At 37.8% G+C, this 144,179-nt stretch overlaps 1 protein-coding gene across 1 annotated transcript; it reads left to right on the forward strand.

Moving 5' to 3' along the window:
* The first annotated feature begins 13,604 nt into the window (after positions 1-13,604).
* LOC100427418 (uncharacterized) lies at positions 13,605-93,312 on the forward strand. Its single transcript, XM_077998182.1, is given in 8 exon segments — positions 13,605-13,668; positions 13,758-13,846; positions 86,552-86,730; positions 89,832-89,871; positions 90,226-90,440; positions 91,798-91,824; positions 92,963-93,014; positions 93,016-93,312. Coding segments are annotated over 8 exon segments (810 nt in total). The 3' UTR covers positions 93,160-93,312.
* Positions 93,313-144,179: the final 50,867 nt, after the last annotated feature.

Genomic DNA, 144,179 nt, shown 5'->3' on the forward strand with positions numbered 1-144,179 from the left:
AAGGAGATAGAGACATGAAAAGCCCTTCAAAAAATCAATGAATCCAGAAGCTAGTTTTTTGAAAAGATTAACAAAATAGATAGATGGTTAACCAGATTAATAAAGAAGAAAAGAGAGAAGAAGTAAATAGACACAATAAAAAATGATAAAGGGGATATCACCACTGATCCCACAGAAATACAAACTAGCATCAGAGAATACTATAAACACCTCTAAGCAAATATACTAGAAACTATAGAAGAAATGGATAAATTCCTGTACACATACACCCTCCCAAGACTAAGCCAGGAAGAAGTCAAATCCCTGAATAGACCAATAACAAGTTCTGAAATTGAGGCACTAATTAATAGCCTACCAACCAAAAAAAGCCCAGGACCAGATGGATTCACAGCCCAATTCTACCAGAGGTACAAAGAGAAGCTGGTACCATTCCTTCTGAAACTATTCCAAACAATAGAAAAAGAGGGACTCCTCCCTAACTCATTTTATGAGGCCAGCATCATCCTGATACCAAAACCTGGCAAAGACACAACAACAACAACAAAAATTTCAGGTCAATATCCCTAATGAACATGGATGTGAAAAACCTCAATAAAATATTGGCAAACCGAATCCAGTAGCACATCAAAAAGCTTATCCACCATGATCAGGTCAGCTTCATCCCTGAGATGCAAGGCTGGTTCAATATATGCAAATCAATAAACATAATTTATAACATAAACAGAACCAGTGACAAAAACCACATGATTATTTCAATAGATGCAGAAAGGCCTTTGATAAAATCTAACACCCCTTCATGCCAAAAACTCTCAACAAACTAGGTATTGATGGAACATATCTCTAAATAATAGGAGCTATTTATGACAAACCCACAGCCAATATCATGCTGAATGGGCAAAAGCTGCAAGCATTCCCTTTGAAAACCAGCACAAGACAAGGATGCCCTCTCTCACCACTCATATTCAACATAATATTGGAGGTTCTGGCCAGGGAAATCAGGCAAGAGAAATAAATAAAGGGTATTCAAATAGGAAGAGAGGAAGTCAAATTGTCTCTGTTTGCAGATGACATGATTGTATATTTAGAAAACCCCATCATCTCAACCTAAAGCCTTCTTAAGCTGATAAGCAACTTCAGCAAGGTCTCAGGATACAAAATCAATGTGCAAAAATCACAAGCTTTCCTATACACCAATAATAGGCAAACAGAGAGCCAAATCATAAGTAAATTCCCATTCACAATTGCTACAAAGAGAATGAAATGCCTAGGAATACAACTTACAAGGGATGTGAAGGACCTCTCCAAGAAGAACTACAAACCATTGCTCAAGGAAATAAGAGAGGACACAAACAAATAGAAAAGCATTCCATGCTCGTGAATACGAAGAATCAATATCGTGAAAATGGCCATACTGCCTAAAGTAATTTATAGATTCAATGCTATTCCCATCAAGCTACCACTGACTTTCTTCACAGAAGTAGAATAAAACTACTTTAAATTTCATATGGAACCGAAAAAGAGCCCACATATCCAAGACAATCCTAAGCAAAAAGAACAAATCTGGAGGCATCACACTACCTGACTTCAAACTATACTACAAGGCTACAGTAACTAAAATGGCATGGTACTTGTACTCATACCAAAATATATATATATACACACACACAGAACAGAGGCCTCAGAAATAATGCCACACATCAACAACCATCTGATCTTTGCCAAACTTGACAAAAACAAACAATGGGGAAATGATTCCCTATTTAATAAATGGTGTTATGAAAACTGTCTAGCCATCTGCAGAAAACTGAAACTGGAACCCTTCCTTACACCTTATACAAAAATTAACTCAAGATGGATTAAAGACTTAAATGTATGACCTAAAACTATAAAAACCCTAGAAGAAAACCTAGGCAATAACATTCAGGACATAGGCATGGGCAAATACTTCATGACTAAAACAACAAAAGCAATGGCAACAGAAGCCAAAATTGACAAATGAGATCTAATTAAACTAAAGAGTTTCTGCACAGCAAAAGAAACTATCATATATTGAACAGGCAGCCTACAGACTGGGAGAATATTGCTGCAATCTATCCATCTGACAAAGGGCTAATATCCAGAATCTACAAAGAACTTAAACGAATTTACAAGAAAAAACAACCCCATCAAAAAGTGGGCAAACAATATGAACAGACACTTCTCAGAAGACATTTATACAGCCAACAAATATAAAAAAACAGCTTATCATCACTGGTCATTAGAGGAATGCAAATCAAAACCACAGTGAGATACCGTCTCATGCCAGTTAGAATGATGATCATTAAAAAGTCAGGAAACAACAGATGCCAGGGAGGATGTGGAGAAATAGGAATACTTTTACACTGGTGGTGGGAGTGTAAATTAGTTCACCCATTGTGGAAGACAGTGTGGTGATTCCTCAAGGATCTAGAACCAGAAATACCATTAGACCCAGCAATCCCATTACTGGGTATCTACCCAAAGGATTACAAATCATTCTACTATAAAGACACATGCACACATATGTTTATTGCAGCACTGTTCACAATAGCAAAGACTAGGAACCAACCAAAATTCCCATCAACGATAGACTGGATAAAGAAAATGTGGCATACATACACCATGGAATACTATGTAGCCATAAAAAGGATGAGTTTATTTCCTTTGCAGGGATATGGATGAAGCTGGAAACCATCATTCTCAGCAAACTAACAAGGAACAGAAAACCAAACACCACGTGTTCTCACTCATAAGTGGGAGTTGAACAATGAGAACACATGGACACAGGGAGGGGAACATCACATACCATGGCCTATCAGGGGGCTAGGGGCTAGGGGAGAGATAGCATTAGGAGCAACACCTAATGTAGAGGACGGGTTGATGGGTGCATCAACCACCAAGGCACATGTATACCTATGTAACAAACCTGCACGTTCTACACATGTATCCCAGAACTTAAAGTATTTAAAAAAAAAGTCAAAAATTGCACATGCTGGCATGTATGCAGAGAAAATGAAACACTTATACTCTCTTGGTGGGAATGCAGATTAGTACAGTCTTTATGGAAAATAGTACGAAGATTTTCAAAGAACTAAAAATAGAACTATTACTCAATTCAGCAATCCCACTACTGGGTATATACCCAAAAGGAAGTAAATCATTGTATCAAAAAGGTATCTGCACTCGTATTTCTAGCACAGCACTGTTTACAATAGCAAATAATCAACCTAAGTTTCCATCAACGGTAATTGGATGAAGGAAATGTGGCATATATACACCATGAAATACTACTGAGCCATAAAAAAGAATCATGTCTTTTGCAGCAACATGAATGGAACTACGGTCCATTTTCTTAAGCGAAATAACTCAGAAACAAAGTCAAAACGTCATGTTCTCACTTGTAAGTGGAAGTTAAACAAAGGATAAACATGGACATCTAGAGTGGAATAATGGGCACTGGAGACCAAAAATGATGGGGAAGGTGAAGGTTGAAAAGTTACCTATTGGTTCACTATTCAGGCAATGAGTATGCTAAAAGCAGACTTCACCATTAGGCAATACATACATGGAAGAAATCTGCACTTGTACCCCCTTTATCTATAAGAATAAAAATACATTTTAAAAAAGAAAAGTGAAAATATAAAATATTTAAAAATTAATAGAGTAGATATTATTGATACAAATTATACATCATACAGGGATTATGCCTTCTTTTTAAACACACATAGACTTTTTAGAGGGAAGTATTTTACTTCAGAATGAAAAATGAACAGCTTCCACACCGTTCACTGCAAAGTACACAGTATTCACAAATACAATACTGGTTATTTGAGGAAATGTAGTCACACCTCAATTTCTCCTTCATGGTGTTTTCGTTTCAAAAGATCTGTTTACCAAGAAGAAACAGTATATTTTTCCAATAAACTTATAAAAATCTAAAATTTCCAAAGGACTCAAGATTGACTTCCCACTACCACCACCTTAATATCGTCACATCCTTATTGGGATGCTAATATTGACATCCACAGCATACACTTACTTTCAACAATGAGGTTGCATCTTAAAAAAACTAGATCTCTGCAAGTATTCAGTGTCTGAAATAGACAACTAATACAGGATTAAATATTATTTTATAAAAATAGTCTCCTTAGCAGTAAATTAAGTCTGCACATTCACAATAGTCCTAGAAAATAAATACTGTAATTATTACAATATGTCATGACAAACTAGTTTCAAAAAACAAAAGTTTGACATCTTGCTAAAAATTCTGATCAGAATAAAATGAATACACATAGAACTTTTTAAGGAATGAACATTTATTAGGCCATAAAAATCATAATACACTTCAAAACACAAGTTTTGTTTTATTTATTTTATCCACGGTAAAATAAAACTAGTAAAAATACCTATATTATAAAAATTTTAAAATGTTAGGAGCTGAATAAAAATTTTAATCTCTTTTACAACACTCTCAGATAAGAGAAGAAATCTAAACAAAATACTACAAGCAATACATACTGAAACCTGTAGGAGGCAAAAAAGGTGATCAGAGTAAAAATCAAATTTCAAAGAAAAACTGTCAAATAAGAAGGAATAAGAACAAATTAAATATTCAAAATAAGAAATTGTCATCATCAATAAAACAAACTTGAGGAAATCAGAATTAAGAAACTAGTAAATGAAGTGGGAAATTTCTGAATAGCTACAAAAAAGAGTGAAATGAATAAATTTTAAAAATTGTCATTTTTAAAAGGTTAATTAGATAGGTAAACCATTAACATAAGTTTTTAAATGGCGAGAGATGGAGAAAGCAAAAATATTTAAAATGAGAAATTAAGTTGAGAACCTTAGTGCAGATATTGAGGGGGAACTAAAATTTAAAATGTGTCTTTGCTTAACTTCATGCATATGGATTATAAAAATCTTAAAAAAATGGTTGACATTTCTAGGAAACTTAAATCACCAAAAGTGACTTCAAAAGGGATAGAAAATCTAGGGTATTTCAGAGAAATTATAAAAGTTGTTCAAAAGTTGCAGGCATCTGGCCCAGATTATATTATACCTGAAGCCTACCCAAAATGTCAATGCAATGTTCAGAAAATTTCAATGCTGTTGAAATGATTCTAGCAGAGATAGAAGAAAAACGTTTATTTTTTTGTATGTACCCATCAAAATAATTATATCAAAACCTGACAGGATACTTAATGTGTGTGTGTGTGTGTGTGCGTGTGTGAGTTTATGTGTGTGTATGTGTATCAGTCATTTTGTGAATACTGATACAAAATAATATATTAGCCAACAGAATCTAACATTGCTTTAAAAGAATACATCATAACCAAGATAAAAAATTAAGATTATTAGAAAAATTACTAATATAATTTATGTTTCTATTATATCAGAAGAGAAAATTTATATTATTATGCCCAGAAAGGGTATGAAGGTATTTAAGTTCAAAATCCGTTGTTGATTTTAAAAGACTCTTGATAAAACAATAATAAATAGATTTTTTAAAAATTTATTTATTATTATTATACTTTAAGTTGTAGGGTACATGTGCATAACGTGCAGGTTTGTTACATATGTATACTTGTGCCATGTTGGTGTGCTGCACCCATCAACTCGTCATTTACATCAGGTATAACTCCCAATGCAATCCCTCCCCCCTCCCCCCTCCCCATGATAGGCCCCGGTGTGTGATGTTCCCCTTCCTGAGTCCAAGTGATCTCATTGTTCAGTTCCCACCTGTGAGTGAGAACATGCGGTGTTTAGTTTTCTGTTCTTGTGATAGTTTGCTAAGAATGATGGTTTCCAGCTGCATCCATGTCCCTACAAAGGACACAAACTCATCTTTTTTTATGGCTGCATAGTATTCCATGGTGTATATGTGCCACATTTTCTTAATCCAATCTGTCACTGATGGACATTTGGGTTGATTCCAAGTCTTTGCTATTGTGAATAGTGCTGCAATAAACATACGTGTGCATGTGTCTTTATAGCAGCATAATTTCTCAGAAATAATACCACACATCTACAGCCATCTGATCTTTGACAAACCTGAGAGAAACAAGAAATGGGGAAAGGATTCCCTATTTAATAAATGGTGCTGGGAAAATTGGCTAGCCATAAGTAGAAAGCTGAAACTGGATCCTTTCCTTACTCCTTATACGAAAATTAATTCAAGATGGATTAGAGACTTAAATGTTAGACCTAATACCATAAAAATCCTAGAGGAAAACCTAGGTAGTACCATTCAGGACATAGGCATGGGCAAAGACTTCATGTCTAAAACACCAAAAGCAACAGCAGCAAAAGCCAAAATTGACAAATGGGATCTCATTAAACTAAAGAGCTTCTGCACAGCAAAAGAAACTACCATCAGAGTGAACAGGCAACCTACAGAATGGGAGAAAATTTTTGCAATCTACTCATCTGACAAAGGGCTAATATCCAGAACCTACAAAGAACTCAAACAAATTTACAAGAAAAAAACAAACAACCCCATCAAAAAGTGGGCAAAGGATATGAACAGACATTTCTCAAAAGAAGACATTCATACAGCCAACAGACACATGAAAAAATGCTCATCATCACTGGCCATCAGAGAAATGCAAATCAAAACCACAATGAGATACCATCTCACACCAGTTAGAATGGCGATCATTAAAAAGTCAGGAAACAACAGGGGCTGGAGAGGATGTGGAGAAATAGGAACACTTTTACACTGTTGGTGGGATTGTAAACTAGTTCAACCATTATTGAAAACAGTATGGCGATTCCTCAAGGATCTAGAACTAGATGTACCATATGACCCAGCCATCCCATTACTGGGTGTATACCCAAAGGATTATAAATAAATAGATATTTTTAATATCCATCTAACTGACAGCCAAAACCTGCATTGTGCTAAGTGGTGAAACTACTCAAAATATTTTCAACAGGAGAAAGACAATGATATCCACCATTACAATGATTACTTATCGTTGCTTTAGCGGTCATAAATGTGGAATTGGAAAAGAAAAATAATTAAATGCAAAGGTTTGCAGAGAGACATAGAATTATCATTATTTACGTATACAATTAAATTGTACAACTGGAAAACACCACAAACAATAAAATAACATTAATGCGCACAAACCAGTTATTTTCCTATGTATAAGTGAAAGTTACATTAAAATATAAAGAAATAAAGGTAGTATTTGTCATAGGAACAAAATGATAAAATACAATAGGAGTAAATTTAAGAAATGTTCAAGACATATATAAAAGGACTTTAAAAGAATGAGGGATAAAACAAGAATTGAAGAAATATAATGATATACCTTGTTACTGGATAAGAAGACTCAATATTTTGAAGGCAACAAGTCTCCCTGTATTTACCTATACATTAATTTTATCCCAATGAAATTACTTCACAAATAATTTTTAGAGTAGGCAGCAATTTAGAAGCACATAAATTTCTGATGTGACATTAATTCTACAAGGTACTACATGCTATATTAATTAAAACACACTTTTACTGGCACATAGAAATGAAACACAATAAACCAAATGAAGAGTTGAGATGTATACCACAATCTTCATGGTAATGTGGCTTGTTATAAAATAAGTATTTCAAATCAATGCCCAAACAAATTTACTTAATAACTAGTCATGAACAATTGCCCGGTCTTCTGGAAAAATAATGAATTAATTCTTACTCCAGATGGATTTATACCAAGAAGAAATCAAATAGGATCAGAGATTTAATCATTACTAGAAGAAATTCTAAAAGTACTGAAAGAAATTATGTGAGAATTTAAAAATTAAGTTTGTAATGAGAGAAGCCTTTCTGAGCATGGCACAAAGCTTAGAAGCCATAAAAGGTGATAAATTTGTCTACATAAAAAGTAAACATTTTCTGCATAGTAATAGAATACTACAAATTCAATGGCATTGACAAAGCAGGAATAATATTTGTAATATGCTATATATAATAAAGGGCTATCTTTCTTATTATATAAAGAGTTCTTATGAATCCATTAGAAAAAATATTTTAAAAACAGTAGGAAAATGGGAGGATGACATGAGCAGTCAGTTTATAGAAAAATAAGTTCAAACAACTTCTAATGAATTAAAGTTGAGTAAAATGAAATGATGTTTTCAGCCTTGTCAACCATTAAAGAAATGTTTATTAAAATAACAATAATATATAATTTTAACCTATCAGATTGATATACTAAAACATGCATGCATGTATGATTGTATTTGCATATTATCTCTCCAGGGTGAATCATCTCAGATGTTAACAGTATTTGTCTCTCTGTAAGGTAACCAGGGAACAAGGGTAAGATGAGCATGTACTTTTTACAGCATACTATATTGTACGTTTAACTTTTTTTTTTTTTTTTTTTTTTTTTTTTTGAGACGGAGTCTCGCTCTGCCGCCCAGGCTGGAGTGCAGTGGCCGGATCTCAGCTCACTGCAAGCTCCGCCTCCCGGGTTCCCGCCATTCTCCTGCCTCAGCCTCCCCAGTAGCTGGGACTACAGGCGCCCGCCACCTCACCCGGCTAGTCTTTTGTATTTTTTAGTAGAGACGGGGTTTCACCATGTTAGCCAGGATGGTCTCGATCTCCCGACCTCGTGATCCGCCCATCTCGGCCTCCCAAAGTGCTGGGATTACAGGCTTGAGCCACCGCGCCCGGCCGTACGTTTAACTTTTTAAACTATGTGTGTATCACTTTTATAGAATAAAATAGTATTTTAAAATATAAATTGAAGCCAGTAAAATTAAATAGATTAATTAATGTCACACAACAAACTGCGGATGTTTCATTAAAGCCCAGGACTATATGATTTGAACTAAAGTGCTATATGATTTGGACAAAAGGCATACCGTTGACATTAATTTGCATTATTATTTCTAAGCTTTTGTCAGAGAATCCAACATGACAAGGATAATGTGTATGAGCTATCTTGTGAAGAGGATCTGTGGGAACACTTGTTGAGAGGTTGATATTTTTATTCTCTGCACTGTTTTCTATTTTTGAATTTTACTAATAGAGATAGGAAGCAACTTGTGACACCTTCGTTTTTAACAAGCATCTCTGACAGATCCAGGGTTTTAAACAGTCTTCTTTTTAAAGCTCTTTAAAGCCTTTTTTCATCGGTAAAATTAGTGTTCTGTGTGTGAATAAGTGTGTGTAATCATTACTCAAGCTTCAGACTATTAAATTACAAAACCTAAATTGAGAGTAAAAGCATATCTTGTTCTATTTGGTTGCAGTGAACTAAGGGACTCAAGGAATTTACCTGTGGAACATAAAAAGCACCTCTGTTGAAGCTGAGATTTTACAGAGAATTTACTTTTTTCTTCTTTTTCTCCTTTCTTCTTCTTTTTTCAAATAACAGAATCCACTTACTAAAATTGTGCCTCACAGAGCATTGACCTTTATACTATAATAGCTTCCTCTCGGCCATTACAACTTATAGGGCAATACCTTCTAATCTTCCAACCTACAAGTAAAGGTTATAAAGTTTTAGAGCACAAAGTACCTAACTCTTTGCTTGTACATTCACTTTCTCTGCCAAAATCCAAAACCATTAGCCTACTTTAGGGACTTTTAGTATATGAAGTGACATTTTTTAAAAACCAAATTTATCTTTGAGTAGAAAAGGGGATTTTAAAAAGGTATAATATTCTAGGATAATGGTTTGACTGAAACCCTAAAGGCCACCAAATAGGACTTCCTGCTCTGTTGAGGATTCCTGGATTGTTCTGAGTTTGTAGGGAGAGGACTGGAGGACTGGGTTTTGTTTGGTGTAATCTATCTTTCTTTGTGAAAATGAACATCAAAATTTAAGTAATTAAGTAGTGAGAATATCACTAATTTTTTTCTTCTGCTTGTATTTTCTGAAGTTTAAGTCAACAAACATGTTATATTTAAAGTTTAAATACAACTTTTTGTAAAATTTGGAAAATATAAACACAATAAGGATGAAAAATAGACTCACCATATGAATTTTCATGTTTTTCTATCAATATTTTCTGTATAACATATATAAGCACCTAAGTACTTTAAAAACTCCCAATAGCAGAGCCATCGAAAGGGTATAAGATTTTTCTCTCATGTTAAAATCCAGACATAGGGAGTCCAAGACCAGATAGTGGATCTGTTACATAAAGTACTTAGGAAATTGGGTCCCTTCCACCTTTTGGTTCCTCTATGCATGAACAATTCTCACTTAATGATCCAAGAAGGAAACCCTAGCCATCACATTCACTTTCTAGCCAGCAGGGTCAAGGAAAGGGAAAAAAGAACACGGCTCTTCCTTTTAACAAGTAAACATACCACTTCCATTTACTTGCTAATCTCCAGAACATGATCACATGACTACACATTCTTTTGCAATGAGAGCTGGGAAATAATATATATATATTTTTTGGATGGCATCGCCAACTAAAAATCCCATCTTATGTTTTCTGCTTGCTAAATCCCATTGCTTCTATTAGTGGTGCACATTCTCATACTACTGTTAACATGGGAGGTATATTTTTGAGATTTTCTCTTTGTTCTACCCTGATTTATAAAATCGTAAGATGAAGATCAGCCTTAAGATAAAAACGTAGAAATAATGAGAAAAATTTTTAGAAGAATGTAAATCATCCAAATGGACTCAAAATGAAATAGAATATAATAAATTCTAATAAGTTTAATTTTTCATTGTCTATTTATCACCAACTTTCCTATGTTCAAGAAAAGACATTCAGCCCAAACAGGTAAACTCTCTGATTTTAAATAATCTCTATTTTATACACACTGTCTCAGACACCAGAAAAAGAGGACTGTCATTCCACTCACCGTATGAGGCTAATAAAACCTCTATGCCAGAACTTGTGAAAGAGCATAACAAAGTAAAATCAGATTTGGAAGGCAGTTATGAATCTAACTGAAGCTTATAAAATGTCAGAAAAAAATGAAATTTTTACTGAATTTATAGGCTAATTTGGGTGGATTTCTCTTTATATACAAGAAGGTGAGTATTAACAATTTGAATTTTTGAAGTTTTTTCTCTTTCCATTTTTTCTTCTCCATTGTTTTGGGAGTTAACCATTCTGTATCTATTCATTTAATGGTTACATGTGCTGTTCTAACACAGACGCCTAACAAACCTTAATGTTAATGAGTCCTGTCTCCTATCCTCGCCCAATATTCCATGGTCCATCATTAAAATCACCGACTAGCATAAATCCTGAACCCTCTTGTCCCTGTCTGGTTTTAACAAACATCGACCCTGATAAATCCCAATATTTTTTGTATTCCCCATGTACCTCTGTATAGCTGAATTTGGCTGGAGAAAAATATAGTCATACTGACTGGTCTCATTTTATATTTATGATTGTTAGCTTTAAGAATGTTGTTTGTGCTGCCTGGCAGTCATATGATACTTGTCATGACCATTTTCCTAGGTTACTATTTTATGTTTTCTCCTTTTTTCCCCCAAACCTCCAGCACATCCTTCCTCATCCTCACTCTCAATAATGACTTGCTTCCTATTTCACTGAAAAAATAGAAGCAATCAGAATATACCTTCCCAACTCTCCTAATGCCACAATACCCACCTCCTTGTATCTAGATTAACCTATTTTTCTTCCTATCATGAATGAATAGTTTGTTCTAAGGCCATGCTTTTGCACATCACCTCTTGTCTACTCACGAACATTTCTCCAACAAATTTTCTCTCCCCCAGCATCATAATTTCCCCCACCCGTGACTGCATCATTTCAATCTTGACTCTCTTAATCAATTCTCTGTTTAGCAATCAGCATGCTGTCTATTAAATCAGAACATTTTACTTACACCTCATCATCTTCCGATGGCTTTCCTTGATACTTGGGATAGCATTCAAACTCCTTCACCTAGCTTGCAAAGTCCTCTAGTTTGGATGTTATCCCAAGTACAAAGGAAAGCTATTGGAGGATGATTTGCACTAAGTTTAGAAAAAAATCTGCATCTATAGTAAATAAAACAGCAGAGCTACGCATGGTGGCACTCACCTGGTCTGGCTCCTACCTTTCTATTGAAATTCATCTTGCACCACACTCCCTCTGTTCACTATATTCTGGCACAGTGGTCTTGTGAAACTTACCAAACTTCTCCCCACCCTTATGGCTTTATTCCAGTTTTTCTATCCACTTGTAAGGTTCTTTCGATGATATTCATATGAGTGTCTCCCTTGAATATGGAAATTCATATATTGGCTCAAGGCCAAGTTCAGAGAGAAGTTTCCATTGACCGTCCAATCCAAAGGAGGAAATCCCCATCATAGCTCATTATTTTTTAATTTTTAGTATAGCACTTATCATACAGTGGGTGATATCGTTTTTACATATTATTTGTCAATTTTTATCTTTTCCTGCTAAACTTTTACTCCATTATAGCATAAGTTTTCCTCTGCTATAAATCCATAGCACTGTATCCTTCATACATAGAACAGAACTTTATATTAGACATTCACTAAATATTAATGAATGAACAAATGTTGAATGAATGACTGAATGGGAAGCCTTCTAATCTACTTCTTCTTTTTTTTTTCTTTTTGAAAATCTTGCTTTGTCGCCCAGGCTGGAGTGCAGTGGCACGATCTCGGCTCGCTGCAAGCTCCGCCTCCCGGGTTCACGCCATTCTCCTGCCTCAGCCTCCCGAGTAGCTGAGACTACAGGCGCCCGCCGCCACGCCCGGCTAATTTTTTGTACTTTTAGTAGAGACGGGGTTTCACCGTGTAAGTCAGGATGGTCTCAATCTTCTGACCTCGTGATCCGTTCGCCTCGGTCTCCCAAAGTGCTGGGATTACAGGCTTGAGCCACTGCGCCTGGCCGCCTTCTACTGTACTTCTAACAAAGTCCTATAAAGGTAAGTCAGCCTTCTTGTTAAGACATACGTTCCATTGCCTTGTTTAAACAAATTAATATGATTTTTTAACGTACACTGTATGTATTTTAAAGTCACTGTGGCAAGAGAAAGATGGCTTTCCCTTTAGCTCTCTCTAAACTTTAACTCGACAAAATGAATCACATGCGGTCATTGGAATGATAATTAGTGGAATTATTAGATCCACATTTGATCATTACCACAACTAGAATGTGTGTTCACTAAACAGTGAATAACCAGGCCTTCCTTATTCTGTGCTATAGTTGTAAAAAGAAACCAGAGGTAAGTGTTCTATCCTTTATAGTGCATAATAATAATAATACAAATATTCTAGATATATAATAATAGCTAGAAGGGTGGATTCCTGACTTTTCCACCTAGGTGTTAAGGACAAAAAGTAACTTGAGATATCGGGGCCACCACAGAACTTTACCCTTTTACCCAGGGAAAGTAAGTCTCCACATATTTGTCACCTCTCCATCTGTAACACATCTTTAATGGGTCACATTTTATATTCCCTTCAGCTGAGTCTAGAAATGATTAGTTATTTAAATCATTCCAAGGCTACTGTTAAGTAAAAATATTTAAATATGGAACAGATGGTCAAGTATTGAGGTAATGAAGATATTATTAAGGGCAGCTGAAAAGTAGATACAAGGGTAGGGGCGATCAATTCATGATGCTCAGCACCTGCAGCCAAAGTGACTCCAGCGAGAAGCAGCAGCAGGTTGTAGGCGTCGAAGGTTTGGGAGCCTCTGCCATTTTGTGAGGGGGCCAGGGCATCAGTCTAGAAGAATGACCATAAGCCTCTGTTTCTTTGCTGATGGGACAGGATGTCCATTAGAGCAGGAAGAATTTCTGGAGCAGCAGTTCCCTGAATTGTTCCTGAAAAGTGGTCCCAGAGATCCAATTGGTGGAGAAGTAGGTGAGATTTCGACCCTCACCCCCTTCTCCATTGCTTCAATTGCAGCAGTTCTGCAGATTTCATTTGAAACAATCAACATTTTGTCATGTGGAACTTTGCAAAATTATTCTAATTATCTTGAATTAATATAAAAATATAGCTATGAATGTTCTACTTTTCTTACAAAAAGAGTAATGGTAAGAGGGGTCTGCAGTAAGTTTAATAAACTCAAACCTACAGTAAATAAACCTGCAGAGCCAGGCACAGTGGCACACACATGAAGTCTCAGCTACTGGGGAGCCTGAGGTAGAAGGGTGGCTTGAGCCCAGAAGTTTGAGGCTATCCTTGGCAATATAGCAAGACCCTGTCTCTAAAAAAATAAAATTAAATTAAACAGTATGTACTGGCTTAGGAACAGCAGCTAGATCAACTGAAAAAGGAGTGCACAAATAATATATATATGGGAATTTATTATATGATAGAGTGTTATTTACAATCAAGTGGAAAATGATAAATTATTCAACATATTTGATATAGGAACCCTATCACATAATTGCCACAGGGGTTAATAACTTAAATATAAAAAGCAAAATCCTATAAGCACATGATTAAAATACAATTTTTTAAAAAAATTTGAGACAGAAAATATTAGAAAGCTGAGGTGAACACCAAAACCAGAAAGCATAAAAGAAACTCTTAATTTTAACTATATAAAAGTGGTTACCATATGACAAAAAAATTAAAAGTGAGATTGAAATACAACATGTAAAAAACATATTTGGAATATATAGGCCAACAAACGGTTGATATTCTTATCCTATCCAGTACTGTTAGTACTATAAAACAAAACGCCAAACAGAAAAATATACTAAAAGACATTAATTGTAGTTTACTAAAGAAATTTAAATGGCCAATAAATTTATGAAAAAAGCTAAACTCATTAGCATTTAAGGCATATTTATTTTTAAAAATTTGGTTGATAAGAATGTATCATTTTGTCAAACACATATAATAAATGATACTCTAATATACTCTGGGTGACTTTACAACTTGAGTGCAAATTCTGAGGTGGAGCAATTAATCAATATGTATCAGAAGTTAAAGTGTGCATACCTTTTGACCCAGATATTCTATTTTCAGGAACTTATTTGGAGGAAATAAATAATCAGACATATTTTTAAAAAAAGATGTTCATTGCAGAACTATTTATAATAGGAATCTGAAGCAACCTATGTGCCACACGTGGATTATTGTCCAGTGTATTATTTGGAATAAGCTAGATTACACTGCTGTAACAAACAGATTCTGAAGTCATGGAGGTTTTACATCTACAAGTTTTTTGGGTTTTTCTATTGAGTGGTGACCTCCTCAGGGCAGCACCTTCTTCAAGCTATTTCTATCCCATAGCTCCAGCATTTCTGTATAATGCCACTGTGGCAGGACTTGCAAAGGCTTGTCACTGCCTCCACTTATAAGTGACATGCATTGTTTTCATTTAGAGCTAATTGGCCAGAGCTAGTTATTTGGCTCTGCCTAACTTAAGGGAACTAGGATGTGTATCCTTCTCTGTGCCCAGGAAGAAGAGAACAAGATATGGGTGAGCTCTAGTACTCTCTACCACATGTAGCCTTTAAAAGTGCTCTAGTCTTTGTTTACTAATACAAAAGATTGTCCAAAATACACCATGTAGACAGAAAAACAAAACATGTTTTAATAATTCATTTGGGACAGGTGCAGTGACTGACACCTATAATTCCAGCAATTTGGGTGGGTGGGTCGTTTGATCTCTGGATTTCAAGACCAGCCTGGGCAACATGATGAAAACCCATCTCTACTAAAAATACAAAAAATTAGCCAGGTGTGGTAGTGCATGCCTGTAGTCCCAGCTACCTGGGAGGCTGAGGTGGGAGGATCACCTGAGCCTGGGAGATTGAGGTCGGAATAGCAGAGATTGTGCCACTGTACTCCAGCCTGGGCCACAAGTGAGGCCTTGTCTCGAAAAATAATTGATTTGTTTAGGGGGTGGGAGTAAAAGAACAGACAGGAAAAATATGCAAATATATATCTCTAGATAGAAATGGAGAAAATATGGAAGAATTTATATACTAAAAAGTTATAGTAATTGTTTTTGAGTGATGGGATTATGGATACCTAAGTCTGTTTAACTCAAATTTAGATGTTAACATGTGTATCCCTAAAGCATAGTAACTAGCACTGTGGATCACATCCCTAAAGTATAGTAGCTAGCTCTGTGGATCACATTAGAATTTACACTGCTCATTAACTATTCTGGCTCGTTTAATCCTCTTAATAACTCTGACATAAAGATTTTATTATATCCATTTAACATATGAAAATCTAACTCGGAATTTAAGTGATTTACCCAATATTAGTCCATAAGTAGGGCTGCAAGGGTCTACCAACTCAAAATACCATGCTCCTTTTTCATTCTTTACTAAATGCAATAATTTATTGGATCCTGATGAAATGTTTTTCATTCCAGCAGACTAAGGCTTCCTGGATTTTTGCCATGCAGATCATGGTCTGAGTCTGAAATTACTCAGATGTCTTTTTTAAACAAAATTAACAAATGTGCGGTTTAGGAAGACCTTCTGCCTCTTTTATGTTTCTACCCACTTTTCACTTCATATTTATTCTCTGCCTTGTGAATTCCCTCTCTCCTTTCTTCCTTTCAACCTCTTCGTAGACCACTCTTCGAGAAACAACTAGGCCATGCTCTTCATTCTCTTCTTTAACTTTACTGTAGCTCCTCCCTTGTGTGCCTGTACCCCTTCCATTTGTTCTACCTTCTGTGCACTGATCTAAGTTTACTACTTTGCTCAGCTGATTAAACTCATCCCAGGTTGACCTTTTGATGGTTTTGGACTCCCTCAGAATCTTTGCATATCGTAATCCAGCACCATTACATGCATGCTTGTATTCCCACATGTGTAACACCCATTGATTTACCCAACTAAACTTCTGGAAGGCAAAGTCTGTATTCTCTGACCTTTAGTTCTTTTCTGTTTCATAATGTGGCAGCCATGGACATGCATCAGCTGGTCTCCTTCAAGAGAAACTCCTGTAGGAAGTGTAGTCAAGTGGTAGCCCCAGCTCCCACCCCTATGAATGTACTATGACCTTCATGGTGAGACCACGCTTCCCCTGGGCTGCTCCCCACTAATGATGAACATGACAGAGTGCTGGTGCTGGACCATTCCTGTGGGATGTAGGACTCCTGCGAGGGGCAACCTCAACTCTGTGTACTAACTAGCTTTCTGTGACTGCTATAACAAATTACTGCATATTAGGTGGCGTAAAACAACAGAAATATAGTCTATCACAACTTTGGGACCAGAAGTCTGAAATAATGGTGTTGGCAGGGCTGGTTCCTTCCAGAGGCTCTGGGGGAGAATCCATCTCATGCTTCTTTCCTAGTTTCTGGTGGCTGTCAGCAATCCTTGTTGATCCTTAGTTTATAACTGTAACATCTACCTCTGTCTTCACGACCTTCTCTGTGTGTCTGTATTTTTTTTTTTTTTTTTTTTTTTTTTTTTTGAGACAGAGTCTCACTCTGTTGCTCAGGCTAGAGTGCAGTGGCACTATCTTGGCTCACTGCAACCTCCACCTCCCAGGTTCAAGCAATTCTCATGCCTCAGCCTCCCAAATGACTGGGACTCCAGGTGCACACAACCATGTCTGGCTAATTTTTGTATTTTTTAGTAGAGATAGGGTTTCACCACGTTGGCCAGGCTGGTCTTGAACTCCTGACCTCAAGTGATCCACCCGCCTTGGCTTCCCAAAGTGCTGGGATTACAAGTATGAGCCACTGCACCTGGCCTCTGTGTCTTCTTATAAAGACACTTATCATTTGATTTAGGGCCCACCTGGATAATACAGAATTATCTTGTCTTGAGATCCTTAATTATATCTGCAAAGCCCTTTTCCAAATAAGGTCACATTCACAGGTCTCGGGTGAAACATATCTTTAGGGGAATGGGTTGGGGAGGGATGCACCATTCAACCTATTATGCTTAGGGAATTTTGCTAAACATGGCCAAAACTTCCTCAAAACTGTACTGTCATCAGAGTCTTTCCTATCTCGCTTCCCTCTCTCCTTTCACATGGGTCAGACCTGCATTGTCTTAAGTGCTCTCCTGTATATTCCTAGTTTCTTTCCTTTTATTCTTCATAGGCATTTCCTCAAATAAATCTCTTACATGTCTAGCTCTTCTTGTTGAGTGTTTCTCAGAGGACCTGAACTGATGCACATAGTATCTGGTGAATGCTTAATACCTGTTTCTGAATGAACATTAGTGCAAGGGTTTCTTCTTTCCATTACACTTCAAAACAGGAATAAACTGAATTTTGTAGGCAATATCCTAATTTTCCTGCATCCTGGTTCTTCCTTTTTGATCACATAGACCAGTCATTCTTTTTATTTATTTATTTTTATTATTATACTTTAAGTTCTAGGGTACATGTGCATAACGTGCAGGTTTGTTACATATGTATACTTGTGCCATGTTGGTGTGCTGCACCTATCAACTCGTCAGCACCCATCAATTCGTTAGTCATTCTTAATATTTTTCTACTTTCCCATGTGTCACACTCCTCAGATTGATGTACAAAAGCAGAGAAGGCAGGGCATAGCTGATCCTGCCCTACTAGCTCAAACCCCTTCCTTTTGCCTCTCACTCAAGGAAGCACAGCATAATAAAAAGACTTGGATAATCTGGAGCTACTCTAATTTACTTTTAAAAGCAAATAATTTGTAAAGTTTGGACTATTTTCTTATTTCTAGTTATAACTTCTTTCAACATACTTCATAATTGATTCTGACATACATTGCATGTATGTGATATTGTGCAGTATGTTGCAATATCACAGTTAAGAATATTGCTGTAAATATAAGAAAAAACAGCCTATAAGAGTGTCCAACAGATGAGTGCAAATAATAAAATCATGCTTTATGAATGGAATCATAAGCGATTTTACAATCAAAATAATAAATGCAGTTCAGAAAATATTAATGCACTTCAGTTGGTAATTGCATTTGCCATTATCAAGTGCTCAGTAATATAGTACTTAGCTATTCTAAAGTCACTCAGGTATGTTAAACAATTAAACATGAGTCTGGGGAATAGCTTTGTTTAGCCTTTTTCAATTATGGAACCATGTATCGTGTTCAGTGTTTTCTGTATTAACTCTATGAGACAATAGTATTTTAAAGAATTGTATTACAACAGTTGTAATAGAACAGTTGTACTAAATGACTTTCCCTCACTATTTCTCAAACTTTCTATACTATCTTGCTGAACTTATTTTAATGAATAAATTAAAATATTTAAACCCTAGACATTTTTATTAATAGAAACCTAATTTTTAATTCAAGGAAGTCCAGCTTCCAACAATCCCGTGTTCTTTAAATAGTGACCACTGACCACCATGACAATAACTTCATGGCAAAAGTGTGAAACTCGCCATTTATAGATTAGACCATTAAGTAATGCCATTTAGTTACATAGCTGAAATACTACTGTGCATAGGTAAAAGCATTCTCATCAAACTAAAGCACTTTACAATGTAACAACCTGGATCTGCTTTTATAATGCCACAATCCCACCCCACCCTGTCCATGTTTTTATTTGTTTTTAGGAAGAAAAAAGAACTAAATAAGGACATTTGGAAATGGCAGTCAAATTATATCTGAAAATACTTAAGGCAATAACTCATGTGACTTTAATGTCTGGCAAGGTATGGCTCAGGTCCTAGAGCAGTGTACCTCCAAGACAATTCAAATATTAGCAACTTTAGAGTACAAAACTAAGATTTGTAAGATGGTGCTTTTAAGTGAGTCACCATCTTGTGTGGAAAAAGTCTGTCCCTGCTCATATTAATCTAAAGACAAAAATTAAAGAATGCTTTCATGAAATTAGTGGGATTTAAGCCACTGGATGAACATAAGAGATCTGCCTCATGGTAAGTTTCTGTTATTGGACATTCTTGATTGGATCACAAAAGTGCCCTAAAAATCTAAATGTCTGTCAAAGACCCCAAGTCCTCCACCTTTTTGGCAGGGGCTCTCAGCAGACATGGTGCTCTGGCAAACACTCAAGTAGGGAAACCACTTCAGTTTGCCTGGGACTGAGGGGCTTCTTGAGATGTGAGGCTACCAGTCCTAAAATTCAGATAGTCTCAGGCAGACTAGAAAGAGTTATCACTCTACCAACCCTCATGTTCCTGGACCCCTCTTACTGCTTTTCCAGCAGTATATGTGGGATAGTATTCTCAAGGAAGATTTTGATTCAACTGGAGTGGATTACATCTTGCAGCAAGACTAAAAACCCTGCCACTTGCCAAATATCAGGGGAAAAATTTCAGAGCTGCCACTTCCCTAGACAGCCCGGGTGTCCTCTGTGACTATCAATATAGTAAGAGCTCTGAACTCCTGCACTCCCTGTCTCAATTTCTGCCTCACCTCTTGCCCCAGGCACTGATGTGCCAAGGTTCTGAGTAAGCCCCATGGGATTATGGAATTTGATCTCCTTCTGGTTGCTGAGCACATATTTTATTTATAATGGATCATTTGTTCATTTGTTTAGCTCAACAAATATTTGTTGATTGCTAAATATGTAGTAGGCACTCTTCTACTTGCTACAGATACTTTAATGGGCAAAACGGGGAAAGTACCTGTGCTCAAAGAGCTTATATTTTAAGAAGGGAGAATTGGATAACTGAAAAATAAAATAGAAGTACCAGATAGTTCAGTTGATCATAAGTTCTCTAAATTCAGTAAAATTCAGTGATTTTCATTAACAATCACTAATAAGTAGCAATCAGGTTCTCAGACATAGCTGTGGCTTTGGAAGCAAATAATACAGTTTTAAAGTAGAGTTTCTCAGACTTTAGTATACATATAGAGTTCCTGGGGATTTTGTTAAAATACAGATTCTAATTCAGTAGGCCTGGGGTGGGGCCATAGATTCTGTTTTCTAACAGGCTTGCAGATGATGTGTTACTGCAGGTCTGAGGACCATACTTTGAGTAGCAATGTTCTAAAGACATTAATAGGGAATTATGCTTGTAAGGGGAAGCTCAAACTATTGGCTCCTCTTAGGAAAGATGGGCTCAGAATGGTCATTGCTGTAGATCTCCTGGAGAATTCTGGATGTCAGAAGAGACTTGGGATTAAGAATCAAAAATCATAGAAACTCCTGAGAGAATAGGATGTTCTTTCAGACAGCAGGAAAATCCAAAGCATATTTTAACACCCCAATTAACTACAAACATTATGTTCAATTTTTTTTTATTGTTTGTACACTGGCATTTGCTGCATTCAGGCTTCATTTGGAATCTTGAATATCATACCTCATGTTTGAAAGTGAACCAAATACAACAATACTTTTTTTTCTGCCAGCGTACCTCCCCATCTCAACCTTGACCTAATACATCATTTACAAACAGAATTTTTATAAACTACAGAATTCCAATGGTACAAATGGCCTGGTCACCAATCTTTACAGGACATGTCTTGCAAGGGGCAATTTCCTTTGTGACCCTCTTTTTAACTGAGCTGTGAGAAACAGCCGAAGAGTAGCAGTGAGTAAGCAAGAATCCTGCGTACAGGGAAGATCCGGGCCCAGTGTGGCTCATCTAGGTACCACTTTTCAACTCCTATCATCACATCAGCAGAACCACAACAAGCTCTGTGCAAGCCAAAGGGGAAAGTGCCATTGTAAAACTGAAGACAGCTGCTTTCATAATAGAACTAATTGCACACTGCATCACAGAACCAAATTAGTGGTGAAAACAGTTATACAAACTGACAGACAGTGAAACATGACTCACTTAGGAACTGCTGCCCGTCAGGCACATTGTCATTGGACACTGTTCAAAAACCCACACCTGCATTTTTTGAATAGTAAACATATAAGATGTAATTACCAGGAAAACATATGCCACTTTTCAGATGTGACAACACTACATTTTTGCCTTTGGACCGTGAATGGCATGGGACTACACTGACCACAATACTTATTCATTCCCAGGATTCTTTGCAGATAAAGCAAAGCATAATCAAAGCTTACAACCCCCTATTCATACTTAAGAGACTATCTTTAGCCTAAGAAATTTTAAAGGATCTGTTCTGCTGACAGAGATTCCTAAATGTCCTCTAGACCATCAATCAAGGAAACATCAACACTGGAGATATAAGAAACATCGATTCTAAAATGCATATGCTTATATAGGCTCAGCTTAAAAATTCAAGCTGCAGTGGGTTGGGGGGTCTTCCCTGGTTTCCCTCTCAGCTATACAGTAATTGCTGTCTCAATAACAAACAGGTGTTCAGAGAAGACTTCATCTGTTCTTGTAGCCTAAGCTCACATTTCTGCATTCTCAGCTGCAATCTGTATTAGAGAATTTGCAGGTTCCCCATGTGATACATATATATCCTCATGCCAGCTACAACCCAAAGGGTGATTTTTTTTTTTCCTCATGATGGGTAGGTGGCTACAAGTGATGACAAACTCCTTGGCTTCTAACCAACTAGGTGTAGAATAATGACCACTGGGAAAATGTGCTTTAGGCTGAAGCATGACAGTTTATCCTTAAACAACAGCTCACACTCGATGCTGTTTTTAAATATTTAAATTGTGTTGAACATCATTCATTCACAAAGAAGGGTGAGTAGAATTTCATTCCAAAACAAATCACAGAATAAAACCTGTTCAATATCCTCATGAAGATCGTGCCTGTGGAATGTTCCAGCTTTGGCTAATGGAGACCTGAAATTGCTGACGAATTGTAAAACTATATAGTGACTAATCCTTCTTTCTCCTGCTCAATTAATTAGTTAAACCTAAACATAAATCCAGAAATACTTGTGAGAACTCTGCTGGTTTTTGTCAACACATAAGAGGTAGGTACTGAAAATGATCAGCATTTTCTTCAGGTGAAAGATGTGGAGGATTATATAAATATTTTTCAAAGATTGTATTACTTCGTAAGTTCTAGAAATGCTTGTGTAAGCAAAAGAAGGTGTGTGACAATTGGTTTGAGAGTATAAGGAGTGTGTATTCAGTTCGAGATGAGGAACTGTGTGTAGCATTTTAAAATTTTACTGCAATTCTTTACATATTTGCTTCCCCTCAGATGGTGAGTTCCTTAAAGACAGGAACCATCTTATTCATCTTTGAATCTCCAACATTTAGCAGTAGGTGTTTGATCAGTCTTGGCAGTTGTTGGGTTCTCTTTATCTGAATTTGCCTCATGGATTGCTTCAAGATTCAACATGATTGTCAGGTTTGGCTAAGAAGCAGTCCCCTCCCCCAAGAAATCAGAGCAAGGTTCTTCTGAGAGGAACGGAGAAGCCTGCAGAGCAGCTGCTTAGCTTACAGGCTGATTCAAAGGATGGGGTACAAATATGCAAGCAAATTAGGTTCTCAGGTCTCATTCTTCAGCACCATTTCTGAAGGAGGGAGGAAGAGAATCTTTTAGGCTCTTCAAACTCCTCAGCATTGCTATATCAACTATGGAAATGTAAGCCAGACAATCTGGATCCAAATCTTTTTTCAACTATATCTATTGTCCAGATTCAACATGTTAAGCTGGAGGATTTACAACACAGGATAGAAACATCCATCCTATTGTTTGCATTTATCTGTATGGGCCAAATATGCATAGCCTTTGGAATGTGTATTAAATAGTGAAAATTCAGGGCTCTATGCATAATGCTAAAATAACTGGGATATATGTTTAAGAAACCTAGATTTTTCTGAAAATGTTGAGTATAAAACACTAAGGAATAAATGTATTTGCCAAGCATTGAAAATCTTTCAGAAACCATGTTATCAGCATCTTGTTGGCAATACATAAAACTTAGTGCTAGCCAAGTGCTAACAAATAGTCTCTATGCTGGCAGCACACTAATTCCTCGGTCCTAAATTTTTTTTCCCCTCATATGGAATGTTTTAGCAAGTTGTTGAGTTTTACTACTTCAGCTTTAGGAACTGCTTCTCTCAAATCCTTTGGAGTTCTGAGCAGCTCGTGATTTCCTTCATTTAATCTTTCTGTGTCCCCTCAAAAACTGTGAACCATTACTGCTCTTCAAATAAAATTAGTAAGAAAGTTAGAATACATGGGACAAAATTTTTGAAATATCAGTTCAAAGAAAGAATAGCACCCATACAACTCCACAACCCCAGGACCTGGGGGTCAGATTTTCTTTGGGATCATAAGGAAAGCCGCAAATACCGAGAGTGGAAGAACCTAAAGAGGGGTGCATCTACTTCCTGATTCTCCTCAAATCCAGAGGTTTCAGTGGGGTCAGGGAAGGCTTTACAAGAGAATGAGCGAATGGTAGGTTATGAAGAAGTGGTTATGAGTAAGGGATCATAAATAAACCTTTAAAAGACAGCTGATCCTTGAATAACATGAGTTTTGAACTGCATGAGTTTACTTAAACTTGAATTTTATTCTGCTTCTGCAACCCCTGAGACAGGAAGACCAAGGTCTCCTCTTCCTCTTCAGCCTACTCAACGTGAAGACAATGAGAATGAAGACCTTTGTGATGATTCACTCCCGCTTAATGAATAGTAAATATATTTTCTCTTCTTTGTGATTTTCTTAATATCATTTTTTCTCTAGCTTAGTTTATTGTAAGAATATGGTATATTATACATATATAAAATTTGTGTTAATCAAGTGTTTATGTTATTGATAAGGTTTCTGATCAGTAATAGGCTATTAGTAGTTAAGGTTTGGAAGGGTCAAAAGTTATGTGTGGATTTTCAACTGCAAGCCAGGTCAGTGCTCCTAACCTCCATGTTGTTTAAGTGTCAATTGTATGCTAATATTCACTAACATTAAACATTAAAGATAGTTTATAAGAGAATACTCAATACTATTTTTAAAAAATGTATTAAACATCTATAATGAGAAAACAAAGATATGTTATTTAAGCAATAGTTTATTTCTCTATAGCACTTTGTATTTATATTATGTTCATCTGATCCTTATAAAAATCCTGTTTTAAAAAGCAGGGTATATATTAACAAATTTTACAGAGATAGAAACATAGGAGGTGCTTAGTGCTGCAACTGATGCATCATAATTCTCTGTTATTGGAGATGAAAACTTTAAAAAATTAAATTAGGAACTGAGATGTTTATGTTAAACATATGCAAAATTTATAGTACTAGAAATTATGAAATAAAGGACAGGCTAGCAAAAGTGTTTGTGGAATTGTGTTTTCCTAGCGGTCTTTAAAAGCATTAAGAGAGTTTCATTTCTCTGTGATGGTTTAACACTGATGGGCTGATGAAGCCACCTTAGCTAGGGATTGGCTCTCCATTGGCCCCTTCCAGAATTTAAACTAATTTGTAAAACTCAGGACTGGCTATATAATTTGTGGGACACTCCTGCTTAAAAATTAAGAATTTCAAGATGGTCACCATAGAGCACTCAGTCAAGCATGGGGCCCAGTGTGAATGCACAGGTTGTGCCGGCTGGTCCTGGTAGCTTCTCAGCTAAATGAAGGGTTATGATCACAAATGCAAATATAAAATAATGAAATGTTACTGCTACCACCAAGCATGTGGATTTTCTCATTCATTGATTATATTCTGTTTCCAGTCATGAGTCTGTATGTATATGGCAGTCAGTGCAACAAGTTTACTAAGAAATTCTAAAAAACAGAACAGAAACCTGATGAATCCAGAATATGGGAGCTCAGAGTAAGTTATTTCCTCAGGTTAATGCTATGATGCATAAACCACTATATTTAGAAAAAAGTGACAATAGAAAATTAAGGAAATTTTCAAATTCACATTGAAAGAAAACAAGAAACAATGTAACTTGCATTTAAAGATTTATTGTTAAAATATATATTTATTTTATAGACATTTTAAACATTGGACTAAACAGTAAAGAGTTTCATATATATATATATTTATGTATCTGTTAGTATGTTTTTGTGAATATATAGTTGTCTCTCAGTATACGTGGGGGATTGGTTGTAGGAACCCCTGCAAATACCAAAATTCAATGATACACAAGTGCCTTATATCAAACAGTGTAGTATTTGCATATAACCTATACATATCCTCTTGTATATGTTAAATCATCTTTAGATTACTTATACTTCCAATAAAATATAAATGTAAATAGTTGTTATACTGTATTGTTTAGGGAATATGACACAAAAAAGTCTGTACATGTCCAGAATTTGTTTTTTCAAATATTTTTGATCTGAGGTTGCTTGAATATACACATGTGGAACCCACAGATGTGGAGGGGTAACTGTATACACACAAAAAATCCATTTCCCATCCTCCACTCCCACCTCTCCACCTCATCTTAACATTGTATTGTAAGCATTTTTATGTCATCATTGAAAACATAATTTTCAAAAGCTATATAACATCTCAATATAAAAATTAAATAAAAATTCATAAAAATTCAATCCTTTTCATGTTCTTGAAAATTTACATTGCAGGGTAATTTTGACTTGTTTTATTTGTTTTGCTCTCATAACAGTGGCATACAGATCTTTGTCCATATGAATTGACTTAACTTAAACAAAGGGTATTTGAGTTTGTGAAGATCCTGATATATATTAGTAATTTTCCCCCCAAAATTTGTAGCAATTTAAACTCTCACAAACCATATATGAATGTCCAGTTCCTACACCCTCATTATCGTTAAATATTACCATGTGTGTTTTCTTTAATTTTGCCAATTTCAAAGATAAAAATAATACTATCTACTTATTTAACAAAGCTTTTTATTAGTACTGAGATTAAATTATGTCATTTTTTATTTTCCATTTGCATGTTTTCTATTATGAATCATCAGTTCATGTCCTTTTTCCTATTTTAAAATCAAGATAATAGGGCTTTCACCCTAAAGACTCTGCCAAAAGCCTGCGAGAGCTGATAAAAGACTTCAGTAAAGTTTCAGGATATAAAACCAATGTACAAAAGCCAGCAGCATTTCTATACACCAGTAATATTCAGGCCAAGACCCAAGAATACAATACCGTTTACAATAGCCACACAAACAAAATACCTAAGAATATATTTAACCAATAAGGTGATATATCTCTACAAGGAGAACTACAAAACACTGCTGAATGAAATCATAGATGACACAAACAAATGGAAAAATATTCCATGCTCATAGACTGGAAGGATCAGTATTGTTAAAATGGCCATACTGCCCAAATCAATCCATAGGTTCAATGCTATTTTTATCAAACTATTAATGTAATTTTTCACAGAATTAGAAAAACCTATTCTACATTTCATATGGAACCAAAAAAAAAAAAAAAAAAAAGGAGAGCCCAAATGGCTAAAGCAATCCTGAGCAAAAATAAAAAAAACAGAGGCATCACATTACTCAACTTCAAGCTACACTATAAGGCTACAGCAACCCAAACAGCATGGTATTGAGAAAAAAAAAAAAAGACACATAGGCCAATGAAACAGAATAGAGAACCCAGAAATAAAGCCACACACCTACAGCCATCTGATTTTCAACAAAGTTGGCAAAAATAAGCAATGGGGAATGGGGAAAGGACTCACTATTCAATAAATGGAGCTGAGATAGCTGGCTTAAGAATGAAACAACCCCTACCTTTCACCATATAAAAAAATTAGCTCAAGATGGATTGCAGATTTAAATATAAGACTTCAAATGATAAGAATTCCAGACGAAAACCTAGGAAACACCATTCTGGACATGGGCCTTGGGAAAGAAATGTCTAAGACCTCAAAAACAATTGCAACAAAACAAAATTGGTAAGTGGTACCTAATTAAACTAAAGAGCTTTTGCACAACAAGAGAAACTATCAACAGAGTAAACAGACAGCCTAGAGAATGGAAGAAAATATGTGCAAATAATACATCCAACAAAGGTCTAATATTCAGAATCTATAAGGAACTTAAATAATTCAGCAAAAAAACAAACACATAACCCCATTAAAAAGTGGGCAAAAGACATGATCAGACACTTCTCAAAAGGAGACATACAAGGAGCAAACAAGCATATGAAGAATGTTCAGCATCACTAACCATCAGAGGAATGTAAATAAAAACCACAATGAGACATCCCTGCACACCTGTCAGAATGGCAATTATTAAAAAGTCCAAAAACAACAGATGCTGGCGAGGCTGCAGAGAAAATGAAACGTTTATATACTGTTGGTGGAAATGTAAATTAGTTCAGCCACTGTGGAAACAGTTTGGAGATTTCTTTTTCAAAGAACGTAAAGCAGAACTACCATTCAACCCAGCAATCCCATTACTGAATATGTACCCAAAAGAAAATAAATCATTCTACCAAAAAGACCCGTGCACTCACATACTCATCACAGCACTATTCACAGATAATAGCAGATATATGGAATCAATCTAGGGGCCCATCAATGGTGGATTAAAGAAAATGTGGTCCATATATGCCATGGAATACTACACAGCTATAAGAAAGAATGAAATCTTATCCTTTGCAGCAGCCAGGATGCAGCTGGAGGCCATTATCTTAAGCAAATTAACACAGGAACAGAAAACCAAATACCGTGTTTTCTCACTTGTAAGTGGAAGCTAAACACTGGGTACTCATGGAATAAAGACGGCAATAATAGACACTGGGAACTACTAGGGGGTTGAAAACCTACTATGCTCACTACCTGTGTGACAGGATCATCCGTACCTCAAACCTCAGCATCACACAATATGCCCATGTAACAAACTTGCAGATGTGCCGCCTGAATCTTAAATAAAAGTTGAAATTATTTTTAGAAGGTAACAGTGTTTTCTTATTGATTTACAAAGATATCTTTATAGGTGAAGTTTAGCTATCATTATCTGTCACCTTGGCTATAAATATTCGTGTAAATTTGAAGTTTGCTTTTTGATCATATTTCAGGTTCAAGAATGTTTCATTTTTACAGACATAATATTTTCTCTTTAATTTTATTATTAGAATGCCATTTTATATACTGAGATGAGTTGAATATTTATCTATTTTTAATTTGTTTGATTTTAAAATACTTAATCATTTAAATCATATGAAATTTATTTTTGTGTATTGTGTGAACCCAACATTGTCTTGATTTCTTTTCCCTAAATATCCAATTTTCTCGACACTCAAATGCAGCCTAATTTTATTAATTGGTGATGTTTTCTTTGTCATAAAGTTTTAAAAAATAAATATTAGGTTGTTTTCAGAGTTTTGAGTTTCATTCAGTTGATCTGCCGATTGATTTTCTGTACTAGTGCTACTGTTTGTATTATTAGTTTTACAATGTTAAGAATTCTTTTACAATTTTTTATATAAGTTGTAAATTTACCCTTCGTGAAGATTTTTGAATTGTTTTTATAAATTATTTTTATAAAATCTTATCTTTATAAATTATTTATATATTATAATTTATTAGGTTGATGCAAAAGTAATTGCAGGTTTTGCTATTACTTTTATATGGCAAAAACAATAATTACTTTTGCACCAGACTAATATTATACAATTATTTTTATAAAATCTTAATGTATCAAGATTACATTAAGCCCATGAATTCATTTGGGAGAACTGTCTTAACATTTCATTTATTCAACAAGTATTTATTGAGCACATATGAAACAGGCCCTGGTCTGAGTGCTGAGGTTGCAGCAATGAATCCAAAGTTTTTGCCCCAGGAGGCTTATTTCTGGCTTATCCAAGGGTATTGCATCCTTTTCAACACATTATTTTAAATCATATTTTATATATTTTAGTAAGGCTTTTTTTTCAGTGTGATAACTTTATGCATATGGATCCCATCATTTCCAGTTGGAAATAGAATTTCCAATTCTTCTAGAATTTTATACTGTGTTTGCTTTTAGCTTACCATTATATTTTAAGTGGTTCACTCAGTGATCTGGCATATTGTAGGAGCAACACAAAAACAAAATCTTGTTGAGTGGAGAAATTTATACTTTCATTAAACATGTGAATGGAATTTTTTTGTTCAACTTGTTATTTCTGGTATATATTATATTAGCTATCTATTGCTACATACCAAATTACTCCCAATAGCAGCTCAAAACAACATGTAAGTATTATTTCACAGTTTTTGTGGTTCAGGAATTGGCCATCGCTTAGGCAGATTCTCTGCTTCATGCTCTTTCAAAAATCTGAATCAAGGTGTTGGCCCAGAGTCTGTGGTCTTAACTGAAGGTTCAACTGGGGAAGCATCCACTTGCAAGCTTACCTATACAGTTGTTGGCAGGATTCAGTTCCTTGAGGGCTGTTGGCTAGAGGTCATTCTCAGTATCTTGCCAGTTTGGAACCTTGAATATGCTAGCTTGTTTTACCAAAGAAAACAAAAGGGAGTGTCTGCTAACATGAAGGAAACCACAATCTTATGTAGCAATGTTAAGGGGATCATGGATTTTATTTATAGCAACCATAGCAAGTTCTCACATTGAAAATCTGAGAAAGATCTTTCATGGTTCTGACTAGAGAAGAGGAGTAATCATTGTGAAATATGACCAGCTTCTTAGCAAAGAACTACTGTCCAGGGGTGAAGACATTACCAGAGCTTTATCTCAGCTAAGGAAAGGGCATTTCTCCCACTCCAGTCTCCTCTAACCTTTCTGTCTCACCAAAAGGGGGAACTGAGAGCAGAGGGTGGAGCTATGTTTTTGTGGAGTTCACAACTCAGAGACATATGCCTAAACAATGGGAGTATAAGATGTTACAATGCTTCCCCTCCTTCATACTTCACCACCAATTAACAGGACTCCACTATAATAGTAGATTATAGCTGAAAGAGCTGCAAGACATAGATGCTCTTTGAGAAGTACAACTTAGGGAAGCCCAAAGTCAAATGGGGAAAAAACAAGGACATTAGAGGAAGGTGAGTCCTTTTGCACCTATACCTATAGAAAATTTTAAACACAATTCAACTTTTAGCCAGATTAGCATAAATCCTCACACTGAAGGCCTATTTGCCTCCAATTACTCAACACAATATGTCTGGTTTTCAGTAAAAATTTACAAAGCATATAAAAGGCAAACATACAAACATAGTCTGAAGAGACAAAACAACCACATCAGATTTAGGTTCAGACATGGCATAGCTTTTGGAATTAGGGTTGGGAATTTAAATTCAGACAGAATTGAAAATAGCTATGATTAATATGTTAAAAACCCTAACAGAAAAAGTAAGCAACACTCAAGAATATTTGAGTAATGTAAGCAGAGAGACAGAAAGTCTAATAAAGAATCTAAATAAATAAAAAACACTATTAAAGAAATTATAAGTGTATTTGATGGGCTTATAAGTACACTCAAAACAAAGAATCAGTGAGCCTGAAGAATATAAGTGAACAGAAACATTCTAAACTGAAGTACAAAAAGAAAAAATAATTAAAGTTAAAAAAGAAAAAACAAACAGAATAGAACCTCAAATAAATGTGAGAAATTTTCAAAAGGTATAATATCCTCATAATTGGAATACCAGAAGGAGAAGAAATTGAGGACCGGGCAGAAAAATTATCTGAAGTAATAATGGCTGAGAATTTTCCAAAATTAATGAGACATGAAACCACAGATCCAGGAAGCTCAGAGAACACCAACCAGGATAAATACACAAAACAAACCAAAAAAAAAAAAAAAAAAAAAAAAAAACAGAAAAACAAACAAAAAATCTAGGCATATCATAATCAACCAACGGCAAATCAAGGACAAAGAAAAAACCTTGAAAGGAGCCAAAGTAGGGCAGGGAAGACACATCACTATAGAGGAATAAGGGCAAGAATTACTGCACGCTTCCCATTGAAAACCATGCAAGCAAAAACAGAGTGGAAGTAAATATTTACAGTACTGAAGGAAAAAGAAAACACCAACTAGAATTCCATATCCAGCAAAATTATCTTTTAAAAGTGAAGGAGAAATACTTTCTCAGGTAAACAAAAACAGAAAATTAATCACCCGTAGACATACCCTGAAAAAAATGTTGAGACTTCTTCAGGAAGAAAGAAGTTAGAAAGTTGGCTCTATATTCAGAAAACAGAAGTGTCAAAGTAAAAATAAATGAAAGTAAAATCTTTTACTTCTCTTACTTGTAATTGATCTAAAAAAAAGTGTTCAAAGCAACAATGCTAACAATGCATTTGGTGATTATAACACATGGATAAGAGAAGTGAATGACAACAATGTCACAAGGGGCCATAGAGAGAAATTGAGAATAGTCTGTAATGAGACACCTATACTAATCATTAGTGGTGGCGTGATTTGAAAGGCTTATATTAGTTAAAAAATGTATATTGTAAATTCTAGGGCAACTACTAACATTTTTTAAGTAAAATTGATGCAATAATATATGAAACAAAATGGCATTACATAAAATTCTAAGTTAAAACCAAGGAAGGCAGTAAAAGAAGGGGAATAAACCAAAGGAAATGAAATAAATAGGAAAGTGTCTAGTGTAGTAGATATTAATCCAACAGTACCAATAGTTACTTTAAATGTGACTGGTTTAAATATACTTAGTAAAACAGAGATTGTTAAGAGTGTTTGAAAAATAGGACTCAGCTATGTTGTCTATGAGAAATACACTTTAAATATAAAGGAAAAAATAGGTTAAAATATAGAGACGGAGAAAGATATGCCACATTTAACTAATCAAAAGAAAGCTCAAGTAGTTATATTAATTTCAGACAAAGCTGACTTCAGAACAAAGAAGATCACGAGGGACAAGGTGTAATGAAGAGCCTTACATCATGAAAAAGTATTCAGTTCTTTAAGAAGATATAACAATCCTTGATGTGTATGTGCCTAACAAAAAAAATCAAAGTACATGAGGCAAAACTAATAGAAGTGCAAGGAGAAATAGATAAATCCACTATTGTATTTGGAGACCTCACCATTCCTCTGTTAGTAATTGACAGGTCAAACAGGAAGAAAATCAGTCTTGATCATGTGACTTGACCAGCATGATGCATCAACTTGATTTCATTGATATCTATAGAATACTCCAACCAATAACAGCAGAATACACATTCTTCTCAAGATCACAAGGAACATTCACTAATAAATACCACATTTTGGGCCACAGAGAACTTAAAAGTATAGAAATCATAAAAAGTATGTTCTCACATCACAATAGAATAAAACTAGAAACCAGTAACAGAAAGATAGCTGGAAAACATTCCCAAATTATTTGGAAATTAAATCACACACTTCTGTTTTTTTTTTTTTTAATTATAGTTTAAGTTCTAGGGTACATGTACACAACGTGCAGGTTTGTTACATATGTATACATTTGCCATGTTGGTGTGCTGCACCCATCAATGCGTCAGCACCTGTCAACTCGTCATTTATATCAGGTATAACTCCCAATACTATTCCTCCCCCCTCCCTCCTCCCCACAATAGGCCCCAGTGTGTGATGTTCCCCTTCCTGTGTCCAAGTGATCTCATTGTTCAATTCTCACCTATGAGTGAGAACATGCAGTGTTTGGTTTTCTGTTCTTGCGATAGTTTGCTGAGAATGATGGTTTCCAGCTGCATCTATGTCCCTACAAAGGACATGAACTCATTCTTTTTTATGGCTACATAGTATTCCATGGTATATATGTCCCACATTTTCTTAATCCAGTCTGTCACTGATGGACATTTGGGTTGATTCCAAGTCTTTGCTGTTGTGAATAGTGCGACTATAAACATACGTGTGCATGAGTCTTTATAGCAGCATGATTTATAATCCTTTGGGTACATACCCAGTAATGGGATGGCTGGGTCATACGGTATTTCTACTTCTAGATCCTTGAGGAATTGCCATACTGTTTTCCACAATGGTTGAACTAGTTTACAGTCCCACCAACAGTGTAAAAGTTTTCCTATTTCTCCACATCCTCTCCAGCACCTGTTGTTTCCTGACTTTTTAATGATTGCCATTCTAACTGGTGTGAGATGGTATCTCATTGTGGTTTTGATTTGCATTTCTCTGATGGCAGTGATGATGAGCATTTTTTCATGTGTCTGTTGGCTGTATGAATGTTTTCTTTTGAGAAATGTCTGTTCATATCCTTTGTCCACTTTTTGATGGGGTTGTTTGTTTTTTTCTTGTAAATTTGTTTGAGTGCTTTGTAGGTTCTGGATATTAGCCCTTTGTCAGATGAGTAGATTGCAAATATTTTCTCCCATTCTATAGGTTGCCTGTTCACTCTGATGGTAGTTTCTTTTGCTGTGCAGAAGCTCTTTAGTTTAATTAGATCCCATTTGTCAATTTTGGCTTTTGTTTCCGTTGCTTTTGATGTTTTAGACATGAAGTCCTTGCCCATGCCTATGTCTTGAATGGTATTACCTAGGTTTTCTTCTAGGGTTTTATGGTATTAGGTCTAACATTTAAGTCTCTAATCCATCTTGAATTAATTTTCGTATAAGGAGTAAGGAAAGGATCCAGTTTCATATTTCTACTTATGGCTAGCCAATTTTCCCAGCACTATTTATTAAATAGGGAATCCTTTCCCCATTTCTTGTTTTTGTCAGGTTTGTCAAAGATCAGATGGCTGTAGATGTGTGGTATTATTTCTGAGGGCTCTGTTCTGTTCCATTGGTCTATATCTTTGTTTTGGTACCAGTACCAAGCTGTTTTGGTTACTGTAGCCTTGTAGTATAGTTTGAAGTCAGGTAGCGTGATGCCTCCAGCTTTGTTCTTTTGACTTGGGATTGTCTTGGCAATGCAGGCTCTTTTTTGGTTCCATGTGAACTTTAAAGCAGTTTTTTTCCAATTCTATGAAGAAAGTCATTGGTAGCTTGATGGGGATGGCATTGAATCTATAAATAACCTTGGGCAGTATGGCCATTTTCACGATATTGATTCTTCCTATCCATGAGCATGGTATGATCTTCCATTTGTTTGTGTCCTCTTTTATTTCACTGAGCAGTGGTTTGTAGTTCTCCTTGAAGAGGTCCCTTACATCCCTTGTAAGTTGGATTTCTAGGTATTTTATTCTCTTTGAAGCTATTGTGAATGGGAGTTCATTCATGATTTGGCTCTCTGTTTGCCTGTTACTGGTGTATAAGAATGCTTGTGATTTTTTCACATTGATTTTGTATCCTGAGACTTTGCTGAAGTTGCTTATCAGCTTAAGGAGATTTTGTGCTGAGATGATGTGGTTTTCTAAATATACAATCATGTCATCTGCAAACAGGGACAATTTGACTTCTTCTTTTCCTAACTGAATACCTTTATTTCTTTCTCTTGCCTGATTGCCCTGGCCAGAACTTCCAACACTGTGTTGAATAGGAGTGGTGAGAGAGGGCATCCCTATCTTGTGCCAGTTTTCAAAGGGAATGCTTCCAGTTTTTGCCCATTCAGTATGATATTGGCTGTGGGTTTGTCATAAATAGGTCTTATTATTTAGTGATACGTTCAATCAATACCGAATTTATTGAGAGTTTTTAGCATGAAGGGCTGTTGAATTTTGTCAATGGCCTTTTCTGCATCTATTGAGATAATCATGTAGTTTTTGTCTTTGGTTCTGTTTATATGCTGGATTATGTTTATTGATTTGCGTATGTTGAACCAGCCTTGCATCCCAGGGATGAAGCCCACTTGATCATGGTGGATAAGCTTTTGGATGTGTTGCTGGATTCAGTTTGCCAGTATTTTATTGAGGATTTTTGCATCGATGTTCTTCAGGGATATTGGTCTAGAATTCTCTTTTTTTGTTGTCTCTGCCAGGCTTTGGTATCAGGATTATGTTGGCCTAATAAAATGAGTTAGGGAGGATTCCCTCTTTTTCTATTGGTTGGAATAGTTTCAGAAGGAATGATACCAGCTCCTCCTTGTACCTCTGGTAGAATTCGGCTGTGAATGCCTCTGGTCCTGGGCTTTTTTTGGTTGGTAGGCTTTTAATTATTGCCTCAATTTCAGAGCCTGCTATTGGTGTATTCAGGAATTCAACTTCTTTCTGGTTTAGTCTTGGGAGAGTGTAAGTGTCCGGGAAATTATCCACTTCTTCTAGGTTTTCTAGTTCATTTGCATAGAGGTGTTTATAGTATTCTCTGATGGTAGTTTGTATTTCTGTGGGGTCAGTGGTGATATCCCCTTTATCATTTTTTATTGCATCTATTTGATTCTTCTCTCTTTTCTTCTTTATTAATCTTGCTAGTGGTCTGTCAATTTTGTTGATCTTTAAAAAAAAACAGCTCCTGGATTCATTGATTTTTTGGCAGGTTTTTTGTGTCTCTATCTCCTTCAGTTCTGCTCTGATCTTAGTTATTTCTTGCCTTCTGCTACCTTTGAATGTGTTTGCTCTTGCTTCTCTGGTTCTTTTAATTGTGATGTTAGGGTGTCAATTTTAGATCTTTCCTGCTTTCTCTTGTGGGCATTTAGTGCTATAAATTTCCCTCTACACACTGCTTTAAATGTGTCCCAGAGATTCTGGTATGTTGTATCTTTGTTCTCGTTGGTTTCAAAGAACATCTTTATTTCTGCCTTCATTTCGTTATATACCCAGTAGTCATTCAGGAGCAAGTTGTTCAGTTTCCATGTAGTTGAGTGGTTTTGATTGAGTTTCTTAGTCCTGAGTTCTAGTTTGATTGCACTGTGGTCTGAGAGACAGTTTGTTATAATTTCTGTTCTTTTACATTTGCTGAGGAGTGCTTTACTTACAATTATGTGGTCAATTTTGGAATAAGTGCGATGTGGTGCTGAGAAGAATGTAAATTCTGTTGATTTGGGGTGGAGAGTTCTGTAGATGACTATTAGGTCCTCTTGGTGCAGAGTTGAGTTCAATTCCTGGATATCCTTGTTAACTTTCTGTCTCGTTGATCTGTCTAATGTTGACAGTGGGGTGTTAAAGTCTCCCATTATTATTGTATGGGAGTCTGGGTCTCTTTGTAAGTCTCTAAGGACTTGCTTTATGAATCTGGGTGCTCCTGTGTTGGGTGCATATATATTTAGGATAGTTAGCTCTTCCTGATGAATTGATCCCTTTACCATTATGTAATGGCCTTCTTTGTCTCTTTTGATCTTTGATGGTTTAAAGTCTGTTTTATCAGAGACTAGGATTGCAACCCCTGCTTTTTTTTTGTTTTCCATTTGCTTGGTAGATCTTCCTCCATCTGTTTATTTTGAGCCTGTGTGTCTCTGCATGTGAGATGGGTCTCCTGAATACAGCAAACTGACGGGTCTTGACTCTTTATCCAGTTTGCCAGTCTGTGTCTTTTAATTGGTCCATTTAGTCCATTTACATTTAAGGTTAATATTGTTATGTGTGAACTTGATCCTGTCATTATGATATTATCTGGTTATTTTGCTCACTAGTTGATGCAGTTTCTTCCTAGCATCGATGGACTTTACATTTTGACATGTTTTTGCAATGGCTGGTACCAGTTGTTCCTTTCCATGTTTAGTGCTTCCTTCAAGGTCTCTTGTAGGGCAGGCCTGGTGGTGACAAAATCACTAAGCATTTGCTTGTCTGTAAAGGATTTTATTTCTCCTTCACTTATGAAACTTAGTTTGGCTGGATATGAAATTCTGGGTTTAAAATTCTTTTCTTTAAGAATGTTGAATATTGGCCCCCACTCTCTTCTGGCTTGTAGAGTTTCTGCCGAGAGATCTGCTGTTAGTCTGATGGGCTTCCCTTTGTGAGTAAACCGACCTTTCTCTCTGGCTGCCCTTAACATTTTTTCCTTCATTTCAACTTTGTTGAATCTGGCAATTATGTGTCTTGGAGTTGCTCTTCTCGAGGAGTATCTTTGTGGTGTTCTCTGTATTTCCTGAATTTGAATGTTGGCCTGCCTTACTAGGTTGGGGAAGTTCTCCTGGATGATATCCTGAAGAGTCCACCATTGCTGAGGCTTAAGTAGGTAAACAGAGCAACCTGGAAGCTCGAACTGGGTGGAGCTCACTGCAGCTCAAGGAGGCCTGCCTGCCTCTGTAGACTCCACCTCTGGGGACAGGGCATAGCTAAACAAAAAGCAGCAGAAACCTCTGCAGATGTAAATGACCCTGTCTGACAGCTTTGAAGAGAGCAGTGGGTCTCCCAGCATGGAGGTTGAGATCTGAGAACGGACAAACTGCCTGCTCAAGCAGATCCCTGACCCCTCAGTAGCCTAACTGGGAGACATCCCCAACTAGGGGCAGTCTGACACCTCACACAGTGGGGTACACCCCTGAGATGAAGCTTCCAGAGCAAGAATCAGACAGCAACACTCGCTGTTCAGCAATATTCTATCTTCTGCAGCCTCAGCTGTTTGCTGATACCCAGGCAAACAGGGTCTGGAGTGGACCTCAAGCAAACTCCAACAGACCTGCAGCTGAGGGTCCTGACTGTTAGAAGGAAAACTAACAAACAGAAAGGACACCTACACCAAAACCCCATCAGTACGTCACCATTGTCAAAGACCAAAGGCAGATAAAACAACAAAGATGGGGAAAAAGCAGGGCAGAAAAGCTGGAAATTCAAAAAATCAGAGTGCATCTTCCCCTCCAAAGGAACACAGCTCATTGTCAGCAACGGATCAAAGCTGGACGTAGAATGACTTTGATGAGTTGAGAGAAGGCGGCTTTGGTCCATCAAACTTCTCAGAGCTAAAGGAAGAACTACGTACCCAGTGCAAAGAAACTAAAAATCTTGAAAAAAGAATGGAAGAATGGATAACTAGAATAATCAATGCAGAGAAGGCCATAAAAGAACTGATAGAGATAAAAACCATGACACGAGAATTACATGACAAATGCACAAGCTTCAGTAACCGACTCAATCAACTGGAAGAAAGTGTATCAATGATTGAAGATCAGATGAATGAAATGAAACGAGAAGTCTAGAGAAAAAAGAGGAAAAAGAAATGAACAAAGCCTCCAAGAAATATGGGATTATGTGAAAAGACCAAATCTACGTCTGATTGGTGTGCCTGAAAGTGAGGGGGAAAATGGAACCAAGTTAAATCACAGACTTCTAAATAATGCATGGGTCAAGGAAGTCTCGAGAAATTTTAAAACATTTTGAATTAAATGAATATAAAATAACAGATGCTGGTGAGGTTGCAGAGAAAAGGGAATGCTTGTACACTGTTGGTGGGAGTGTAAATTAGTTCAACCATTGTGGAAAGCAGTGTGGTGATTCCTCGAAGAACTAAAAACAGAGCTACCATTTGACCTGGAAATCCCACTCCTGGGTATCTACCCAAAGGAATATAAATTATTCTACCATAAAGACACATGTGCTTGTAGGTTCATTGCAGCACTATTCACAGTAGCAACGAAATGGAATCAACCTAAATGCCCATCAGTGGTAGACTGAATAAAGAAAATGTGGTACATGTATACCATGGAATACTAGACAGCCATAACAAAGTACAAAATCATGTCCTTTACAGTAACACGGGTGTAGTTGGAAGCCATTATCCTAAGTGAATTAACACAGGAACAGAAAACCGAATACCACATGTTATCCCTTATGAGAGGGAGCTAAATAATGAGAACACATGGACAGAAAGAGGCGAACAGCAGTTACTGGGGAGGGAGGAAGGGAAGAGGAGAGAGAGATTCAGAGAAAAAAAAAACTGTTGGGCACTGTGCTTAGTGCCTGGGTGATGAAATAATCTGTACACAAAATTCCCAAGTTATGAGTTTGCCTATATAACAAACCTGTACATGTATCCCTGAACCTAAAATGAAAGTTAAACTATTTAATAAAAAAAGAAAATTAAAATATAACATCAAAATTTGTAGGATGTAGTAAAAACAGTGCTTACAGGATATTTTATAGCATTAAATACATATATTCGAAAAGAAAAAAACACAAAGTTAACCATATGTCTTTTCCTTAAGGATTTTTGCTTGTAAGAATGATTATATTCAACATGCTGAAAAATTTAGTGGTCCAGGACACTAGACCATTGTAAAACAGGTGTTCCTAGTTTATTTAATGCAAAATTTCACAAATTTAACTTTACAGAGCTTGCTTATTAAGGTACACAAAATTTTAGAAATTTAGTCTATTTTTTGCCATACATGCAAACACAAAACATTTGTGTGCAGATGGTTACCTTGAAGTAATGTCTAACTTATGAGTTAGACAACAGATAATTTTGCTATGCAAACCATGACATGAAATAGAACAGAAGGCCTCAACCTTTTTGGTCTCAGGACTCCTTTGCACTCTTACAAATTATTGGTAACGCCAAAGAACTCTCATTTATATAGGTTATATCTATTGGTATCTATTATAAGAAATTAAAACAGAAATGTTAAAAAGAATTTCTTCTTAAAAAGCAATAAGTATACATGTTAACATATTTTAACAAAAAGTAACTATATTTTCAAAAACAAGCACTTAGTGAGAAGAGCGATATTTTATTTTTGTAAATCTCTTCAATGTCTGGCTTAATACAAGGTAAGTGGATTCTCACATCTGCTTCTGCATTCAATCTGTGGTGATACATTGTTTTGACTGAAGTATATGAAGAAGATCCAGCCTCTCACAGTGAGAAAGAGTATTTAGTAACCTTCGTGGATAATTGTTATTATTCTGTGATACTACACCAAAACTCCACAAGTAGCAGTTTCTTAAATGATAATTGCAATGCAGAATCTGAAACTATTATCAGTGAAATTTTCCTGTTCGTCATACCATTATCTTAAAATCAACTGGTCTGTTTTGCACTTTGAATGGACCTTTTACCCATGTCTGATTTTGTAACATAATGCATTGGTCATTTGGAAAATGTTGCTTCACTGAGTTAAACAGACTTTCCAAATGTTGACACGTTTCACAAGGCAGTATCAACAGATCACATTCATTACTACCACACCAGTCTTATCAGAAAAGCCTTAAAGTATCGGGGAAGCTGTCAAGCTCACAGTGGCAGTTACAAATTTTCCAAAATTCCAATTTTTGTTTCAAAGCTCACCTTTTTTTTGTTGGCAACAAATACTGTCAGTTGTTTCCCTTGAAGTGACAAGTTCACTTTGTTCATTTTTGACAAAATGTCTGCCAAACACCTAAGTATGAATAACCATAGTTTGTCAGTCATTCTTTCATGTAAAATGGTGTTCTATGAAAAGAAAACCCCAGCTAGTTCAGTTCTCAACTCAGATATCTGCATAGATGTATATTGTACTTGAGTAAGCAGCAAAGTGCTTTATGTATACCTCTCATTTTGTTGCACTCAAGGCTCAGGATTTAATACAATCAATATTTTTTACTGCTTCACCAGGACATTATTAAGTTATACTGGATTTTTTTTTTCCTGTGAGTACACAGTGATGACAAATAGGACTACTACACAGTTTGCCTTGATTCAAACTAAGGTACTGGCACTTGTAGCTATAACTGCTTTTGAACCATTAGTTCAAATGATGATGCAATGAAAAAGGCAGATAATACCTTAGTATTTTTATGAAAATACTTTTGAACCCATGGCCCCTTTGAAGTATCTTAGGGACCCCCAGAGGACTCCAGGGACTTTGAAAATTGCCCTGTAGGGACAAAAAAGAAGGGAATAACAAAGTCTTTGTCAGCAACATCCAGATAATTCAGTGCCTGCTGCTTCTGCTACCTTCACAAGCGTATGATGGATTTCTGAGGTAGCATCTGCAGCCGTGGTAGAGGGAGAAGTTAAGGAACAAGTAACCATAATACACAAGTATAGGATGGCTAATTTAATTATAAAGAAGTGAAATAAATTAAACAGCCTAGAGATTCAGGGTCAGTATACAGAACAGCGATTTTGCAGGTGACTTTTCTAGAAGGTAGTAGCAGGTAATGATCATCTTTGACTACTCTAGATTGATGGAGACAGTGGGAGGGGAAATTGCTTTTTAGGGGGAATCTGGGAAGGGTCAACTAGCAATGGAAGGTCAGCACGGGTTTTGCCATTCCTGAATACACACAATGCTAGTGGTTAATGACATTCCGGGGACGGTTTCATGTTGATGAAAAAGGAGGAGAGCACATCTGAGCTGTCGTGACATTGTTAAGAATGTGGCTATTTCAGATATGTGTGGCATTGGGGGTCAGCTTGTTTTGTGCTCACAGTCGTATTGCTGGGTGTATAAGAGATGAAACTTCCTCCCAGAAAGTGGTGAGTTAAAGGCAAGTGAAAATATTGTGCATTTCTGGATGTTTAAGGAGTCCAATAGAACAAGTAGTAATACCAATCTGTAGCGGAAGTAAAAGTCTTTTCTTATTAGCAAGTGCAGTTCAGGAGATATTAACCAATACCACAGAGTCCTCCAGCCAGCTTTGATCCTCCTGAATTTTATGGAGAAAAACATCTTCTAGGGTTTGAAGTCAAAGCAGAAGTGGCTGTAAACAAAATTTAAAAGTTGGGTTTTCAGACTGTATCTGTAATAAGCTTTCAGCTGAAATGAAATGTAATTAGCAAGTACGATAATGCATTTTTCTTCATTTAGCTCTTCAGTGGGTTTATAAACAAATTCTGTCAGTTAACTCATAAAGCAGATGCATCCACTACACCCTGGCTAAGCATGTTATGGAAGACAGCCTCGTGCAGGTGCAAGAACTACAACAGGAAGATCTATTTATCAATTTGCCAGTCAGAAATGTTGGCAACAATGAACATGCACCATTTTTAAATGTTCCCCAATGAAGACGGTTAAGAAATATTATATCTGAGGGCTTATGAAAGAAAAGCTGAGCAGCAGCACTCAAATTCTCATAGTAAATATTGTTTATTTTGTAATGCTCCATGAAGACAACCTCAAGTGTCATTTGGTATCCAAGACAACACTGAATGCTTAGTACTCTTACCAAAATATTATCAGTGACTATGAAGTGGAATCAGAGGGGTTTTATTTTTTTCAAACTTTTCTGTGTCTTTTTATATTGCCTTGGCAATGTAAAAAATTAATTTGGGAAAAGTGAATGAAAACAGAACTTTGGGCTCATCCCAGAAAATATTTTTTTAATACTAATGATTTCTTTTTTAAAACATGTTTCAGCTTGTTTGGATTTAGGAAAATGAAAGCCTGTATTCTGCCACATACTGCCAGACCTTAAAGATGTATTAATATAGCCCCTGTATCAAGGCGCTCAGAACCTAATGGGTGAGGCAAACAGAGGGTAGATCACTTCCAATATCCCAGGGAGGACTGAGCAGAGGTCACAGGATCCCAAGAAAAGGAAGACTAACTTTCTAGAAGAACTGAGGAAGTCTTCACAGAGCAGACAAAGACATTTCAATTAGATCTGTACAAATACTTAATAGGGATAAAAATGAAAGTGATAAAAATATTGGGAACTAAATAGTACCTTGATTCTTATAGAGAAGATGTTTAGTATTGCCATTCATAATATTTTCTAGAAATGCACATAGAAATTCTGAAATGTCTAGCTTCTTACCATACTAACTACCAGTAATAATAGGGTAAATGTTAAAATTTCTTTAACACTGAGCATCTACATGTTCTGATCCTTGTCATGTATTCTTATTTTAACTCTTAGGAAGTTTTCTTTCAAAGATTGATAGACATATGAATAATTATTGTGCATTTCCTTTTTTTTTTTTTTCCCCACACAGTCTCACTGTCACCCAGGCTGGAGTGCAGTGGCACGATGATGACTCACTGCAGTCTGGACCTCCTGGGAACAAGCACTCCTCCCACATCAGCCTTCTGAGTAGCTGGGAGGGACTACAAATGCACACCACCCTGCCTGGCGAGTTTTTGTGGGTTTTTTTTTTTTTTTGTATTTTTTGTAGAGACAGTATCTCACCATGTTGTCCAGGCTGGTCTTAAACTCTTGGTCTCAAGCCATCCTCCTGCCTCAACTTCCAAAAGTGCTGGGATTACAGGTGTGAGCCACTGTACTTAGCCTGTTGTGCATTTTCAATGTAAAGCCATTAGCCTAGATCTCACTCAAAGAATCTTCATTTATATTTTTCCTATTAGAGCATAAATTTTCATATCTGCATCCCATATTTATAATTTTCAGAGTGCCTTCATGTTTATATGGTCATCTTTCTATCCCTTATGACTTACTTCATCCATAATAATATCTCCAACAACATGTCTTTTAGCTCTTAGAAACTAAAATCTCTAGAAGAAAGTCTTTCTCCCTTCCCCTATAGCTAAATTCTGTGATCCAGATCCAGATTATGGCAACAGTTTTGATTGTTTTGGGCATGACCCCTGACCAACTGTGTGTTAAATAAATGTTCCTTTTCTCTTCCTCTCATGATGATCATGTTCTTTAAGACCCAGCTCAACTTAGCAGAACGAAGAATCCCTTTTCCCCCACCCCAACCCACATGGATTGTTTTCTTAATTTTACACAGTGTCAGCTCTTCTCATGTACGCTTGCCTACTCCCTATCGTACTCAGATGTTTTGAATCCACTCCTAGGCAACTTATAGGCACTATAATGGATCAATATTTTTTCAGCTTCATCAGAAGTTCTGGTGGAATCCTGCTTAGGAATGCTACACTGAATTGTTTTCTGGTCTTTGGCCACTAGAGAAAAGGAATCACTGGGAATGAGGCATCGCTGGGACATTTTATCCCTCATGAGGACCCTGATGCCCCTGATACCTGAGGGATGTTTACTATGACTTCCGGGCAAATTCCTGCGGCTTATGCTCCTTTTTGTTCCCACCAGGTCCCAAACTAGGAACAGGCTTCTCATGTTCTCTGGCAGACCTCTTACAACCACCTCCTGGGATCATAGCACTCACTCTGCTTTCCTGGACCTGGTTTCGTTTCCCAGGTTTCCTAGATGAGACCTCCATGGGGCCCTCACCTGTGGTGGATGTGGCCAAGCTCTGCTACTTCCAGGCATTGTTTTATGCTGTAGCACACCTTGACCTCCACCACCAGCAGCTACTCTTTCACCATATCCCCTTAAGTTCCTGCTGATTCCCTCTCTGCTGCTTTCCTGCCACCACCAGCTGCCAACTCTCACCCACCCAGTCCAGATAAGCTATCACCTTTCCTAGCAATCTTGCCTTTCCTCGGCACCAGGGGCTAGATCCACTGTAATCTCAGCCTTTCCTCATTGTCATGTTACACTGGTAACACCAGCTTGAGCCACTAACAACCACCACCTAGAATCAAGTCTAAAACAGATCAAATTGTGCCATTCTCAGATATCCATGAATGCTGGTTGAGAGTTTTTCCACTAGTTAAGTAGCATCTTCTGCACAGTGTTTCAGGAAGGAAGCTGTACAACTATTTTTATGCTAGGAGCCAGGGATTCCCAGAGCTCCTCTACTGTAATTCAGAATGCATTAGTACCACAGTGAAAGCTCTTCCTTTATATATCACCAAGAGAATTTTTAAACCCAAAATGTGTATTTGTTTTTAGAAGAGGATCACAGTTACTATACATGAAAAACATTTTATTTGTTTCTCCCCAAAGATTGCTGAAGTGAGTGTAAAACACTTGGAAAACTATTTCTGTAAAGTGATGGTCCTTTTTAGAAATGCGACTTTTCTGTACTCCAAATAATTCTAAGTGAGTACCCATCTTCAAGAACTACAATCTCTCTTTTCTTTTATCAAGAGCTGCAGTAGTATGAGTGACATACATTTTATTCCTAATGCAAAAATTTTTGCCCTACTTATGATAATTGAAATACCAGATTATTTTACATGAATATTTTTATGAGGAAGAGATAACTGATTTTTAGTTTGAGATGAAAATTAGAAGAGAAATGTTATTACAATATGCAAAAGTACTTTGTAATTGTGATCCAGCAAATAAATACACAATGGTGTTATTAGTGGAAGTAGTTCCTAAATAAGCTACTTTTGATATGGTATGAAATTAAATGAAGCCTTCATGGTGGGGAAAAAAGTGGATTTCATATTGGCATTTTGTTTACTTTACAAATTAACATTTTTAACTTAAAAAATTAGGTTATACAATCTTTTACCCTTTCTTTTTTCTTTTGTCTTCTAAAAAGATTAGGAGGAGGGAAGGAATGTCTATAAGCTGCTATATCCTAAAAACTTTTCTCATTATGCAACGTTAGCCAAACTCTGGGACATGGAGTAAAAAGGTGATTTTGTATCATAAGGGATGAGGTCAGTTACCTAATCACCATCCAATACATTTCATTCTTTCTTCCAAACCAAACTGAGTTGTAGGATAGGCCGCATTGGCAATAGATGTTTCATTTGTGTTGCTTAAGTTTCTGAAATATATTTTGGGTAAATTGCATTAAATTTATTCGGTATGGGGATATATTTTAGAACACAACATCTAAGGTTATCAGATGGTATATATTTCGATGTTTAGTGCAGAAAGCCATGGTGGTGGGATGCTGCTGGCGGGTATAGGATGGGAAGACATCTCTCTCCTCCATACTCCAGCTACTTTAATGTGTGTGCGCATCACATGGAGATCTTGATGACTGCAGATTTGGACTCAGTAGGTCTGGGATGGGTCTGAGATTCTGCATTTCTCACAAGCTCCCAGGTGATATGAATGCTGCTAGTCTAGGGACCACACCTAAAGTAGCAAGCCTAGAAGTCAAAATTGTTTTATCCCAGATTTAGAAAGTGTCTTGCACAAATTTTGTAGGTTGTTTTTGAATCGAGATGTCACGCCTGTCTGATGTATCTTACAACTAAGTTTTGCTCATTTCAGTCTTCTCAAATTTGTCCAGAATTATTGAGCAGGGTCGGACATGGTGGCTAATGCCTGTAATCCCAGCACTTTCGGAGGCTGAGGCGGGCAGATTGCTTGAGTCCAGGAATTCAAGGCCAGCCTGGGCAACATGGTGAAACCCAGTCTCTAGTAAAATTACAAAAATCAGCCAGGTGTGGTGGCATGCCTGTAGTCCCAGATACTTGGGAAGCTGATGTAGGAGGATCGCTTGAGTCTTGGAGGCAGAGGTTGAAGTGAGCTGAGATCACGCCACTGTACTCCAGCCTGGGTGACAGAGTGAGACCCTATCTCAAAACAAAACAACCCCACAAACTTATTGGGCAAATGAGCATACCTACAATTGGCAATTGAGGTTTAATAACATGAGCCAATCTGACTGTACAAAACTCCTACACATATACCAGAAATTGTCCCTAAGAGATTAAAAGGCAGTTCTGATTCTACTGGATTTGAACCCGGGAGTATGAGTTTTGCAAATCAGCAAAATACAGAAACATCATCCTGCAAGGAGCTGATATCATGAACCATACATATTCCTATTGCGAGAATTACTGGCAAAAGCAGAAGGTAAACAAAAGCCCCTTGTAGATTTTAATTATTTCCAAAGAGTAACAACAACAACAAAAAAGAACTCAGAACATGCCATCTGGGGATGTGGAGTTTAGAACAAATGAGGTTTGCTTTCTAAGAATGACACTCAGGAGAGAAACCAACAGCTAAGCAGGGTATAACCGAGAGCTAACAGTCTGCACATTTTGTTATCTCATGAAAAGCATAATTTACCAGTTGTAGCAATAATAACAATGATAACGATGTGAATTAATAAACTTGCTAGTGAAACCACCATTCAAATATACGTTGGGTAATTTAATTAGCCTTGGCTGCACTTTCTCTGTCAGTCCCAAACTTAGAGGGATTGAATTGTTAAGTACATTTTTCACTCTGTGATTCTGAGAAGTTTATTTTTACCTGGCAAATTATTTTAAATGTGAGACAAAGCAGGGCTACAGTGGTAAACTCACATAGGAAGCCCGCGTCTCTGCTCCCCAAGCCTGGACCCTCGTTACCCGCACCCTGGTACACAAAAAGCTGGTGTGAATTTCAGATCCTGGGTCTGCTCTAAATCATGGGAACCAGAGAAATTAGAAGTGACACCGTTTACCCAGGGGCCTTTGCCACAGAATATTTTTTCTGGAACTTTTACATCAGTCTCGGAACTCACTGGCTTCATTAAGTCACGTGTCATTGTGTTAGGAAGGAAAGCAAGAACACATTATTAGCTAGGGATTTTTTTTCCCTTTCCCTCCACCATCCTCCTTTCTCATTTCACTTCATTGCATGTTTCCCTTCCCTCTCTTCCCCTTCCAGATAGGCATTATATATCTTTCATCTCAGGGCTCTTTATATACCAACCTGAGTTAACTTTCTTGGTGCACACTAAGAGGAAATAAATTTCTTTATGTTCACAGAGTTTTGGAAGAGAACTCTGTGGCACTGGTTGAGGGATGGTTTATGGGTCATCATTTTACTTCCCTGTTGGTATATTCTTATCTTTCTTTTACCCACGTCTTCTTCCTTTCCTTTTAAAGCTTACATTTTTAGAGCAAGGGACAAATCATGAGCAATAACTTTTTTTTTTTTTTAAGGAGGAGGAGGATGACTGTCATTGAAACTAATATGTCTACTCGATAACAAACTGTCCTAACCTCCCACAGAACACAAGCCCCAGGGGCTGGGAAGAACAAAGCCACCCTCTGAAAGGAGAAAGGAGAGGGGAGGGCTAGGGGGAGTCATGTGCAGCTTCTCATCACTGTGGCACCAGCCAGAGCCCACAAACCATTTTCTCATCCTCTGGCCCCAAGAGATCAAGGAAGGCACTGTTTGGAAAGTTGCCTCCGAGGAAGTCTTTTGTTTGTCCTGGTGGCTTTCCCTGCCTTTTCCTAGGATACTCAGCCTGGTCTGAGTCAAAGGAAACTTCCAGGACCCTTCTTTTTCTTTCTGGTTTAGTTTGGGTGGTGGTGGTCTTCATTGAGTACTTCCTGACTTGTTTCCATGCCTCCCCCTCCCCATGTAAATTGAGAATCTTTTACTGGTCACTGGGAATAAGAAGAGGCCCTTTTCTCTTTATATTGAGGATTCATTTCACCTCCAAGTCAAAAGCAACTTTGTCTATTGTTTGCAGAAACTTTGCGTGCTCTATGGTTTTGAAAATTAAAATAATAACAATAAATGTTTTAGGCCTAAGGAGGTACCTGTGCCCAGAGAACTGTTTTATCACTGTCAAAAGTCATATCAATGTCTGAAAACTAAACTTCACCTAAATATATAATGGTGGGTGATATTATTTTCTGCATTGCTAGTCAAGAAATATCGTTTAAAAAACAATAAAGGTTGACAGGGGTTGATTTGAGGTCATGGGAATAACTGCTAATGGGTAGGAGGTTTCTTTGGGGGTGACAAACAGATTTTAAAATAAATTGAGGTCACGGTTGTGCAACCCTGTGAATATACTAGAATACATCGAATTATGCACTTTACAGCAGTGGTCCCCAACGTTTTTGGCACCAGGGACCAGTTTTGTGGAAGACCATGTTTCCATGGACTGGGGGATGGTTTCGGGATAAAACTGTTCCACCTTGGATCATCAGGTGTTAGTTAGATTCTCGTAGGAGCGCACAACCTAGATCCCTTGCATGTGCAGTTCACAATAGGGTTGGTGCTCCTATGAGGAGCTAATGCCCCTCTGATCTGACAGGAGGTAGAGCTCAGGCAGTAATTCTGGCTTGCCTGCTGCTCACCTCCTGCTATGCAGCCCAATTCCAGCCTGTGGCCCAGGGGTGGAGATCCCTGCTTTATAGGATCACTTGGAGACCTCTCTAATTTTACTGAGGTCCAAGCCCTACCAAAGATCAAATGAAAAAGAGGTGAGAAGAGGCCATCAATATATTCTAAATATCCTCCTTCTTAAAAATCTGAGTTGAACATTCAGATGGTTAAAAATCACAACAATGTAAAATAACTCACTTCCAGTCTTCTCTCCATCTGAGTTGTACCTGGCCTCCATTCTGTACAGAAGTAACCACTTTTATTAGTTTTTGCGAATCTGCACGTGCACTTACAAATGCTTCAGGATCACCTAGAGGGTTTGTTAAAACACAGACAGCTGGGTCCCACCCACAGAGTTTCCGATTCTTTAGGTCTGCTGCAGGGCCCAGAATTACATTTCTAACCAAAAAAAAAAAAAAAAAAAAAAAGTAGTCAGGACTAGACAAGATCAATGAATCAATGATGAGAATAAGAAAAGGGAGGGATAATTGTTTATAATATAAGAGCCTGAGATTGGCAGGCAGAGAAGGTTTAAAGGAGCAGTGGGGATGAGGGTGGTTAAGGAAGATGTGTCTTCCTTAGACAAACTTGCAAAGGAAGGGCTGGCATCAAGACATTGAGAGACCTGAGGCTAGAGAAGAATCAGCCACCAGTAGTGCACTGTTCAATATGGCAGCCACTAGCGGCATGTGACTGTTGAGCAACTGAAATGTGGCTAATCTGATTGAGGACATATATTTTTAATTTAATTAAGTTTAATTAATTGAAATGGGTATGGGAAAACTGATATTTTATTCAGTTAATGAAAAATTTTAAATATGCTTTGAACAACTTGGTATAAATCTGTGTTTTCAGCTGCAACTTTTATGATATTTAAATATAGATCAAATAATTCCCATGAAAATCTAGCATCTGAATTGAGATAGATGTTCTAGAAGCATAAAATATATTCAAGATGTTGAAAACCTAGCATGAAATAAGAATGTAAAACATCTCATCAATAATTTTTATGTTGACTACATAATGAAATAATAATTTTTAATATAAGGGGTTAAATATATTAAATAAAAGTAATGTTATTAATCATATAAAATAATTCCTGTTCATTTTTACTTTTTCAATGTACTTACTAGAAAATTTAAAATGACATATGAAATAATTATATTTTTATTGGACAGCACTGATTTATACCTGTGGCGTGGAATAGAGTAGCCATTAGCTATATGTTGCTATTTAAATTTAAGTTACATAAAATAAAATAAAACATCCAGTACCTCAGTCTTACTAGCTACATTTTAAGTGTGCAATAGCTGTGCATGCCTACTGGCTACCATATTGGATAATGCAAATATAAAACACTGACATCATCACAGGAGTTCTATTGAGGAGCTTTGGTCTATATCTTTTCAATGAATTAAGAGAAGAGGTCCTGTCCTAAGGGTGATGTTGAGAATTTGGAGGAGAGAAATAAAGGTATGAAATGGTGGATGTAGAAATGCTTCAGGGCATCTACAAGAGATGAGTAGACAGATTGGAAGTGTAGCTATAAAGCCCTTGCAAAAGTGAGGCAGTTGGAGGTTGAGAGAGAGAGAGCATGGCAGCATGTCCAAAAAGTCTACATAAGAAGTGCCCTGCTTAATAGGCTAACCAGAAACTCCAGGTTAGGGAAGAAGAGGACAACAAACCCAAAAGGGGGCGGAGGTGAAGCATACTGTGAAGGTCCAAGGAAAAAAATGAAGACCATAATGAAAACAACAAACAAAACTAAGTTTGTTAAATGTAAGTGAGAAATGAAAGAGGGGTGAGATGCATCATCTGATAAGAGAAATAATAGGAGAAATTGTTAAGTTTGTGTCATGGGGGGTGGAACCATTTCAAGGGATGATGGAGGCTAAGTTTTGACTACATCAGAGGGTAGCTGAGTTTGGAGTTGATAATGAAAGATCCAGTATATTCAAATGTCAACAACATGATAGTTATAGTTTTTGAGGATGATAGCTGGTAGAAAAGACAGGGAGAAGACTGGGCAGGTGCTGAAGGTAGAAGAGTATCCAGGAGTTGGTGGGTGGCTGTGGTCAGGAAAGGGAAATGTTGAATAAGCTAATGGTCTGAACCCCAACAAAAGCTGTAAAGAGAGGAGAACGATGATCAGAGTGATGGGGGGAAGCAAGAAATACGCTGATTTATGACATTGCCCTGAACTTCCTTAGTAAAATGTAATCTTTCCCTATTTTGAACCCTGGGGCACTTGGCACTCCTCAGGTAAAACTTTTTATGCTTTGTACTGTGATTATTTATATAGTCATCTAAGCCCTGCCTCTTATTCCTCTTCCCTACCAATTTCCCTGATCCCCAGCCACTGCTTCCATCTGATACACCATATATACTCTGGTCAGACTAGAAGTCCTTTGAAAGTTGGAACAATGCTTTCCTCATTTATTCCAGTTTCTAGATCTCAATAAGTTTATGTCAAACTAAGTTTGACTGAGATTCTTGTAAGAAAAAATATAGAGAGAGAGGCTGGTTCTATAAGTTTAGGTGAAAATTAGAAGAACATCTGTAGTGAAACATCACATAGCTCTGCCCGCTGTGTCTTCTTGTTCATCATTTTGTCAAAGATTTGAATGAAGACATCCTTAGGCAAATAGCACAAAACTGAGCCACAGTTCATCTTCGCAGAGTGTTAAGCAGAAGCAGCCTAGTGGCAGCATGCAGGATGGATGCATGATAAAATGGGACCCAAGAAGAATGGTATCAGCACCTCAGTATCATTTCAACAACACCTTTTTTTTTTCTGAGATGAAGTCTCGCTCTTGTTGCCCAGGCTGGAGTGCAATGGTGTGATCTCGGCTCACTGCAACCTCCACCTCCCGGGTTCAAGCAATTCTCCCACCTCAGTTTCTGGAGTAGCTTGGATTACAAGCATGCGCCACCATATCCGGCTATTTTTTTTTTTTTTTTTTTTTTGTATTTTTAGTAGAGAAGGGGTTTCTCCATGTTGGTCAGACTGGTCTCGAACTCCCAACCTCAGGTGATCTGCCCGCCTTGGCCTCCCAAAGTGCTGGGATCACAGGCGTGAGCCACCGCGTCTGACCCCAACAACATCTTTGTTTTTGCACAAAGCACTGTGCTGAGCTCTGCATATGGACCTGGCTATGGCAATAGTCCCATGGTAGAATGCTAATCATGCAATGGAACTATGAAGGCAAAAATGCAAAGCAGTAAATCTCAATGACCTAGTCCTCAGAACAGTGCCTACTAGTTGACTTGGGCAATCATTGTTACAGCAAACTAAAAGTTTAGGACACAAGCAGCCAAATAGGAGAAGCTAACATTCATCTACATAAGGACAACAGTTTGAGCCCCGTGACTGATATTTTAATCCCTCAGCACCCAGAGGTCAGGGCTTTATATGCCAGAAATGGATCAGTTACCCAAATATAATGGTAACATAGAGCATGTGCCTGGAGCAACATGTCAGTCTGTGTCATCTTGGATGTCCCGGGGACTACAAGTAACGTTTGCCAGGATATCCAAAATACTAACATTGACTTCCTCCTGACTGCCCTTAATATCCTTTCAAGGGTAATTAACAATTTGGCAAAATTGATTTTGAAAAGAGGGGAAACAAAGACAATATTTTATTTACTTTTTTCTTCTCTTTCTCTAAGATCTGTTTCCCTCTGTACTCCTTACAGTTCAAGTTCATGCTGTAAATAATTGTGTCTCATTTTGTTCTTGAATTTGGGGTAACTCTATAGTGTAAGGGCCATCTGGACACATTTGTTGTGACTCTCCTATCTACATTTGTGTAACCTGGACCATCAACAGGAAAATGCAGCCTGAATTCTGCACAGAGAATGGCAAACCCCAGGCAGTGAAATGGAAAAACTTAGTCGGCCCAGGGAGGCCTCCATTTTGGGCTGCAAATTTGGATATTTGGAGCCAAATTCTCATTCCATGTGACTCCAGGGGAGCTTTGGTCAGCGTGTAATTCAGTGTGGGTTGGGCAAGGAAAAGACAGAAGAACATGAAACTGCCAAGTTTGAGGCCCCATTACGCAGTTGTGACCTGACCGAAAATACGGTGCCGAGTTGTGTGTGGGTAACTCAGCCATAAAAAAGGCAGCTGTGGTCTTATTAGTCGTGAACTTGAGATCATTTTAGTAGAAGATGAATTGCCCCTAAATGATTGATCTGGTATTTGGAGGAAATGCTGTTCTCTGTGCTTCTCTCAAATGGAGAAACTAACCAGACGCTTGTCCCACACCCAGAATGGGTATTTGTGGTGTGGCTTGTACCATGGCCTGCTGAGGAATGATGACCTTGGACTGACAGTTCCCCTTTAAGTAGCAAACTTGTGTTTTTCATCTTAACACGATATGCCAGAGGCACTGAATAATAACCTACATCCTTTCACACGCCACATGTCTGCTCTGGGTTTAAGCTGATAAAAGCTGGAGGGAGTGTGTTCTGAGTGGTCTGACTGAGGCTGGAAATGGGGATATTCAATAAGAGACAGCAAGCCCTCCTTTTTTGCCCTCAGGCCCCCTCGAAGAAAATCGTAGAAATGCTCTGTGAGCTTGGACTCAAAGTAGCTTAAAATTTTTTCAAGCCAAGGGGAATGTCCCTCCCCTTTTTTGTGAGGTTTTGCAGTGAAATAACCTGTTTGCCTGAGAGATTAGATTTGTCAGCTCCGGCATTGCATGGGAAGTCTGACCTTGAGAATTACGGGGCTCTCAGGACAATCAGCCATGGAGGAGAAAAGCAAGCCTGTGGCTGGGATCAGCCGGCCAAACTCTCATCTGATAAGAACCCAGAAGGAGAGAGCCTGGGCATCGCGGGGGCCAGCCTACTAGCCTCTGTCTTCTCCTGAGTCACAGAAAAATCAAAACCTGAGAGTAGATGCTGGAACATAGACACCACACCCTTTTATTTCTGTTCCAAAAGAAAAAGAGGTAGAAGATGGATTTTCTTCCTATGCTGCCTCTTAACCTATACCACGGCGCTAGATTTTCTTCTGAAACTTCTCCCTACCTGTTGGCCATTCCAACCTTAGTGGAGGACCAAGGAGGAGGAGGAAGAGACTAGAGAGTAACCCACCAGGATTGAAGTTGCTTTGGTCTTGAAAATGCAGATTATTTTCAGGTGTGAACTAAAAGAAGTCAAGTGTTATATCAGCTATTTGGTGAGAATAAAAACTTTGAGAATGTTTCCTGTTTGTATAGCATTTAATTACCTACCCAACAGTTTCTGCTGTTTTGTCATTTGATTCTCACAAAAGTTCTACGAACTAGATCAAGCAGGTGTTATTCCCCAATTCTACAGATGAAAAAACTGAGTCCCCAGCTGATTTTGTAGCCACAAATCACAGAAATATGTGGCAGAGCAAGCGTGGTCTAGGAATTTTGTCATTCTACACAGTTTCCTGCCAAAGTCTTATCTCATTGCAAAATAACACAGTATGCTGAGTGACCCTTGGCATACTCTGTCATTATGCCTTCATCTGTATGTATGTATGTATGATCCTAGTTCAGCTGTGGTCATCTCAACTGGGATGATTATAACATCTTTCTTGCGGCTGCCTCAAGCTTCCCCCCTTGCAATCCATCAAAATATTTTCCAGCAGGATCTTCTTGGTGGACCATTTTGGACTGAAGTGGGTTTCACTTTCCATGAGATAGGAGCCGAATTGCTAATGAAGAAGTCTATCAAGAGGCCCTTTCTTTCCCCCCGTCTTCTTTCCTTGCAAGTACATGACTGTTAGGTGGTCCTTCTCACTCCGTCACCAAATAAGCTTGCTCTTTCTGGTCTCTGCATGTGATCTAAAACTCTCGGAATAACACCCTTACCTGGGTGGATAAGTATGTACCTATACACACCTTTAGCTTTTTGGCTAGCACGGGAAGGCTTTGAGATCTTTTCGGAACACTGGTTTTTGTTTCTTTTCATTTTGTCTTAAACACAGAAAACTTTCAAAATCTCAGCTACGTGGAGGGCCTCATCCTGATGGCTCCCTCTGCCTGGAGTGTTCTGTCTCCAGATACTAACGTGGCTTGTTCCCTCACCTCCTTCGAGTCTTCACTCCAACTTCATTCCTCAGTGATCCCTCTTCCCCATCACCAACATATTTAAAAAATCTCAACCCATCCACTCCCACTTCACATCCCCAGTCCCACTTACCTTGATCTACCCTTTCTTATTCCATAGTATGTATCCCCTCCTAAAATACTGTGTAATTTACTCATCTGGTCTGTCTGCTGTTTTATTGGTCTGACTCTTCTTTCTAGAATTAAGTCCTAAGAGTAGAGGAAATTGGGTTTTTATTGTTCACTGATGTATCCTAAATGCCTAAAGCAATGACTGGCAGATAGAAACTGCTCAAAATAAAAAAAGTTTTGTTGAATCATTGAAATTTCTGTCCTCTGTAAATATTACCTCCCTTCTTCAGCCTTCAAGATTGTTCCCATTCCTCTTTGCCAATCACTAGTTTCTTCACACCCGATTACATGAGACCAATAATTATTTCCAGTGCATAAAAATCTAGGTGCCAGTTTTCATATCTTGACAAAAATGTGAAATGCTTCACCCTCTCCATGCTTTGTGACCCTTCTCCCTGCTCTCTACTTTCTGTCACAATAATTGCCAGCACATGTGTGTTACATGGAATGTTGTATATAGGTCAGTAGATATCACTAGGTAAAAGTAAGGAAAAGAAAAGTTATTCAATGTTTGCAAGCATAAGGACAGAATCATTTGTGGTGGAGGCATTTGGATAATGGCAGCACATACTAGGCCATGCAGGGCATTGCATGTACAGTATTAGCTTGTAAACTTTCCCCTACCATATGAACCAGTTGTTAGGGGAATGATGGAGTGGGGGGATGATATAAAACATCATCTCATTTACTAAAGAACTGAATAATTCACAAAGAGATACATACCTGCCAAGCTAATCAGAATAATGACACTGGTTCACTTAAGCTTTGCCTTCTCGGTAAGGCAGTCTGCTTGGGAAACTAAATTATGAACTGAAGGGTTGCATGATGAATATAAATTCAGAGAAAAGGAAATTGGTAGTGACTAACTGGCAGCAGTGATATCCCAACTCCAGTAATTAGAGATATGGACAGTGGACCAAATGGTCACATCAGTGGTCATAGTACGCTCAGCCTACACATGCCACAGACACAGTGGCAGAGGCTGTCAGCCTTAACTCTTGTTCTTGACTTAATGATAACATTATACTTTTGTTATGCTCATCGATCTTTCACTCATTCTTATTTTAACATGCACATGGACTTTACATATTAAAATTTCAGTTTATAAGTTTCCAGTTTATTATGTAGGCTGATTATATTTTATGTCTATTGCTTAGTGGTAATAATGACAGACCCTTTCCACTCCAGCCCCCAATTTGAGTAAGAATAATATGGGGTGACTTTCCCCCAACACTGTGTCTTCAATACATGCATCCAATGCCATTGCCAATGGCATTAGAGAATGGATTACTACTATGATCTATATAGATTAGGTAAACCGTGATTTGCCTCAACCACAGAATTCACCATTCTGGCACTAGCCTATACTGCATGTTCTCTAATTTCGAATGCCATCCTATATGATAACTGTCCTTGTATCATCTGGCCTAATACCTTCTGTCTCTTAAGTACAGTAAAAATTCTTACATGTTTTAAAATGAATGCAAGTATGCCTCTGCATCTACATATATACCTGTGCATAACCTAAGTGAGACATGAAAGGGAAGCATCACAAATGAAAAGACTAGCAGATTTGACTACTGTCAAATATACTAGAGAATGAAAACCAGTGTTCTTATTATCTTAACATAATAAACGTTAACTAAACATATAACATATTGGGAGAATGTATTTGCCACATATTTAACAGACCAAACTTAACACATATGGGAGGAAATATTCACCATGACTACTTGTTACTATCCCAAGCATACCAATGTTTATGTTAATTTAAAAAAAGACAGCTATCAGGGAACAGCAAAGTATGTAAATAGGCAATTCTCAAAACAAGAATTTCAAATATCCAGAACTATGAAAAGCTTCCCCATCTCACTAGTGATTATAGACATATGTGCTAAAATTTTTAACACATATCTAACCTGAAAGATAAATAATTTCATTACTTCTAAGAGTTCAACTATACATATGTTGAAAAGAATGTAGAGAAAGGGACAATCTCAAACTCCATGTCTAGAGTATAATGGCAACATTTTTTAAAGTTTTCTTTTAGAGCAGTTTTACCTTTGCATCAAAATTGAGAGGAAGGTACAGAGATTTGTCATTTACCCTCTGTCCTCCAACAGGCATAGCATCTCCTTTTATCAATATCCTCCCATCAGAGTGGTCCATTTGTTACAATTGATGAACCTACCCTGACACTTTATCACTCAAAGTCCATAGTTTACATTAAGGTTCACTCTGGGTGAACATTCTATGCTTTTGGACAAATGTATTATGATATGTATCCACCATTACAGCATCATGAAAGAGTATTTTCGCCGCCCTAAAAGTTCTTCTTGCTCCACCTGTTTATCTCTTCCTCCCAGAGCCCCTACAAACCACTGATCTTTTTATTGTCTCCATGGTTTTACCTTTTCAAGAATGTCATATATAGTTGGAGTCATACAATATGTAGGCTTTTCAGATTGGCTTCTTTCACTGGAAATATGCATTTATGTTTCTTCCACATCTTTTCATGGCTGGATATCTCGTTTCTTTTTAGTACTGAATAATATTCCATTGTCTTTACATAACACAGTTTACTTATTCATTCACTTACTGAAGGACATCTTGGTTCCTTCCACATTTTGGCAATTATGAATAAAGCTGCTATAAACATGTATGTACATGTTCTTGCGTAGATATAAGTTTTCGACTCCTTTAGATAAATACCAGAGTGTGATTACTGGATCCTATGGTAAGAGTATATTTAGTTTTGTAAGAAAGCATTAAACTGTCTTCCAAAGTGGCTGTATCATTTTATAGCTCCATCATCAATGAATGAGAGTTCCTGATTCTCCACACTCTCACCAGCATCTGCTGTTGTCAGTGTTCTGGATTTTAGTCATTCTAATAGGTGTGTAGTAGTGTCCTACTGTTGTTTTAATTTACACTTCCCTGGTAATATATGAGGTGGAGAATCTGTTCATATGCTTATCTGCTATCTGAATATCCTCTTTACTGAGGTGTCTGTTTAGGTCTCTGGCCCATTTTTTTAAATTAGGTTGTTTTCCTACTAATGGGTTTAAGAATTATTTGTCTATTTTCGATAACACTCTTTTATCAGATATATCTCTTGAAAACATATTTCCTCGTGGTCTATGGCTTGTCTTTTCATCTGTGAGACTGTCTTGCAGAGAAGAAATTTTTAGTTTGGATGAAGTTCAACTTATCAATTATTTCTTTGTTGGATCACATTTTTGGTGTCATATCTTTAAATCATTGGTTATCTAGATTTTTTTCCTATGGTATCTTCTAGGAGTTTTATACTTTTGCACTTTACATTTAGGTCTATAAATCCATTTTGAGGAATTTTTGTGACGTATATAAGGTCTTTAGTTTCTTTTTTTGTTTGTTTTTTAAAAAAGATTTTTGTATTATTATACTTTAAGTTCTAGGGTACATGTGCACAATGTGCAGTTTTGTTACATAGGTATACATGTGCCATGCTGGTTTGCTGCACCCATCAACTTGTCATTTACATTAGGTATTTCTCCTAATGCCATCCCTCCCCCAGTCCCTGACCCCCCAACAGGCCCCAGTGTGTGATGTTCCCCTCCCTGTGTCCCTATGTTCTCATTGTTCAGCTCCCACTTATGAGTGAGAACGTGCGGTGTTTGGTTTTCTGTCCTTGTGATAGCTTGCTGAGAATGATGGTTTCCAGCTGAATCCATGTCCCTGTAAAGGACAGGAACTCATTCTTTATGGCTGCATGGTATTCCATGGTGTATATGTGCCACATTTTCTTAATCCAGTCTATCATTGATGGACATTTGGGTTGGTTCCGAGTCTTTGCTATTGTGAATAGTGCCACAATAAACATAGGTGTGCATGTGCCTTTATAGTAGCATGATTTATAATCCTTTGGATATATACCCAGTAATGGGATCGCTGGGTCAAATGGTATTTCTAGTTCTACATCCTTGAGGAATCGCCACACTGTCTTCCACAATGGTTGAACTAATTTACACTCCCACCAACCATGTAAAAGTGTTCCTATTTCTCCACATCCCCTCCAGCATCTGTTGTTTCCTGACTTTTTAATGATTGTCATTCTAATTGGCATGAGATGGTATCTCATTGTGGTTTTGATTTGCATTTCTCTGATGACCAGTGATGATGACCATTTTTTCATATGTCTATTGGCTGCATAAATGTCTTCTTTTGAGAAGTGTCTGTTCATATCCTTTGCCCATGTGGATATCCTTTTTGCATGTGGATATCCAGTTGTTCTGGCACCATTTGTTGAAAGACTGTATTTTCTCCATTGTATTGACATTACTCCTTTGCCAAATATCAGTTGATTATATTTATGTGGGGCTCTTTCTGGGCTCTCTGTTCTGTTCCATTGATCTCTTCATACTCTTTCACCAATACCGTAGTGTCTTGATTACTTCAGCTTGATAATATGTCTTGAGGTTGGTAATATTTGCTCTCCTTCAATAAAGTGTTGTGTATCCTGGGTCTTTTTGCGTTTCCATATAAATTTTACAGTTTGTCAACATCCACAAAATAACTTGCTGTGATTTTGGTTGAGATTATATTGAAGGTATAGATCAGGTGAGAAAAACTGATATCTTGACAATAATTGAGTTTTCCTACCTATGAACATGGTATATCTCTTCATTTATTTAGACAATCTTTTTTATTTCCTTCATCAGAGTTTTGTAGTTTTTCTCATATAAATCTTGTATATATTTTGTTAGATTTATACCTAAGTGCTCCATTTTTGGAGGTGCTAACATAAATGGTATTGTGTTTCTAATTTCAAATTTTACTTGTTCGTTGCTGGTATATAGGAAAGTGACTGACTTTTGTATATTAACCTCACATCCTACAACTTTGCTATAATCACTTATTATGGAGTTTTTTTGGTCATTACTTAGGATTTTCTACAGAGACAATCATGTCATCTGTGAATAAAGACAGTTTTATTTCTTCTTTCCCATCTGTATATCTTTTATTTCCTTTTCTTGTCTTGTTGCATAATCTAGAACTTCCAGTATGATGTTGAAAAGGTAGTTGCAACTGGGTGTGGTAGCATGTGCCTGTAGTCATAGCTACTCGGGAGCCTAAGATGGGAGGATCGCTTAACCCAGGAGTTCAAGGTTATCCTGGGCAACATAGCAAGACTCTATTTCTTGCAACAAATAAATAAATAAATAGATAATTGCTACATTTTAAAGAACAATTTGACAATTTTTTTCAAGATGTTAAGCACAAGTACATTTGACTTAGTAATTCCACTTCTATAATCTGTCTTAGAGCAACACTCTCAGAAAAGCATAAGGAAATTTGAATAAATATGTTTGTGACAACATTGCTTGTAATAGTAATTTTTCTTTCCCCAAATATATATCATGAATCATCTGATAAATCTATAAAATAAAATCTATGTAGCCATTTTAATGAAAGAATAGATCCGTATGAACTGATATGGGAGTATGTCCACAATATATTTATTAAATGAAAAAAAGCAAGCTTCAGAGTGGTATCCATTGTAACAATATTACTATAGTAATGTTGCCTAGTAATATCTATGGTGTAATCACATTTTTATAACAAAAATGTTTTTTGAGACAGAGTCTTGCTCTGCTGCCCAGGCTGGAGTTCAGTGGCATGATCTCCACACACTGCAATCTCTACCTCCTGGGTTCAAGTGATTCTCCTGCCTCAGCCTCCCGAGTAAGTGGGATTACAGGTGCACACCATCATGCCCAGCTAATTCTTGTATTTTTGGTGGAGAGGGCGTTTCGCCATGTTGACCAGGCTAGTCTGGAACTCCTGACCTCAAGTGATCTGCCCACCTCAGCCTTCCAAAATGCTGGGATTACAGGTGTGAGCCACCGCACCCAGCCTACATTCTTTATATACATATTAATAGATAAAAGACCTGGAAAGAAACATATCAACCCCCTAATGCTATCAGATAAGGACAAAATTTCCCCCTTTATTTCTGTACTTTATATTTCTCTAGTATTGGATTTTTAAATAACAATCATATATTTTTTGTATGAGTTTCCTGGGGCTGCTATAAGAAAGTACCACAAACTGGGTGGCTTAAGCAACAGAAATTTATTGCCTCACATTTTCGAAGGCTAGAAATCTGAAATCAGGGTGTTGTCAGGGTTGGTTCCTTCTTGGGGCTATAAGAGACACTCCATTCCATGCCTCTCTCTTAGCTGCAAGCAGCCATAGGAATCATTTGCTTGTACATGGTGTTCTCCTGGTATCTTCCCATCCTCTTCCCTTGTGTATCTGTCTCTGTATCCAAACTTCCCATTTCTATAAGGACACAGTTATACTGGACTGGCACCCATCATAATAACCTCATCTTAACTCGATCATCTGCAAAGATCCTATTTCCAAGTATGATCGAACTCATGGGTTCTGGGAATGAGGACTTCAGTATATGGGAGGGACAGTGTGTAATTCAATCCATGGTGTTAATTACGTAAAGAAAGCAATTAAGAAAACGTGGTTTATGCTCTTCACTCCCACATCAACTTCTTTGCCTCCCTTCTATGTTTCTTTGTAAATATCAAAATGTGAGCAGCCTTTCTGACTCTTTCTCCTGAACTTTCTCCTACCTAGTGACCCCTCCCATCAGGTATAACAGACTTTTTATGCTTTTACACTAGTGACACTGGATCACAAACCCATGAGTGTACAAGACACATGGATTTTTTATCAATAATAGTGGGAGTTTAGACTCTCTGCTTCACTCCTAAGGATAGCAGGTCAAGAAATAATACATGCATTATAGCTCCTGTGAGAGCTTTACTCAAGCCTGTTTCCTTTTTCTCACTAATCCTTCATAATGCCCTAGTTTCATAATGTGATTTAGTGAATTAAACTTGGACAGCCAGAAATTATATAATTAATTACATTTGGCTTCAATTATATTGACTAATTGATCCAAGCCTGTTCACAGGCTACCTGCAACCAGAGGTGGAGCAGGCAGGTGGTGAGGGCTCATTAGCTTAGCAGTTCGTGTGGGCTTGCTAATCTAATTTTAAAAATTGTTATAAATCTCAGATGGATCATACCATAAGTCAGAAGAATCTTACTTCTTCCAAGCACCCCACATTATATATGTTTCTCTTCATCAAGAGGCCTTTGCCATCTCACCTAGACTGCAGCCCCCAATGTCAGGCTCTCCGTACTCTATCAAAACCCAATTCATTTCCCTGATATGGGCCTTAAATAATGGTGATCCTGGGCTAGGAGAGGGGACAGGAAGCAGCTGTGGGTACAGCAGAAATGGTTATGTGCCCCAGGAGCACAGTCTCCAAAAGCTGTGTCTTTTGATGAAATGGTTGTGAAAACTTAAGACTTTAAAGTCTGGCTAACCAAAATCCCTCCCATGGAACAGCAGCAGCAGCACCTCAAAGCTTCTCAGAAATGTAGAATCTAAGGCCCCACCCCAGACTACTGAGTCAGAATCTCAAATTTAGCAAGAATGTCAGGTGATTTGTATGCATTTTAAGATGTTGAGAAACCCTGCTTTAAAGGAAGTTTTGTGAAAGCAATGGTCAGTAGGTTCCACATGTGATGTTCACATCAGTGGACAGACTGAGCGATCCAGTGAGAAGGCAATAAAAAAGAATACTATTTATTTAAAATAATAATGTCCATTTTATGCACTTACTCTCCATGCTACCATCAATTTTAACCCCATTTTTAGGTGCTCTTTGATGTAAGAACCTGGGTATCCTTTGGTTGTAATTACTCCTCTTTTCACAAACACTGTGTGTTTCCCCAAAATCTTCAATATGACATTCTATATTATATTCCAACCTAAATTTCTAGCCATATTTCCTCTTCCAATTTGTGCTATATACATCAGTCCAATAGGTGTGTTTGCTAATCCTTGGACAAACACCATGCATTCTTCCTTATTGGACATGCTAGCATAGACTTCTCACACTCTCTCCTCATTCAGTGTCCATCTCTATGAAGACTTTTCATAATTCTTCAATCAAAAAGAATCTCTCTCTTGGCATCTTTATAAGATTGTATGCCTCTCTTAAACTGATTATATTGTTTTTATGGCAGTCATTTTCTCTCCACTCAATTGGACTAGCACAGTGCCTAAACACTCAGGAGGTGATTCATAACAATTGCATAACTGACTGAAAGAATGAATGAATCTGTGGTCAGGACATCACCACATTACTCCTTGAGGACTGGTTAAGTTCTAAAAACTGTGATTCTATTTGTTTGCTAATCCCTGAGGTGGTAGTATTCATATCTTCTCAAATAACACTCTCAGGCAGTGATTAGACTCTACCAAGGACATTTGCTTGAATCAAAACCACAAGATATAGTCAGCCTTCTTCAGCCTATATCAAACCTAGACTGATGGTGGTTCCAGTGACTGCAGGGGCAGCGAGGCTCTCTAGGAGAGGCAATCTCTTCACGACGGCCCTTCTAGCTTATGCAGTTACTGAGGGTCAATCAGCTTTTAGGACATAATTTCATCCAAATAATCTTTTAAATCCAAAAAGATCCCGAAGGAGGATTGATGAGAAGAGATGCATATAGCTGCAGCCAGAGGATTAAACTATTTGCAATGACCACCTGCAGAGCTTCTCCTTTGAACTTCAGAAATAGCGCTTTCAGGCATTAACTTCAAAAGCAGACTTTATTTTATAACATTATATCATGTTAATTTTACCTTTCCTGATATTGGCATGCTATGTGGTAATCCAGATTACACCAGATTGTACCAACTTTGATCCAACCTACAGCTTCTCTTTTGAGATAGATTAGGTTTGGTTTCCTTTGCTTAAGCAAGTATAGTCATGTGTTACATACCACATTTTGGTCAGTGATGAACCACATATATAATGGTGGTCCCATAAGATTATAATACTGTCTTTTGACTGTATCTTTTCTATATTTAGATATGTTTAGATACACAAATATATAATCATTGTGTTACAATTGCCTGTAGCGTTCAGTATAGTAACATGCCGTACAGGTTTGTAGCCTAAGAGCAATAAGCTAAATCATATAGCCTGGATGTGTAGTAGGTTATCCCATCTAGGCTTGTGTAAGTACACTATGATATTTGCACAATGACAAAATCACACACATTGCATTTCTCAGAACATATCCCTGTTGTTAAGTGATACATGACTGTACTTCAGAGGTGATGTACCTATCAAGAAACTATTGTAATGTGAATATCAATATCAGAAATAACTAAATTAAATTTCCTGTGGAAACCCAAGGGTGTATACAACATATTTAAACTAAAAGTGATTGAAAAAATCTAGTTTAGTGGTTTTTATTTTGGTAATTTATATATAACAAAAAATTTATCATTTTAACTATTTTTAAAATATATAGTTCAGCAGTATTAAGTATATCACATTTTTGTGAAACCATCAACACCATCCATCTCCAGAACATTTTCATCTATTCCAGCTGAAACTCTGTACTTATTAAACATGAATTTCTTGTTCCTCCCCTCCCTCAATCCCTGGCTACCACTATCCTACTTTCTGTCTCTATGAATTTGCCTTAGATTCTAGATACCTCATTTAAATGGAATCATACAATATTTGTCCTTTTGCATATGACTTGTTTCACCTAGCATAATGTTGTCAAGGTCCATCCATATTTTAGCATGCCCCAAAATTTTCTTCCCTTTTAAGGCTGAACAATATTCTATTATATGTATATGTCACGTTTTGTTTATCCACTTATCCATTCTTGGATTCTTGGGTTCCCTCTACCTTTTGGCTATTGTGAATAATGCTGCTATGAACATGGATGTCCAAATTGTAGTTTAGGTTGTTGAGAAAATCCAGAGTTTTGAACATGAGGTCAATGCATTTGGAGAAGCACAAGCTATAGAGTTTATTCTTCCATTGATTCAATGTCCAAATCCACATTGACACTGATAACTCATCATATATCAAATAACTAATTCTGATAATCAATCCTCCAGTCTTTGTAACAACTAGTGCTTATTAATGTGAAAAGGAAATCTAAGCAATGTAAATGGGGATTTTGGCAATTTTACCTGAGCACAGATGATAGAAAAGATTGTGTCTCTTGACTGGGAGTGGTGGCTCACTCCTGTAATCCCAGCACTTTGAGAGGCCAAGGCAGTTGGATCACTTGAGGCCAGGAGTTTAAGATCAGCCTGGCCAACCTGGAGAAACCCTGTCTCTATTAAAAAATACAAAAAAAAAAAAAAAAAAATTAGCTGGACGTGGTGGCGCTCGCCTGTAATCCCAGCTACTTGGGAGGCTGAGGCACAAGAGTCACTTGAACCTGGGAGATGGAAGTTGCAGTGATCCAAGATTGTGCCACTGCACTCCAGCCTGGGTGGACAGAACAAGACTGTCTCAAAAAAAAATAAAATTAAATTAAATTTAAAAATAAAAAATAAAAGATTGTGTCTCTTATAGTAAAAATTGTCATTTAATTGTCATTTAATTTAAAAATTGTCATTTATGAATCTAAAAATAGATTCATAATCAAATCATTACACTTTTTCAAATCCCACCTATTTAGAGTTATCAAATAAAGATGTATTACCGAATACGTCTTTATTTAAAATAAATTTTCCCAGCTTTTCCATGTGGCTTCCTGAAGATTCTGCACAGTAGCACTACCTGGGAGCTTCCTCTTATATCTTGTGGTATTTGGAATGAGGGTGATTTTCTTTGACCACATTCTATACTGTATTTATCCACCTTATGCCACTAGCTCTGTAGCCAAAAAGTGAACATGGTATTAATGGGATGCAGTCCTATTGACAGTAATAACAGTGTGGATTGCTAACCACATGATAAGATCAAGATGCATATTTGAATTGGCTGTATTTATGTTCCAGATGCAAGATGATTATCTGACAGCAGAGGCAACATGATTTAATACATAAGGCCCAGGGCCAGGAATCGGGAAATCTGGGTTTTATTCTTGGCTTCATCACTTAGGCCATGTATACATGAGTGGAGTATTTTGTAATTGCACTGTTCTTGTTGACCCCAAACTGCTTCCTGCCCTGCCCTGCCACCAGAAGTGTTTTACTACATTGTTATGATATCATTGTCTCTCTTCTTTCCATCTATTTCTCTTATCTTTCCCCATCTTCCCTATTTCTTAATAAATTGTACTAAATTTGTATCATATGAGCAATACATAAATACATTTTATTATTTTTCAAAAACTTACAGAGAATATTGATTCCCCCTGAATCTTCACTCTTCTATTTCTAAGCACCTCTCATTCTCTTGTTCCTAATCTTGTTCTTTTTCTTATCTGCTTTTATTTCATTCATTTCCTGGTTGTAGAGACTCACTTCATTTCTATACTACCCTCTTTTTCATACCTACACCAGCTTGGGTTTCATATAAAATATTTCTAACATAAAATATTCCTCTAAAATACACTAAGGCAAGGGGAGAAATATGTGAAGCGTTATAGAGAACACAAAAAGCAAACTAGGAAACAGAATGGAAAACTGGAAGAGTCCCAGGATCTGTGGCATTGGATTCTGGGTGAACTGAAAACTGCTCTCAATGCATCCCATCCCATCAAGTAGGTAGGTAGCAGAATTTTCTCTTGAGAATTCTGAGAGGCCCTCTCAAGGAAACTTGCGATTTCCTTGAGAATTAGAGATCTTTGCATTTCTGGGTTGCTGTCATCCCCACTTTCAGCAAAGAGATGTCCAGGCTGATTTCACATCCATGGGGACACTCTTCTGCCTCATCTAACCTCATGAGGAGGAAGAGGATGGTAGGGAATGAAGAAGGTAAATCCACAATTACAAGTGCCAGAAGACTAAGGATATCTAGCCATCATCCACAGCATTCTTCCCCCTTAGAAAGAGCATCACTGAAGAGGTCCAGCCTTGGGCTGAAAGGGACTAAGAATGGTCATCTTGCCTGAGTAAATCTTAATTTTTTCCTAGGTCATGTTGGCAAAGAGGCTGAAAGGAGAAGGTTGGAGACTGGTTATGTTGGCCAGAATGTGCTGTTTGGGGTTGTGTTTTTTGTTCCTTTTGTGTTCCAGCAGTTATATGCTGAGTGATTCAAGATAGAGTTAGCACTTAGTAATTTTTATAGCAATAAAATATTATTGGCAAAAATAAAGACCCATGGTTCCTTGACCTGAATACTGCCACAAAACTCAGGCAGTTTAGTAGTTCTCAACTATATGGATATATACATACATACACATTTGAAAACATTATATATATTCTTTATCTTAAAAAATGGAGCAGGCAAGCGGCTGAAAGCTTAAAATTACTGCTTTGCCATATACCACATAATTTAATAAGTCAAACTGCTTACTATATTTCATATATTCAGAGGCTTTCATACTTTTTCTGTTGTCTTTTCTTATCTTTTCCTCTAATCTTTTTTTTTTTTTTTAAATAAAGAGGTAAAGTATCACAGGTGTAATTAAGTCCTTTTGGCACCCTTCCCTGATCTCATTTCTTTCTCTTCCTGTCTCTCTCTTAAGAGGTAACCAGTAGTCCAAAGTGGTGAATCTTTCCTGTTCATTTTCTAAGTTTTAATTGCATCTGTGTGCATCCTGAACTAATATAAAATACTGTTCAGTATTGTAAAATTTATAATCATTGATTTATTCCATATATATCTTTTGTACTCAACATTGTTCTTGAATTTTTATCAGATATTCGTACCGCTTCTCAATGCTTACCATTACATGTGCAAGTTCCTAATTCCCTTGTCATCCCGTCTATCTAATTGCAAATCCCCAAATGGGTAGGCTCTGTTTGACCTTGTAGAATTGTTGAAGATGCAGTTCTCAACAGCATCACTAGATGTTGTAAGTATATTAAATACATTTAATAAGTGGGATCCATTACCTGATAATAGCATTTGTAATAACATAGGACTGGACCATCCTCTGACATTTAAATTTTGGAGTTTCCTTAGGTGACATTTTGAAGTTTTCTAACAGTGTGTCTAGAATATAACGATCATATAAAATTTAGCATATGTAATGACCAAGAAAAGGCCATAATATTTTAATTACATCACAGAAAAGATAGGTGTGTCTTACCATTTAATCAGTACTCCAAACATATTCTTACCAATTAATTTATTAGAATGTTAAAAGCCCATATCCAGACTTGCCTTAATCAATGAACACATCCAGAAGTAAGATTAATGTGTCCAAATAAAAGTTCCCTCTGAAAAGAACCAGAGGTCTTTGGAGAAGTGGCTGATTCTGTGAAAAGAAATATACAAGATGACCTGGGAACATCTTGTCCTATAGATATCAAGTAAACTATCAAAAGACTTCTATGGTCATTTCAAAAGGACTCAGGAACCAAAATAAAGAGACTTCAGATGACCAGAAATAGGATAAGTAGTGCATCAATTCAGATAAAAACTGCAATGGATTAAAACTGATCAAATATGTTTAAATCCATGGTCACCTTTGGAGAATGCAAGCCAACTCATAATTTTGAAAATAGGTAAACAAAGGGAAAGAATCAAGTATTTATCCCACCTTCCCTATATATTATATGCCAATGGGTAACTGCTATGGTCTGAATGCTTGTGTACCCCTAGAATTCGCAGGTTGAAATCCTAATTCCCAGGGTAATGGTATTAAGAGGCGAGGGTTTTGTGAGGTGGTTAGGTAAAGAAGCCTCCACCCTCAAGAGTTTGGATTAGTTCCCTTATGAGAGACCACAGAAAGACTCCTCTCCTTTTCTACCATGTGGACCCTCGCCAAACACTGAATTTTCTGACACTCTCATCTTGGACTTCCCAGCCACCAGAAATGTGAGAAATCAATTTCTGTTGTTTATAATCCACCCAGTATATGGTATTTTGTTATAGCAGCCAAAACAGACTAAAACAGTAACAAAATAGGAAATGCAAGAAAATAGCTCTTTGAATAAGTGTTACAGCTAATAAATAAAGAAGAGATGATAGAATTATAATATTACTATTTTACAACCTTCCATGAACTAATGGATTAACAATAGCTGCTAACAAATATCTCACAAATAGAAATAACTCTTCATAAGGCCAGGTGCAGTGGCTCACCCCTATAGTCCCAACACTCTGGGAGGCTGAGGTGCGTGGATCACCTGAGGTCAGGAGTTCGAAATTAGCCTGGCCAACATGGTGAAACCCTGTCTCTACTGAAAATACAAAAAAATTAGCCGGGCGTGGTGGTGTGCACCTGTGATCCCATCTACTTGGGAGGCTGAGGCAGAAGAATCTCTTCAACCTGGAGGCAGAAGTTGCAGTGAGCTGAGATGGTACCACTGCACTCCAGCCTGGGGGACAGAGTGAGACTCTGTCTCAAAAAAAATAAATAAATAAAAGAGAGAGAACTCCTGATAGAAATACAAACCACCACTACTTTGACGAACTAGCCTCAACAAACAAATCAAACTTAAATCCAAGAAATCTCTAGGTCCAGCTAATAATTTATGTGAAATACAGTCAGAAGAAAAACATATGCAAGAAATCTTATTAAGCTACACCATGGGGATGCAACCAGCAAAACCCCAACTCAAGGAAATTCTATAGGAAAACCAACCTGTGCCTTCAACAAGTAAATTAGAAGCAGAAAGAAAGGGAGAGAGAATTCATAGATTAAAAGTGACTTCTGAAACATACCAAAAAATCATAACATGGAAAATTTAGTTGAATTCTGATATAATCAAATGCACCATTAAAGCACTTTTATGACATTTATGAGATCATTGGAAATATGAACACTGTATGATAATATGAGGAATTGCTTGATTTTTTTAGGTTTGAAAATGGTACTGTAGCTGTTCTTATAATTTGCATGATTTCTTATGTAAATAAGGTATTTAGAAAAGGATTAGTATATAGGTTTTGATTCAAGATAATAAGGAAAGAACGTATGGTATACTTCAGTAACTAATTGATGAAGTAATATGAGGAGAGGTACATACATAAATGAAATCAAATTGGCCATAAGCTGGTAATTGTTGAATCAGTTCATGAGCACATGGGGATTTGTTATACTATTTTATATGTTTGAAATTTTCTGTAATAAAAAGTTTTTGAAAAAATCTAACTGGGAAAAAATAAAGTGGGGAAGAGGAATTTAGACATCAAGCTTTGCTTAGGAGTCTCTGCTTGTAGTTTTTCTAAGACAAGAGTTGCAGATTCTATAAGAAAAGGGGTCACTTTAGGAAAGGATATGATGTGAAAACCATAAAAATAAATTCCAGGAACTGTACTTGTTCAAACAGCATACCTGTGATGTTTGGACCCCAGGGGGTGCTGACATGGACTTCAGAAAGTTTTCAAATTCCCTGAAGTTGTAATCAAGATATTCTCCATATGTGCATATGTATAAGAAGAAAGTGCAAGCTTCGTCAGACCCTTAAAGGCAATCGTTTCCTCCTGAACTTTTAAGAACTACTACCTGCAGCAGGGAAATGAAAACAGAAAGGACATATACCCATGGGTTCCATGGCCAACCCAATAGGAAGTGAGCAGCTGTGAGCACTGCAGGATCTCTGTGAACTGGATACTTGGGCAGTACCACAGTATCTGGGTTGTATCTGTGGTCAGTCATCCCATACTCTTCTAGCTGAAGAAAAGGTCATGGTGAACCATGACCCCACGCACTTTACCAACAACTATTGTCAGTGCTCACGCAGCTGTAATGGCAGCAATCCTCAGTTTAGGGAATTTTCAAGTCAGCACTTTCTGTTCAGAATATCTATTGGCCCTGGAATTTTCTAATGCTTCATAAAGGCCCTGTCAATAAGGGTCTTTCTGATGCTAAAAATAAAAAATGAGGCTAAGGTTTAGGAAACCCTGTGTTACTTCAGCACAACAGACATCTAAGAAAAGATGAAATAGAAACTTCCAGGGACATGGACTAGCTTCTCTCAATGATTTATTCATTTCAGTGACTTATGCAATTCATGATATGCAGTCTCCGAGATGAAAACAAAAGTGGTGAGTTTTCCTAGACTAATCCTTTTTCTCCTACAAAAGGTAATCATAGCTTTTTGCCTGCTGGGAAAAAAAGTTGCAGTGGTGACTTGGGCCACCAGCAAGAAGAGGCTTTCAGAATAGCAAGCAGGTTTTTACTTTCAAGTCTGTGCTATTATATTCAAACAGACACAGAGTTCCAGAGCTCTCAGGCGCCAAACTCTCATTGTTCAAAATAATAATAACTATAAAACAGAATAGCATATAGATTGATAGGTCCTTGGAGGTTATAATGGGGATCAAAGAGTTTAACAACTCACTAAATAGGCATGTTTTTAACAACTGAGCTGATCATAGCCTTTTTGGAGACCCTGCATGTCTAAAGATAAGCTTATGCTTCTAGTAGAGAAATAATGACCAGTGTATTCTGTTGCTGACCATCCAGGTTATTTTATGCAGCACTTGATCAATGCTTGGGTGTTAGAAGACCAATCATTATTTAAGGGAATCAGCACTGCTGGGTCTTAGATTGGCCTGATAAAGGGAGGGGCCCCTAGAGAAACTGAGAGATGCAAGCCATTTCTCAGACTGAAACAGAATCAATCACCTATTATAGAATGCAGCTTATGGTGAAGTTATATAACTCATCCACATTCATTTGGCCCCTACCTCAGAACAAGATGGCCAGTGCCAAGCACAATGCCTTACATGTAGAAGGAACGCAAACATGTGTTGAATCAATTACTGCAGCATATTAGTGAATTTGAGCATGAAATTGTTGGCTAGAGAAGTTTTTCTATTCTAGAATTTACTCTTTCATCAGAAAATAAAGGAATGGAGAATGTATTAGGCTATTTTGACATAACCCAAATAATAGTAGCTTGTGTTTTTGAACATTTACTGTACATTGGGGAATATTATAAACATTTTACATGTGTTAATTCTCACAAGCTTGTGAGACCGGTATCATGATCCGTTTTTACAAATAGAAAACTGAGGCACAGAGAATTAAATGTATATGCTATAAGTCTTATAGTTGGTTAGTGGTACAGCCTGGAATCAAACCTAGTCTGACTCACTCCAGGATCTGCAGTCTTTACCAGTGTTCCAGACTGCCACTACCTATCCACAGCAAGTGAATGAAGGCCTTATTTAAAGATCTGCATTTACTTTGAGAGGATATTTCAAGGAAAATTTTCTGTATAATAAAGATGGCATATACTACAGTGGTATAGAGCCTAGGCCCCAGAATCAGGATTTGATTTATGGCTCTACTGAAGATCCTAAGCAGGTTAACCTCTCTAAGCTTACTTTAAACTGGTGATAATAGTGCTTGCCTCAGAGAGCATTTCTGAAAATTAAATAAAATAGTCCACATAGGATTGGATAAAGAAAATATGGCACATGTACATCATGGAATACTATGCAGCCATTAAAAAGAATGAAATTTTGTCCTTTGCAGCAACATGAATGCAGTTGGAGGCCATTATCCTAAGTAAATTGACAGAAGAACAGAAATCCAAATTCCACATGTTCTCACTTGTAAGTGGGACCTAAACACAGGGTACTCATGGATATAAACATGGGTTATAACAATAGACACTTTGGACTACTAGAAGTGGGAGGGAGGGAGACAGTCAGGGTTGAAAAACTAACTATTGGGTACTATATTCAGTATCTGGGTGATGGGATTAATTGTACCCCAAACATCGGCATTATGCAAACCTGCACACATACCACCTCAATCTAAAGTAAAAGTTGAATGTATTAAAAAATAATAATTCACATGAAGCCCTTAGTATATTTGGCACACCTAATAATGATAACAATAACATGTTTACTGAGCTATTATGTACTAAACATCCAACACATTTTAGTTAAAATAGTTCAGTGTGCTCAATGGCAGCTTGATATCCACCACATTAGGATGGTTTTTAGTCTTTCTTAACATTAAGTGATGTACTTATCATCATTGAATTCAATAACTTTGTGAAACAATCTTCATTAGCCTCAAGTTAATGATTAATCAAAATAAGATTGGGGTTTTTTTTGGTGAAAGGTTTATATACTACTAAGATGCCCTAAATCAGAGAGTTAAAGAAGGCTAGCCAATTATATGTTGCTCAGATCCACTCCTTGCTAAGTAGGAGTTAATATTACTAAAGGTCAGTGAGAAAACATTTTAAAACCTGCCTTGACTATTTATTTCCATATAGAGAAGTGGACTTAACATCAACTCTGGATGTCGTCGTAACTTTCAGACCTACTGAGACTTCTCTGGCAAGGGAGGATGGAGAAAAGAGTAAATCAGGACTAGAGGGGACAGACTAGCTCTACCCAATAACTGAAAATCTTGGCCATTACTTAGACCGTGCACAGGGGTAATAGTGACCTTAGGTCTGATTCCAACTTGTAATGATATTCAATAAGCCTGATCTCATGGCAGGAGCACCACAATAGTCTTTAGGCTACAGTAATATGTGAAGGTTAACTGATGGTAACATCTTGGTTCTTTGGGATTTCATTATAAGAGGGAGACTTTTTTTCACAAAGTCCAGTTGTAGCTAGATATAAACCTGTGGCAAAAGGAGTAAGAACAAGATCCGGATTTTGAAGGAAAGATGGTAAGAGCTAGAAAGGTTTTCAGGACCATGGCCAAATGTAGTCCAGGCCTGACAGGGAGCTGGAAGGAGTGAAATCCAGGAGCCAAGAAGAAAATCTAACCTCCTCTCTAGGAGCATGTGCTAGAGGATATGAGAAGAATCTGCAGCAAAGATAATCATGAAGGGCTTTTTGAGAATTAAGTAGAAACTAAAGCAGTATAAGGAAGCACAGATAAGTTGGAATAGCAGTGGTGAAGACCTCAAATCCCTTCATGCACTGAAGCTGAGATCTCTAAACTGGAATCCATTTATGGAGTTCAGAGGTCCCCCTGGAATATGCACCAAATATTCTTAGGTGGACACATACGTGCAGTTTTCTGGGAGGAAAGTTCATAGCTTTCATCTGATTCTCAAAGCAGTCTGTGATCCAAAAAAGATGTATGATGACTGGCCTGAGTGAAGTTCATATAGACTTGATTATTTGGTAGGTACATTCATGAGACATATTTCCTTAATATTTGAACTCATGAAAAACACAAGTAGTAAATAGTGAAATCACAGCATTTTCACATGCTGCTGTTCTTCATATACAAAGAGGACCCACTTGGCCCTGAGAGCCACCTGCCTTCGATGCGGCTACCAAAGAGACTTAGGCCTGATCAGAAGGCCAGTGTCCCCTTTGCTGACACTGCATTCTCAAGACTTCCCTGGGTGTGTGGCTGCACCTCTCTTTTTCTAGTCCAGTGTTGTTTATATCATGGATACTAAAATTGATCTGTGGAAAGGGTTCTTAAACTCCTATTTGCAAAGGGGTGCCAGACTGACAAGGTTTTTCATGGTTCATGAAAAAATGAGAAAAACAGGGAAAATTAAATGAATTATATTTCATGAAACTAAATCTATTAAATTTAAGTAACTATCCTTTATTCTGATAAGGACAAAAGATTATACCCTTACTAATTATTTGATGTTAAACAAAATATGTGTTGATAGTGATACTTGATGGTGGTTTGTTCTTTGGTTTTTATTCTACTTGATCTATATTGGTCTCCAATTTAAAACAAAACAAAACAAAACAAAAACAAAACAAAAGAATCCAACTTACAAGGGATGTAAAGGACTTCTTCAAGGAGAACTACAAACCACTGATCAGTGAAATAAAAGAGGACACAAACAAATGGAAGAACATACCATGCTCATGGATAGGAAGAATCAATATCGTGAAAATGGCCATACTGCCCAAGGTAATTTATAGATTCAATGCCATCCCCATCAAGCTACCAATGACCTTCTTCACAGAATTGGAAAAAGCTGCTTTAAACTTCATATGGAACCAAAAAAGAGCCCACATTGCCAAGACAATCCTAAGTCAAAAGAACAAAGCTGGAGGCATCATGCTACCTGACTTCAAACTATACTACAAGGCTACAGTAACCAAAACAGCATGGTACTGGTACCAAAACAGAGATATAGACCAATGGAAAAGAACAGAGCCCTCAGAAATAATACCACACATCTACAGCCATCTGATCTTTGACAAACCTGAGAAAAACAAGAAATGGGGAAAGGATTCCCTATTTAATAAATGGTGCTGGGAAAATTGGCTAGCCATAAGTAGAAAGCTGAAACCGGATCCTTTCCTTACTCCTTATATGAAAATTAATTCCAGATGGATTAGAGACTTAAATGTTAGACCTAATACCATAAAAACCCTAGAAGAAAACCTAGGTAATACCATTCAGGACATAGGCATGGGCAAGGACTTCATGTCTAAAACACCAAAAGCAATGGCGACAAAAGCCAAAATTGACAAATGGGATCTAATTAAACTAAAGAACTTCTGCACAGCAAAAGAAACTACCATCAGAGTGAACAGGCAACCTATAGAATGAGAGAAAATTTTTGCAATCTACTCATCTGACAAAGGGCTAATATCCAGAACCTACAAAGCACTCAAACAAATTTACAAGAAAAAAACGAACAACCCCATCAAAAAGTGGACAAAGGATATGAACAGACATTTCTCAAAAGAAGACATGCATACAGCCAATAGACACATGAAAAAATGCTCATCATCACTGGTCATCAGAGAAATGCAAATCAAAACCACAATGAGATACCATCTCATACCAGTTAGAATGGCAATCATTAAAAAGTCAGGAAACAACAGGGGCTGGAGAGGATGTGGAGAAACAGGTGCTAGAGAGGATGTGGAGAAACAGGAACACTTTTACACTGTTGGTAGGATTGTAAACTAGTTCAACCATTGTGGAAAACAGTATGGCAATTCCTCAAGGATCTAGAAGTAGAAATACCATATGACCCAGCCATCCCATTACTGGGTATATACCCAAAGGATTATAAATCATGCTGCTATAAAGACACATGCACACGTATGTTTATTGCAGCACTATTCACAATAGCAGAGACTTGGAATCAACCCAAATGTCCATCAGTGACAGACTGGATTAAGAAAATGTGGCACATATGCACCATGGAATACTATGCAGCCATAAAAAAGGATGAGTTTGTGTCCTTTGTAGGGACATGGATGCAGCTGGAAAGCATCATTCTCAGCAAACTATCACAAGAACAGAAAACCAAACACCGCATGTTCTCACTCATAGGTGGGAACTGAACAATGAGATCACTTGGACTCGAGAAGGGGAATATCACACACCAGGGCCTATTATTGGGCGGGGGGTGGCATTGGGAGTTATACATGATGTAAACGACGAGTTAATGGGTGCTGACGAGTTGATGGGTGTAGCACACCAACATGGCACAAGTATACATATGTAACAAACCTGCACGTTGTGCACATGTACCCTAGAACTTAAAGTATAATAATAACAAAAAAAATAAAATAAAATAAAAAACAAAACCTTTTCCTAGCCCATGAAATCAAAATTGTAGGAACTGGTTCCTGATCTACTCAACAGCAATGCATCTAGCCTACAAGTGACTGCCACAATAAGATCAAATGTTTGTTTTTCCACTCTATGCCTAGTGACTACTAGGAAAAAAGTCCTGATTTTATGTGATAGAGTTGGAACTTAAACAGGCACAACTGACTTGTTTGTTTATTTGTTAAGTAGACACCTGGCTTAGACAATTAGGATAGCATCAGGACTTAGTAGTAGGATAGCATCAGGACTTAGAATGTACACAGCATCACATTTAGTAAATGCTTGTTGAAATAAAATTGACTCGCTTTGTTCAAGACACATAAGGAACCCTCACACAGTTCCCTCCTGCCCGCTGTGAGTCACATTCAGCCAACTGCCACCCAGCACAGGGCTACTCACTTTCTGTGAGTGAAAAGTAGCTCTTATAAGGGTTGGAGTATTAGAGCAATAACTTACTTATGAGCGTCTCAGTCTCAATTTTATTAATGACTTATTCTGTGACCTGAAATGGTCACTCAAGTGGACTTTCTATCCTACTTGCAGGTAATGAAAAGGTGGCAGATAACTGTTGTTGCCTAATAGTCTTAGTATGAGGATACTAGGCTGAATGAGGTATGTAGGCATTATTCAGGAACACAAATTTCTTGACATAACTGTGGACTTCAAAAATTGTGAAGCTGAAACATTTTAATCTCAGGATAAACCCATTATTTAAGCTAAGGTACTTTTGAGAACAAATATGATTACTTCATTGAGGTATTCACACCAGAGTATTAAGACATTTTGGTTTTTGAAAAATCCATGTGCTTTCATTCTTTATCAGTTGGATAGTGTCTATTATAGTTAAGACTAGTCTATTAAATAATCTTTATATAAAATGATTTTATAGAAAAACTATTAAAATAAATGTCTTGCACAGAAAAGTTATAATGGGACAGAAACTATTATTAAACTCATTTTCAAGAATGATTCTCTACAAGAAATACTTTGTATGACCTTTGTTTGTGTAACCTTGTCAAGGTTACAGGGTTACCTGGACAATTCAGGTAACATCTCGCTGCTCCTCTACGCTATAAATAAGAATAGAAGCTATTTCAAAGAATTAAATGTGGAAACACATGTATGTTAGCAGAGCAGGACACACAACAATCATCTGATAAATTTTAGCTAGTATTATATTCTTCTTCTTATTATTGGCACACTTGAAGTATCAGTTGCAGAATACGTTAACAGCAAGAAAAAAGCTCTGAACAATCTCATATTGTTTTGTTCTACCATTAAGTTGCAAGTTTCCCTCAATTCATCTCTATCGTATCTTCCTGAGAAAACAGCAGAATATAAATAAGTTCAATCATTCTCCATCTCAAACCTTATAAGACTCTCAGAAAAACCTATCTGATCTCTAGCAAATCTATACCAACATCATGCACACAAGCGTGTGTGTGCACACTTGCACACAGACGTGTGCACGTGCACACCCACACAAAGCAACGTGTCATTTTTAGTGAGATTCTCTATGAATTTCAATAACCATCTATAGATAAGGTTCATTCTTTAAATTATATTTTATGGCAAGCATTGCTATAAACAATAGGAATGTTGCTTAAAAGCATGAGCCTAGCAGGCGGGCCATGTGGTTTCAAGTTTCAGCTCTACAATGTACAATTATTTATCTTTTCTAATCCTTGGCACCCTCATCTGTAAGACCTGCTTTATAGGGGAAAGACTGTAGTTAAATGAGGTGCTGCATGTAAAACACTCAGTGCAGGGTCTGTCACCTTGTCAATATTCATTAAATTTTAGCGATTATTACTCTTCATTACAGATGTTGTATTTTTCATCTCCAAAAGTTCTATTTGGATCCTTTTTATATCTTCCATTTCTCTCTTCTTAAGGCTTGTGTTTTCTCTAAAATTTTGAGCACATAGAGAATATAATAAGTGTTTGAAGTCCTCATGTGTTAGTTCCGTCATCTGTTAGTTCCGTCATCTCTTAGTTCCCTCATCTTTGTCATTTCCCAGTCTGGAAATACTTTGGTCATTAAACTGGTGCAATCATAGGACTCACCTTGTTTGCTTCTCTTCTCTCAGGGATGAGAGTCCTGTGCTCCCTACTGTTCAATGTCTAAAAATTGCTATTTCACATTTTTTGTCCGGTTTTCCAGTTGCTCAGGGTGGGAGGATAAATCCAGTCCACGTTACTCCATCTTAGCCAGAAGTTGAAGTCTTTGGCTATTATTATGTCTGAAAGTCAGTCTTACTTATAAAGCGGTCCTCAACTGTAAGTCAGATTAAAAGGAGTAACAAATGTGAGACATTACAGACGGTACAGGTTTGTGTATGTGGTTATAGGATGTTATTAAATACATGTATCAATTTAAGCATGCACCATTTTCTTTTTCTTTTTGTTTTTCACTCCTGAAAACATTTGATCTTTGAATTATTGACACTGGGCCAATCTTTATGAAAAGCCACAAGTTAGGAAGCTTTGTATAATTTAAAATCCTGCTTAAGGTGTGATTAAGGCTTTTGTGAATGACTTGGTAAATTAAAATTTTCCTAAAAGAAAAAAATTAGATTTTCTTTTGTTTTTTCTGAGCCATGCCATCCTCTGAATATTGAAAATTAGATTACTCTTACATAAATACATTGCAACTGTAATTGAACAACCTGTGAAGCTGAAGTATTAAGATCCTCCCAGTGCAAGGTTTAATTTTTATTACACAGAATCATACTAATATTAAGCATTATTACATTGTTTAACATTAGATGAATTCGTAGAAAGTGTGTGTATGACAGAGTGTGTGTGTATAGGAGACCAAGGAAGAATATGCACACATGACAGGGAGAATTAAGCTCAATTTCTTGCTTAAATAAAGATTTTATACTTGTTAATATGTTATTTAATCTTCAGGCTGAGAATTATAAATCCATGAGGGGAAATTGAGGAATTCAGACTTTAAAAAATGCCCTTGAAATGAAATTTAATCACTGCATTTTGAGACACATAAAATATACTACAAAGTGTGAGATATCTCTACAAAATTTTTATTACCTAGAAATCATTCAAATGAGAAACACCTCCTAGATTCACAAACTGTACTATATATGTCTAATAAAAATTACTCTTAAAACTTACGTTTCCCCTTTGAAACATTTATTGTTCCTGGAGAAAGCAATTTTTTTTTCTTATTCCTAAATCTGTCTTCTATTAAACTAGGGAGTTCTATAAATCGGTAATAACCTTTTAGATATCAACCTCTTCATAATTATGTCCTCCAAATCCAGGTAATTATTTACATATTTTATACAGAAATAAATAGGAGAAAACATATGTTCCATTTGATTGGGGGGAGGTATAAAAATGTAGATTGTTTTTTCAGCATTTGTGAAGTTTGGCTTTACACTCTTTTATATTACATTTGAATAATTAATTTATTTCACACAGAGAAACAAATACATCAGATGATGCTATGCAGTTCTGAAGGAAGAACATGTATTGCCAGGTAGGAACTGACATGGATTGTTTCAATATATGGCTTTCATTAAATATAATCCTCTACATGAGTTAGTATACCTTGAGTGTACTATGACTATGATTTTAACTATCTAACGAGTCAAAATGAATGTTTGGTTTTAGTCAAATCGAGCTCTCGGTATTCTGATGCTTTTGCTGTATTTCTCAACAGGAAGTGGGTAAACTTCCAAACAAGAAGGATCTCAGATTAAGAAACAACACCAGCATCTCGAAGGCTGTCTGTTTGTACAATGAAATGACAGCAAACAGAGAGGCCTGCAGCTGTTTTCCTAGATGCCTACTCTGGGTGCCAGCCATCTGTGTTCATTTAGATGGTGTATGTGTGTGTAGGTAGGTGAAGGGAGGGGGAGAGACAGATCTCAGGTTGCAGGTCTGAGTGTGGTCTCTGATACAGAATGAAACCTCTGCCTGGTGCCTCTCAAACAAGACCCTCATCTGCTGGTCTCTCCAGAGAAGTAATTTCACCAATACCAGCTGCAAGGGGTATGTTTTGTGTTTTCTTTATTCAAAGTGAAAGATGTTAAACAGAAATTTTCAGAAGCACTTTTGTTTGGAAGAGGGGAAAGGAAGATCACGGGAACTGGAAAACATCCATGAAATTAGCCCTAAATCATGGCCAATACTGATCATTTCCTGACAAGCTGTCTATCAACCAAGCCACAACAATAGTTTATTCAAGGTCCTCTGGTGCTGGCAGTGATAGAGTATTGTTAATTAAATGTTGGTATAATGGTGGATATTTTTAAATTTTAACTTTCATAACTGCAGTAGTGGCTAGAACAGCACTCTACTATCAGGAGTCCTCAAAATACATTGTTAATGTCTGCCTTACAGATTGCATTAACAGGAATTAGAAAAATATCAGTTTGAAGTAAAGTCCCTGAGAGCTTATTTGACTCACCTAAGAGCGGTGAAAGAGAACAGAGAGTAGAGATGCTTTCAGTCATGTTAGCTCCACATTTGGTATTTATTTGTGAAAAAGTCTATCTAAATACAATGTCTATAAATAGGAGACGGAAATGAGCTAATTTGGCTGCGTGATTTTATTTATTCATTATTCATAACCAAAAAATTCTGGTTGCCTTTAATTAATGTTATATTTCACAACATTTCTATGGCCTGAAATATCATTAGAATATTCTTCCAATGCTATTCTCCCGCCCTCTCTCTTTCCCTCTTACTCTCTCTCTCCATCCCCTTCTCTCTCATTATCTCTCTGAGTTTTTGTAGCTCTCATTTATCTGACCTTCTGTGACATATTCATAAAATTTCACAATATTTCTGTGGCTTGAAATATCATTAGAATATTCTTCCAGTGCTATTCTCCCACCCTCTCTCTTTTCCTTTTGCTCTCTCTCCTCCCCCTTCTCTCTCATTATCTCTCTGAGTTTTTGTAGCTCTCACTTATCTGACCTTCTGTGACATATTCTGGTCTTAAACTTGAATTGGTCAATGTTGTGATTTTAACACCCATGTGCTAATGTAAGAGGAGGGCATGCCAGATTCTGGGGTTAACTTTCTGGATGTCATGTCTGCTTACAGAAAAATGATTTGTATTCCCAACTTAGTGTCAAATTATCCATTTATGAAATTATTATAAGGTGTAAAACTGTTCCTCCTAAGCCCTTCTCAAGGAAAAAAATCTTTTTATTAACTGGACGAAAAAGCTACTTGAGAAAAGCTCCCAAAATTTATAGTAGTAAGAACATTTCAAATTTCTTAGAATGCTGTGTTTCTAGGGTTTGCATGTAATCAAAATGCTTAGGAGAAGAGCAGGAACACTTATTAAGTATTTCACATATTTTCAGAATTATTTAAAATGAGAAACAGACTCACCTGGGTAGCATTTTGCCTTGAAAATTCACTGGCCCGAGTTTGTACACCACAATGCAAAAGATGCATAAGGAACTATTTAAGCTGAACTCTTTCTATTCTGGTATTTGACAACCACTACAAGAGATTTCTTCCTGGGTGTAAAGCAGTTTCTTCCTAAGGGCTCTGATAAACTCTGTCTCTACCTTTTGCAATTTGTGTCTTCCTGTTACTCTGTCTTATTTCATGAGCCAGCAAGCACATATCTGTCCAGACTCTTAGGATTCTCACAAAAAGTACAGGACAAAGATCCTATACTCAAGAAGCTTAGCATGTGGTTAGGGGGAAGCAAAACTAATACATGTAGGAAATAAATGGAGAACCTATATGTTTTGAAGAGCAATGGGAAATGGTTTTGAGAGATTACGTGAGTAGAAAGCAATGGCATAGATTAGGGAAATAGCTTGGCTTATAAGACTAACACTGAAGAGAGCCCTTCCAGTAGAGAAGAAGGCAAGGAAGACATGTAAAATAATGTTGCACAGATGAGAGGGAATCAATTCATTTACTACCTTGAACTTAATGTCACTGTAGATTCTTGAGTGGGGAGTGACATGATGAAGCAGGTGTTTAGGAAAATCACTCTGACAATGATATTGGAGGTTTGGTAGGAAACGGTTTGGAAGCATGGAGCTGTATCAAGCAGCCTTTGGAGTGATCCACAGTGGTCAGACTTGGGCTGAGGTTATGGCAGAGTTAATGAAAATAGCCCAATCTTGAGGATACTTTAAAGAAATAAACAATAGTATATGACAGACTATAGGAGAATGGCACTGGTAAATCGTCCAAGGTTGACATCATGATCTCAAGCTTGGAAAGCTGGAAGTACGCTGGTATCACCCAGAGAAATGAAAAAGTTGGTAACTTGGATAGGAAATGCATTTTCAAAAAATTGTAAAATGTATTTGAGAGTATGGTAGCTTCAATTAACATTCATATATATGTGTGTGTGTGTATGTATATATATGTATATGCATATATATATAAAAAACATTCTAGGCCAGGCATGGTGGCTCATGCCTGTAATCCCAGGCCAAGGTGGGCAGATCACTTGAAGTCAGGAGTTCGAGACCAGCAGGGCCGGGTCAACATGGAGAAACCCTGTCTCTACTAAAAATACAAAAATTAGCTGGGTATGTGGCTCTAATCCCAGTTACTTGGGAGGCTAAGGCACGACAACCACCTGAACCCAGGATACAGAGGTTAGAGTGAGCCGAGATTGCGTTACTACACTCCACACTCCAGCCAGGGAGGCAGAGTGAGACTCCATCTCAAAACAAACAAAACATTCTAATGCTCTAGCATTCTTACTTTTGAATATACAGCACAAATAATTGAAAGTAGGGATTTGAACAGATATTTGTACATCCATGTTCACAGAGCAGCATGATTCACAATAGCCAAAAGATGGAAACAACCAAAATTTCCATTGAAGGATGAAGGAATAAACAAAATGGGGTGTACACACACACACACACACACACACACACGAATATTATTCACCCTTAAAATGGAATGGATGAGGCATAGTAGCTCACACCTGTAATCCTAGTACTTTGGGAGGCCAAGGCTGGTGGATCGCTTGAGCCCAGAAGTTCGAGACCAGCCTGGCTAACACGGTGAAACCTTGTCTCTACAAAAAAAAAAAAAAAAAAAAATTAGTCAGGCATGGTGGTGCACACTTGTAGTCCCAGTCACTCAGAAGACTGAGACAGGATGATCACCTGGACCTGGGAGGCCAAGGCTCCAGTGAGCTGTGAACACACCACTGCACTCCAGCCTGGGCAACAGAGTGAGACTCTGTCTCAAAGTAAAAGAAAGGAATGAAGCCCTGATACATGCTAAAACATGGGTGAAGCTTGAGGGCATTATACTAAGTAAAATAAGTCAGATACAAAAGGACAAATATTGCATGATTCCACTTACATGTGGTACCTGTAGTAGTCAAATGCCTAGAGACAGGAAGTAGATAGAGTTTATCAGGGGTTGCAGGGAGAGAGGAATGGAGAGTTACAGTTTAATGGGTACAGAGTTCAGTTTGGACAGATGAAAACATTCTGGAGACAATGGTGGTGACTGTTGCAGAACAATGTGAAAGTACTTAATGCCACTGAAATCTATACTCAACAACAGCTAAAACGGTTAAGTTTATGTTATGTATATTTCCAAATAGAAAAATGAGTGTCATAAAAAAAAAAGGCCATGTAAACACTGAGGGCAACCCAAATAAGGGCTTCCAAGAAACAAGTGGAATCTGTACACCTGAATTCAAACTTAGGAACTGCCACTTACTAGCTGTGTGCCTCTTTTTCTTGTCTATAAAAGGGTACGATGATGAGAACTAAAAGAAATAACACGCAGCACTCCTTTTGTACTTGGTAGGTGCTCCATAAATATCAATTTTCTTTACAGTTAAAAAAATTATCCTTCAGTTTGAACTTTTTCCCTGGACAGAATTAGACTTCAGATATATTACTGTGGATCTTTCATGCCAGAGAATAACTTCAAAGAAGAGGTGCAGCCGCTGTCAGAGAGCAAAGACATGCATCGCTCATGCAGGAAGGGCACCTCTTTCCTTACGCAAAGACTGAAAAACAGGAAAACGTAGCAGTAAATATGGGCCTGCCTTTGTCTGGCAGCTTCCCTTCCTGCCTGTGCCTCTAGCCCAAATCCCAGAAACATCTGTCACATACACTTGACTGTGTTTGGTTTTTATCTTAAAGAATCTTTATGACTAAATAAACTAATAAGACGTGAGAAAACTTTCAAGTTCTCAGAAAGTTGACAGTTTGCTCAGAAATGCCCTGATGATTTCAGTCCTCTCAGTTCATTGGTAGAGAAGGAGGTTCAAGGTAGAAGTAAGACAATGTCACGTTAAAAAGCTACCACTGCCTCTGGTTAAGAAAGAAAACTGGAAATTATCATAACTATTAGCATGTGGTTAGAAAGAATTTTTAAAATATCATAAATGTTACAAAAACACTTAGATATTTTCATGACTTCTAAAACATTATCATGTTCCTGATTAATATAAGAAGAAATTTTTTTAATCAAAAAGGATGTCAAAGCCAGAATCCACTGATGAGAAAATACTTCCAAAAATCTAAATGAGTAACCAAACCTCTCTGCTTTAAAAGAAAAAAAGAGATACCTCTGTAAAGCAGATGCAGCAACACAAAGCGAGATACATGAATTTAGACATTCATTACATTTGTATACCCCGCATCAGTATACTTAAAAACTGCAAGTAATCTCGGAGATCCTGTGTGCTGGAGCTGAGACTAGAATCCAGGGCTCCTAATCCTGAGTTCAGTTTTATGTTCCACTGTATCCACTGCCACTGCAGGGGGTCACAGAGTGATCTTCAAAGAACCCCCCAAAACCTCCCCCATATCCGATATTAGCATAACGGATCCAAAATAAAGCCATCTGGACAATTTTGATTGTGATCCTGAGATGCCACCTCATCCAAAATAAACCTCACTCACTCTGATTTCCAACTGACTGACAATCCACACCACACCTTCCAATGTGACCACATTTGGCTTGGGCTTGTGGTTTGCATGTTAGTCCACCCCCACCCCGAACCCATGAATAATCACCTCTCCAACTGAAGTTCAGACGACAGGCATCCTGCCTCCTGCTTTGCATCGCAGGCATTTTAAAGAGACGCCCCTGTGGTCTTAATTCCTGGAAAACAATCATTTACACCGTACAAAACTTAAAACTCTAGGGAGGCGGTTAAGTAATTTAGCATTTTTGTTTCATGTGAAAATATTATTTCCAGTTCATAATGGGAAGTTCAAAAACATTGTTTCTTATCATTAAAAGCTCTCAGAAGTGTGTAATCTGGGCTATTTATAGGTATGTTCCTTATAAAATGCCCTGAGGAACAGAATACAGGTCTTTCTACAAAGAAGTACCTTCAATATCTTTTGTTGTTTGAAGAAAGGTCTTTAATTTAGAGTTGAATAGTCATAGAGATAAACACTTTAAAGTCCTTGGAATCTGCAGTTAGTTTAACAAGCTTTTAAGACAAATGAGGAGTGTTTTTCGTCTGTAATGTTGTGATGACTGTGAATTGGAAGTAGAGAGTATACAGCTCATCCATTCAAGAAATTTTTTTTCATCCCATTCTGTTCCAGACTCTTCAAGGCAGTTGGACGCACATGGATCTGGCCCTCAGGGATCTTACAGTCAAGTCAGCGTTCTGTACAGGATTGAACAGTGTCTCCTCACAATACCCCTGCACAATTCACGTCCACCAAGAACCTCAGAATGTGACTTTACTCAGAATTAGGGTCTTTGCAGCTACAATTAAGGCGTAAGTTAAGAAAAGGTCATACTGGATTAGGGTAAGACTTAAATCCAGTCATTGTCATCCATATGAAAAGAGGAGAGGGCACACAGACATAGATACACACGGGCCATGTGCATGTGAAGGTGGAGGCAGAGACTGGAGTGATACAATTACAAACCAAGGAAGGCCAAGCATTGCTGGCCACCGCTGGAGCTACAAGCAGCCCCCTCCCAGGAGCCTTTGAGGGATGGTGGCCTGCCAACACTTTGAATTGGTTCTTCCAGCCTCGACAACTGTGAGAGAACAGATTGCTGTTGTTTTAAGTCACTCAGTTTGAGATAATTTGTTACAGCAGCCCTAGCAAACTAATACAGGCTCCATCTTCAAACAGTCTGATTTAATTGGCCTGGGGTAAACTTGGGCATCAGTATTTTCATGAAAGCTCCCTAGGTGATTCTAATGTTTTAGAACCATCATTCTAGATTAGTAGCTTTCAAAGTCTTCATTAGCATCAGCATCAACTGGGAACTTATTACAAATGAAAATTCTCTGGCCCCACACAGGCTTCCCAAATTAAAAATTCTAGGGGTAGGGCCCAGCAATCTGTAGCTTAACAAGCACTCCAAGTCATTCTGATGCCACTAATGTTTGAGAACCATTGTTCCGGTTGATAGGGGATCCAGGGAGCAATGGAAAATAATCAGTGAACAAGAATGGAGCAAAACCAATAGGCAGGCATATTTTAGAAAGTAAGGGAGGAGTGTTCATGTGTTCTCCTGGCAGCACGGTGACAGTACACCTGAAAACCTCAACATCATGCTTGGTGTTGCTTGGAGGTATGTGTCCAGTCAATCATCTTCCAAGTGCGATTTTTGAAGACATACTATTTTTAAATGTGAGGGTGGCCCTGACAATTTTCTTGCTATTCAGGTCTATAGCCACCCAGACTCTACATTAAGATTGTATCTGTACGCACATCCCAGGAGGCAGAGAAGGAGGGCAATCTGAACACCTCAGATGAAAAACTTCATTGAGGCCAACTTCTTTTCATTCAATTATTAGAAAACTGGCTCCCTTTGCCACTTCTTTTACCCACAGCCCAAAGAACAAAACAGGCCAATACATTTCATTTTGGCATGGAATTATGCTCTTTGCCAGAATCAAGCTATGTGAGGCTACAGTAACCACTAAGGATGGGGTAACTGGAAATTGTCCCCCTTGATGAAAAGCCTTGGTAAAATCCACATGGCTGGCAGTTGATACAAAAGAAAATATTAGATGTTATTTTTTCAGAGATGAATGGTTTAAGAATCCAATTTAAATATTTTTATTTGTTTGCTTGATTTTCATGCTCCTGACCTCAAGCCGAAAGGCTTCCCTGGCAGCACTGACAAGATTCTTTCTCAAGTTGCTTGCATTGTAGTCACATATTCAGCTCAGCTTTCTCTTATGCCTTTATGGCCATAGTATTGCATTGTCAACTTAAGGTACCATTTCCACAAACATCTAGGTAAAAAGTACTAATTTTTCTTATAACTCTTTCTCTTACTCGATCTAGATTTAGAAACTACCCTGACAGAAAGAATTAACTTCTCATTTCTAACCAGTACAAGAGAAATTATTAAGTAGACCAAGTTGGTCTTTGAAGTCCCTTTCCGTTTCTTTTTGGGGTGCTCATCCCATGCACCCAGTGCCCACAAGCAGACGATTGCTCAGGACTCCCATCTAATTGGAGTGGTCCCTCATTTTTCAGATTTTTCTTCTTCTCTCATGTCTCATAGTACATTGGTCTTGTGGATTAAGAAGACCACGCTCTCCCTTGGTTAACAATAGGGATAATGGGTTGATGATTGCTATTTGTTAATTAGCTGAGGTTACCCTTACTAGATAAAGTAATATTTTAACCCACATGAAGTACAGATATCTTCTTACAAGAGGAAATGTGAATGATAAGAACAGCAAGCTCTTGCAGACATAGCCTGGGGACATCTGCCTGGAGTCCTTACGGAGTTGCCCCAACTGGCTGGCAGCTCATTGATGTCAAAATCAGCTAGTATGTTTGTTAAATGAAATGTAGACTATTGCATTCCACCCTAGACCTTCTGAATCAGAGTCTCAGTGCTTGGCACTCAGGACTCTGAATGTTAACAACTCTCCTGATTATTTTTTGGTACACTGGAGATTGAGACTCTCTGGTGTCATGGAAAGATCCCCACATTCAGAGTTGGCAGGCCTGATTTTTAATCTCATCTTCACCATGTGCCATGTAGTCCTGGGCAAGTCGTGCCTCTGGTTTTGGGATTTAGTTCCTTTACTGTCACATGCAGGTAAAAATACTTGCCATGTCCACCTTAGAGAATAGTTTTAAGGCTCTAATGAGTTAAAGCCTCCAAACTGCCCTTTGTATTACAGGGCTGGCACTAGAGTGAGGCGAGTTGGACACTCACCTTGGGGCACAAAATTAAAGGGGGTCCCAAAAAAACCCATAATCAAGATAAATGATATTTTAATGCAATATTTTAAAATAAAAATTAGTGCATAAAAGTCCATAATGATCAAAACATCAACACTTGTGATGTTTTGGGTTAGTGTTACTAATTTTTTTCTTTTGGCCCCAAATTCATAGTATAGCATGGCATTGTTACTAATATTTATTTTAAAATTTGATGTTGTGTTTACTGTAGATATTTTGCACTAGTTTTGATTTTTAAAAAGTGCTTTCATCGAAATATTATTTTCTTGATTAATTGATTACTGTGTGGTACTCCCTTAAAATCTGCACCTTGGGTTAATAACGCACTGGTCTCTCTCTAGTCCCAGCCCTATAATCTAGAATAGGTTGTGCAGATACATGTTGTTTTTACCAGGCTTGGACTCTCTCAGCTCCAACGTTTCCTCAAATAGTTGCATGCTCACGTCAAAAAGCCCTGCTGGCATCCTAGCTAAATTCTGCCTGTTGAATGGTGGGAATGTGGTCCTAAGAACATGAGGCAGGCATAGGCACGCGCACCATGCTTTTCAGGGGCCTCCCTTTCCCAGGGGCACAGAAGAAGAACTCTTCATTGGGATATTTGGTGTGAGAACCAGTTTAACTGGTGTAACTGGAAAATTTGCCTTTGTTTAAGGAAGAACTCCTCCTGCAACTACACGCCCATCCCAGAAAAGGTTAGATTTGCAAGTTGCCTCATGTGTAGCTTTTTCTTTCAAAGGCTACTATTATGTACCAAGGTTACCAAGTCCTCCTGTGCTGGAGGCAAGAATAAGTGACACCCAGACTGGGTAGCTGGTAACCAGGGGGTGGAATGATTAAAAAGAGGCCTGAGGGTCGGGGAGAGGGGTGATCTACTGAGCAGAAAGAAGCCCCTGCTCTTACGCTGCTTTTGGTTTCCCCACCTCACTCAAGGAGGCTGCTTAAAATCCAGTAATGAGAAGACACAGGGCCAGGTGGAACAGGTGCCCACCTCCTCACCTCCTGCCAACCTGAAAGGTCTAGGATAATACCTTCAACTTCTTTTATAGGACCCCAACGTTTGTGCAGTGTTTGCTGTACAAGGAGGAAAAGTGGGAAGAAAGCATGGCATAAAAAGGGGGAGGAGACCCAGCATGCAAAACCCAGCTCAGCAGGCCAGAGGACCCTGGATCCATGAGAGTAAGCATCCGGCCTTCGCAAAGCAACAGATAAACTTGGAGATGCCCAGCTCTGGAGTGACAACAGAGCGAGCCTCTGTGTGCAGGTAAGCAGATGACAGCCACAGCAGGAAAAAAAAAAAAAAAAAAGGTAGAAAAAACATTAACTCTGTAAGTCTTTGACACCAGATACTAAAACTAAAGACCAACCACATTGTGACATTCTCAACCATGATCTTTACACATGATATTTTCCTTTCTTCCAATTCTTCCCTGGTCCATACATAATTATTTTTAGAATAAAGTGTCATACAGCTTATCACATATCAGAAAAACCTTGGTGGCTGTGGTAAGTTAAACAATGTCCCCCTCACCCCCCACAGAAAGTCCACATTATAATCCCTGTATACTGTGAACATGTTGGCTTACAGAGTAAAAGAGATTTTGCAGATGTGATTAAGAATGTAGAGATGGGAGGCCAGGCGTGGTGGCTCATGCCTGTAATCCCAGCACTTTGGGAGGCCGAGGCGGATGGATTACAAGTTCAGGAGTTCAAGACCAACTTGGCCAACATAGTGAAACCCCATCTCTACTAAGAATACAAAAAATACAGGGCATGGTGGCATGCGCCTGTAGTCCCAGCTACTCAGGAGACTGAGGTAGGATAATCACTTGAACCCAGGAGGCAAAGGTTGCAGTGAGCCAAGATCACACCACCGCACTCCAGCCTAGGCGACAGAGTGAGACTCCACCTCAAGAAAAAAAAAAAAAAAAAAGAAGGTAGAGATGGGAAGATTAGCTTGGTTTATGTAGGTGGGCCCAGAGCAATCACCAGGGCCTTTATAAATGGAGGCAGGAGGCTCAGAGTGAGTAGAAGGAGTTGAGAAGATCAAAGCAAGAGGCTGGAGGGATTGAGGGAGGGGCTTCTAGAAGTCGAAAAAGTCAAGGAACCCCCTGAAGCCTTGAGAAGGGATGCAGTCCTGCTAACACCCATGTTTTAGGCTTCTGACCTCCAGAACTGTAAAAGAATCAATTTGCCTTGTTTTAAGCCACTAAGTTTATGAAGATTTGTTACAGTGGCAATAGGAAACCAATACAGTTGGTAATGGGTTAACACTGGTCATTCTGACTTTAAAAAAATTTTGCCTAGACCTAATAAGCAATGACCTTGTCTTGCAAGTAATTTGGTGGCAAATGTTCAAAGCTGGCAAAACATTTACTTAGCTGTGTATTTGGAGGACCTCAAAGTTTGTTTGAGCTGAACATGGCATAGTGCACAGGCCTGACACTTTGGCAGCACCCAGGTCAGTGCTATATACTATGAGGCGCTTAACAAATGCTTTTTGTCAGTCTCAACAGGAATAACAGCTGACTGTGGGTTATGGTGTTCCCATTTCCACCAGGGTAAGACAATTTAGAAAGTTGGATTCCAGAGACTTGAATCATGAAATCTAATATTTACAGCTCCACCTCAAGAAAAAAGAATTGGGCAAGGTAATGGAACAAAGATATAAATGGATATAAATGAGTAACTTTTCTATATGGTGAGAGGATTTTTAAGGATACCAATGAAATGGAGTCATTTGGAAGAGTTAGGATTTGGGAGGCACTTTTTGGTAAGTGAGTGGAATAACTCCTTGTCAATTCTATGCTGGCTTCTGCATCTACTTGTGGCTGTGCCTTTTCTGTTCATAATGGTTATGGCACTGATGTGTTTATACTTTCCAGTGGAGTCAGAATCAAGAAGGTTTAGGCCGGGCGCGGTGGCTCAAGCCTGTAATCCCAGCACTTTGGGAGGCTGAGACGGGCGGATCACGAGGTCAGGAGATCGAGAGACGATCCCGGCTAACACGGTGAAACCCAGTCTCTACTAAAAAATACAAAAAAAATAGCCGGGCGAGGTGGCGGGCGCCTGTAGTCCCAGCTACTCGGGAGGCTGAGGCAGGAGAATGGCGTAAACCCGGGAGGCGGAGCTTGCAGTGAGCTGAGATCCGGCCACTGCACTCCAGCCTGGGTGACAGAGCAAGACTCCGTCTCAAAAAAAAAAAAAAAAAAAGAAGGTTTATACACACACAGATCATTCAAATCCATAAAGCCATGCCTGTGATTCTCTTCAGGTATTTACTGACTTAGAGTGAGGCACATGTAGCCACACTTAGCATTTTACCTTATGGTTTCTGGCTGTCTTCTCTGGTTCACATGAAGAGCCGCTCATTCATCTTCACAGTTAGAGAGATGCCACAGTTTGATGTGTCTTTGAAAAAGAACTTCACTCTATAGAGAGTTAAAGTCATTGTGGTAGATGAAGTTGAAAACAGGCATATGATTTTCAGATTCCTTTCTGAGCATAGACCACAGGCAGGAAGGAGAATGTACTCAGTGGCTACATGAGTACACTCTGTAGGGCATAACCTCTGGACCTATTCTGCCAGCGATTGCATCCCACATTGCCACTTACTAGCTATCTTTTCTTGGGGAACTTACTTAACATTTGTACCTCAGTTTTCTCATCTCTAAAATGGGGATGATTGGATCTACCCCACAGGGTTGTTGTGAAGATTGCATAAGTTAATATGCGTGAAGTGTAATCAAATGATTCCTGGCCCACAGCGTTTATCATTCTTCTTCATGGGTCCCTGACTCTTCCCACTGTTCCACTGAGCCCCGCACCATCCTTGGTGCCAGCACTGTGAAGATTGTTCTTGCCTGCCTGGCTGCCATTTGGGTGACCTCTACAATCTGGCCACAGCAGAAAGAACTTGCTGGCAGCATATCAATAGCAGAGATGGAAGTCTGGTCATATGGTGTCCACATCTATTGAAGTAATCATGCTGATACCAGTTATCCCTGGCTCTCTGTCTTCAAGGCACATGGTAGAACTATACTTCCTAGCTTTCTGTGTGGCTGGGTGGGTCACATGACAAGTGCAGACAGATGAGTTATGATTAGAAGCATTTAATTGTTAATACATATTCTAGTGGTCTTTCCTTCCGCCATCACAACTGACGATGTTTCAGACAGTGACTTCTCCATTATGCTGGTTCCAGAGTGAAAATAGAGCCCAGTAGAGTCCGTAGCTGATACAATATGGACATGTAGGGTGAATGAGAAAAAGCTTTTGTTGGGTTTAGCATCTGAGGTTTGATGGTTTGTTACTACTGCAGCACATCCTTACCTATGCTAACTAATATGATTATCATTGACTAACCTGACAACAGAAGAATCTTTCCACTTCTACTGTGATGAGGAACAGAGTTTTACCTGTTATGTCTTAATATTAGATAGCAGCAGCCTCTGGAAATAATTCTATCTCTACCACTTCTTACCCATGTGGCATAAAGCCAGCTACTAAACCTCTCCATGTTTCAGTTTTCTCTTTTAAAAGTGGGAATAAATAAGACCTTTCTCATGGAGTTATTGATCAAATGAAATAATTAAATAACGAGTATTTAAATTTTAAATTTAAATGAAAATTTAAATGAAAATTTAAATGAAATAATGCCTATGGAGTATTTATTCAGTCCATAAAATCCTCAGTAAACAGTAGTTGGTCTTACTAACACAAAGGAAATTGACAAAGCCATACCATTTTTCCAAAGCAGTTTCTAAGACCATATGATCTCAAAAAATCCCAACTTTCCACTGTAAATTTGAGCTGTAAACAGGTTAATCCATTGCAATGGCCTGCTCATCCTTCTTGTTAGAGTTTAGCTATCAGTCATCTTGTTGCTGAGAACAAAGCCAGCCTAGTTGTTCGTAAGCAGGCCTCTACAGAGACAGAAACTGTCTTGTATTTATTTGAATATCCTCTACTGCATCTAACACTGTGCCTCAGCTATATTTCTGGATCTTTATTTGTTTTGAATGCTTCTTATGTTTAATTTCTGCCATCTCCATTAGGAAAACAATATAATCCTTCCTCCAACGCTCATGGCGTAAGCCTCCATGACCGGGCAACATTGGCCCTCATGTTTAAAGAATGTAGTTCTATAAGGTTGGTTGACCATCTGACAGGAAATTCCTGCACCAAATGGTCAGTCAGTGAAGATCTCTTTCCATTGGTAACTTTATCAAGAAAGTAAGATACAAGACTGTATGTAAGGTATATTCTCCTATGTGAAATCAAGGGACAAAAAATAACTGGAAGGAAATACTCCAAAATGTTAGCAGTAGTTTCTCTCAGAGTGTGATGTATACATTTAGATGGGTGACATATAAAGTACTTTTCATACACCTGGGCAAGAGATGTTTTAGAGGGCTCCACATACCACAATCACCCACAAATAAATGTATTAAAGAACACACAGATGCCTTTATCACTCAGGATGTGGCACTCAGAGCTGGTCCAGCATAGTCTATAACACTTAACATCACTCTCATGACCACACTATTCAGGTCCTAGGGAAATGTACCTCTGTATTTCTTCCCTGTATCCTTAAAAGAAAAGCTGACCTAATTTGAAAGTTGATAAAAATCAGGGATTATGACGATGTTGCTTCAGAATTCTTGGAGGATGTAAGAGAAAAATAGTACTGGGTTATGAGAAGAACAAAACTTACCAAATTCCTCCCTGAAGATAACATAAATGCAATAGATTCTTTTACAACAAAGTGTCATTTCTCAATAATGCCAAGAATCCTTTTTCATGCTTCTCTTCTTGTTCACATTCCTGGTTCCCATGCTACTCAATTAGCATAATATTCAGAAAAGTTGCAGATGGTGATTTAGGAACACTTTGTAATATTAACATTTCGTATTACCCTTAAATTTGCATGCATGCATCATATGTGTATCATGGTACCAATTCTTTATATTGGTAACTAGGTGGACATAGAGTGTTTACAATGTGAATAGTGTTATCTCTATAAAAACAAGATTTAATTAAAATGTTAATATATGAAATGAAATTTTGGCATATATTAATTATAACTTGAATTTTACCTTTTAAAGTTAATAGATCATTTTGCATATTTTAAAAGACTTTTGTAAACATATAAAAAAACTTTTCGATTTTATTTTTCTATTTAATTTATATATTCTCATTAAAATATGTTTAAGTATACTTTGAATATAATTGCAATTTTTAAAGCCTTCAGAGAATTACAATGAGTTGAAAACAAATTATGTAAACATATTGATTATAACAATGAAGTAGTTTTTCTGAAATAATGGCAAGAAAACTTAATTGGTGGAACAAATACAAATTTATAAGTTATGTATGCATTTTATTACTCATTCAACCATCACAACCCATAGACAGAAAAGCCAGATGTGTGCAATAATAACTTTAGCAGACGTTTTGCCAGCCCTCAGATACATAAAAACTGTAGCTTTACATATATCCTTTACTTTTTGTCACTATAAGGTATATTTGTCAAGGTAGGAGGATAAAATATATTTTATGTAATAGTTTATAATAAAGAACTAAAATCCCCTCCAAGTGTCAGCTTCAACAATCCCTTTGGGTCTATTTGTTCAGACTGGAGTGTCCATCCAGTCTCCCATTCCAGACGAAATAGAGATTAAAGCCCAGATTGTCCCCAAATGGCAGTTTCCCGGACCTCGTGGCGGGACAGAAAGAAGGCAACCTACAGGAAGTGACTGATTCACCATGAAACAGTGGTTTCACCAAAAGAGAGACCTCCCAGCAGCTCCAGGCCAGAATTATAAAGTACTTTAAGAGCCAGTTCCACAGGAAGAGGGCCAATGATGTCCCCAGACTGACATGGTACAAAAGAATAGCAGAAAGATACAACCATGGGGAAAATTGAGCCCCACAAATAATGTCTCTTGTGGCGAGTTTCCTTTAGTTTCCCCAGCCCCAACACTCAGATATGCTTAAGACATAAAGTCCTTGAACTTGACAGACAGCTGAGAGCATCGATTGTCTCAAGAGCAGAGATTCTTTGGAAATGATACAGTGCAAACACTGTCAAATGGCTCCCTTTGCATTGGACTGCAATCTCCAGCTATAAAGGCTGCCAGGACCAGCAGGGGCAAAGCTCTGAGCCATCCCTCAAAACACCAGGCTTCTGCTGTCTGAGGGCTCCTGGACTTCCTAATGACAGAGGCCTAGGAAGCCCAGGTTTGGGATACGTTTTTTCGGAGGAATCCCCAGGCACAATACTCAGAGAAACAAGCAGCCAGTGAAGAAGGTTGTGCGGCCCCTGTTGGGAAGGTTACTAAGCAGGGGGACCTTAAGGTGATCTCTGCTTTTTTTTTCAACCGTCTCTCTCAAAGCTTAGCTGGACAAAGCCCTGCTGAAGCCAGAGGTGGGCCCATGGATGTGTATCTTCTTCTGGGACTGCGCTGCTGGGAAGCATCTCACTTGAGAGAAATTATCAATGTTCTAGGCTCCTCAGAATTCCAGATTGTTTCTAAAGGCAGCAGTGCAACCTAGATGGATTCTCACGTAAAGCGCCTAGTCAGAAATCGATCTGGGAAGCTGGTGTTAAGACATGATTACTGGATACTGAAGAACCGAATGCTGCTCAGACCTCACTGAAGGTTCACACATTTGAGAAAACCTGGCATACTCTACCCTGACTTGCCATATGCACATATTCCCAAAATGTCCAAGATCTGGTACTATCAATGTTCAGGTTATTCATTGCTGCCCTCATTTATCAAACACTTATTTAGTGCCTGAGGGTTAAAACACAGGAATGTGAAGAATCACAATATTCTTGAGCCCTTAGGTTTTTTTAGGTGTTTGAATAAGGCCAGGTTCTTCTATAGGTGGAATAAAGTAAAATTCAGTTTGACGGGGGACGGAGGGTATAAACAACTTCTCTATGCCCTAGACCATTGAAAACACCAAAATTTGTATTCCACATTTTAATATGGAAATGTGGTCTGGCCTGAGTTTCTTCCTTGTGTTACTGCTTTAATCTAATCCTTCTGTAGCAGCAGTCCCCAGTGCAGAGGCTTGTACTAGTGAATGTGTTTGGGGAGTACAGAGAGGGAGAAATGTGGGTGTTCTCTGTGTGTGTTCAAAGCTTTTGATGTTAAAAAACACACTCTGTACCCTGTGGCTTTTCCACTTACGAGACTTGCTCAGGCCTTCTGTGTCCCTTTCCAGGCGTCTGCTCACATTTGTCCCCCATGAAATGTCCTCCGGTCTCTGTCCAGCTGTTTCTTGCACTTGGTGCCCTATTTATACATCAAAAAACCAGTAAAGCTGCCCAGGAATACTGATCTCTAATGCCAAGAATAAAAAATCACAATAAAATGTATAGCTAATTTTTCCTGTTTTTAATGTGCCAAGTGCTTTACTTTCTGTTTCATTTTATATTCACAATCTTTGCCATTGTTCTAATGAGGCACTGAGGTCACGAGACTGGCCCGAGATCACATTGCTGGAACACAGCACATCTAGGATTCAAAACCAAATCTCTGTGACCCCCAAACCTATGCTCTGAGTTAAAATGCTGTGTAGTCTCCTCTAAGCCCCTTTAACACTCGCTGTCTCCAGTTATGTCCTCTTTTCCATTCCTAATATGATCTGTCTTCTGTTCTTAATACACGCAGCCAGAATTTTGTTCCTTTTCAAGGTTTCTTAAGAGAACCAATCTTAATTGTTGATCAATGTTTTCTATTTCATTAATTTTCAACCTGATCTTTTATTTCCTTTGACTTAGGTTCTTAAGACTTATTCTGCTGTTCCTGTTTTTAATTTCTCAAGTTTGATTAGTTCATTAATCTCTACCTTTCATCAATATGAGCACTCAGGTAATACATTTTCCTCTAAGTACAGCTTTTCTTCAAGTTTTGATATTTAGTCTTGTTTATCGTTCGGTTCTAAGTATCTTCCATTATATTAATTCTATGATGCAGAAATTATTTGAGGAGTTTTTAAACTTACAAGTATGCATTTCTCTAACTTAATTGTAAGAGTATAGAATGTATGATACCAGACTATTGTGTCCTAGCACATGGTCACTTTTCATAAATTTTCTGTGTGCTTGGAAAAAATACATATTTGCCAGTTGTTGAGCAATGTTCTTATATAGATTCATCTTATCAAATGTGTTGGTGGTATTGTTTGGTTCTATATACTTGGCAATTTTTGTCTTTTGATCTTTTAATTATTATAATAGAAATATGTATTAAATTTTTCACAATGGTGGTGAATTTAGCAACTTATTGTAGTGTAATCAGAATTTCCTTTTGATGGAACAAATCTCTGTTTCTAAGTTGATATACACCTAGAATGGTTAAAGCTTCCAGTGAATTACATCATTCATCATTATGTAGAGACTACCTCCACTAATATTTTTTGCCTTACAGTTTATTGTGCCTGATATTAATTACTTTCTCTTCACCAGCTTTCTCTTAAGCAGTATTTTCCTAGTATTTTTGTTGTTGTTGTTAATCTTTTAATTTTAAACACTTCTGGTGGAATGTCTCCATATTTTAGGTGTCCCTTTAGGGAAAACATAACCGAACTGGATTTTATTTTTTAATTTGGCATGATAGTCATTATCTTTTAACTAGAAGGTCTAACCTATTTACTCTTATTGTGAGTTGTGATATATTTAGTCCATGTTATCATTTCTTCAATCTTATCATTTTGGTTTATTTGTTTTTTTTGATCGTGTTCTTTCCTGCCTCAATTTAAAAATGTGTTCCATTTTATTCTTTCTATTAGTATAAAAATTATAAATTTGATTCCCATTCTTTAATGATTTTCTATAAATATTAACATTAATATTTAAGTTAAGTCCATGTCTTTGCATTCTCTTGGAATACTAAGACTTTATAATGCTTTCATTATAATGATACCACCACTCCATAGACAAATAATATGTGATTTCTGCTTGTTTTTTTTTTTTTTTTTAGTTTTACATGTTAAGCATTTATTATTATTGTATACAGTTCCTATTTATTTCGATATACTGGTATTTTTAACATTTATTCTTATATATTGGGGCTTTCCTGCGGGATCATATTCTTTCTTTCTAATGCACTTTTTCTAGATGTTTCTTTAGTAAGATGTTGACAGTATACGGACACAAAGAAAAGAACAACAGACACTAGGGCCTCCACCAGGTGGAGGACAGGAGGAGGGTAAGGATCAAAAAACTAACTATCGGGTACTATGCTTATTACCTGTGTAAGAAAAGAATCTGTACACAAAACCCCTATGACATATAATTTACTATTATAACAAACGTGCACCTGTACCCCTCAACTTAAAATAAATGTTTAAATAAACAAATAAATACAAAGATGTTGGTGGTAAGCTGTCTTTTTTTTTTTTTTTTAATCTCAAAATGACTTTAATTCAACCTTGTTCAAAAGACGTAATTTTACTGGGTATACAATTCTTTTCCTTTCTTTATTCTTTTTTTGTAGAGATGGGGTCTTGCTGTGTTGCCCAGCCTTACCTTGAACTCCTGGCCTCAATTGATCCTTCCCACTTGGCCTTCCAAGTGCTGGGATTACAGATGTGAGCCACTGTGCCCAACCTACAGTTATTTTCTTTTAGAAATATGTAGAAACCTTCCACTCTCCTCTGGCCTCACTGTACTCTAGAGAAGTCCCTCTATAAGTAATAGCAATAATAAGCAATTAAAGCTGTTTTTATAGTGTTACAATGTGCCAGGGACTATTTTTGGCTGTATTTATACACGCTGTCATTTAATTTTCATGTCCATACAATGGAGTAGGTACTATTGTAGGTCGAGTATCCCTTATCCAAAATGCTTGGGACCTGAAGTGTTTTTGATTTAAGATATTTTTGGATTTGGGAATATTTGCACTTACATGATGATATGTTATTTCATTTATGTTCATTTAAGTTCATTTATGTTTCATATATACCTTATACAAATAGCCTGAAGGTAATTTTATACAATATTCTAAACAATTCTGTGCATGAAGTACATGAAACAAAGTTTTGACTGCATTTTGACTACAACCCATCACATGAGGTCAGGTGTGAAGTATTTCAAACTTTTGGATTAGGGACACTCTACTTGTATTGCTATTTCCATTTTATAGATGAGGAAACTTGGGCAATTAGTTTGTTAGTGATAGAGCCTAGATTTGAATTGAGGCAGTCTGGCTTCAGAGTCTGTACCCTTAACCATTACACTGGCAGCATTTCTGACTTATTTCAAGTAGAACTTTTAATTTTTACTTCTTGGAATTTGTGTAACTTCCCACATTTTATGTGACCTGTTATTCTATAGTTCGGGAAGTTTCTCAGACATTATCACTTCAGATATTGGCTTTTCTCTTTCCTTTGAAATATCCAGTAGACATATGTGAAAGCTTATTAATCCCTCATATTTTTCACATGTCTAATCTTTGTCTAAAAAGCATAATAGTCTCTTCAGTTGGAGTTTCTCTTGCATCATTTTTTCTTTTTTGTTTTGTTTTGTTTTTTTGTCCTGATCGGCTTAACCCATTGCTTATCTAATTTAATTACTATATTTTTAGTTCCAGAAATTGTATTTGGTTGGTTTTAAAATCAGCTTGGTACTTTTTATAGTTTCTTCTTGTTTTCTTGGTTATATTTTTAATGGTCTCTTTAATTTATTTAAGTGTATCTCATACAGTTATTTTATACATTTATCCAATAATTTTAATAGCTTTGGTCTGTATTGTTTCTGCTTTCTAATGGTGACTTCTTTCCTCCTATATGTTTTAATCTTGCATGTGTTTCCTGGAATAGTAATTCTTTTAGACCTAAGTTTGTGTGGGTTTCTTCAAATAGAGTTTTCACATTGACCTCTACTGGGCCCCTGGAGGTACTTCCACATGTAGATCATTTTATAGTAAATTATCAGCTTCAATGGTATAAATAATGTTCCCAGTGCACATGAAGGCAGCCTTCTGCTTGTGAAATTGTATCTATTATTTCCTCAACACAGGCCAGAGAGAAAGATAAACAAGTTTACTCACTTCCTTTCTCTAGTAGGTACCCCCACCATTCACTCAATTTCAGGGGGTCCAGGCTTTCTAAAATTGATGTTGGATCATACTTCCCACCTTAGGCATGCACTTGACTTAGTCACTCATCCCTCAGTGGAGCTCTTGAAAACCTAAGCTCTGGCTTCCAGGGTAACTACCTACTCTACTGTTCCTTCCCTTTGCTGGATTTCTGCTTTCCTCCAAGGTTTTCTTTACAGTCTTGCCAGCTCAGCTATGCCTTTAACATTACTTTTAAAAAAATATTGTATCCACTGTATCTGATCATAACTTTTTAAGATACCTACAAATACCATTATATCAGCAGCAGAAACCAAGAATTATAGTTTTTACTGTTCCTCGGCTACCTGTTTGCTATCCTATATTAAGTTTTCTTTTTGTCTTATGTCTCCACATCTTTTGAATAAGTGCTTCATGAGGAGCATGCAAATAAAAATTTTACTTCTGCTCATACAGACATTTTTCATTGATCTGTTTTTCCTCTTCCTTTTGATTGCTCAAAGATTCATGGACTTTTAAAATTCTAACCCAACATCCGGAACATGAATGGTAATCTTATCTTCATAGACTCTCTACTTTAAACAACATTACACAAAATGTTGAATCTAGTTTCTACCTTCTTAAACTCCATTCTCCTCCAAGATATTTCTACTTTTAAATCTTCCACATTTTCCTAAAGCAATATCCCATAAAAATCAGTAAGTTCTTACAACAATTAAAGAAAAAAAATCTGACCAGAATTCCTAGTAAGACTTGGCAGAAATGATCTTCCCCTTCAATTCATGTGTCCCCAAATTAAAAATCTTCCAGAAATATTTTCAGTGACCACTTGGACATCTTTCTAGGAAGTTTTCAGAGGCTGTTATCCATAGAAGGGAAACAAGCAGATTACATATGGAGAAATTGCAAAGAGTTCAATTTGATTTAAGATCATAAAACAGGCCAGTGTCATGGATTCCCATAGAGACTGGGACATTCCCTACAGTCTACCCACATTGTAATACTTCTGAAGTATTTCAGAATCATCTGAATAGTACCTGTCAAATGTGAGACCACCTGGCACTGGTCACGTACTTTTTCTGTAGAAGCTGTATCACGTATTACAAATTAATACATTAAGGCCCCGAAACAGAGCACCAGAAAAGCCAGTTGTACTTTGAGAAGATCATGGTGTACAGGAGGCAGGACTAGAATGCAGTTCCCACTCGGACAGACAGAGCAGCATGTGGAGGCTCGCCTCATGAACTTTTGTTCCAGAATAACTGCAGGAATAAATCAGGGAAGCTGAGAGAACCCACAGACCCTCTGAAGGAAACAGATTGCTCCTGGAGGACCGAGAAGACCCTCCAAATACTAACAGGTGCTGGTATCCACGGCTGAGAGACCCACAGAGAGTTCACATCACAGGACTCTGTGCAGACAACCCCCAGTACCAACTCAGAGCCTGGTAGACTTGCTGGGTGGCTAGATCCAGAAGAGAGATAAAACTACAGCTTGCCTCTCAGGAAAACACATCCCTAGGACAACAGAGGGGAGTACTACATCAAGGAAACACCCCGTGGGACAACAGAATCTGAACAACAGCCTTCAGCCTTAGACCTTCCCACTGACAGAGCCTACACAAATGAGAAGGAACCAGAAAACCAACTCTTGGTAATATGACAAAACAAGGTTCTTTAACACCTCTCAAAAGTCACACTAGCTCACCAACAATGGATCCAAACCAAGAAGAAATCCCTGATTTACCTGAAAAAGAATTCAAAGGGTTAGTTATTAAGCTAATCAAGGAGGTACCAGAGAAAGCGAAGCCAAATTTAAGGAAGTCAAACAAAGATACAAGAAATAAGGGGAGAAATCTTCAGGAAAATAGATGGCATAAATGAAAAACAATCAAAACTTCAGGAAACAATAGAAACACTTATAGAAATGTAAAATGCTCTGGAAATTCTCACAATAGAACAGAACAAGCAAAAGAAAGAACTTCAGAGCTCAAAGACAAGGTTTTTGCATTAACCCAATCCAACAAAGACAAACTACAAAGAATAAGAAAACATTAACAAAGCCTTCAAGAAGTCTGGGATTATGTCAAATGACCAAACCTAAGAATAATTGGCGTTCTTGAGGAAGAAGAGAAATCTGAAAGTTTAGAAAACATATTTGGGAGAATAATGGAGGAAAACTTCCCCAGCCTTGCTAGAGACCTAGACATCCAAACAAAAGAAGCTCAGAGAATACCTGGGAAATTCATCGCAAAAAGATCATCCACCTAGGCACATTGTCATTAGGTTGTCTAAAGTCAAGACAAGGGAAAGAATCTTAAGAGCTGTGATGCAAAAACACCAGGTAACCTAAGAAGGAAAGCCTATCAGATTAACAGCAGATTTCTCAGCAGAAACCCTACAAGCTAGAAGGGAACGAAGCCCTATCTTCAGCCTTTTTAAACAAAACAATCATCAGCCAAGAATTTTGTATCCAGTGAAACTAAGCTTCACAAATGAAGGAAAGATACAGTCTTTTTCAGACAAACAAATGCTGAGAGAATTTGCCACTACCAACCAAGCACTACAAGATCTGCCAAAAGGAGCTCTAAATCTGGAAACAAATACTGCAAACACATCAGAACAGAACCTCTTTACAGCATAAATCTCACAGGACCTATAAAACAAAAATATGAAAACAAACAAACAAATAATAACAACAACAAAACAAGGTATACAGGCAACAAATAGCACAATGAATGGAATGGTACCTCATATGTCAATACTAATATTGAATGTAAACAGCCTGAATGCTCCACTTAAAAGATGCAGAATTGCAGAATGGATAAGAATTCACCAACCAACTATCTGCTGCCTTCAAAAGACTCACCTAACACAAAAGAACTCACATAAACTTAAGGTAAAGGGGTGGAATAAGACATTCCATGCAAATGGACACCAAAAGCCAGTAGGAGTAGCAATTCTTTTATTAGACAAAACAAACATTAAAGCAACAGCAGTTTAAAAAGACAGAGCAAGATTATATACTGATAAAAAGCCTTGTCCAACAGGAAAACATCACAATCCTAAATATATATGCACCTAACACTGGAGTTCCCAAATTTATAAAACAATTACTAATAGACCTAAGAAATGAGATAGACAGCAACACAGTAATAGTGGGGCACTTCAATACTCCACTGACAACACTAGATAGGTCATGAAGACAGAAAGTCAAAAAAGAAACAATAGATTTAAACTACACCCTGGAACAAATGGACTTAACAGATATTTACAGAACATTCTATCCAACAACCACAGAATATACATTCTATTCATCAGTGCATAGGACTTTCTCCAAGACAGAACATGTGATAGGCCACAAAACGAGCCTCAGTAAATTTAAGGAACTTGAAATTATGTCAAGCACTCTCTCAGACCACAGTGGAATACAACTGGAAATTGACCCCCAAAGGAACCCTCAAAACCATGCAAATACACAGAAATTAAATAACTTGCTCCTGAATGATCGTTGGGTCAAAAATGGAAATTAAAAAATTCTTTGAACTGAACAACAATAGTGACAAAACGTATCAAGACTTCTGGGATACCACAAAGGCAGTGCTAAAAGGAAAGTTTATAGCCCTAAACGCCTACATCAAAAAGTCTGAAAGAGCACAAACTGACAATCTAAGGTCATACCTTAAGGAACTAGAGAAACAAAAACAAACCAAACCAAAACCCAGCAGAAGAAAGGAAATAACCAAGATCGGAGCTGAACTAAATGAAATTTAAACAAACAAACAAAAAAATACAAAAGATAAATAAAACAAAAAGCTGTTTCCTTAAAAATATAAAATTGATAGACATTAGCAATATTAACCAAGAAAAGAAAGGAGAAAACCCAAATAAGCTCAATTAGATGTGAAATGGGATATATTACAACTGACATCACAAAAATACAAAAGATCATTCAAGGCTACTGTGACCACCTTTATGCACATAAACTAGAAAACCTAGAGGAGATGCATAAATTCCTAGGAAGATACAATCCTCCTAACTTAAATCAGGAAGAATTAGATACCCTGAACAAACCAATAACAAGCAGCAAGACTGAAATGGTAACATAAAAGCTACAAAGAAAAAAAAAGTCCAAGACCAGAAGGATTCACAGCAGAATTCTACCAGACATTCAAAGAAGAATTGGTACCAATCCTATTGACACTATTCCACAAGATAGAGAAAGAGGGAATCCTCCCAAAATCGTTCTGTGAAGCCAGTATCACCCTAATACCAAAACCAGGAAAGCACATAACCAAAAAGGAAAACTACAGACCAATATCCCTGATGAATATAGATGGAAAAATCCTCAACAAAATACTAGCTAACTGAATCCAACAATATATCAAAAAGATAATCCACCATGATCAAGTGGGTTTCATACCAATGATGCAGGGATGGTTCAACCTATGCAAGTCAATACATGCAATATACCACATAAACAAGAATTAAAAACAAAAATCACATGATCATCTCAATAGATGCAGAAAAAGCATTGGATAAAATCCAGCATCACTTTATGACTAAAACTCTCAGCAAAATTGGCATACAAGGGACATACCTCAATGTAATAAAAGCGCCATCTATGACAAACCCACAGGCAGCATAATACTGAATGGGGAAAAGTTGAAAGCGTTCCCTCTGAGAAGTGGAACAAGACAAGGCTACCCACTGTCACCACTCCTCTTCAGCATACTATTGGACGTCCTAGCCAGAGCAATCAGACAAGAGAAAGAAATAAAGGACAAGTCAAACTGTCACTGCAAGAGAAAGTCAAACTGTCTCTGTTTGCTAATGATATGATTGTTTAACTAGAAAATCCTAAAGACCCCTCCAGAAAGCTCTTAGAACTGACAAACGAATTCAGCAAAGTTTCCAGGTACACAATTAATGTACACAAATCAGTAACTCTTCTATATGACAACAGTGACCAATCTGAGAATCAAATAAAAAACTCAACTACTTTTACAATAGCTGCAAAAAATAGTAATAATAATAATAATAAAATACTTAGGAATATACTAAACCAAGGAGGTGAAAGACAAGGAAAACCACAGATCACTGCTGAAGGAAATCATAGATGACACAAACAAATGGAAACACATCCCATGCTCACGGATGGGTAGAATCAATGCTGTGAAAATGACCATACTGCCAAAAGCAATCTACAAATTCAACTCAATTCCCATCAAAATACCACCATCATTTTTCACAGAACTAGAAAAAACAATCCTAAAATTCATATGGAAGCAAAAAAGTGCCCGCATAGCCACAGCAAGACTAAGCAAAAAGAACGGATCTGGAGGCATCACATTACTTGATTTCAAACTACTATAAGGCCATAGTCACCAAAACAGCATGGTACTGGTATAAAAATAGGCACATAGACCTATGGAACAGAATAAGAGAACCCAGAAATAAACCCAAATACTAACAGCCAACTGATCTTCAAAAAAGCAAACAAAACATAAAGTGGGGAAAGGACACCCTATTCAACAAATGGTGCTGGGATAATTGGCTAGCCACATGTAGAAGAATGAAACTGGATCCTCGTCTCTCACCTCATACAAAAATCAACTCAAGGTGGATCAAGGATTTAAATCTAAGACCTGAAACTATAAAAATTCTAGACAATAACATTGGAAAAACCCTTCTAGACATTGACTTAGGCAAGGATTTCATGACAAAGAACGCAAAAGCAAATGCAATAAAAACAAAGATAAATAGCTGGGACTTAATTAAACTAAAGAACTTTTGCATGGCAGAAGGAATAGTCAGCAAATTTAACAGACTACCCACAGAGTGGGAGAAAATCTTCACAATCTATACATCTGAAAAAGGACTAATATCCAGAATCTACAACGAACTCAAACAAATTAGCAAGAAAAAAACAATGCCATCAAAAATTGGGCTAAAGTGATGAATAGACAATTCTCAAAGGAAGATATACAAATGGCCAGCAAACGTACGAAAAAATGCTCAACATCACTAATGATCAGGGAAATGCAAATCAAAACCACAATGCGATACCACCACCTTACTCCTGTAAGAATGGCCATAATTTTTAACAAATCAAAAAAATAATAGATGTCGGTATGGATGAAGTGAACAGGGAACACTTCTACACTGCTGGTGGGAATGTAAACTAGTACAACCACTGTGGAAAACAGTGTGGAGATTCCTTAAAGAACTAAAAGTAGAACTACCGTTTGATCCAGTAATCCCACTATTGGGTATCTACCCAGAGGAAAAGAAGTCATTATATGAAAAAGACACTTGCACAAACGTGTTTATAACAGCATAATTCACAATTGCAAAAACACGGAACCAACCCAAATGCCCAATGAGTGGATAAAGAAACTGTGGTGTATATGTATATATATATGGCAAAAAGGGAGAGGAGGCTTCACTGAGTCCCAAAGGTCAAATGGGTCCAAATGGGGATATGGAGGGTAACGTGGGTGGTAGCCATGAAAGAACACAGGATATTCAGAAAATGCAAATTGTTCCACATGGCTTAGGCTGAAAAAACAATAGAAAGCAATCAAGTCAAGAGCAGCTCTTGCTGGGCCTGGTGGCATGCACTTGTAATCCCAGCTACAGAGGAGGCTGAGGCAGGAGAATCGCTTGAGGCCAGGAGGTTGAGGCCAACCATGGCAACATAGCAACACCCCATCTCTAAAATAATATTTAAAAATTAGCTGGGCAGGGTGGCATACCTGTAGTTCTAACTACTTGGGAGACTGAAGCTGAAGAATTGGTTGAGGTCAGGAGTTCGAGGTTACAGTGAGCTATGATTGCACGACTGCACAACAGCATAGGTAACAGAGTAAGACTCTGTCGATAAAAACAAATTTTTAAAAAAGAGAAGCTCTTGTAGGAAGCAGTAGAGACAGAAAAGCTTCTGGGGAGAACGGTTTGGAGAGTGAAGTAGAAAGAGAAGATCTTAGAAAGGTAGATGAATACCTCAGCAAATGACTGTTGCAAAAAGAGCAAAATGCAAAATATCTTGTGCCAAAGGTTTATTATTTAGACCAATACTTCCAAATATTACTGTGCATGCAATTTCACCTGGGGTCTTGTTGAAATTAAAATTCTGATTCAGTGGGCATGGGATGGGCCTGAGATTCTGCATTTCTAACAAGCTCTCAAGTGATGCTAATGCTGCTGATCCATAGGCCACACTCTGAGTAGCAAGGGTTTAGAATGTATCGTGGTTTCTCCTAAGTCATTTATGTGATTGTAACGGTAGGCTCTAGTCCCATCTTTCAAAATCCACCCCATGTTACTAATATTTTCAAATAATCTACTTTTAAAGCTTCATATAGGATGTTCCTTAACCTTTCATTGCATTTAAACCCTAGAATTAGATGAAAAGAAAAACAAATTTCATTCTTTCCTCTTCTTTCAGGATGAATATGCTTCTGGGATCTCATTTTCTCTTTTACCAAATACAGTATCTCGTCCAAAAGAATATTTTACAATTTGGTTCTCTCATTTCATGAACATTTTATGGATACACAATACAGTTCCTCTAATAAAGAAGTCCTATAATTCAGCAGATTATAAATTTCTTGGAATCTGTAACTAGATTTCGGAGAATTTTGTACCTCCCGTAGTACCAAATATAGAGCTTTGTAACAGTGAATGCTCGTATCTGTCTATTGAATAATACATATGTACTCTGTTGTTTCAAAAGAATTTCATGACTACATAGAAACTGTACACATAATGTTTTTTCCTCATGTGCATGTAAATTTTGCATTTCAAATGCAAAAAATGGGCTTCTTTCACTTCCAATGGGAGTTTTGCACACAGTCTATAAATCTTGCTGTTAAGACATTTTCCTTCATTATCCTAAATTTATCTTAATTTCAATCCAATTAAAAACTGTTTACTAGAGTTTTCCCCTCATATAATTGAGCACAGTATAGTTGATTTTTTAACTGTAAACATACATCTGTGAATAATTCCTAAATGCCACAGTATATAGGAGATTCTGCAGCATAATGGAAGTAATTTATTTCCAAATTGCTCCCATTTCTCTTATGACTTGCTTGCAAAGCTTTATTAAAATCAAGTCCAGCAGGTATGACAAGAGGCTGACCTCGTTTCCTAAGCATTATGCCTGCTGCCTGTGCAAAAGACTCCTAAGGCTTTTGCATAGCTCATAAATGCATTTCTATCTCTGAAGCTATATCTCTAGTTAGTGATCACAGCGAAGAATACCAGCAATACAGGAAAATGTTTAAAAGCATGGAATCTAGAGTCAGACTGCAGAAGTTCAGACTGTCTCTTTACCATTCATCTGTAAAGTAGAATAATAACAGGAGATACTTCACAGGATCATTGTGAGGATCAAATGAGTTGATGCACATTAAGAACATGATCAGTTGTTATTAATATAATCAGTATTAGGGTCATTTTTAATTCTTACCCACTTCTATAGCAGCCAATTTCCAGGCAATAGATAGAATTGCCACAGACAGACAGTAATAACTAAACACCATCTGCACAAAGAGTATAGCAACTATAACATGGTCTGTCTGGTCATCTTCGTGGTCCAATGTGATTGGTCAGCCAATCAAATTCATCTTTCAGAAAATAATCTTTTGCCGGGCGCGGTGGCTCAAGCCTGTAATCCCAGCACTTTGGGAGGCCAAGACGGGCGGATCACGAGGTCAGGAGATCAAGACCATCCTGGCTAACACGGTGAAACCCCGTCTCTACTAAAAAAAAAAAATCCAAAAAAAAAAACCTAGCTGGGCGAGGTGGCAGGCGCCTGTAGTCCCAGCTACTCAGGAGGCTGAGGCAGGAGAATGGCGTAAACCCGGGAGGCGGAGCTTGCAGTGAGCTGAATCCGGCCACTGCACTCCAGCCTGGGCGACAGAGCAAGACTCCGTCTCAAAAATAAAAAAATAAAAAATAAAAAAAAATAATCTTTTAATATTTCCTAAACCAGCTTATTGTTTTACTCTGTGTCTCAGTAGACCTGGGTTTTCCATCAGACAATTTGAACGATGTGTCAATTGGATCTGATTCATCAAATTGGTGTTGAACATCCACGGTGTGCAAGGTACTCAGCAATACCAACTTGATACCAAGAAGTGTGGAAGATACAACAATGAATAATTATTCAATAGCTATTAAATGCCTTTCTATAGGCCAGGCACTGAGCTAGGTGATGATGATAGAGAGAAGGTACATACATACAGTTTCTGTCCTTGGGGACCTTCAAGTCTAGAGGGAAAAAATAAACCACAATTATAATGAAGTCTCAGTGCTGTGCCAGGGAAGGACAAGATGCTATGGAAAAAAAGAGCAAGATAAGCTGGAGGTCTAGGAAGGTGACCAGGTGGAAGCGACTCTAAGTTGAGAACAAAGCATGAGTAGGAATTACCCAGGTAAAGAGCTAGGAAGAGCACTAGGGAACAGAACAGGGAAAGGTCCAGGCAACCGCAGGCCCCCGCAGGCTTCCCTGAGAAAGCAGTAGGAGTTAAGTATGACTATAGTGTAAGGTGTAGTGCAAGAGGGGAAATGAGGGAGAGATGCTGATAGCACCTGGTAAGCCATGGTAAGGAGTTGAGAATTTATTTCAAGGGCAGTGGAAATATACTAAAGGTTTTGGCGGGGGAATGAGATGATCAGACACACAGGTATTGTAGAAAAATCACTCTGACTGCAGAGTAAGGAATGAATAGGTAAAGGGAGGACTGGGAGCAAGACTTGAGTGAGGAAAGCCAAATCAATTGCTGTGAGGGCAAAAGCAAGAGCCAGAGATGGCCTGTACTCAAAGAGGGTCATGGAAATATAAAGAAGTGAAGGGGCTGGGCACAGTGGTTCACGCTTGTAATCCCAGCACTTTGGGAGGCCAAGGTGGGCAGATCACCTGAAATCAGGAGTTCGAGACCAGTCTGGCTAACATGGTGAAACCCCTTCTCTACTAAAAATACAAAAATTAGCCAGGCATGGTGGTGGATGTCTGTAATTCCAGCTACTCAGGAGGCTGAGGCAGGAGAATTGTTTGAACACAGGAGGTGGAGGTTGCAGTGAGCCAAGATCTCACCATTCCACTCCAGCCTGGGCAACAAGAGCGAGACTCTGTCTAAAAAAAAAAGAAGAAGAAGAAGGGTTTCAAGAGATATTGAGAAGAGATAATCAAGAACAGTCCGTAACTAACAAGATGTAGTGGATGTGGAAAAAGAAAGAATCAAAGATAACTTTGAGATAAGAAAGAGGACAGGAAGTACAGAACAAAAGCCTCCTGGTCTCTGTTGTATGGAACAGGAGTTAGGACAGAATATGATCACTGACATAATAGAAATTCAAAAACACAGGAGTGGCATGAGCAAATAAATCTTTAGGGATGAGGGGTTCAGAAACTTCTTGGGAGGCATTGGAGTTGGTTAAGATTAGTGGAGACTGGTAGCTTAGAGATGCTGAAAGGATATTTCCACTCTCCAGTGATGTCAGTCCTATAGCTTGTATCCTTTTCAGTGGCCAGCAGCCTGGCCACTGAAAGATACTTCCATCTGTTCATCAGGGAAAGATACTTCCATCTGTTCATCAGGACCTGGAATTCCTGCCTGAAAACGTCTGCAGCACCAAGTAACATTTCTCAAGCTGTAGATTTTGAGGTCATGTCCAGGTCTTTGATGGTTTAGGAATTACTGCTTTGAAAGAGTACTTAGTGAAGGCTTTGCCAAAGGTATCAGTACAAATCACTTTCCCTACCCCCCTAAAGTTTATTTCTTTTTAAAGAAGACAAAAGCCAAATTTTGATATAATTTTTTAAGATTTTCCATACCAGATTTTGAAGTGGATTTTGATGCAGTATCAGACCTCAAAGAAACAGATACTGCTCTCAGTCTGGATTCTGAACACTGACCCTTTCTCCTCCAGCCCTACTAACCTTAGCCCCACAATCAGAGCTTTCAGCAGTGCTCTGAAGGCCCAGAGAGGAGTTATCCTGACTTAAATTGCCAACCCAGCACATGTGGGATATGTCTTTAACCACAAAATATGTTTTCTTTAAGGCCTTTCCTCAATTGTGAAAACTTAAATTTAATAAGGATTGAAAAAGCCTATAAATCAAACACAATAAAATATTAAATTATGCACCTTACTCTAAGTGGGGTACATATATTTTATCATCGAAAGTGTGGGTCTGGACATTCTGGAAATTCTGGTTTCTCAGGCAGACTGGGAGTTGGAGAACAAAGCTGCATTAGTTTTCAATTTACAGAACATGATGTTAGTGATTACATTAACTTAATCTAATATTATTTCCCATATTTAAAGACAGAATGAGAACCTTGTGTTTAGATTGTTGTTGGCTTTAAAAAATATAAATGTGAATGTATGTGTGTGAGTGTGTGTGTCTGTGTGTGCATACATAAAGAAATAAGGACCCGGCTGGCTTTCCATATAATAGGCCATGTTATTAGTACAGCTGCACATTCTGTGTCTCAGGGGATTAGAAGCTCAGCCTAAAATCTCATTTAATTACAGAGCATTGACTACCATGGACCTCTTGCATCTGGACCCAGGAATAATAGAGAACATTTTCTCTGAATGGTTTGTAGTGTTCAGGATAGAAACACATGTAGTTCAATTTCTAACATTTGGTTAAAACACAAAAAGCAAAAGTTCACAGATGGTTAGCTCAGCCTATTAAATAATTTTACTGAAGTTCCTTGACACTCTTTTTCTTTGGAGGCTTAAAAAGTGCAATTTCTTTCCCTTTCGGATGCAGAGGTGAAAGGGCACAAAATGACTTAGTTCATCTGTAAATGACCGTAACAATAGTCCCTACCTCAGAAGTGATCATGGAGAGGAAGCCAGATAACATGAATGAAAGGACACCCCAAAATATCAAATGCTATTCAATGTTAGTTAAATAGTATTATTATCATTACTCATTTACTCCTTTATTTTTAAAAATAGCCTTTTGAGCACCTACTAAATACAAAGCACGGTTCTACATGAAGAAAAAGTAGTGGTGAATATGACAGACACAACTTCTGCTCTTATGCAATTTCCATTCTAGTGAGGCAGACAGATGAACAAATTAGGTATTCCATAGAGATAAGTACTGTGAAAAATATGAAACAAGACATATTTTTCTTAGTAGACAGTGGCTGTGGCATTTCTTTGGAACAATCCCTCTGAAAAAGTAACAATAGTTGTTACAAATAGTTGTAACAATACTATTTGTAACAATAGTTGTTACAAATAGTTGTAACAAAAGTGGTAATAGAGATGTGAATTAAGAGGCTATTACAATAACTAAGGGGAGAGGAATGATGGCGGCAGTAGGGTGGTTGCAGGAAGACAGAAAAACAGGCCATCAAAGTAGAGGGGTCAAGCTGGAAGCTTCATCGATGACCTAGAGTTCAGGCAGAAGTTCAGGGTAGACTTGTAAAAGTCATCAGCAAAGTATCGTAGGGACTGAATTGTCCAACCCATGGCCCACAGGTGGCATGCAGCCTGGGATGGCTTTGAATGCGGCCCAACACAAATTCATAGACTTTCTTAAAACATTATGAGTTTTTTTTTTTTTTTTTTTTTTTTGAGATGGAGACTCACTCTGTCACTTAGGCTGGAGTGCGGTGGCGCAATTTCAGCTCACTGCAACCTTTGCCTCCCAGGTTCAAGCAATTCTCCTGCCTCAGCCTCCCAAGTAGCTGGGATTACAAGCATCCATCACCATGCCTGGCTAATTTTTGTATTTTTAGTAGATACAGGGTTTCACCATGTTGACCAGGCTGGTCTTGAACTCCTGACCTCAGGTGATCCACTCGCCTTGGCCTCCGAAACTGCTGGGATTATAGGTGTGAGTCACTGCACCTGGTCCAAACATTATGAGATCTTTTTGCAATTTTCTTTTAGTTCATCAGCTATGGTTAGTGTTAGTGTATGTTACTTGTGACTGAAGACAATTCTTCTTCCAATGTGGCCCAGAGAAGCCAAAAGATTGGACACCCCTGATGTAGAGAAAAACAGAGGAGGAAAGTAACAGCAAAGGAGCAACCAACAAGAGGCAGGGAGAAATCTAGGAAAGTATGGTCTAAGAGCCAGGAGAAGAAAGTGCTAAGGAGGGGCAGTTAAGAAGGAAGGAAGTGGTCAATGAGTCAAGTGTAGTTGGAATGAGGAGGAAGATGAGTACCCAGAAGAGGTCACTGGATTTGTCGAAGTGGAAATCATAGATGATCTTTAAAAGGAAACTAAACTCCAATTAAGGTGGGCTGGAAAAACACCTGAGGAATGTAGAAAACAATTTTAGACAACTCTTCTGCAAAGTTTTACTATGAAGGATCAAAGAAATGAGACATGGGTCAAAAATATTCTTGTTACAGGCATATGAAAAAATGCTCAACATCACTAATCATCTAAGAAATGCAAATAAAACTACAATGAGCTATCATCTCATCCCATTCAAAGTGGTTTTTATCCAAAAGACAGGCAATAATAAATTCTGGCAAGGATGTGGAGAAAAGAAAACCCCTGTGCACTATTGGTGGGACTATAAACGAGTACATCAACTTTGAAGAAAAGTATGAAGGTTCCTCAAAAAACTAAACAGAGAACTACCGTATATCCAGAAATGCCACTGCAGGGTATATACCCAAAAGAAAGAAAATCAGTATATTGAAGAGATATCTGCACCCTCATGTTTATTGCAGCACTATTCACAATAGCCAAGGTATGGAATCAACTCATGCTATCAACAAACAAGCAGATAAAGAAAATGTGGTACAAACATATGCACAATGGAATATTATTTAGCCATAAAAGGAATAAAATCTTGTCATTCGCAACAACGTGGATGGAACTGGAGGTCATCACGTTAAGTGACTAAGACACAGAAAGATAAATATCACATGTTCTCACTAATATGTGGGAGCTAAAAAAAAATGAACTCATGGAGATAGACAGAGTAGAATGATGATTAGCAGAGGCTAGAAAGGGGAGAGAGGAAGGACGGAATAAAGATGAGGTGGGTAATGGTACAGAAATACATTTAGAGGAATAAGATCTAGTGTTCAGCAGCACAACAGAATGACTATAGTTAATAATAATTAATTATGTATTTCAAAATAACTAAAAGAGTGGAATTAGAATGTTCCTAACACAAAGAAATGATAAACGCTTAAAGTGATAGATATCCCAGTTACTCTAGTTTGGGGCTCAAGGAGTTTAAGGCTGCTGTGAACTTTTATTGTACCGCTGCACTCCAGCAAGGGTGACAGAGCAGAAAACCCTGTCACAAACAACAACAACAAAACTAGTCAATAACTTTGTTTTTTCTTGCTTTGGTGTTTTCTACCTATACTATGCACAAAATAAAAATGGTTGGCTGACTTTCCCTTGCGAAACATTTCAACTGGAAGCATTAGGTAAAGTCACTAAACACTGGGTCATCTTGAAACTTCTACATGTCACTAAAACAATACAATGTGGATATAGACAAATCAACAGTTTAAATGAAAAGTAGAAACAACCCCCATGGCAATCCTAAACAGAGATTTTTTTAAGCATTCAATTTTATAAAAGAAAAACAGAGTAGCAGGTTTTCTTAGTTGCCAAGTCAGTTTCATCAGATACTCCTTCACCATACATTTAATTTCATCTAAAAAATTTTGTCACCTAAGTGAGTAAGATAATTTTCTTAATCCAAATGTAATAATGCCAAAGAAGTAGCTTGAATAATGATAGAATACAGTCCTTCATTTATAGTTTTAGTCACATTTTATTTTATAAAGTGCCTATAGGAAGTACTCTAGGGAAAGGAAACTAACCTTTTGCTTACTTACCATGTGCTAAACACTATACTTGATGCTATATTTACATTAACTTGCTTCGTACTCACTACTACCCTACAAGATATAACCTGTCTACAATTTAGAAATGAAAAGACTGGTTCAAAGTTTAACAAAACCAATTCAGGTTTACATAGTGATATTGGTGGAGTAGCAGATTTGACCTCAGGTCAGTCTGTCTAAAGGTGCTTCTCACTTCTTTATACTACCTATTTTACATACACAAGAGCAAGATAAGCAGACCATTTCCACCCCACACAAGGCTGAATATCATAAGATACACTCCTGTACATGTTGAATCCTTTTGTAGAATTTTACACGTTTGTTTAGTGATAAATTCCTCCATAGAATCTATAGTCTGTAGGCTCCATGAGGTCAGATCTTCTCACTTACTACTTTATAAAACCTCTGTACTTTGCACATAGTATTTGCTCAAATATCTGTTAACTGATACCCTTTAAGGAGATTCATAATTTAAAGAAAATACCAGACAAATATACAGTGATTAAAGATCCACAAAGCAAGCTACTCTCTGTCAGAAGACTCATGTTTTGAAAGGTAGCCTGCGTCTGATACAACTCTAAGGCAGATTTTGCCAGGTACGTGAAGGTCAGCAAATTCTGTGCCTTTCATTCTTGCCATTCTTGGCCACCACCTCAAAATGTAAGCCACTCCTGACAGCTGTCCTTTTCAGTCAGTTTAGCTCCTTTGTGCTTCCTCTCTTCTGACCCAGCCCCAATTCCTCCTCTCCCTTGAAAGCATCACGTCACATAACCCTTTGAAACTTATTTCAGAGTAAAGAGACTTCACTCTACTCTTAGCTGCTACACAGAATACATCCTACACTTTCCACCTTACTGAAATTTGATGCATCTCCCAAGGCCACTGCTGTGGTGGCCCTCTCAAGGGCCATATTCCCATGTTCCATATTTCATAGTTCTAAGAGGTGTCCCCTGTGTTCTTTTCACTCCCCAATGCAGCTTTCAAACCAATATTTCCAAGTCCTAGAGTCTAAAAAACAAAGTTTGTTCTTTGAGAATAAAGGCGTTTACCGTATCATCTCCTCTCCTTCAACTGTCAACCACCAACCACATAGACATGGTTTTAGTCAGACATTTTGGCCCCTGAATCATAATACTTCTGTCTACCTAAAGTCCTGTCCCGGTAACTATCCTAATCAATATCCATATGTGACATTTGCTTACCTTATAAACTCCACTCCACTTCCTCACCTACTCTCATCATACCTCAGACATTGCCATCATTCTCTAAAGTAATGAATTTCAGTGTTCCACTGTCTAATAACAGGCTCTTTTCAGCTTTACCTTCCTCATTCCCACTATGCCTATCCTGGAACTTCAATTCTCTCCTTTCTGTCCATCCTTTTGTGTTCAGCCTAGACCCCATGCTCCATCGTGTCATGCCTCTTTAACACTCTTCCCCACAACCTTGTCCCACATCCTTCTGTCACACTATCCTAGTAAAATCCTGTCTTTAACTTCCATGATCTACCAACTGATAATAGAGCACACACGTTCACAGCGCACTTGGTGTCCCTTCACATTCTAGATCTTTAATTTTTGCTTGGTTTTCAGCATAGCCTACAAATCCTTTATATATTCGTAGCCAGCGTTCTCTCCTTAAATAATAATATCAAAACCTCATCAATCTTCTCAGGCAGCATGTTCAAAACCTATCTCTCTGTCAAGGCATGACTTCACTTCCTACTTCAGAAACAATGAGGACATAAGCCTATGAGACTTCCTTCAGTCCCCCACTCTCAGATCTATAACATTAGCTAAATCCACCCTTGTCCTTTTCACTGTTTTCTGTCTCAGTGGAAGACTTCATCCTCCTGAAGCTAATCCTTAGACTTATGCTGTGGTGTCCATTTCCCAGATCTGCAGAGATACAACTCCATCAATTATTCCTTTTTATCTTACCTCTTCAATCTCTCCCTCTCTGCTATTTTGTTCCAATTAGCATATACATATACTTAAGTCTCTCAGTTGACCTACATCCCTCTCTCTAGCCATGTGCCCCCCTCTGCTTCACAGTCAGCTCTTAGAAAAAAAATGCTTATAGCCATTCTGTCAATTTTACTTCCAACTAAGTTTTCTGTTAATAACAAATCACTGCAACTACTCTTGCCAGTAACCAGTGATCTCCTTGCTGCCATTCGGTGGGTGGGATTCTGTACTTAGATTACTCAATTTCTTACAGATGTCTTTCTTCTTGAGATACTCTCTTCCGCTGATTTTCTATAACATTACACTCTCCTGGTTTTCTTACTATATCCCTGGTCATTTCTATCTTCCTCTAACTACCCTGTAGGTGTTGTTCTAGTATAAGAACCCATTGTTGACTATCTTCTCAATCTACATATTCTTGCTGAGTAATTTACCAATTCCTAGAATATCTACCATCATCTATATCTGTTGTCCTTAAACTTTTCTGGGTCATGAATCCCTCTGAGAATCTGATGAAAATTCTGGACCTCGTCCCAGAAACAGAAAAGAAATACACAACCATAATTTTTTCCAGATCATTTTAGAATGTTCTTGGACACTCTGAAGCTTATTAATGACGCTTTCAGTAAGTATTCCTGATCCGCTGTGCCAACAACTCCCAAAATTTATCTGCATTCATCTCTCTTGGGCAAGCCCTGAAAATTAGGTTGCCTACTTGATATCTTTAATTGGAAATCTGTATTAATCAGGGTTCTCTAGAGGAACAGAACTAGTAGGAGATATATATATATATATATAAAATACACATTTACATATGTATTTGTGTGTGTGTGTGTGTATATATATATATTTTTTTGGGGGGGGGGAGTTTATTAAGTATTAACTTACATGACCACAAGGTCTCACAATAGGCTGTCTGCAAGCTTAGAAGCAAGGAGAGCCAGTCCAAGTCCCAAAAATGAAGAACTTGAAGTCCGATGTTTGAGGACATGAAGCATTCAGCATGGAAGAAAGATGTTGGCTGAGAGGCTAGGCCAGTCTCACCTTTTCACATTTTTCTACCTGCCTTATATTTGCTGGCAGCTGATTAGATTGTGCCCACCAGACACCAGATTAAGGGTGGATCTGCCTTCCCCAGCCCACTGACTGGAATGTTAATCTCCTTTGGCAACATCCTTACAGACACACGAAGGATGAATACTGTGCATCCTTCAATCCAATCAAGTTGACACTCAGTATTAACCATCACAAGTCTACCCCTTGTCAACTTGAACGCACACACATCTGCTGAGATCATACATAATCTTCAAATAAAGACAATAATAAGGTCATAATTACACCTAACATAATACAACTATCCTTCGTACAACTGGAAATGAACCAATCCCCAACCCAAATACTGTTATATAAAGTTAACATTTAAATGCTGATATGAAGTTAATAAATCTTATGTCACATTATAAAGGAAAAGGAAATAAAATGAAGATATTTTCTTAGCACAAGTGTATAAACACACAAACATGTTTTTAACAATTTAAGGAAGAAATACTCATGACAGTTACAGTCCTTATTTCTGCAGCTGGTCACATGGTCATAGCGGGTATTGATGACTACCTTCTTCTGCCACCCATTCTGTATTCCCTTTGCCTTCAGTAAGCACCTCAGCAGGTCGTTGTTTTTTTCCTGGTGGAGTGACCAAACCTTCATTTCTGAGGGGTCTGGATCATTTGTAATCCTGCCTGGACTGAGCTGTTGTAGTTTCCCATTGACCTTAATCACAAGCCATGGTAATACTAAGAGACACCCTAATGGATCTTCTGTATTCCACGATACTCTTCCTTACCTCTGTTATGGAGTAGTAGACTGATTTCATCTTGCTAGTCCAGATCTTTCACCCCAGCCAACACTGTAACTCCTTTTTTAGCCCATCCTACTTAAAGGTAGGAGGATCCCAAATACCCAAGTGGCAATCTTAATTTCCAGTTTAATGGAATCATTGTTGTGTCTCCTGGTGGCAGTGTTCCTCCCTCTGGAACTAAAACCTCTAGGCCAGCAGAACATAATGTCATGGGAACAGGAAGCAAAAACTTTGCTAGTGGATCACTAGGGGTGATGGTGAATGGTGCCACTTCCATTTCCACCCCTTGATTCCTGAACCTGTGAATCCTGCCTATGGAAGAAACAGTACCACATAATGGACACTGGTTCAGAGTATACATGACCTTCTGGAGAACTATGCCCCATCTCTGCAAAGTATTGTCACCTGGTTGGCATTGTAATTGTGACTTCAGAAGGCCATTCCACCATTCTATCAATCCAGCTGCTTCAGGATGATGGGGAACATGATAAGACCAGTGAATTTCACAAGCATGGGCCCACTGCTGCACTTCTTTAGCCATAAAGTTAGTGCCTTGGTCAGAGGCAATGCTATGTGGAATACCAAGGTGGTGGATAAGGCATTCTGTGAGTCCACAGGTAGTAGTCCTGGCAGAAGCAGTATGTGCAGGATAGGCAAACCCATATCCAGAGTAAGTGTCTATCCCACTGAGGACAAACTTCTGCCTTTTCCATGATGGAAGAGGTCTAGTATAATCAACCTGCCACCAGGTAGCTGGCTGATCACCCCCAAAGAACGGTGCCATATTGAGGGCTCAGAGTTGGTCTCTGCTGCTGGCAAATTGGGCACTCAGCAGTGGCCGTAGCCAGATCAACCTTGATGAGTGGAAGTTTATGTTGCTGAGCCCATGCATAACCTCCATCCCTGCCACCATGGCCACTTTGTTCATGGGCCCATTGGGCAATGATGGGGTGGCTGGGGAAAGAGACTGAGTGGTGTCCACAGAATGTGTCATCCTATCCACTTGATTACTAAAATCCTCCTCTGCTGAGGTCACCCACTGATGAGCATTCACATAGGATACAAATATCTTCACAGTTTTTGACCACTCAGAATGGTCCATCCACATACCTCTTCCCCAAATTTGTCACCAATTTTCCAATCATGCTGCTTCCAAGTCCCTGACCATCTAGCCAAACCACTGGCTACAGCCCATGAATCAGTATGTAATCACATATCTGGCTATTTCTGCTTCCATGCAAAGTGCACAGCCAGATGGACTGCTCGAAGTTATGCCCACTGGGAAGATTTCCCTTCACCACTGTCCTTCAGGGATGTCCTAGAAAGGTGCTGTAGTGCTGCAGCTGTCCACTTTCGGGTGGTGCCTGCATATCGTGCAGAACCATCTGTGAGCCAACTCCCAGCGCGAGCGACACAGAAGACCGGTGATTTCTGCATTTTCAACTGAGGTACTGGGTTCATCTCACTGGGGAGTGCCGGACGATCGGTGCTGGTCAGCTGCTGCAGCCCGACCAGCGAGAGCTGAAGCAGGACGAGGCATTGCCTCACCTGGGAAGCGCAAGGGGGAAGGGAGTCCCTTTTCCTAGCCAGGGGAACTGAGACACACAACACCTGGAAAATCGGGTAACTCCCACCCCAATACTGCGCTTTAAGCAAACAGGCACACCAGGAGATCATATCCCACACCTGGCCGGGAGGGCCCCACACCCACGGAGCCTCCCTCATTGCTAGCGCAGCAGTCTGTGATCTACCGGCAAGGCAGCAGCGAGGCTGGGGGAGGGGTGCCCGCCATTGCTGAGGCTTAAGTAGGTAAACAAAGCTGCTGGGAAGCTCGAACTGGGTGGAGCTCACAGCAGCTCAAGGAAACCTGCCTGTCTCTGTAGACTCCACCTCTGGGGACAGGTCACAGTAAACTAAACAAACGCAGCAGACACCTCTGCAGACGCAAACGACTCTGTCTGACAGCTTTGAAGAGAGCAGTGGATCTCCCAACACGGAGGTTGAGATCTGAGAAGGGACAGACTCCCTGCTCAAGTGGGTCCCTGACCCCTGAGTAGCCTAACTGGGAGACATCCCCCACTAGGGGCAGTCTGACACCCCACACCTCACAGGGAGGAGTACACCCCTGAGAGGAAGCTTCCAAAGCAAGAATCAGACAGGTACACTCGCTGTTCAGAAATATTCTATCTTCTGCAGCCTCTGCTGCTGATACCCAGGCAAACAGGGTCTGGAGTGGACCTCAAGCAATCTCCAACAGACCTACAGCTGAGGGTCCTGACTGTTAGAAGGAAAACTATCAAACAGGAAGGACACCTACACCAAAACCCCATCAGTACATCACCATCATCAAAGACCAGAGGCAGATAAAACCACAAAGATGGGGAAAAAGCAGGGCAGAAAAGCTGGAAATTCAAAAAATAAGAGCGCATCTCCCCCGGCAAAGGAGCGCAGCTCATCGCCAGCAACGGATCAAAGCTGGATGGAGAATGACTTTGACGAGATGAGAGAAGAAGGCTTCAGTCCATCAAATTTCTCAGAGCTAAAGGAGGAATTACGTACCCAGCGCAAAGAAACTAAAAATCTTGAAAAAAAAGTGGAAGAATTGATGGCTAGAGTAATTAATGCAGAGAAGGTCCTAAACGAAATGAAAGAGATGAAAACCATGACACGAGAAATACGTGACAAATGCACAAGCTTCAGTAACCGACTCGATCAACTGGAAGAAAGAGTATCAGCGATTGAGGATCAAATGAATGAAATGAAGCGAGAAGAGAAACCAAAAGAAAAAAGAAGAAAAAGAAATGAACAAAGCCTGCAAGAAGTATGGGATTATGTAAAAAGACCAAATCTACGTCTGATTGGGGTGCCTGAAAGTGAGGGGGAAAATGGAACCAAGTTGGAAAACACTCTTCAGGATATCATCCAGGAGAACTTCCCCAACCTAGTAGGGCAGGCCAACATTCAAATCCAGGAAATACAGAGAACGCCACAAAGATACTCCTCAAGAAGAGCAACTCCAAGACACATAATTGCCAGATTCACCAAAGTTGAAATGAAGGAAAAAATCTTAAGGGCAGCCAGAGAGAAAGGTCGGGTTACCCACAAAGGGAAGCCCATCAGACTAACAGGAGATCTCTCAGCAGAAACTCTACAAGCCAGAAGAGAGTGGGGGCCAATATTCAACGTTCTTAAAGAAAAGAATTTTAAACCCAGAATTTCATATCCAGCCAAACTAAGTTTCATAAGTGAAGGAGAAATAAAATCCTTTACAGATAAGCAAATGCTTAGAGATTTTGTCACCACTAGGCCTGCCTTACAAGAGACCCTGAAGGAAGCACTAAACATGGAAAGGAACAACCGGTACCAGCCATTGCAAAAACATGCCAAAATGCAAAGACCATTGAGGCTAGGAAGAAACTGCATCAACTAACGAGCAAAATAACCAGTTAATATCATAATGGCAGGATCAAGTTCACACATAACAATATTAACCTTAAATGTAAATGGACTAAATGCTCCAATTAAAAGACACAGACTGGCAAACTGGATAAAGAGTCAAGACCCATCAGTCTGCTGTATTCAGGAGACCCATCTCACACGCAGAGACATACATAGGCTCAAAATAAAGGGATGGAGGAAGATTTACCAAGCAAATGGAGAACAAAAAAAAAAGCAGGGGTTGCAATACTAGTCTCTGATAAAACAGACTTTAAACTATCAAAGATCAAAAGAGACAAAGAAGGCCATTACATAATGGTAAAGGGATCAATTCAACAGGAAGAGCTAACTATCCTAAATATATATGCACCCAATACAGGAGCACCCAGATTCATAAAGCAAGTCCTTAGAGACTTACAAAGAGACTTAGACTCCCATACAATAATAATGGGAGACTTCAACACTCCACTGTCAACATTAGACAGATCAACGAGACAGAAAGTTAACAAGGATATCCAGGAATTGAACTCATCTCTGCAGCAAGCAGACCTAATAGACATCTATAGAACTCTCCACCCCAAATCAACAGAATATACATTCTTCTCAGCACCACATCATACTTACTCCAAAATCGACCACGTAATTGGAAGTAAAGCACTCCTCAGCAAATGTACAAGAACAGAAATTATAACAAACTGTCTCTCAGACCACAGTGCAATCAAACTAGAACTCAGGACTAAGAAACTCAATCAAAACCGCTCAACTACATGGAAATTGAACAACCTGCTCCTGAATGACTACTGGGTACATAACGAAATGAAGGCAGAAATAAAGATGTTCTTTGAAACCAATGAGAACAAAGATACAACATACCAGAATCTCTGGGACACATTTGAAGCAGTGTGTAGAGGGAAATTTATAGCGCTAAATGCCCACAAGAGAAAGCAGGAAAGATCTAAAATTGACACTCTAACATCGCAATTAAAAGAACTAGAGAAGCAAGAGCAAACACATTCGAAAGCTAGCAGAAGGCAAGAAATAACTAAGATCAGAGCAGAACTGAAGGAGATAGAGACACAAAAAACCCTCCAAAAAATCAATGAATCCAGGAGTTGGTTTTTTTTTAAAGATCAACAAAATTGACAGCCCACTAGCCAGACTAATAAAGAAGAAAAGAGAGAAGAATCAAATCGATGCAATTAAAAATGATAAAGGGGATATCACCACCGACCCCACAGAAATACAAACTACCATCAGAGAATACTATAAACACCTCTACGCAAATAAACTGGAAAATCTAGAAGAAATGGATAATTTCCTGGACACTTACATTCTTCCAAGACTAAACCAGGAAGAAGTTGAATCCCTGAATAGACCAATAGCAGGCTCTGAAATTGAGGCAACAATTAATAGCCTACCAACCAAAAAAAGTCCAGGACCAGATGGATTCACAGCTGAATTCTACCAGAGGTACAAGGAGGAGTTGGTACCATTCCTTCTGAAACTATTCCAATCAATAGAAAAAGAGGGAATCCTCCCTAACTCATTTTATGAGGCCAACATCATCCTGATACCAAAGCCTGGCAGAGACACAACAAAAAAAGAGAATTTTAGACCAATATCCCTGATGAACATCGATGCAAAAATCCTCAATAAAATACTGGCAAACCGGATTCAGCAACACATCAAAAAGCTTATCCACCATGATCAAGTGGGCTTCATCCCTGGGATGCAAGGCTGGTTCAACATTCGCAAATCAATAAACATAATCCAGCATATAAACAGAGCCAAAGACAAGAACCACATGATTATCTCAATTGATGCAGAAAAGGCTTTTGACAAAATTCAACAGCCCTTCATGCTAAAAACGCTCAATAAATTCGGTATTGATGGAACGTACCTCAAAATAATAAGAGCTATTTATGACAAACCCAGAGCCAATATCATACTGAATGGGCAAAAACTGGAAAAATTCCCTTTGAAAACTGGCACAAGACAGGGATGCCCTCTCTCACCACTCCTATTCAACATAGTGTTGGAAGTTCTGGCTAGGGCAATCAGGCAAGAGAAAGAAATCAAGGGTATTCAGTTAGGAAAAGAAGAAGTCAAATTGTCCCTGTTTGCAGATGACATGATTGTATATTTAGAAAACCCCATTGTCTCAGCCCAAAATCTCCTTAAGCTGATAAGCAACTTCAGCAAAGTCTCAGGATACAAAATTAATGTGCAAAAATCACAAGCATTCTTATACACCAGTAACAGACAAACAGAGAGCCAAATCAGGAATGAACTTCCATTCACAATTGCTTCAAAGAGAATCAAATACCTAGGAATCCAACTTACAAGGGATGTAAAGGACCTCTTCAAGGAGAACTACAAACCACTGCTCAGTGAAATAAAAGAGGACACAAACAAATGGAAGAACATACCATGCTCATGGATAGGAAGAATCAATATTGTGAAAATGGCCATACTGCCCAAGGTAATTTATAGATTCAATGCCATCCCCATCAAGCTACCAATGAGTTTCTTCACAGAATTGGAAAAAACTGCTTTAAAGTTCATATGGAACCAAAAAAGAGCCCGCATCTCCAAGACAATCCTAAGTCAAAAGAACAAAGCTGGAGGCATCACGCTACCTGACTTCAAACTATACTACAAGGCTACAGTAACCAAAACAGCATGGTACTGGTACCAAAACAGAGATATAGACCAATGGAACAGAACAGAGTCCTCAGAAATAATACCACACATCTACAGCCATTTGATCTTTGACAAACCTGAGAGAAACAAGAAATGGGGAAAGGATTCCCTATTTAATAAATGGTGCTGGGAAAATTGGCTAGCCATAAGTAGAAAGCTGAAACTGGATCCTTTCCTTACTCCTTATACGAAAATTAATTCAAGATGGATTAGAGACTTAAATGTTAGACCTAATACCATAAAAATCCTAGAGGAAAACCTAGGTAGTACCATTCAGGACATAGGCATGGGCAAGGACTTCATGTCTAAAACACCAAAAGCAATGGCAGCAAAAGCCAAAATTGACAAATGGGATCTCATTAAACTAAAGAGCTTCTGCACAGCAAAAGAAACTACCATCAGAGTGAACAGGCAACCTACAGAATGGGAGAAAATTTTTGCAATCTACTCATCTGACAAAGGGCTAATATCCAGAACCTACAAAGCACTCAAACAAATTTACAAGAAAAAAACAAACAACCCCATTAAAAAGTGGGCAAAGGATATGAACAGACATTTCTCAAAAGAAGACATTCATACAGCCAACAGACACATGAAAAAATGCTCATCATCACTGGCCATCAGAGAAATGCAAATCAAAACCACAATGAGATACCATCTCACACCAGTTAGAATGGCGATCATTAAAAAGTCAGGAAACAACAGGTGCTGGAGAGGATGTGGAGAAATAGGAACACTTTTACACTGTTGGTGGGATTGTAAACTAGTTCAACCATTATGGAAAACAGTATGGCGATTCCTCAAGGATCTAGAACTAGATGTACCATATGACCCAGCCATCCCATTACTGGGTATATACCCAAAGGATTATAAATTATGCTGCTATAAAGACACATGCACACATATGTTTATTGCAGCACTATTCACAATAGCAAAGACTTGGAATCAACCCAAATGTCCATCAGTGACAGATTGGATTAAGAAAATGTGGCACATATACACCATGGAATACTATGCAGCCATAAAAAAGGATGAGTTTGAGTCCTTTGTAGGGACTTGGATGCAGCTGGAATCCATCATTCTTAGCAAACTATCACAAGAACAGAAAACCAAACACTGCATGTTCTCACTCATAGGTGGGAACTGAACAATGAGATCACTCGGACTCAGGAAGGGGAACATCACACACTGGGGCCTATCATGGGGAGGGGGGAGGGGGGAGGGATTGCATTGGGAGTTATACCTGATGTAAATGACGAGTTGATGGGTGCAGCAGAGCAACATGGCACAAGTATACATATGTAACAAACCTGCACGTTATGCACATGTACCCTACAACTTAAAGTATAATAATAATAAATAAATTAAAAAAAAAAAAAAAAAAAGAACCATCTGTGAACCAGGCCCTAGTCTTCTCTTCCTCTGTCAACTAATCATAGGGAACTCCCCATGAGGCCATCAGTGCAGGTTGGGGAAGAGAAGGCAGGGTGGCAGGAGTGGATACCGTGGGCATTTGAGCCACTTCCTCATGTAACTTACTTGTGCCTTCAGGACCTGCTTAAGCCCGATCACATATATACCACTACCATTTTACGATGGAATGCTGCTGTGTGTGACCCACTTTATGGCTAGATGGGTCAGAAAGCACCCAATTCATGATAGGCAGTTCAGGTCACATGGTGACTTGATGACCCATGGTCAAACGTTCAGTTTCCACCAAAGCCCAGTAACAGGCCAAGAGCTGTCTCTCAAAAGGAGAGTAATTATCTGCAGAGGATGGCAGGGCCTTGCTCAAAAATCCTAAAGGTCTCCACTGTGATTCACTTCTAGGAACGCTATGATTAATTAGCCAGTGCCAGAGCTCTACATGAGTCAGACTATTCTGATTGCCACTTTGCCTCTGCTGTCCATTATGGTAGCTACGCCCATCTTGCCTTTGATGGTTGAGTGCTGCCACTTGGCCCTTGCCACCTTGGGATCCAATTAGTCCCATTGTATGTAAATTCTGTAGTTGAGTGACTGCAGTTCCCACCGTTAGATCTGACATACAGAGAAGAGCAATTACAGGGCTCTTCAGAGATGCAAGTTCTGCCCTCACAAATCTATTTCACAAGGCCTTGGTCAAGGGCATATCTTCTGGACCACCCTCGCAGCTGGGATGAATAGGTCTAAAGTGACTAATCAACTCCACCATCTCAATCTCCCTAAATCTTTGGATCCCTTCCTCTATATTAAACCAAGTGAGATCAGGCATTTCTAGCTCACTCACAGTGGGCCAGCTTTTAATCCATATTTCAGCTAACCAATCAAATAAACTATTATAACCTTTTTTAACTTCCTGAGCTACAACATTAAAAGCAGAGTCTTTACTTAGTGGGCTGAAATCAACAAATTCAGCCTGATCCAACTCTATGTGCCTTCCACCATTATCCCATACCCTTAATATCCATTCCCATGCCTGTTCTCCAGATTTGTTTATATAAATTTAAAAGCTCAAACAGTTCTTTTCGAGTGTAGTGCACTTCCTCATGGGTCACATTCTCAACCTCACCTCTAGTGGCCCACCAGGACTTTAGTCTAGTTATAAGTCTAGAAGCAAACAGGGGTGTTGGGGGTGGCTCCTGAGCAGAATCAACATTATATTGCCTGGCAACTGCCTCAACAGAGGCCATTATTGTTGCCTCAGGCAGTGCAAGGTTTAACTCCTGAGACAAAGGTGGAAAGGCTGATGGCAGCATGGATCAGGGAGGGGATGCTGCCACTACTGGGCATGGGGAGGCTGTTCCTTCTGGCAAAGAAAGTCCATCAGAGTTTACAAACTCAGTGTCCCCAGCTTCATCAGTCTTCCCACATATTCCCATTCCAAGTTTCAGGGTCGCTTTCTTTTCCAATCAATGCCCTCACTTTAACAGTAGACACCTGGTGAGGCTGTGCATGCATCTTTCATTGCAGGTAGGCCACTCACATAATAAGAGCTTGTGTCTGTTTTTCCATAATTTCGGCTCTTTCTCTACAGGAGATAAGACTCTCACTCAGGGCAGTCTTAGAGATTTGAGGCTCAATATCTGCTTCTGAACCTGGGAAACAGAATTCCTGAGTTCATTATTTTCTTTCATCACTTTGTCCACGGAACTTAGGAGTAACCAACCAGTTTCATTATGTTCCTTGGTTTTCCACATATGGTCAAAGGTATTACATATACTGTCACTAAACTCCTTTCACTAGCGGTGAATCAGGAGTGTCAAAGGCATTTATTTTGCATAACTCTCTAAACAGTTCACACCAAGGACTATCAGTATTCTCCATACTTTTAGAAGTAGACTCCTTAGCATTTTGGGGTCTAACCATATTAAGCAGCTAACTCCAGAAACCCCAAAACAATGAAAGAACTCCATCCTTAATATTCTGTTCCTCTAGAATCACTCCTGGTACCAAAATCTGTATTAGTCAGGGTTCCCTAGAGGGACAGAACTAATAGGATATATATATATGCACACACAGACACATATATACATATATATGGGAGTTAATTAAGGGACAGAACTAATAGGAGATATATATACACACACATATATATATATAGACATATATATATATATATATATATATATATATATATATATATGTATGTATAAACCTAAAGAGGGGAATTTTTAAAGTATTAACTTACACCATCACAAGGTCCCACAATAGGTTGTCTGCAAGCTGAGGAGCAAAGAAAGCCAGTCTGAGTTCCAAAACTGAAGAACCTGGAGTCTGATGTTCGAGGGCAAGAAGAATCCAGCACGGGAGAAAGATGTAGGGTGGGAGGCTAGGCCAATCTCACCTTTTCAAGTGTTTCTGCCTCTTTATATTTGCTGGCAGCTGATTAGATTGTGCCCACCAGACTCCAGATTAAGGGTGGGTCTGCCTTCCCCAGCCTACTGACTCAAATGTTAATCTCCTTTGACAACATCCTCCCAGACATACCCAGGCTCAATATTGTGCATCCTTCAATCCAATCAAGTTGATGCTCAGTGTTAACCATTACATCGCACCAGCACTGCACATTAGACATGTCTAAAATCGATTTTCTTCTGACCCTAAATCTGATCCCTACAGATTTTATTTTATGATCTTCAACAATATTATATATTTTCTTTTATTGGATTTTGTGCAATTCTTAAGTTTGTTCCCATTTTTATTTCCAGGTACTTACTGCTAGCATAGAATATAGGTATTTTTGTATATTTACCAAATATTAGGCTCTTATTACATTTGACTAATCTTTTAGTATAGTTTCTTGGATTTTCTAAATATAAATTTAAATACTTGGCAGAAAGCTAGTTTATTTTTCTTTTCTAAAGTTTGCATTATTTAATTCTTGTCTTATTGCATTTGCTAATCTTGCTACTGAACATGTGAAATCAATAGCATCTGCATCATCTAGGAGCTCATTAAAAATGTAGAATCTTAGGTCTCATCCTCAAACACACTGAATCAGAATCTGCATTTCAGAAAGATCTCCAGACTAGTGACCAAGATGGCAGAATAGGAAGCGCTGGATCTTCTTCCCCATCTGCCATGGACACACCAATTCAGCAACAATTCATAGACAAATTTCCTTTTTGAGAATTTCAGAAACTAGTTAAAAGGCTTCTGCATTTTAGGCAAGTGTAAAATCAGCCAAATTGAAGCCAGTAGAAAAATTTGATATATCCTCTTGCAATAATCCCTACCCCTGGCACAGTACCATAGAATCTGGACAAAACCCCCAAGCTTCCAAATTCTCCCCAGGGAAGGAAAGAGGTACACTGTGTGTCCAATGTTCCAACTCTTCCAATTGCTACCCAGAGAACTGGCTTCATACTAGCACTGTCTTAAAGTGCTAATAGAATATGACATACTCTAGCTATTGAGAACAGATAATGCAGTTTGGGCCAGTAGTCACCAGAGCAACTCCACTCAGCTCACCATGAGTGAGTAGACAAAAAATCCAACTTGCAACTTCTAACAGGGGAGGGCAAATTATGCACTACACTTGCAAATTTATCTTGAGTTTGTCTGAATTATTGACCTCGGTCTCACTTGTCACAGAGCACTGATGGCATACTCCAGGATGTCTAGGAACCACAAAGAACAAAAAAGTGCACAGAAACTTGAAAGCCCCCAGAATCTACGACTGGGATGATTGGTGAGTGTCCTCTCTAGTACAAGACCAGTCCTTAACGACTAAGAAAGGTGATTGTTTTGTCTAATGCACAGACACCGGTACAGAGGTTCAAGAAAAATGAAAGATCAGGTGAAGATATACCAAATAAAGGAACAAGGTACGTCTACAGAAACTGACTCTAATGAAACAGAAGTATATGATTCATCTGACAGAATTCAAAAAAATTTAACGGTGTTGACCAATGTCAGGAGAACAATGCATGAACAACATGATAATTTCAGCAAAGAGATTAAAAAAGAAAAAAACTTTAAAAACTATCAAACAGAAATCACAGAGCTTAACAATACAATAACTGAAATAAAAAATTCACTAGAGGGGTTCAAGAGTAGACTAGATCAAACAGAAGAAAGAGTTCAAGAACTCCAAGATATATCATTGGAAATTATTCTGTCCAAGGAACAAACAGACAAAAGAATAAGAAAGAGTGAAGAAAGCCTAAGGGACTTATGTGATATCATCAAGTGGAACAATGTATGCATTATGGGAGTCTGAAAAGAAGAAGGAAAAAAAAGGACCAGAAAACTTATTCAAAGAATTAATGGCTGAAAGTTCCCCAAATCTGTGGAATAATATGGACTTCCAGATCCAGGAAACCCAAAGGACCCAAATAAGATGAACCCAAAGAAATCCACACCAAGGCATATTACAATCAAATTGTCAAAAGTCAAAGACAAGGGAACTACCATAAAACTATCAGCAGATTTTTCAGCAGAAACTTTGAAGACCAGAAGGAAGTGTGATAATATAGTCAAAATACTGAAAGAAAAAAAAATTATCAACCAAGAATACTATACACAACAAAACTATGTTTCAAAAATGAAGGTGAGGGAGTCTCTCTGAACCTATTCTGGCTCAGGGACTGCCCAATTTGGAAAAAAAAAGTGAAGGTGAGATAAAGACTTTTCCAGACAAACAAAAGTCGATGGAGTTAATCACCCCTAAATTTGCCTTACAAGAAACACTAAAGAGATTTATTTATTCATTATTATTAATTTATATTTCATTTTTTTATTTTTATTTTTAAAGAATAAATTTATTCTTTATTTTTAAATTGAAAATAAAGAACACTGAACAGTAACATAATAGCTTAAGAAAGTCTAAAACTCATTGATAAAGCTAAATATATAGACAAATACAGATAATATATTACTGTAATGGTGCTGGGTAAATCACTTTGAATTCTAATATAAAAGTTGTTAAAAGATAAAAGTATTGAAAATAAGTATTATTAAAAATATGTGTTAATGGGTACACAATACAAATAGATGTAAATTGTGACTAAGAACATAAAGTGGAGGCTGGGCACAGTGGCTCAGGCCTGTAATCCCAGCATTTTGGGAGGCCAAGGCTGGCGGATCGCTTGAGGTCAGGAGTTCAAGACCAGCCTGGCCAACATGACAAAACCCTGTCTCTACCAAAAATATAAAACAACTAACCAGGCATGGTGATGCATGCCTGTAATCCCAGCTACTCTGGAGGCTGAGGCAGGAGAATCACTGAAACCCAGGAGGCAGAGATTGCATTGAGGCGAGATCGTGCCACTGCACTCCAACCTGTGCAACAGAGCGAGACTCCATCTCAAACAAAACAAAACAAAACAAACCTCAAAGATTTCACAAAAGAAAAAGGAATCAGAGTATATCAATACAAAAATATCAACAAAACACAGTGGAAGACATTGAGAGAGGAAATGAGGGACATAAGAACTGTAAGACAAATAGAAAATAATTTTTGAAATGGTAACACTAATAGTAAATCCTTCTATATGATGATTACTTTAAATAGAAACAGATTAAACTTTCTAGTCAAAAGACATAGAGTGACTGAATGGATTTAAAAACAAGTAAGATCTAATTATATGCTGTCTACAAAAAACTCACCTTAGATTTAAGGACACACATAGGCTGAAAGTAAAGCAATGGAAAAGAAATATTCCACACAAATGACAACCAAAAGAAAGCAAAGGTGGCTATAATTATATCAGACAACAGAGACTTCAAGGAAAAACCCTACCAAGAAAGACATTATAAAGTGATAAAAGGATCAATTCAAAGAGAAGATACAAGAATTATAAATATATATGCACCCAACATCAGAGCACCGAAATATATAAAGCAAACGTTGACAGAAATGAAGGGAGAAATAGAGAGCAATACAATAATGATAGGAGACTTCAGTGCCCCCACTTTCAATAACAGTGCTATCAACCAGACAGAAAATCAAAGAAATAGTGGACTTGAACATTATATGCATTATGCATTATAAACCAAATGGACTTAACAGCCATATATAGAACATTCCACCTAACAGCAACAGAATATAAATTCTTCTTAAGTGTACATACAAAATTTTCAAGGATTACATGTTAGGTCACAAAATAAGTCTTAACAAGTTTAAGAAGGTGAAAATCATACCAAGTATCTTTTCCAGGTACAATGGTATGACATTAGAAACCAACAGCAGAAAGCAAACTGGAAAATTTACAAATGTGTGTAAATTAAACAACAAATAATAGGTAAAAGAGGAAATCGAAAAGAAAATTCAAAAATATCTTGAGACAATGGCTGGGTGTGGTGGCTCATGCCTGTAATCCCAGCACTTTTGGAGGCCAAGGCTGGTGGATCACTTGAGGTCAGGTGTTCAAGACCAATCTGGTGAACATGATGAAACCCCATGTCTACTAAAAATACAAAAATTAGCCAGGTGTGATGTTGGGCACCTGTAATCCCAGCTCCTTGGGAGGCTAAGGCAAGAGATTAGCTTGGATCCGGAGGCAGAGGTTGCATTGAGCCGAGATCATGCCATTGCACTCCAGTCTGGGCTACAATAGCAAAAACTCTGTCTCAAAAAATTAAAAATTAAAAATTAAGAAGTGTATCTTGAGATAAATAGAAATGAAACTACAACATACCAAAACTTATGGGATGTAGCAAAAACAGTGCTAAGAGGGAAGTGTTTCTTTGAAAAGATAAAACATTGACAAACATTTAGCTGGACTAAGAAAAAAGGAGTGAAGACCCAAATAAATAAAATCAGAAATAAAAGTGGAGACGTTACAATTCATGTTACGAAAATTTAAAACATCATAAGAAATTACTATGAACAACTATACACTAATAGTTTTAGGATAACTTAGGTAAGATAAATAAATTCCAAGAAATATACAACCTAACTCTGGATCATTCATAAAGACAAAATCTAAAAAGCCCTAGAACTAGTATGAAAATGGAATGAATAATCCCAACAAAGAAAAGCCTGGGACAAATTGCTTCACAGGCAAATTCTACCAAATATTTAAAGCAGAACTAACGCCAGTCCTTCTCAACTTCTTCCAAAAAAATTAAAGAGGAAGGAATATTTCTAAACTTATTTTATGAGGCTAGCATTACCTTGATACTAAAGCCAGACAAAAACATCATAATGAAAGAGGACTACAGGCTAGCATTTTATGAGGCTGGCATTATCTTGATACTAAAGCCAGACAAACACATCATAATGAAAGAAGACTACAGGCCAATATCTCTAATGGATATAGATGCAAATGTCCTCAAAAAATACTAGCAAACAAAATCCAACAACACATTAAATGAATAAGTATAGCTGGAAGGCAAGTATAGCTCAATATATGCAAATCAATTAATGTAATACATCCCATTAACAAAACAAAAAAATCATATCAACCCAATAGATTCAGAAAAAGCATTTGACAAAATTCATTCTTTCACAATATAAACTCTCAACAAATTAGTTACAGAAGGAATATACCTCAATGTAATAAAGGCTATATATGACAAGCCCACAGCTAATGTCATACTCAATGGTGAAAAACTGAAAGCTTTTCCTCCAAGATCAGGAACAAGCCAGGGATGCCCACTCTCGCCACTTCTATTCAAGATAGTACTGGAAGTCCTAGCCAGAGCAATCAGACAAGAAAATAAAATTCATCCAAATCAGAAAAGAAGAAGAAAAATTATCCCTGTTTTTAGATGACATGATTTTATACATAGAAAATCCTAATTCCGCATATGCACAAGAAAACTGGTAGTACTAATAAACAAATTTAGTAAAGTGGCAGGATGCAAAATCAACATACAAAAGTCAGTTGCATTTCTATACACTGACAATGTATTATGCTAGAAGGAAATACAGAAAAACACCCCTATTTACAATAGCATTTTAAAAAAACTTAGGAATAAGCTTGACTAGTGAGGTGAAAAAATTGTACACTGGAAACTACAAAATATTGATGAAAGAAAATAAAGAAGACACAAACAAATGGAAAGACATCTTATGTCATGGATTGGAAGACTTACTATTGTTAAAATGTCCGTACTATCCAAAGTGATCTACAAATTCCATGCAATTCTTACAAGAGTCTCAATGGCATTTTAATAGAAATAGAAAAAATAATTCTAAAATTCATATGGAAATACACAAGACCCAGAATAGCTAAAACAATCTTGAGAAACAACAAAGTGGAATTCATCACACTTTCTCCTGATTATAAAATATATTACAAAGCAGTGGTAATTAAAACAGTATGGTACTGGAATGAAGACAGACATAACCAATGGAACAGAATAGAGAGCAGAAATATGCACATCAACTGATCTTCAACAAGGGTGTTAGGAATACACAATGGAGAAAGGATAATCTCACATAAATTATGCTGGAAAAACAATATCCACATGCAAAAGAATGAAATTGGACCCCTATTTTGTGCCACATACAAAAATCAACTCAGAATGGATTAAAGACTTAAACATGAATTCTGAAGCTTAATTTATAACTCATAGAAGAAAACACATGGAAAAAACTTTATGACATTTGTCTTAGCAATGGTTTCATGAATATGACATCAAAAGCATAGGAAATAAAAATAAAAAGAGAAAACTGAAACTACATCAAACTCAAAAGCTTCTGCGTAGTAAAGGAAACAGCAGAGTGAAAAGGCAACCCACAGAATGGGAAATAAATCATTTCCAAACCATATATTTTATAAGGGATTATTTTCCATAATATCTAAGGAATACCTACAACACAAAAGCAAAAACAAAAACAAAAACAAAAACCAAAAAAAAAACCACAATTAAAAACAAGCTAAAGATTTGAATAGGCATTGCTCCAAATGATCAATAGGTATATGAAAAGATGCTCAATGTCATGAATTATCAGGGAAATGCAAATCAAAACCACAAAGAGATATCACCTCACACCTGTTAGGATGGCTGTTATCACAGAAACAAAGAAAACAAGTATTGGTAAAAATATGAAGAAATTGAAAGCCTTATACACTGTTGGTGGGAATAAAAATGGTGCAACTCCATTTCTCCTTAAGAAACTCTAAACTGTTTTCCATAGCAGTTGTATCATTTATCCAAAAGAATTGGATAAATCCTTTTCTGAGTGTTTATCCAAAAGAATTGAAATAATCATTCTTGAAGAGATATGAGCACCCCAATTTCATCACAGCATTATTCATAATAGCCAAGATGTAGAAACAACCTAAATGTCCACCACAGGATGCATGAATCATGAAAGTTTGGCATATACACACTGAATATTATTTGGCCTTAAAAAAGAAGGAAATCCTGTAATATGCAAGAAAATTGATGAAACTTGAAGACATTACGCTAAGCAAGATAAGCCAGTCACAGAAGGACAAAGCTGCATGACTCCACTCATACAAGATATCTAAAATAGTTCAACTCATAGAATCAGTCATTTCCAGGGGCTTGGACTGAGGGGGAAATTGGAAATTGCTAATCACCAGGCATCAAGTTTCAATTAAGCAATATGAATATGTTCTAGAGATCTGCTGTGCTTATTGTACCTATATTGTACACTTAAAATTTTAAGAGGGTAAACCTCATGTTAAGTTTTCTTACCAAAATAAAATTTACAAAATAATTTTTTTAAAAAAATTGAAAATAAAAAGATCCCCAGAAGACTTATGTGTAAAGTTTGAGCAATGCTGCTATAAAATATTCAAGACATGACCGGGCACGGTGGCTCAAGCCTGTAATCCCAGCACTTTGGGAGGCCGAGGCAGGCGGATCACAAGGTCAGGAGATCGAGACCATCCTGGCTAACACGGTGAAACCCCGTCTCTACTAAAAAATACAAAAAACTAGCCGGGCGAAGTGGCAGGCGCCTGTAGTCCCAGCTACTCGGGAGGCTGAGGCAGGAGAATGACGTAAACCCGGGAGGCGGAGCTTGCAGTAAGCCGAGATCCGGCCACTGCACTTCAGCCTGGGTGACAGAGCAAGACTCCGTATCAAAAAAAAAAAAAAATTCAAGACATTACTGAATAATAATGGTGATATTAGGTAGCAGTATCCATTTCCTGATTTTAATTGAAATGGACCATTTAAGTGATTTTGGTAAGCAATTTTTATAATAGCTTTCTTCCATTGCTATCTTAGAATTCTTAAAGAATGACTATTTGTCTTCAAATTCTGTTATATATATATGATAATATAATTTTCCTATTCTAATTTTATGGTATAACGATTAATTCAGTATATCAACAAATGGTTCAACTCATGATACCAACAAAAGTAAATGTATGTTTTCATATATTACTAGATCCTATTTTCTAATATTTTAATTTTTGCTTCTATATTCATAAGCAATTAGTCTCCAGTTCTCTTCATTTGTTTGAGGTTTTTAAACTATAGCTGGTTTTATAAAATAATTTGGGGAGCTTTCCATCTTGGTCAATAGACTAAAACAGTGGTTGTCAATTAGTATGCACATTAGAATTGCCTGGGGAGTTTCGGGAAAATATTATTGTTGAGGTCTCACTCCCAGAGATTCTGATTCAAATGATCTGGGGCTCACCAGAAAGAGTATTTGTTTTAATTACATTAAAACAAACAGGTGATTATAATGGGTTTCTAAAATTGAGAAACACTAGTCTCAGTGTTTCGTTGACTTTCAGTGAATTATTTAAATAACTTCAAAAGAATAAGTATAATTTTAACTATTAATATTACCTTGTCAATGGACAATATTTAGTCACCTTTCCAATTTCATCTATGATAATTGTTCCATTAAAGTTTCCCATTTCTTTTTGAATTAATTTTTAAAAACCTGTATCTTGTTCTTTATGAGGTTATGGATATTTCCTCCTATTCCTACTTTGCTAAGAATTTTTTTTATCATGAATGAATGTTGAATTTTCTCAAATACTTCTGCACCTATTGAGATGATGATGCAATTTTTCTCCTGTAGTTTGTTAATATGATTAATTACTTTGATGGATTGTGAAACACTGAACCAATCTCTCATTCCTAAGATAAGCCCCAGTCAGTTGTGAAATATCCTTTTTATATATTGCTGAATTATAGTTGTTAATACTTTGCTGAGGAGGAGAAAACTGGAAATTTCATTCCCTTCTGGTCATTCTTCACTTTCCTCCTCACATGTCTGCTGTTGTTTTACTTTTCAGATTCTTCCTGTATTTGCTGATTTCATTGTTTTTTTTGCAGTCTACCTAGATTTTCCATTGTAATCAGTGGAAGAGATAGTCATGGCAAGCTTACTCCATCTTGATTGGCATCAGAAGTCTATCACTTTTGTTAGTGCTTTTTGCAAATAGCACATCCAATCTATTAGTTTGGCTTTAAATTGGAAAATTCTGTCTGCTTACATAAAGACTATATTCTTGATTATATTTGTTCCATCTTTATGTCTGTTTATATTGCACTTTTTTGGTGTTTGTTTTATTCCTATTGTTTATTATTCCCTCCCCCTCTTATTTAGGAATGCTGCTGTAATTTTCCAATTTGTAAATATTCATTTTTCCTTTCCCAAAGGTCATAAGTGAGCATCTTTCATTTAACTATTACACAAAAAGTAGATATCAACTGTTTTCTCTCCAATAGTGCATCAGTCTTTCATTCCTTTACTCTTTCTCCAAGAAGAAGAGCTTTTAAGAACACATTTTCTATTCAACGCAGTTTCTCCATCCCAAATGAGACTTTTGTTATGCTTTCATTTCCTTTCTATTTCTCTTGTCATATACCTAGGTTTAACAAAAATTTAGCACTTTGTTTAGTTCCAGACTAGCATCGTCGTCGTTATTATTATTATTTTGCAGTAAATGTACTCTACTCCAGGATCATTGTCCTAGCCCTGCATTATGTATGCTGAGATAATGATTATGCATGTAGAGGAATGAATGTATTGGTAGATATTGCATACCCATTTGCTCCTATTCCCTTTTCCTTCATCTTTCCTTTTCTGTTCTGATTAATGCGATTTTAGTTATAGTCTCTTCTCAGGTATTTTCCTCTGATTTGGTACAATAACATATTCAATAATTCTTTGTATATTTACAAACACTTTTGAACTCCTGTAGATGAATCTCAGAAACTCAATGGGCAGAAGAAGCCAGACACACAAATGAGGACATGCTGGATGATTCTATCTATGGAAGCTCCAGAACAAATAAAACTGCTATATGTGATAGAGGTTAGAATAACAGTTACTTTCAGAAGCAGAATGAGAGAGGCTGCTGGGATGCTGGAAATGTCTGTTTCTTGCTCTGTGTGGAGGTTACCTGTGTTTATACATAGGTAAAAATCATCACGCTGTATGATTAGGGATTTTGCACTTTACTACATGTGAAATGTACTTCTAAAAAGAGAAAGAGTCTTAAAAAGGGAAGAAAAATTAATGAATCAAGAGCCTAACTGGAAGAAAATTGAAAAAGAAGACCAAAAGTAAGCCCTTCCTCTACAAAAAGCATCAGAACAAAAACTGTTAAAGTTCCAGCAAAACTCTCAGGAACAAATATATTTAATGCTATTTAAAATGTTCTAATTTTTAGGCCAGGTACACTGGTTCATGCCTGTAATCCTAGCACTTTGGGAGACAGAGGCAGATGGATCACCTGAGGCCAGGAGTTCAAGACCAGCCTGGTCAGCATAGCAAAACCCCATCTCTACTAAAAATTAAAAAAAATTAGGCATATACAGATAGTGGCCACCATCTGTAATCTCAGCTACTTGGGAGGCTGAAGCATGAGAATCTCTTGAACCCGGGAGGCAGAGGTTGCAGTGAGCCGAGATCGTGCCAGTGCACTCCAGCCTGGGCAACAGAGCAAGACTCGGTCTCAAAACAAAAACAAAAGCAAAAACCAACAAAAAACAATAAAATGTATTGATTTTTAGAAGTAGATAAATGAAATGAAAAGTTTCCCAAAGCATTCTACAACATAAAAAGGTGACCTCATATATTTGGCCTTATATTGGCCACAATATAGAAGTATCAAGTAGCCAAATTCTTTTCTTTTTTGTTTCCCCCTTTTGAGACGGAGTCTCGCTCTGTCGCTCTGGAGTGTAGTGACATGATCTCGGCTCACTGCAGCCTCTGCCTCCCGGGTTCTAGCGATTCTCCTGCCTCAGCCTCCCAGTTAGCTAGGATTACAGGTGCACAACACCATGCCTGGCTAATTTTTGTATTTTCAGTAGAGATGGGTTTTCACCATGTTGGCCAGGCTGGTCTCGAACTCCTGACTTCAAGTGATCTGCCTGCTCTGGCCTCCCAAAGTGCTGGGATTACAGGCTCAAATTCTAAATAAAGCTGCAAACAGACACAGTTGGACTTGTTAGGAGACACTGCACTAGTCCTCTTTTTTTTTTTTTTTTTTTTTTTTTTTTGAGACAGAGTTTCACTCTGTTGCCCAGACTGGACTGCAGTGATGTGATCTTGGCTCACTGCAACCTCAGCATCCTGGGTTTAAGTGATTCTCCTGCCTCAGCCTCCCCCCGAATAACTGGAACTATAGGCACATGCCATCACGCCCGGCTAATTTTTGTATTTTTGGTAGAGACAGGGTTTCACTATGTTGGCCAGACTGGTCTCAAATTTCTGACCTCAGGTGATCCTCCCACCTCCGTCTTGCAAAGTGCAAACTAGCCCTCTTAATCCAGCCTTGCCTCCTTTTACTTTGGAGTGCTACAAGGAGGGAAAACTGAAAAGGCAGCTAAACTTCCCCATCCCCACTCTGAAGCCCTTCAACTACAGATTAAGCTTGATCGGGAGGAAGGGAAACAGTTTCAAATAATTGTGAATGTACATGATTGACATGTATTCCGTGAGCTCCAGTTATTTGGTCACCACACAAATAAGTCAAGGATTCATGAAAAGATTTTTCAAATTAAAGTACATTCAAAAGCTAGAAATCCATTGGAAAGCATGACACAACCAAGTTCAAGCAGCTCTCTTACAGCATATAAACGTGAATTTTCAGAAAGTTAAAAGCTAAACATTAAAAATTTTATTTTAAAGATCAGTGAGAACAATATCTGTTTATGTCAGTCCAGGTTACTCCTATGATACAAAAAGCATTTGCTATAACACGTTTGTATTTCTTCACTAAAGGCCCACCTTTACTCTTTCTTTTCGACCTCTGTGCAAATGAAACTTGTGAAGCAATCGTTGCATCTACTGGAGCTGGGAGTCTGTTTGCATTTCCATTCATCTCCTCGTTTCTGGGGGAGTCCACATTCAGGCAGAGAAAGAAAAAACTAATAGAGCAGCAGGCCTTGGTCTGAAATCACCACTTACAGTATCAGCCCACGTAGAAACAGATCTTTTTGTAAGGTTGAATAGGGCTGATAAAATAATAGATTGTCCTGCTGTGTGGAAGCCATGGGAATGCAGCTAATGGTACTCACACAGGTCCCAGGAACCCACCTAGGAGTTGCAGCAAGAAACTTATGAGAAAGTAAGGTTTAAGCAAGGTGCTGTGGCTAAATTAACATAATATGTAAATGTGTATATGCTTGTGTCAGTAGGGCCTATGTGTATGTTGCATCTTAACCATTAACACACACACTGGTTTGATATACTCAACTTTGGTTTCAAGTTCTAGTACTGTCCAGCAATCTTTTGGAAATATGCCTCACATTTCAACTGTACTCCTGCCAAGAGAACAGACTCCCAGGGACATGGCAGTGTGTATTCCATTAAAACCAATCAATTGTATTGTTAAACCATACAAATATTTCCATGTAATTTTTCAAAAGAAATATAATTTTCTGAGCAATATCGCACAAATGTCTTGAAACACACCACAGAAATCAAAACGTTCATTTGGAGTCCCCCAGTCCTTAGATTTCTGTCTGTGATTCCCAACTCATTCAGCATCTTAGGAACCAAGCAGGCGTATTCTGTAGCTAGAACACATCAGAGCAACTTCAGCCCTTTCCCTCCCCCAGGCAAAAGCCATCCTGTGCCTTTGGGCTCTATTCCTCATGTCCTAACAGACAGAAAAAAAAATGCACAGGAAATGGCTTTGGATTCAGGAGGTGAAGGTGGTGGCAAGAAGAGCTGGTAACTATGCAGTGCTAATGGTAACATTAGCAAAACTAAGGTGTGTGTGCATGTGTGTGTGTCAGAGACAGAGAGAGACAAGAGGACACCTGCTTTAATAGAAAAGAATAAGTAGTTCTTGGTAGGGTCTAAATGATAAATATGGCCTCACAGTAAAGCCAAGTCTGCACATGATATTTCTTTTTATAAGACTTGTATTACCAAAACTTTTTTATTTTTATAAAGAATAGTGTCTTAAGTTAAATGGAAAAAGCTGTAATGTTAGAATATAAATCTTTGGGCTTACTGAGCTGAAAAGGGAGATTGTCCTTCTGGAGAGACTGGGGGAGGGAGGGCATTATAAGGTGTTGTTCTCTCTACACCCCTGAAAATGGAATTATGATTCTACTTTATTTCAAGGCCTTTCCAGAATAGAGGGCTATGTGTGCTTCTCTGGTCCCTGTGTAAAGAATTAGAAAACTAAAATATATATATATATAGAATTAGAAAATTAGTAAACAGTTCAACCCCTTAGAGCATCCATGTTAGGACCTGAAAGGATCACACATTGGAGTAGTTGAAGGGGCAGCCAGGGACAGCCAGCAGCCCCTAATGCCCTACTGGGTGGCCATGTCACATAATCTGCCCATGAGCCAAAGGAACTTGAGTTTGTACAGAGCTGAAGACAACAAGGCAGACTAAGCAGCCTTGGCCTTACAAGAAAAGCTGCGTGTCACACTCAACCTCACCTTCCTCTGAAAGGCTTGGTGGCCCAGGGGACATGAAGGATACCAGTACTCACTCTAGACACTTGGAGCTTGGCCGCTCTGCCCTATGTACCTCTTGTCTGGTGCATCAAAAATGTAGGGTTGAGGAAGAACCTCAATTTTAGAAGGTAATTTTCAGGTAGTAACAGGTGAGTAGAGTCTAACACCCATGTAACTGTATGTTCTATCACTTTTCAGCTTGCTTTCTGAGGTGTACCTCCACTCTCACAATGCACCGTGACCCAACTCAAATTCTGCTAGGGATGCCTCTAAGCCACATTGGTTGTACTACTTGTTAGTACTACTTCTGAGCCCCTTGAGCTGCCCACAGTAAGTATTCAATAAATGTGCTTAAGAATACTATTCAGCCTCATGTTAGTTCTTACCTCTTCTTTGTAGCTATATCCTGTATCTCCATTAGGATTGTACACAGGGCCAACATATTACACTTCACATCTCTTACAAGTCTTTACAAAGCACCATACTCAGAGTCTTCTGTAAAGACACAATCCTTAATGCTGGCCTGTACTGGCAATAGATGGGTAACATCTGTTGATGTTTACTTCACTTACATTATTCAATACAGTAGGGCCATTTAAACTTTCAGCTTCCAACAATGACTATTAGTTTAACACACCAGCCCCTACATGGTATTAGCCTTCCTTAATCCTAGCGGACAGCTCCGAGAAACAGAATATGTTATCAATTTTATAGGACATTTTGATCACTTATATCCTGTTACTGAGATTTACAATAAAAACATTACCAAAATATT

The sequence above is a fragment of the Macaca mulatta genome, chromosome 3 (assembly GCF_049350105.2).
Source record: "Macaca mulatta isolate MMU2019108-1 chromosome 3, T2T-MMU8v2.0, whole genome shotgun sequence".
Taxonomy (NCBI): Eukaryota; Metazoa; Chordata; class Mammalia; order Primates; family Cercopithecidae; genus Macaca; species Macaca mulatta.